Here is a 144,179-nt window from a genome sequence, read left to right on the forward strand (position 1 = left end):
CAAAGCTTGGGAAAAGGACCCAGAGGCTGCTTAATATTTCTGTTTTTTCATGAAGTGCTTCTTTATCAACTTTGAAGTCTATGTATAAATACAACAACATATTCAACCTTTAATCTGTCAATAAACAACAAATAAAGAGAAAATAAAATAGGCAGAATTCCCTATCAACCTTGATTTAATCTATATAACTCTTGGTTGGATAGGATAACTGGACTCTTTTCTTGGATAAGTTTCCCACCATACAGGTACATTTCATTTTGAAATATCTAGGACCTACAGAATATACTATGTCTTAAGAAGTTTTTTTGCTATAATTCTAGACCTATAAGACTATTTGACTTATTGCTTCAGTTTAGTTCTCTTAAGTATCTACTATAGATTGACATCAACCTTCAGAGTAGTGCCAGCTTTCACAGCATTTTGTGTATGCTTCCAAAATAGAGACTATAAAGTGGCAGCTCAGATTAATCCAATGGCAGACTTCACGCCCATGTCAAAACTGAACTTTCTAGATCCTTTACGGTAGAAGACATAATTTTGTTTGTTCTAACTTCTTTAATTTAAATAACTTTAGTTAAGGCAGACCATTCATTAGATTCCCACGACTCCTTACTGTCTTATAACAGTTTTGCTTCACCCATTTACATTAGCTATATTGAACCCCTGCAAGCAATGGAGTTTCAGCCCCAGAAGAGTCTAAGCACCTTATTTTCAATGAGAAAACTAATGTTCACAGAGATTAAATAACTTGGCCAAGGTGACCCCGCTAGTTAGTGGCACTGAGCCAGAGTCAAAATCCAAGTATACTGGCTCTTTGTATAAGACACTGTATTCATTTCACTACTTTTTCTCTTCCTTTTTATCAGGACCTAATATTTATCTGAAATAAGCCTCTGTGATTTTTTGTTTGTTTGTTTTTAGGTTTTAAAAACTGCATCGTGGCACTTACAATTTTTAGTCGTATCTCAAGTTTCAAAATGTCATTAACAGATTACGCACATTACTTACTACATGCTGTTTTGGTGTTTGCACTACTCCCCCTCCTTTCCACTGCCTTTTAGCTGTTCAGAGAGCTAGTAAAGGGAAAAGGGAGTTATAAAGTTACAAAAGAGAAAAGAATGAAGGGTTTAGAGAGTTGAACAGGCAAGGGGGAGTGGGGAGTTATCAGAAGGTGTAACTGTAGAGGAAGGACAAGGAAGAAGGAAAAAGTGAAACAATGCTTCCTGAAGACCTGACATAGGAAGAGTTGAGAAATAAAGACAGCTAGGTCATCAATCATTGTTCCTTTAGCAGATGTGCTGATTCTAGCAGATTTTTCCTTAGGCTCCTGTAGCCAGCACCAAACAAAGTTGTGAAGTATGCAAAGCTCCTCTTGGAATTCTTTGTCCTTTCTTGCATTCCGCTCTATTAAAAAATGTAGTGCTTTTTCTTCTTTCTCTGGTCCATCTCAGGCTGAAAACCAGCTCTCCTTTCACACCTTAGTTTTAAGACTTATTCTCTCCTGAACTGTTGACATTTGAAGTCCGACCTTTTAATTGTTGAATATAAGAACCTTTCTAAAAGGAATCATTTGAACATCGGTGAGCAGAGATGAAATTACTAGAAGATGAAGGAATCCTGCCTTTATGTAAGGTGCACTTTACTCATATCAAGCCTAGTTTGCAGTTCCCAGCATACCCTTTTCCCTATCCAAAGCCCGATGTTAAATTTTTAATGGACAAGAAGGGTGTAGAGTCTGAGAAAGCAATGGCAATCACCAAGCAAACAGTACATTTTTATAAAGTTAACTAAGGGAAGCATCAATGAAGACACACATTGCAAACAAGTCAATGTAAACCCTGGCTTATATTCAATTACCTGCACAATTCAAGGGAAAGTAACATTTCTCATCAATTATCTACATAGTTATTCAGGAGAGAAAACAGATATCCAGCAGTAGACCTTAACCAATTTAATATTTATAAACAATATCTTATTTCTCTTCATAATTGAAAGTAGAAGTATAAGTAAACAAAGCAGAATTTCCATCTATTAGTAAACTGAAGTCACTAGAAAGTTGATTGCTATTGCTATAATCAAGATCATAAAGGTCAGGGAAAAATAAAAACTTACCCAAACCTTCTAGATTCTGGAGCTAGACTGCTTGATTTCAAATTTGGGTTCTGCCACTTGCCTCAATTCCTCATCTACAGAATGGGAATAATAATAACATCTACCTTACAGAGTTTGTTATGAGTGAGGATCAAGGTAATACTTCAAAGTGTTTCGAACCTGGTCTGGCACTTTGTAAGCGCTTGTTAAATAAAATACTGTGACTGTTATTTCTTTTTTTTTTTTTTCTTTTTTTAGAAGGAAAAAATCAGAATCATTGGACAGGTTTATTGAAGCTGAGTTTTCCCACAATCCAAATGGCTTCTGGTACAGGCTGTGTGACATCTCTCCGACCATGAGGCACCACCTCCAAACCAGGACAGATCAATTTCTATTCATTCTGGAATATAACTCAGCATTAAGCTGCTGCCACACGTGGACTCCGGTTGGATACAGATCAAGCTCTCTGGAACGTCTGTTTGCACACTTGGCCTTCATAGAACATTTCCAGGTGGAGTTGGTCCCCTTCAATCCAATGGCTCCAGCCTCTGTTCTTCTTTTCCCCCTTCTGCACACAGGTAAGTCGCTCATTGTCCCAGGTGACCAAGCTCTTGCATTTCCTGTTATCCAGGCCTTTATTGTCCTCATCAAATTCTTCTCCAACTTTAAATGTCACAAGGTAGTTCCTGAAGCTGCTGGTCGTGTGGATGGTAAAAGAATCACTTTCTGTGGCTTCAGCAGCCTGGCTATCTTACGTGTGGCAAAGTCAGTATCTATCAAGCAGTCCTAGGATAAGCGGTTGCTGGTGATGACTTGCCAACTCCGTGACACAGAAGTGGCATCTCTGGGATTGTCCTGGCCTTTCATTCCTGCCGGTTACCTCACTGTCAGGAGCTGGCAGCTGGGTTTCCAGCCTCATCGTCCACATTCAAGGTGGGAAAGAAGTAGTAGAGCACCACCCACCACTATCCTTTCATCCGATCACTGTTTACCTGTGACTGTTATTTCTTTCTTGACTCTGAAGGCCACTAGTTAGGTCTACAAAATGACTTCATAAATCTGACATATAATTCAAATTGACGTTGAATTTACACATCTGTAACCAGTTAACTCATTGCCTTGAACATGGTGCACATGCAGAAAAGGTCATTTCATTTTGGTGCATGGATACAGACGTCAATATATCGAAAATGCACCTTCTTTGAAGGGAAACTGGACAGCAGAGTGCGTGAAGCATCATTTCTCCATTATGTTATGTTTATAAACTGAGGGAGAGTATGTTTGCCTTCAAAGTCTGTAACTTCTTTCCAACAGCTTTACTGAGATATAATTTACATGGTATTATAAGTAGTCCTGTCAACAGTGAACAACATGAGCGTTTACTGACTGGCTACTATCCACCAGGTAACAAACACACACTGTTCTGCTTAACCTTGACAAAAATTCTTTAACGTGGGTATTATCATGCCCAATTTAAGGACTAAACTGTAAGTTAAATTCCTTGCAGCTAGAGGCTGAGGTGAGGTTTGAGCTCATGTTCATATGACTCCACTATTCTTCCCGTATCATGCTGCCTCTCTCTGGAAAATTCCTGAGTTCTCTTTCAGAGGTTGGGTGGCAAAGGAGGGAAATGTAACCCTTTGATGTTACACAGAAACTAATTTTTAACTTGTCAGCAGTGAAACAGCGTAAGAAATAGCACTGACTGAAGCTGTTTTCCGTCTTTCAAATCAAGGATTGTATGAAAATACAAAACAGTATTGATACTGTGTCAAAGAAAAGCAGCAAGCGTAATGCTGATACAAACTGTCATGTCCATATACGCTACCTCAACTTGGAAGGGTTCAGCACGTCTTCCTAGCATATTACCCCCACTTGCTGCATTCCCACCCAATGAGCTGGGGTAGAGGCTGAAAATGAATACACAAGAGAGGCCACGCTGGAATCCTTATCCATCTTCTAGACTTTTCACGACACATGTTATCTTACAGTCAACTCTCTGCGCGTCTTCGTGCTTGGAGTCACCCGGGCAGTCCTGTCACAACTCACTTAGGAAACACACGCGCAGGGGGTTCTCACACGTCAGGCAGCGTCGTGCGGGCCTCCAGGTGCACCAGCTTGTTTCTGTTTTCGGTGTGCACCTGGCGCAGCGCAGTCCAGGTCTGAGCCCAGGCCTTCCGAGGGCAGGCGATCAGCGCAGCGCAGCGGACAGGCAGCTGGCGGGCAAACCCGCCTCGCCGCACCGCGCGCCCTCGGCGTCCGACTCCTGAGAGGCTCGCGTGTCCCACCTGTGACGAAGCCGGCTCCAGGCAGGAGCGGGCAGCGCCGACCCGCTCCCAGGGGCACACGCCGCGGCAGGGGCGGCGGCCGAGGCGCTCCTCACCGCGTGTGGGAGCAGGCCCCTCCCGCCCTCTCCTCCCGGCAGCAGCCCGCGTCCCTCGACACCTGTCCGACACCCTGCTCGCCGAGGAACGGCGGCGCGGCCCCGGCAGCGCGGCTCCGCGGGCGCGCCCGGGAGGCGGCCCCGAGAGCCCGCAGAGCCGCTCCGCGCGCAGGGGCCGCCGCCCGCCGCCGTCGGGCCGCTCTCCCGCCCAGCAGGCGCGACGCCGCCCGGAAAGAGCCGAGCGCGGGCCGGCGCGAACTCCGGCCCCGGGGAGCCGTCCCCACGCCCCGCCGCCCGCAGCGCGAGGGAAGGCGCCCGCCGGGCTCCCCAGGCGTCTGTGGGGAGGGGAGGGGGCGGCGCACGTCGAGGCCGGACGGGGCGGCGGCCCCGCGCAGGCAGGGGGGCACCGAGGCGCCGCACTCGAGCGCCGAGGCCGGGCGGTGCCGCGCCGGGGGAGGCCGAGGCGGGCTGCCGGACGGGCGGGGGCCGACGGGCGGCGGCAGACCGCGGCGGCGCCCCCACCCCCTCCGCCCGCGGCCAGCGTGTGTCCGCAGGCGCCCCGCCCCCCCTTACGTCTCCTTTGGTTGCGACCTGCCGACTGGGCGGGGCCGCGGGACGCCGTTCCCACAATGCTCTGGGCGTGCCGCCGCCGCCGCCGCCGCCGCCGCCGCTAGGGGAAGAAGATGGCGGAAGGCGGAGCGGCGGATCTGGACGCCCAGCGGTCTGACATCGCGACGCTGCTCAAGACCTCGCTCCGGAAAGGGGACACCTGGTGAGGGAGAGCGGCTGAGGTGGCTGCGGCCGCCCGAGCGCGCTGGAGGGCTGGGCGGGAGCCGCAGGGCTGGTGTCTCGCCGGTGACAGGTGCGGGCAGGTCCGGCGGCGGGCGCCGCGGGCGGCGGGGTGCTGGCCGCTCCCGGAAGGCCGGGGCGCAGACGGGCGCCGCGGCGAGGGCCGGGCTGAGGGGCGCCCGGGCGGCGGCGGCGGCTCGTGCGGCGCGCTCCGTGCCTCCGCCTCCTGGCGGCGCCGCTGCCAGCCCAGGCCTTCGCGAGCCGCCGGTCGCAGGCGCCGGGCGGGAGCCGCTCGCCGGGTGACAGGTCCCGGCCGCGCGGCCGGCCGCGGCCTCGCCTCCTCGCGCCTGCAGTCGTTTCCTCTGCCGGCGGCGGCGGCGGCGGCCGGGCTCCCTGTGCTCTTCCGGGAGGCCGGCCGCGGGGTGGCCGCCGCTGGCGCCGCCGGGGAGGACGGCGGCGGGGCTCCCGTCCCGCGTCGGAGGGCGGGCGGGCGGGCGGGGGCCGCGGGCGCCGGGGGGCCGGGGTCGCCGGCCGCGCTCCTCGCGGAAGGCGGCGCCTCGCTGCTGCTGGGAGGCTGCCGCGGGCCTGCGCGGGGGAGCTGGGTCCGCTCGAGGCCGCAGTCGCTCGCTGCGTTCAGACGCGCGCGGTATCGCGGGCTGTGCTGCGGCGGCTGGAGGACGTGTCTGGAGACCCTCCCGTGCGGGGGCCGTGTCGAGCGGTGCCCAGGGCAACGTCAGGGTGGGAGCGTGTGCGCAGGGGCTCTGTTCCGTGCGGGAGGATGCTGTGCTGCTCTGCTGTAATCCACGTTGTCTCCACTTGTCGCCCGCGGGACAGCGGTGTGCCGTTCCCAGAGGGATGTTCATTCGCTCCATGTGGCTTAGTGGAAGGAGTGGAAGACTTAGACCTGAATTGGGGTGCCTTTCCACCACGGAGCGTGCCGCATGACTTCGAGCAAAGTGAATTTACCCCGTCGCACCTCCGTGTCTTCATCTGTGACATGGGCAGAAGAATGTCATTATGGGGGCTTATCCTGAGTCAGTGAGATAGTCTAAAAGAGTTTCTGTGTGTGAGATTACATTAGTTTGGCTACCTTTTTGTCACTGTCATTTCTGATAAAATGCTGTGGTGTTGGAATCGTTGTCAAGGAAGCTGGGAGATGGCAGACTTGGGACTTGAATTTAAATACTTTGGACTAAGTCTTAGTACTTTTTTCCTACTTTCTTAGGCCGCATACTGTGCTCATATGATAAAAGAAAAAATCCCTGAAAGTGGAAGCATATACTTGTTGCATTACAGCAAAAAAAATGATTTAATAATTATTGTTCATATGGGAGTGTTCCTGAGATGTTTATTACTGTGAGGAAATTGGACATTTCCTGGGACATTTGTGTTTACCTTGGCCTGTGGATTGTTAAAAGAGATCAGTCCTTCTGTTTGTTAAAGAACACTTTAAAATTCTTAATTTCCCTTGCCTATTACCACCTCCTAAAAAGATAAGTGTGGATTGCCACAAAATAGAAATATACAATTTAATATATAGATATTATTTATGTGGCTGTTACTTTTCTTTAATGTTCTGGTTTTGAGTAATAATTATTCAGTAATAATTGGTGCGGACACTACAGGATGATCAGAGCAGTGTGGGTATTGTGAGCATTAAGTTCTAAAGTTTAGCATTTTTATTTTTTGACAGTTACTGTCAATCATTTTAAAGATCTATTTAAAAGAGTAAATACAGGAAGTCCATAAATTTGAGTCATTTCAGTGCTTTCATTTTAAATAAAAAGAAACTGAGGCCCAGATATCTAGGTAACAGCAGAATGTGCAGATTTTTGTTCTCACAATTGATTTCCCCTCTTCTTTAAAGAAAAAAATGCAGGAAAAAGATGGTACTGGGATGCTACAGAAACTATATAGTTTGGTTTATATGTTAGCCAGTTTACTTGGAATTAGCAGGTGAAACCTGTCAAAAAAGGAATTAACAACAGTTTGTTCCAGAGTTTCAAGGAGAATAATCTGATAATCAGGAGAACCAGTAAAGACATTTAATCATTTAGTTGTAACTTGGGTCTGTGCTTTTGGAACTCATTAGAACTTGTTAAAAAGTTATTTCTCTTTTTAACATCTTAAAAAATTGTTGGGTTAGTCATTTATGGGCATTTGGGCAAATCCAGTGTGTTATTTTATTGCTGAAATGAGCCATATGCAAATAGATCATTGTCTTGATATGTGTATATAACCATCTTGGAAAGACTGGACTGTCAAGAAAAATTGGTAGGTTTACCGTGAGTTTATTCTTGAAATTTTAATACTCATGTCTGATGGTATAGTCATGATGTTATAAAACAGTTTTATGTTATATGCATTCAAATGAATACAGTTCATTATTAATTAGGTTGTGAGCACTTTCCAGGTAAGGACTGCCTCTTAGTACCCTGGTAATTAATGCTAACACCTGGGCAAGGATAAAGATGTGCTTCTATGTGAATACTAGAATTTCTGTTTATTTGTAAATAGTGAATGATTTTTATCTGGAAGCTAACTTTCTAGAGGTGGAAATAAGTTACACATGTCTGAGATGAGGAGGAACAAACCTCATGTTTGTCTAATAAAGCCTAGTACAGACTTTATTTATAGTGACAAAAAAGTCAGAATTGATGCAAGAGAGTTATACCTCTTAAAAAGGTTGGGTGTAAAAGTAACATCCATCTGCATTAGAAGGAGTGAAGCAGTGGTCTTGTATGCTGTTTCTTGATCAGTGTTTAGCTCCAAGGAGAGAGTCAGAAAACCATGAACAAGACTGTTAGAATTTAGAAACGATAGAAAAAGAATAAAGGAACTAGAACTATTTAGCTTAGGATAAATGAAAGATAACTTAATTTTCAGATACATGGTAGTTTCTCCTGATAAAAGAGAAATTTGTGTAAAGTACATTGCATGTAAGTGTATTAGGGATGGAGGAACCTATTGAAGGGGATGATAGTTAAATGAATTAACATAACAAAAACACGTTGTGGGTTGTGGAACACTCTCTTTGGAGATTTCTTTTTAAATAGATTTATTATGAGTAAATAAATGGATGTCTACAAATCACCAAAATCACTGCTTTATTTGCGCGTTGTATTAAATGTTATTCATTTACCAGTCATTTTCACTAATTTCTGTGTTCCACTATGTTCACAGCTAACTTTACAAATTAAATTTTGTATGTTATTTTTGTATAAACCCTAATAAAATAACTCTAGTAGGTTTAAGTTAACTTTGGAGAGTAACTTTAATTTGCACTTTAATTTGCACTTAGAGTCATTTAAAATATGTATGATGTTTTTGTCTCAGTAAACTGCCAAGGAATCAGATCAATCAGGTTTTTAGATAGGAGAGACATTAATTTCAATTTTTGAGCTTTCCTTCCATTCCTACTCTTTTACTTAGAAGTGTTTGAGGCTTTATTTTATATGGTACTTTATGTTTTTGCAACTTTGATTCACACTAACAGAAAATAATTTTAAATCAGAAAATCAGTTAATAATGTAAATGGATAATATTAATCAATATGAACTCCAAATTGTTACATTACTGTTAGTGTTAACTTCAGTTGTACCAGTGTTTACCACTATAATAGAGTATATATTACATCATTTGCAGGAAATGAAACCAGAAAGCAAAACTGTCCTTTAGTGTTGGTAAAGTGATGAAAATAAGGACAGAAATAGGGACATTAAAGTGTATTTTTCACATTTTAGTTGCTTAAAATCAAGAAAAGAAGTTTTTCCTAATTTAATCCTTTTCATGAGTTTTAAAATCACTTGTAAGTTGTTAGTGAAGCTAAGATTAATGTACCCTATTTGGCCAAGAAGATCCAGAACTTTAGTCAGTGATCTCATTTATCCATAGAAACAGCCCAGCCCAGAAAATGCAGTTGCAGAAGTTTGGTATTTTATGTTCCATGTTTACCAACTTTTTGTGAATTTTCAAAGTCAAAGCACGTTTGAATTAAGACAGTGGATGGTAGGTAACCATGTTGATATCTCTTTAACACCTTCCTGAAAACTGACAGTCCATGTAGCATTACTGCTAATAAAATCAATATTGCCATGTTAGTCATTAGATATATTCGTTTTATTACATGAGTTTAGAGTGATTTTTCTTTTCCTCACTTTGAGAATCGCTTTACCAAAAAACCATGATTATTGATAAAAGTGAATTGAAACAATCAGATATATTGGCAGGGAGGTAAAGGGGAGGGTGAGAACTACTGGTGAAGGTGTTTACATGCATTATCTGGTTGGATTCTCAAATAAGGATCGAAGTATGTATTTATAGTCCTTTCTCGTAGATGAGAAATCTGAGCTCAGAGAAATCAGTTGGTTTGCTTGTGGTTTCACAGGTGATAATACCACTGCTAGTGAACTTTATTGAACGCTTACTCTGTTGCAGCCACTATTCTAAATGCTTTGTCTCAATGATTGTGCAGCCATTAAATCAAGTGCTCCTGTTTATCTCAGTTTACAGATGTCTGATGGTTTCAGAGCTGGTTTTTAGCATATTATTTAAATACCTGGTTTATAATGATTCAAGATACTAAATCCTACCAGTATCTCCTTAGTATTAAAATTGTTTTATGCTGTCACTACTCAAATGTAATTCAAACAGTATTTCATAAGGCATTAAACTATTTCTTAGTCTCCATATAGAATTTTTCAGTGATTACTAGTTTTTTTTCTTCCCTGAGTAATGTCAGTTTGGTTTGTGCCTCTTGTTTTCATTTCCTTAGTTACCACTGTAATTCACACTCTGTATCTTATATTTATTCCTTTGAGGTCGTTTTTCCAGATTCTTTCTGCATCTATTCTTTAAACAAGGGAATGTTCCTTTCAACTTTATCATCCAGTTTACGTGGAAGCCACTACTAAAGAAACCTAAAATAAGATTGATTGGTAGTAAGTGACCTCAGTTTGGGATACAGATTAAAATGATGTATCTGAGAGAACAATCAAGAACAGCTCAAAAAGAGGAAGCTCGGATTCTAATATAAGGCAGAAAACCTCTGTAGGATTAACCTATATTTGGTTGTGCCTAGAATACTGCTTCCGTCAGTAAGATTCTGCGTGGTTCCCTTATAGCTCTCCAAAAAGAAAAGGAGGATAAAGACTGCTTTTTCTTCTTCGTGAGGAGGAGAACTGAGAATACTGTCCCTTTCACTCTACTTTTAGCTTTGAGAAGACCCAGATATTAGTGTGATAATTGCTCATGGTTCAGGAAAATCGTGGTTCAGGAAAATGGTTTAGCAGAAGTAGCCATTGAAAAGACTTCTTTTGTGAAAGAAGTTAAAGGCTCTCACAAGCAAGTCCAAAGTGGCTCTGAGACCAGGCTATTCTGAGTTTTAGAGAACCAGTTTTGGGGTTTTTTTTTTTTTAATTGAAACATAGTTGATTTACAAAGTTGTCTTAGTTTCAGGTGTACAGCAAAGTGATTCAGTTATACATACATATATATATATGTTGTTTTTTAGACTCTTTTCCATTATAGATTATTACAAGATATTCAGTGTGGTTCCTTGTGCTACAGTAGGTCCTTGTTGGCTATCTGTTTTATATTAGTAGTGTATATATTTTAATTCCCCCCCCCCACCCCAGCCGCTTTGGTAACCATAAGTTTGTTTTCTATGTCTGTGATTCTGTTTCTGTTTTGTAAATAAGTTCATTTGTATCATGTTTTTTAGATTCCACATATAAGTGATATCAAATGACATTTGTCTTTGTGACTTACTTAGTATAGAGAGGCAGTTATAGCAAAACCTGGGAGCATTAGAGGCAAAATTCATTTCTTGAGTGAAAAGAGCATCAAGTTCCTGTAGTAAAAAACAAAAAGATTAAGAATGGTAAGGGTGATAGTTATATTTATAATGTTGTGCATTACATCCCTAGTACTTATTTTATCTTCTAACTGTAAGTTTGTACCTTTTGACTGCATTCATCCAATTCCTTCTCCCCCCACCCCTACCCCTACCTCTGGTAACCAAAGCTCTCTCTGATCTCTTTTTGTATGAGTTTGTTTGGTTGGTTTTCTTTGAAGTATAATTGTCCTACAAGACTATGTTACTTCCTGTTACAGAACATAGTGATTAGATATTTCTATACATTTCAAAATGATCACCAGGATGAGTCTAGTTACAATCTGTCACCATACGAAGATATTACAGATATTACGTAATTATTAACTATATTTCCTGCACTGTACATTTCATACCCATGCCTCATTTATTTTGCAACTGGAAATTTGTACCTCTTAATCTCACTGAGCTACTTCTCTCCTCCCCCCAGCTTCCTTTCCTCTAGCAACCACCTGTTTGTTCTCCGTATCTATGACACTGTTTCTGTTTTGTTTGTTCATTTTTTTAGGTTCCCCGTATATGTGAAATCATGTGTATCTGTCTTTCTGTCTGACTTATTTTTCTTAGCATAATACCCTCTACGTCCATTCACGTTGTTGCAAATGGCAAACTTTCATTCTTTTTTTTTATGGCTGAGTAATATTCCATTGTAATGTAATTAACAGTGCTATATGCTGTATATGGAAGTTGTTAGAGTAAATCCTGAGAGTTCTCATCATAAGGAAAATAACCTTTTTTCTATTTAATTTTGAATTTATACGAGATAATGGATGTTCACTAAACTTACTGTGCTAATCATTTCATGGTGTATGTAAGTGAAATCATTATACTCTACACCTTAAACTTATATAGTGCTGTGTGTCAGTTGTTATCTCAGTAAAACTGGAAGAAAGAAAAAAACGATAAGTGTTAAATGATTGGGTTAAAGAGACCTGATAATTTGGGTTGCTTTATATTATTTAGCAATATGTGGTAACAGCTTGACAAAGTTTAACAGCTTAATCAAGAGATTTATCTTTGATATAGATGGAAAATATATTCTCATAAATTTCAATGGATTTCAAGCAGAAGAAACTTTTGATTCTCAGGAGAGGTGTACCTAAGTATTTATATGTACCGTGTAGTTGTGGCTATGATTGCAAATATTACCACTTACTTATAAGGTTAAGAGCTCTTTGCATGTATGAAATAAGTGATAGTGGTCTCATTTTAGAGATTCAGAAACTGATATACAGAGTTAAGTGCACATGCTGATACACTCAGTCAGTGGTAGAGCAGAGATTCTGACCTAGACAGTCAACTCTAGAGGCTGCATTTTAAACTGCAGTGCCTGCCTGTGAGGAATAAGCCGTACCCATTTTATGGAAGCAGTTTTTTGCGGGAAGAATACTTGCAAGTATTAGAATCAAGAAATGACAGTTCTGTCATATTAGTAAAAGACCATGTTCATCTATTATCCATATGAGGGCGCTGTAGAATTTTCTAGGTCTTTCTGGTTTAGCATTCTAGTCTTATTTTTAACTTAAGTTTCATTTCTAACTAATATAGCTCTTTGATACATATAGTGGTTCCCATTTCCTGCAAATTCTTTACTTGTTCCTACCTTATAGGACTTTACACATCATTCATATTATTTCCATTTTACTAAGTCCTGACTTTCACTTACTTCAAAACCAATCTCTGTAAAATCATCCCTAATAATTCCATCCAGATCTATGACCCTTTCACTTTTTTTTTAATACATCATCTTTATTGTGATATAATTCACATATACAATTTGCCCACTTGTGTACAATTCACTGAATTTAGGTGTATTCACAGAGTTGTGCAACCATCACCACAGTCAATTTTGGAATATTTTTGTCATCCCTAAAAGAAACCTCATACCTATCAGCAGTTTCCCCCGCCCCCTTTCGACCCACATCTCCCTATTCTTGGCAGCTACTAATCTAGTTTCTTGTTCTATAAAGTTGCTTTCTGGATATTTCATGTAAATAGAGTCATATAATATGTGTGGTTTTTGTGTCTGGCTTCATTCACTTTAACATAATGTTTTTTAGGTTCATGAGTTTTTTAGTGTGTATCAGTACTTTGTTTCTTTTTAATTGCAAAGAAGTTGCATTGTATAGATATACCAGCTTGAATTTATTCCTTCATTGGTTGGTGGACATTTGGGTTGTTCACACATTTCATTTGTTATGAATAATCCTGCTGTGGACACTTGTGTGCAGGTTTTTGTCTGGACATAGTTTTCATTTCTCTTGGGTGTATACCTAGGAATGGAATTGCTGAGTCTCTGTTTTTTGAGGAACTGATAGACTCTTTTCCAAAGCGGTTGTACGATTTCCCATTGCCACCAGCGGTGTGTGAGGGTTCTAGTTTCTCCACATCCTCATAGTACTTGTTGTTGTCTGTCTGTTTTATTATAGCCATTTGGTGGGTGTGGGGTAGTATCTCGTCGGGGTTTTGATTTGCAGTTTTCATAGTGGCTGATGATGCTGCGCATCTTCTCATATGTGCTTATTGGCGCTTTGTGTATCTTTGGCAAAATGTGTGTCTAGATCCTTCTGCCCATTTTCTAATTGGTTGTCTCTTTATTATTGAGTTTTAAGTGTTCTTTATATATTCTAGATACAAATTTCTTATCAGATAGATGATTTGCAAATTTTTCTCTCATTCTGTGGGTTTTCTTTTCACTTTCACAATCTTACTTGGCCTCCTTCCTGAGTTCTTTGTCTCTTAGTTTAGATGTAAAAAGAGGTCATAAAAATTAATCCTTGCCAACTGATGAATTTAATGTGCAGGGCAGAAAATAGGTTGGAAACGCTTCAGGTCTAAAAAATAAGATATAAAGGAATGATTAACCAAGCCATTGGTTTATTTGAAAGACCTTCATAGCTTTTTTTGGTTACATTTTACAGAAGAGTTGTAGTTTATGGTATTTAAAAAAGAAATTTAGTGAAATATCTAGTTTATAGTGGTTTTAAATACTAGATACTATTAATATCTGTTTTAATATTAAAAATGGTTTATGCTCTTGCAACTCAAATGTAATTTCAACAGTTTTATTAAATGAGAGGATTAGTCATAGAGTGAATTAATGTCCAGAATTGTTTATGCTGTTAATTCTATGCACAGTAGTTATACAGGTTCTCAGATGGTGTGCTACATTGGATTAGGCTGAAACTTTTATGTATCTTCTTAGTTGTAAAAGAGGGACTATCTTATGCCTACTTTGCAGAGAAAAGGTAGGATTTTTTGAAAAAATAAACGTCATATTTACGTCAGTATTAGGCAGTTAAAAGGGAACTGCTTATCTGAAACTTGTCAGCATAAACATATAATAATCAAAAACAAAAACACACAATTATGCATTCACTAGCTCTGTGGTTTTCTAAATCCAGCTTTTGGGATTTCCCCATTTCCCTGTACTTTTAAATGTCTTTGTATTTAGGACTATTTCTGAATCATTTATTGGTCCCCTTTATATCTTTCTTAAATTTGCTTCTAGTGTGTATAAAAACACTAAACAACTTTTGAGACTCTCTTATCTTTCCCTACTACCACTCCCCCCATCCCGCACCTCCCTCCCCCCAAACAACCAAACAACCAAAAAACCTGCAACCTGGCCTTTTTAGTTCTTACAGAAGCTTTTCTGCATTCAAGGGCTGTCTTAAAACTGACTCAGATTTATTTTGGGTCCTAAAATTGACCCTGCTTCTCTGGAGCCACTGAAAATTTTTCTGTCCAGACCACAGTGCAGATTGCCTTTACTGATCCCATTAGAATATTTAGCACCATACACTTTAGACCTTTTTGAAGTTCTCATAACTTTATGTAAGTTTGTGATTTATTAAACATTTCATGCATATTTGAACCTCCCAACAATCCTGTGAGATACTCCCCGTGGTCTTCATGAAATATAAATAAAATCATATTTCTTCTCTTCTAAAAATCTGTCAATGGCTTTCATTGCATTTAGAATAAAATCTTTGATTACCTTAAAGGTGCTGTGTAGCCCGGCCCCAGCCTACCTTATCTAGCATCTCTCCTCCCTTTGTCATAAACTCCAACTGCACTTAGTCAGTTCCTCCAACATACCTAACTCCCGAAATTGTTCTGGCCCTAGTATGTGCTGTTCCTTCAGTCTTGATAGCTTTTTATCTTATTCTTCATGAAATAACTCTTGTTCATATGCAAAAATATTATTTTTTCAAAAAGGCTTTCCTTTATTGTAAATAGGGCCCCCTTTATACACTTTCATAGCTCCCTGTACTGCAGTATTTTACTATGTGTCTTAATTATTGTTTTTTGTTTTTTGTTTTTTTGGCACACGGGCTTAGTTGCTCCGTGACATGTGGGATCTTCCTGGAGCAGGGATTGAACCTGTGTCCCCTGCATTGGCAGGCGGATTCTTAACCACTGCACCACCTAGGAAGCCCGTGTCTTAATTATTTATTGTCTCTTTCCTCCACCAGACTCTGAGTTCCATGAACATGGGGCTCTTGGCTATTTTGGTAGCACTTATGCACAGGGAATAGCATATACATAGTAGACCTCCAATAAATACTTTTTGAATGAATGTCTTTCCATTTCTAAGATGAACAATCTAAAGGTTTAGCATTGAGTAACTTCTCTAAGGCCTTGCAGCAAGTGATGTCAGAAAGAGAACTTTGGTCTAGTACTCCTTCTCACAGTAAATTTAGAATTCATGTCTAGTCAAGTCTCATTTCAGGGGGAAGGCAAATTTATAAGCAAAAATAATCATGAAAAGAAACTGCTGTTGGGTGTGGAAAAAAAAATTCATCCACAATTTAGTACTCACCACACCTCTAGAAAACCTCTTAAAAGAAAGATAGTGCTTATTTTTTCCTGTAGTCTTAATTGATGTGAAAACATGACTCTCCTGAAGGCATAGGGTGAACACTTAGGTTTTTTCTGCTAAGTTTCTCATAGGCAAAGATCTAACATTTACCAAAAGGTGCCCCCGCTTTGAAAATACTTATTTTCTTCATGAGTAAAATAGATAAAAATCGCTAAAATATGCCTTTAAAAGAAGTAAATTTCAATTTTTATTTATAGCTTGGTAATACCATTATGATATCTTTCTGCACCTTCACTTTATAAAGAAAATCCTTACTATTTCATAAAGAGGGGATTATGTTGTATGATTTTACTAACCATCTGTTATATCTTTAGGTCTCTGTCAAGTAAATGGGATTTTAAAGTAAAGTTTAATATAATAAAAAGAGCACTGAACTTTGGAGTCTGAAAACTAGAGGGCATCCTGAAAACAGGTCCTGCGTACTCACTTAATGTTGTATGACTTTGGTAAGGCACCTGGCTTCTCTGAGTTTTGGTTTCCCCATCAGCTAAATAAAAAAAGAGGGAAAAAAAGTTACTCTAATGTTAAGCTAATTAATGTGAAAACACTTTATATAAAAAGCTTTAGATAAATATAAAGCATTTCTACTGTGTTATGTGATTCTAAATAATTTTAACAGGAGTGATGTGATCATATTTGTGTTTTTAAAATGTATGGCAGCAGACTGGAGGATGAATTGGAAGCGAGCAAATTTAAAGCAGAGTTACAAGCTGGGCAGCTGTTACCGTACCGTGTGCCACTTTAAAAAGATGGGGAAGGGGAGGTACAGAACTAAGGTACTTTTCTGAGAATGAAGAGGTGAGGACAGGCTTGGTTACTGGATGCGAAGGAGTGGGGGAGGAATATAAGGTAATCTGGTTTCTGGCTTGGGAAACTAAATTGCTGGTGACATTTACTAAAGGGATGTTAGAGAAAGGAGTACATATGAGGGTGTGAAGACAATTGACAACTCTAAGTTGAAATGTCTGTGAAAAATACAAGTTGACATGGGCGGGTAGGAATTGGAAATACCATTCAAGAACTTGAGGACTGGCCTTGGGATGCAGATTTTGGAGTTATTGATATAAGTTACAGTATCACTGGGTATTAACAGTGAGAAAAGAAGAAATTTGAGAGCAGCCCTGTGGAATACTCATGTTTAAGCAGAGGAAGAGAATGTCATTAAATAAAAAATATATATATTCCTCTCATCCAGAAAAGTAAAATCACAGAAATTATTTTAAAAATCATTGATATGGTAATAAAACTATGGATCCTTCACATTTGTTAGGGTGGCCATTAGTGACTTTTCGCACACCTTTTTTAGGGTCCTTTGGGGTAGAAGGATCTGTTTTGCTAGGTTGAAGAATAAGTGAGGATTGAGGAAGGAGAAGCTTGGCTGCAAGGACAAGTCAGAAAAATGAGAGTAGATGGAGGAAACGAATATGTGAGTTGTGAGGTAATATGGGGGCAAAGGGGAGGAGAGTTGGCCCTTCTCATGTGCTAAGTTAAAAAAAAAAAAAGATATAGGGAGAAACAAGGGGGTAGGGGCTGTTAATGAGGTAAGTCTCCAAGGAGGCAGAAGGAAATTAGATCCAAAGAATAGGAACAAAAATTATTAGCCTTGGATTTAAGGAGAGTTCTATCCTCCACTGATACTTAAGGGAATCGGGTATGATAAAGGTGTGGAGCAAGAGAGACAGTTGGGGCTTACTTCCTTGAAAAGTAAGCAGCAAGGCTGTCTGTTTAAATTAATGGGCTAGAAATTTAATGAGATTGGCAGTAATTGGAAATAATTATTGGAAATAGAGAAGGCTAAACTGGAGACATGCTGGAGGATTGTGGGTCATCTTTAAAGGACTTGAGATGCTGATTGAAGACTGTAGATCTTTCATCTCCATGAAATTTTCTTTAGTAGTTTTTGAACTCAGATAATAATATGATAAAAATATTTTCATATTGATGTAGTAGTGTTTGAGAATCATGGGTAGTGACCAAGTGTGAGGCATTGTCATAAAATCTCTTGTAATCCACTGAAAAAGAGGGGAATGATAGTGATTAAGCCACAGCCAGAGGCTTCAGTCAGAAGTAAAATGATCTTGAACATATTTTGGTACATTTACTTCATAGCTTTTTGTATGGGAACACAGATGGCTCAGTATTATTCAGAAATATTTCACCTTTAGTTTCATCTATAAGGTATAGTCTCCTTTGTGTAAGAAACTTAAATTAGTTTATCGTAAAGCAATTAATAACGACTCTGTACTTTGGACTATCTGGATGTTTGCACAGTAGCATTTATTTATTTATTTAAAGTATCGTTGATGTACAATGTTGTATTAGTTTCTGGTATACAACGAAGTGATTCAGTTACATATTTTTTTTGCTTTTTTTAAAATACATCTTCATTGAAGTATAATTGCTTTACAATGCTGCGTTAGTTTCTGCTGTACAACAAAGTGAATCAGCTGTATTTATACATGTATCCCCATATCCCCTCCCTCTTGAGCCTCCCTGCCATCCTCCCCATCCCACCCCTCTAGGGCATCACAAAGCACCTAGCTGATCTCCCTGTGCTATGCAGCAGCTTCTCACTAGCCATCTGTTTTACATTTGATAGTGTATATATATGTCAATGCTACTTTCTCACTACATCCCAACCTCGCCTCCCCCCCCCCACACACACACTGTGTCCTCAAGTCCATTCTCTACGTCTGCATCTTTGTTCCTGCCCTGTCACTAGGTTCATCAGTACCATTTTTCTAGATTCCATATATATGCGTTAGCATACAGTATTTATTTTTCTCTTTCTGACTTATTTCACTCTATGTGACAGATTCTGGGTCCATCCACCTCACTACAGATAACTCAATTTCATTCCTTTCCGTGGCTGAGTAATATTCCATTTGCACATTAGCATTTAGTTGACTTTTAGATGGTTGCAACTGTATAGTTTAATATTTGGTACTAAAGCTTGATCAGCTCAAAATCAGTATTTATGTCAGTTTTAGGATTTTTTGATTGATTGTTTTGTTTATATTATCTTCCCAAATATCAAGGGTAATAATCTGTACTTTCTGTACTTTGTGATTTTCTTTTCCTATGAGATGTCAACCAATCATTTTTACTTTTCTGGCTTACTTACTGGTTGCTCTGGTTACCGAAAGGAAATGATTTCTTGAAAATGAATACATTACTATATATCAACTTGGAAACAAATAAATCATGTTTTTCTAAAGAAAATTCTTCAAAGCTTATGTAAATTTTTTGTTAAAATCTAATGCAAATTCATCTGTTGGATTTGGAAGAGATAAAAGGTAAATATGAGGTAATAGAACATTATGAATTTCTTTCAAAAATAGTAATAAAATTAAAGCTATGCATTTTATATGTTTTGCTGTACATATTTTTTATCCTGTTATTATGCTTGAAACTAAATTTGCTGATTCTGTCAGCTTTGTTGACTACAGCATTATTCATAGCTGTACATTTGACTTTCATTTTGTGCATGTATGTGAAGATATGTATAAACTATTATTCTATATTAAATAGAAAGCATATTAGTCATATTAAATATAATATTTCAGAAAACAGGATGCAAAGAAAAATATAAGGAAATATAACAAAACAGTATACACCTCTCTTAGTTTAAAAAAAAAATAAAACGTAGATACAGTTGAATATCCCTGTACGTTTCCCTAATTCTAACCCCTTCCCTCCCTTGCCAGAGGGAGTCACCATCCAGAAATTGATTTTTATTATTCTCTTTACTTATATTTTTAATGTATATGTGGATCTATGAATAATATTCTTTGTGGCGTGTTTAAAATTTTTCTATAGCTGTACTGTGCTATCTTAATATATTTGTATTATTACATGTATCTGTTTGCAGCTTGTGTTTTTTTTAAATTCAACATTGCAGTTTTGAGATTTATTCATGTTAATACGTGTATTTTTCATTTCAGTTTTTGTGTAGTATTTCTTGGTAGGAATAATGGATATGAGGGTTTTTTTTTCCAATTTTCCATTTGCAAATTATGCTGCATTATATATTCTTCAGTTGTATTCTTGTAAATATGGGCAAGAGTTTCTGTAGGGTAAAACTTAGCAATGGCAATACCTGATTCCGTGGTATGCACATCTTCAGCCTTATTACTGCCAAATTTTTCTCCAAAATGAAGATTCTAGTTTACACCCCAATTAGCAGTTTATGAGTTGCAGTTACTACACATCTTCTCCACACTTAATATTATTAACACATGTGCATGTGCTTGTGTGTTCCCCAACTTCATGAGAATGATGTGGTATGTTGTTAATTTGTATTTTTCACATTGCTAATGAGATTGAACATCTCATATGTAGAGGCCATTGTGATGTTCTGTTCTGTGAATTGCTCTTTTTTTTCTTTTTTCTTTCTTTTTTTAAATTAGTTTAAAGGAGTTTTTCATGTATGTAATCCTTCATTGATTATTGGTAGTATAAGTATCTTTCCCAGTGTATATTGTTCTTTATTTGGTGCTTTTGTTGAACAGAAGCTTTTCATTTTAACCTCACTATTTTATCAACCTTTACTTTTAAGGTTTTTTGCTTTTTCTCTTAACTCTTCCTACATTCTAAAGTAACAAAGATTTTCTCCTGTATTTTTTTAAAATTACATTTTCATTTTCATATTTATGTTTTTAATCCAACTACAATTTATTTTTGTACAGTTTTCTGCTGTAACACAGCATGTGTTCCCAAAAATCACTGTGCTATATGCAAAATCATGCAATAAAAACCACAGGGCATATGGGAAAAATAGGGTTGGGACATAGCACTTTAAAAAATTTTGTCAGTGACCCATTTTTTTAGAAAAAAGATACGTAATATAATAAAAATTGTGTGGTTTTACACATATTAAGTGGTTAAGAAATATATTAATACTGCAATAAATATGGCATTTTTATTTTGAAAAAGATGAGGTTTGAAGTGGGATCAGAAGGGTAGGTAGATGTTTAAAGTGTATGTTTTGTGCATACCTGTGCAGCTCAGTGTAGCTGGGTAATTTTCTACATTTGTCTAGTGTTTGTTTCAGAGTTAGGACTAGGGTGAGACACGCAAGGCACCTAGGGTGTAAAGTGTAAGGAAGCACTCCCCATTAGGGTCCCTAGTCCTCGCACTACTTATGGGTGAAGTACTGCTTTAAGCATACGTTAAATTTGTGTTACTGTTCCCTTATATATCAGTCATGTTTAACATATTCAGGTTTTTGTAAGAAGGTTTTTTGAATAGGACTGAGTACATATGTGAAGTGTAGAACTCTTAATTTAATTTTCTCCCGTATATATAGCCAGATCTTTCTACACTGGTTCATAATGATGCTTTTTAGCATATAACATAGTTCCACATATATTTGAGCCTGGTTCTTGTTTCTTTGTGCTACTTTCATTGGTCTTTTTGCTTCTCCCTATGCTAATAACACATTTTCTTAATCACAGGTCTGGCAATAACTTTGTAAAACCTTAGGCAAGTTAGTTTCTGTGTGCCTATGAAATTATAATAGTGCCTACCTCATTGGGTAGTTAAAGGCGTAAATGAGGCAATGCATTAAAGTACTTAGACTTATGTGCCTGGTCCAAGAGTAAAGCTCAAGTGTTCGTTATTTTGTTATTATTAAACATAATTCCTGTAATTTAATAGTCTTGAGATCTAGTAGACTGAGATTGCCATCTTGTTTTTCTGTTTCCAAACTAAGAGGAAATGGGGAGAAGCTAATGGAAGGATTCCCTGAGAAAGTGACATTTAAACTATCTGAAAGATGATAGGAGTTAACTAGGTGTTAAGAGCAACAGAATATTTGAGGCAGAAGGAGCCATGAGGCAGAAAATAGTATGTCCAGGAACTAGATCTCAGCACAAAGAAAAATGGTACCAGTTAAGACTAGAGAGGTAGGTAGGAGCAGATCAAATCATACAAGACCTATTAGGTAATGTTAAGAATTTTAGACTTCATCTTAAAATCAGTTATAACTATTTGTAACAATTTATATTTCAAGAATAAAAGCCATGAAATATCAATCTTTACAAATAGTTATAACTATTCAAAAAAGAAACTCAGAAGCTTAAGTTGGGCACATCTGGACCCTAATAGCATATCAAGGATGAAGAGTGCTATTGAGAATATGTAATAAATTCAAGTCCTTGTTCACTTATTTGTAATCTTGATTTTGTTCTAGGCTTTTATGAGTTAAGATTGGGGAGTCTTGTGTTTTGGACAGATCCATAATAGATTAGGATTAGAGTTTTTACAGTACAGCAAATCCATGTGAATGTCTTGAAATAAATTTTTTTTCATTTATTTGTCCACTTCATCTAATTTCAAGGGTACATCTAAGAAAACTACACATTATCTCAGTAATAGATGCTCCTGTTTTCTATACTTTCCTCATGTTTCGTTACCGATGGTCATTTTCAGTTGAAGGTAGTGTTGGAAACAGCTGAATTCTCATCAGCTGGGTGAGTTTCCTCTCATGATGGTTTCATTATACAGAAAGGAGTCACTTCAGGATCTAGGAAAGGGAGTTAGACTAGAAGTGCTGTGGCAGCAGATGAGTGCACCCCCGTGTTAAATACTGTGGGAGCGTAAAACCTCATCTTTTAGAAATATCTTTTAAGAAATATAAATAGAATTTTGATAGCATTCTACAAATAGTTTTTAATGTAAGTTTTATAAATGACATTTTAAGTTATAATGTCATTGTTAATCTATAAGTTCAATGCAACGCAATTCCAATCAAAATCTTAATAGGGTTCTTTGTGGAACTTAATTAACTGATTCTAAAATTTGTATAGAATAGCAAATGACCAAAGATAGTTGAGACAATTTGCAACAAGAAGAAACTGGCGGAACGGGCCCTAAATACTATCAATATAAAAGTAATTAGGACACAGTTAAATATCAAAATTTACAATTTGGGGGCTTTCTGTTGCATAACCCTGATAGTGGATTTGGAATACTCATGTGTGGATAATTCTTCCTTACCCATTTTTAGGGAGTTAAACTTCAGATGAATGTTTTTTAAGAATTGGGGGGTTTTGTCAGGTTGGTGCGTTTGCTTGGGTATTTTCAGACATGACTATAGCATTTCATCCTTGTGGTGCTGTATATATAGTGCTGTAAGCACAGAGACATTAGGATGACGTTCTCCTGAAAACTCGGTTACAGGTGTGGGCTTTCAGCGTTGTGTTAATCTTTGCTTTTGCTTTTGTTTGTGGTTGAACCTGGTTAAGTGTGGGGAAAATGTTTCTGGAAAAGAATTTAAAATAATTATGAACCAGTGGCAAAGTATGGTAGGTGTAATATAAACAAATTTGTAAAATTTTTTAGATTTATAATTTTTTATGCTTTCTTTGCTAGAGAACCATTATTTTATTTTTTCTGTCACTGGTTATCTGATGAGAAGCTAGGTATTTGAAAAGTAAGATGAATATAGTTTCAGTAATGCTTATAGTGCTTGGTATCACACTTTTGAAATCAATTAAAAACCAGTCCTGCTTGCCCCAGCAGATTTTACTCATGTATGAGAAACAGTTGGAGATAGTATTGTTGTTATTAACTTTTGTTGGTAAAGAAGCTAATTATTTTTAAACTTTCTGTAAAGCTTTGGTTATAATAACTAAAATCAGTCTTGCAAACCTTTAATAATTGCTTTCCTTACCCCCTAAAAGATACAGTAAAATATATAAAATTAACATACTGTAAGTTTTTTGCAAAAGAACCATTTTTCATATTTATATTTTACTGTTGCATTTAAAATTTTATTTTTATTGATTCCTATAATTACCATTTGAATTTTTGTTCCCTTAGCAAATATTTTGTTGCTTTTTTTTTTTTTTTTAACGCTGTTAAGGTTTTTTTTTTTTAATGTGTGTGTCGGTAGTTGTCCTTAGTAGATATTTTATAGAACAATAGAAATAATACTTTACACAAGTGAAATATTTTTCTTCTACTGTGAGATTGCAGTTATTCTCAGTAATCCTTTGAAGTAGACGTGCTTTGATGTAAAATGAAATATGAAAGATAGATAGCTTTTGTGCTTTTCCTGTAGTTCCTGGTATTTTCCTTTACCGATTTCTCTTCTTTTTTAGGTACCTAGTTGATAGTCGCTGGTTCAAACAGTGGAAAAAATATGTTGGCTTTGACAGTTGGGACAAATACCAGATGGGAGATCAAAATGTATATCCTGGACCCATTGATAACTCTGGGCTTCTTAAAGGTATTATTTCCTTCTTTCAGTCAGGTTGTAAATGTGTACATTTCACTTTTATAGTCAGTATATGTAATATGGAAAATGTTGATATAAATAAATTGTTAGTTAGAAATTTCTTTGTATAGTCACCCCTGGGTGTCCATGTGGGGGTTGGTTCCAGGAACCCTCTCAGATACCAAAATGTATGGATGCTCAAACCCTTTCTATAAAATGGCATAATATTTGCATATAATCTGTATATATCCTCCCATATACTTTAAATCATTTGTAGGCTACTTATAATACCTAGTAAACTATAAATGCTATGCACATAGTTGCTGGTACATGGCAAATTCGAGTTTCACTTTTTGGAACTTTATGAAAATTTCTTTTTTCCCTCAAATATTTTCTATCCAGAGTTGGTTGAAATGCAGATATGGGACCCGTGGATACACAGCAGGTTAGATTTGACCTAGTAAATTCAGAGTATTCTGGCATAGTTAGTTATTATTCTGTATCATGACAAAGTCTGCTTGTCATTTATGAGGTAATAAGGATTTTTGATCATTTAAACTAGAATGTAAGTTAGAAAGCACTGTCTTATTTGGGGGAAATGCTGTATCGTGTATTATTTTGCTAATGGGACACGTGACTTTTTTAAGTTGGGGAGCAGTGGTATATGTTTACATTCTTGGATTTTTGCATCAATCTTCTGCAACCTTTATTACTTGCTAGCCCTTTTAAAACTCTGATAACATTTAAAGAGAATAAAACATAAGTACCAGAACTTCCATTTCTGGCCAAAGTGGAGTAACAGGGACTAGACTTACCCTTCCACTTGAATGAACTAAAACCCTGACAAAACATATGAAACAGTGTTTCTCAAAACATTGAACATCAGGCAACAAAGAACAGTGATCCTTGAGAGGTATGAAACAAATGAGGTGAGCCCTATGATTTTCTCAGCTCAATTGCACTGAGAGAGTTTCCAAGACAGGGCACAGAAGGGGAAACCCATGCAAAGCCTGGCAGCCTCCCTTAGTTGAGGAAAGAGTTTGGAGTCCAGGGAGACCAAGGCAGCCAGAGTTTTCAGGGCAGAGTATCAGAGAGGAATGAGTAGCACATAAGGAGAGAGAGACCTGGAGATCTGTAGAAGCTCTATTCTAAGTCTTCAGCTGAGTTGACCAGTGCATGTTGATGAGTTGGACCATCCAAAAGAATTAGAAGGCACAATCATTTAGGTTCATTTGCCAGATGCGCAGTAAGCCAAATGCTGAGATGCCAAGGTTTGCAGCAGAAAAAGGGTTTATTCATGAGGCAGACAAGTGAGGGGTCAGGAGAACAAATCTCATATCCGCCTCGCTGATGGCGAGGGGCTCAGAGTAGTTGTGGGAATAAAGAAGCAGGGTGGTCTGAGGTGTGGGGAGTGTGGGGAAAGGTAATTGGTGATAAGAAAAAGGTGAGGTAATAGTCGTTCTCTGCAGGTGCAGCTAAGCTGTTGGGTTGGCCACAAGGTCTGTTTGTTTGTTTTCCGTAAGATGGCTCTAGTAGCACTTAGTTTCTTCAGCTTCATTCAAAGCAGTTTTGTTAGATCATCTGTGACAGCTATCATGTCAGTGTGCATTTAAAGAAAAAGACATCAAAATTGCTGAATTTTTGTGTAGCCATGTTAATATAGAAGATGGAAGGGAAAAAAAGCAACATTTTCGGCATATTATGTTTTGTTACTTCAAGAAAGGTAAAAATGCAACCGAAATGCAAAAAAAGATTTGTGCAATGTATGGAGGAGGTGCTGTGACTGATCGAACGTGTCAGAAGTGGTTTGTGAAGTTTTGTGCTGGAGATTTCTCACTGGATGATGCTCATAGTTGAGTAGACCAGTTGAAGTTGATAGTGATCAAACTGAGACGTTCATGGAGAACAATTAACGTTATGCCACGTGGGAGATAGCCGACATACTCAAAATATCCAAATCAAGGGCTGAAAATCATTTGCACCAGCTTGGTTATGTTAATCGTTTTGATGTTTGGGTTCCACATGAGCGAAAAAAACCTTGATGGTATTTCCATATGTGATTCTCTACTTAAATGTAATGAAAATGTTCCGTTTTTAAAGCAAATTGTGATGGGCGATGAAAAGTGGATACTGTACAATAATGTGGAATGGAAGAGATCATGGGGCAAGTGAAATGAACCACCACCAACCACACGAAAGGCCGATCTTCATCCAAAGACGGTGATGTTGTGTACATGCTATTATGAGCTCCTTCCGGAAAACCAAATGATTAATTCCAACAAGTACAGCTCCCAGGTAGACCAACTGAAAGCAGCACTCGACAAAAAGCATCCAGAATTAGTCAACAGAAAACACATAATCTTCCATTGGGATCATATAAGACTGCGTGTTGTTTTGATGACCAGGCAAAACCTGTTACAGCTTGGTTGGGAAATTCTGATTCATCTGCCGTATTCACCAGACATTGCACCTTCGGATTTGCATTTATTTAGGTTCATACAAAATTCTCTTAATGGAAAAAATTTCAATTCCATGCAAGACTGTAAAAGGCACCAGGACCAGTTCTTTGCTCAAAAAGATAAAAAGTTTTCGAAGATGGAATTATGAAGTTGCCTGAAAAATGTCAGAGGGTAGTGGAACAAAAGGGTGAATATGTTGTTCAATAAAGTTCTTGGTGAAAATGAAAAATGTGTCTTTTATTTTTACTTAGAAACCAAAGGTACTTTTTGGCCAACGCAATACTTGCTTCTCCGTGGGACACATGTTCAGAAAATGGAGGCATTTTTTAGCAGGTTTTGAGGGTGGAGTTTTTGGCTCTCCAATGTCAAAAGGTCACCAAGCAGACACTCACACAAGCCCAGTTGAATAGTCGATGGTCTTAACCAGTCTTAGCTCCACCTAGAGCTGAACACAGCTGATTCCAAGTTCCTGAAAAACAACTCAGGCAAATATCTTATTGTTTAGGCTATGCGAAGCTTGGAGGACGTGCAAGCCCTTGTAAAAACAAAGTGAGCTTGATCAGTGAAGGCAGGTTACAGTTCACTATTTATTAAGCAAATTATAGTGTAATGGATCTAACTGATGAGTACCCTCAGTTACACTTATAAAGAACCAAGAATAATGTGTTCACATTAGCCAGAGTGGAAAACCTTATAAATCACAGGATAGACTGCAGAGAATGGGTTTGCCTCTAGAGAAGGGCAAAATTAATCCTCTTGTCCTTCTAAGTTGAAAGTATCAAACTATTTACAAGTAACTTAACTGCATCTCAGAACAGAACACAAAATTTTGTAGGAATACAGAAATATCCAGCACACAACAAGGTAAAATTTGTAATATCTTGGATCCAACCAAATATTACCTGGAATGCAAAGAAGCAAATTATATGATGCATACTAAGGAGAAACAGCAGCGTTTAAAGAAATTTTTTTTAAGTGGAAAAGTGCAAAGAGCAAATGAAGCAAGTAGAAAACAAATAGCAAGATGGTAGATATAAACCCATTTCTGTGAACGGTTGTATTTAATGTAAATATCCCAGTTTGAGGTAGACTATAAGGTTGGATTAAAAAAAAGAGAGACCCAACCGTATACTATCTACTAGAAAGCCAGCTTGAATATAAAGATACAAATTGATTAAGAGATTGGAAAATAAGAACCGCCTCCAGTGACCCTCACTCTTATGTAATCGTCTCCTCTTTGAGTATGAGTGGAACCTGAGCATAGGAATCATTCCTGTGATTATTTATGTTATTTGACGAAAGGGAGATTACCCCAGTGAGTTTTATCTAATCATACATGCCCTTTAAAAGCAGAGTTTTCTCTGGGTGGTAACTGTAGAAGTCAGGATTCAAAGCATGAGAAGGACTCATTGCTGATTTGAAAATGGAGGGGACCACATGAGAAGGAAGACAGGCATCCTCTAGGAGCAGAGAGAGTCATTGGGCCCACAGCCAGCAAGGGAACAGGAACCTCATGCCTGTAACCATGAGAAACTGAATTCTACCAACAATCTGAATGGGCTTGAAAGTAGATTCTTCCTCAGAGCCTTCAGATAGGAGACCAGCCTGTCTGACATCTTTATTTGTTCCTTATAAGACCCTAAGTAGAGAACCCAGTTGAGCCCATCTAACTTCTGACCCACAGAACTGTGAGATAATAAATGGGTGTTGTTTTAAAATACTGTGGTTATTTGTTATGTAGCAATAGAAAATATACACATACTAACACTAATCAGAAGAAAGCTGGAATAGCCATATTGATATCAGACTTTAAGTTTTGGAACAGAGAACATTACCAGGGATAAAAAGTTCATTTCATAACCATAAATGGGCCAGGACAGTTTAAGAAAACATAATAAATAATCCGAAGTGTATACCCACCTAATGGCATAACTTGACAACATGTGAAGCAAAAACTGATAGAACTACAAGGATAAATAGAAAAATATCCACAATTATATAATGGATATTTCAATTTTCTTCTCTCCACAAATGATAGAAAACATGCAGACAGAAGAGTAGTAACAAAATAAATCAACCTACCTGTCCTAATTGAATTTATAGAATATCCCCCACTGAACAACAGCAGAATGAAAATTCTTTTCAGTTGTGCAGGGGAAGCATGTAGATAGACTGTATTCTGGGCCGTAAAACCTGCCCCAATAAAGTTAGAATTTAAATCATACAAAATATGTTTTCTTACTACAGTGGAATAAATAAGTTAATAACAGATAGATGGAACACCTTCAAGTGTTTGGAAACCAACTTACGTGTTCATAACCCATGGGTCTAAAAGAACGGGAAATTAGCAAGTATTTTTAGCTAAACAAAAGTGAAAACAAAAAAATGTATCAGAATTTGTGGAAGGCAGCTAAATAGTATGTGGAGGGTAATTTATAGCCCTTAACATCTGTGAAGAAAGGAAAGGTCTCAAATCTTTGACTGTGGTTTCTGACTCAAGAAACTAAAAGTAAGAACAAATTAAACTCAAATCAAGCAGAAGAAAGGAAATACTAATAAGTTCAGAGCAGAAATTAAAGAGAAAACAGAAAAATAGAGAAAAATCAATGAAACCAAAAACTGGTTCTTTGTGAAGAAAATAAAATTTATAAATACCTAGATTGATCACAAGAAAAAGGGAAAATATACAACTACCATCAGGAACAAGAGAGGTAACGTCAATACAGAAATCTACAAATAGCGAAAGGACAATAAAGGAATGTTGTAAACTTTATGCCATTAAATTCAGCAAATTAGATGAAAAAGACAAATTCCTTGAAAGATGAAAACTACCAGAGCTCATCCCAAAAGAATGTGGATTCTCTGAATAGCTCTATATCAATAAAATAAATTTAATTTGTAGTGTAAAACTTTCCCCAAAGAAAACATGAGACCCAGATGGTGCCACTGGTGAATTCTACGAGGTATTTAAGGGAGAAACAATGCCAGTTCAACAAAGGCTCTTTTAGAAAATTGAGGGAGAATGCTTCCCAGTTTATGCTGTGAAATCATCATTACCTTGATATCAAAATCTGACAGACATTCCAAGGGAAAAAAGTTCTAGACCAGTATCCCTCATGAACATAGATGTGTCTGTTATTAACAAAATTTTAGTAAATCACATCCAATAAATGGGATATATATGAAAATAAACATTAAGTATAAATACAGAAATAAATATTACAAAGCTAATATATAACAGGAGAGTAAAATACAAGGAAACTTCTTCAACTTCATAATGGGCACCCATGAAAAAGCTGCAGATGACATACTCAACAGTGAAAGACTGAGTGTTCTATCTCAAAAACGAGGAAAGAGCAAGGATGTCTACTCTCAGCTCTTCAAGCCAAGATTGTACTGGAGGTTCCAGGCAGTGTAATAAGGCAAGAAGAGATAAGAGGCATACAGATTGTATAGGAAGAAGTAATAAAGCTTCCTTTATTCACATACACCTATGTCTATACAGAAAATTTGATGGAATCTTCAAAAAGAAAACTTCTAGAACTAATAAATGAGATTAGCCTATAAGATACGAGGTCATTATTCAAAAACCAGTTGTATCATACAGAGTGAAGTAAGTCAGAAAGAGAAAGACAAATATTGTATGCTAATTCACATATACGGAATCTAAAAATGGTACTGATGAACTCAGTGACAAGAACAAGGAGGCAGATACAGAGAATGGACTGGAGAACTCGAAGTATGGGAGGGGGTAGGGGGCGAAGGGGAAACTGAGATGAAGCGAGAGAGTAGCACAGACATACATATACTACCAACTGTAAAAGAGATAGCCAGTGGGAAGTAGTTGTATAACAAAGAGAGTCCAACTCGAGGATGGAAGATGCCTTAGAGGACTGGGGCGGGGAGGGTGGGGGGGACTCGAGGCGGGGGGAGTCAAGGAAGGGAGGGAATACGGGGATATGTGTATAAAAACAGATGATTGAACTTGGTGTACCCCCCAAAAAATAATAAATAAAAAATAAATAAATAAATAAATTTAAAAAACCAGTTGTATTTTTCACAGTAAAAATAAACTAACATAAATTGAAATTTTAAAAATACATTTTATAATGGCACCAGAAATATAAAACACAGACAAATCTGATAATATGTGCAAGACATGTAAGCTAAAAACTACAAGACATTGCTGAGATAAATTAAAACCTAGAGAGAGAGACATTATGTTAGTGGATCAGAAAACTCAATATTGTTAAATTCCCCTCCTCAATCTAGAGATTCAGCACAATTCCAAATCACATTCCTAGTAGGCTTTTTTCCTATCTCATTTAAAAATGAGGTAGAATTTACATACCATAAAATTCATCCTTTTAAATTCTACGATTCACCTTTTTTTGGTATATTCACAAAGTTTTACAACCATCACCACTTTTTTTTTTTTTAATTTTATTTATCTGTTTATTTACTGGCTGCATTGGGTCTTCGTTGCTGCACATGGGCTTTCTCTAGTTGTGGCAAGCGGGGGCTACTCTTCGTTGTGGTGAGCAGACTTCTCATTGTGGTGGCTTCTCTTGTTGCAGAGCACAGGCTCTAGGCGCGCAGGCTTCAGTAGTTGTGGCACACGCTCTCTAGAGTGTAGCCTCAGTAGTTGTGGTGCCCAGGCTTAGTTGCTCCGAGGTGTGTGGAATCCTCCTGGCCCAGGGCTTGAACCCATGTCTCCTGCACTGGCAGGCATTGCTCCGCCAGGGAAGTCCCATCACCACATTTTAATTCCAGAAAATTTTCATCACCCCGAAAAAAACTTCGTATCCGTAGCGGTCATTCTCCATCTCCCCTCAAGACCCCAGCCCTAGACAATCATTAATATACTTTGTCTCTGTGGATTTGCCTTTTACGGACATTTTATCTAAATAGAATCATACAATATATGGCCTTAATGTTTGACTTCTTTCACTTGGCACAAAATTTTCAAGTGTCATTCATGTAACATGAGTCATTACTCCATTTTTTTTTTTATGGATGAGTAATTTTCCATTTTATGGAGATATACCACATTTAATTTATCCATTCATCAATTGATGGACATGTGGGTTGTTTTCACTTTCTGGCTGTTATGGATAATGTTGCTCTGAACATTCATGTACAGATTTTTGTTTGGATGTATGTTTTCATTGCTCATGGATCTATACCTAGACATGGAATTACTAGGTCATATAGTAACTTTATGGTTGACTATTTGAGGAATTGCTGGACTTTTCCAAAGTAGTTGCACCACTTTACATTCACACCAGCAACAAGTGGAGTACCAGTTTCTTCACATCTTGCCAGCTCTTGTTATTGTCTGTTCATTTATTATAGCCATCCTAATGGGTATGAAATGGTACCTATTGTTATTTTGATTTATATTTCCCTAGTGATTAATGATGTTAAGTATCTTATCTGTGCTGCTTATATCTTTTTTTTGGAAAAATGTCTGTTCACATCCTGTGCCCATTTTTCAATTGAGTTATTTTTCTATTTATTATGTTTTAAGAGTTGTTTGTGTATTATTCTGGATACTAGCCCCTTATCAGGCATATGATGTCTGAAAATTGTCTCCCCTTCTGTGGACTGTCTTTTACTTTCTTGATGGTACCTCTAAAGCACAAATTAATTTTGATGAAGTCCAATTTACTTTTTCCCTTTGGTTGCATGTAATTTTGGTGTCAGAAAGCATCACCTAATCCAAGATCAGAAAAGACCTATGTTTTCTTCTAAAAGTTTTATAATTGTGGCTGTTACATTTATGTCTCTGATCAGTTCTAGGTTGTATATGGTGTGAGGTAAGAATCACTTGAACAGATCAGAGAATCCAGAAGTAGATCCACACATATATGACTAGTTGGTTTTACACAAAGATATAAGAGGAATTCCATGGATAAAAGATAGTCTTTTAAATAAATGCTGCTTGAACATTAAGTATCTGTTTGCTAGAAACATGAACTTTGATCTATACCTGACACCGTATACAAAATTAACTCAAAACAGACCATAGACCTAAATGTAAAAACCAAAACTATAAAGCTTATAGAAAAAAAAATAGAAAAATTTTGTGACAGTTGTGTTAGGCAAAGATTACTTAAGTATGAATAAAAAAAGCACAATTGTTAAAAGAAAAAATTGATGACTTGTATTTCAGCATTAACAAAAGCTTCTTCAAATGACACTGTTAAGAGAATGAAAAGATAAACCACAACGTGGGAGAAAATATTTGCAAGTCACCTAACTGGTAAAATATTTATCAGCAGAACAAAGAATTCCATAAAGCTCAGTGGAAAAGATAGACAAAAGGTTTGAACAGATGCCTCTCTAAAAAGATAGTGTTTTCAAAAAGCACATGTAAATATACTCAGCATCATTAGTCATTAGAAAAATGAAGATTAAAACCACAATGAGATCCCACTATACATATGTTAAAATGACTAAAATTAAAATTTAGAAGATGAACCCATACCAAACATTGACAAGGATGTGGAGCAAGTAGAACTTTCATACACTGTTTTTGGGAATGAAATAGTCTTGCAGTTTCTTAAAAAGCTAAACATACATTTACCATAGGAATCAACCATTCCACTCTTAGGTATTTACCCAAGAGAAATGAGACCATCCGTATGAAAGCTTGTACACGAGTGTTCATATCACTATATTTGTAGTAGAGAAAATTGGAAACAATCCAAAAAGCCCATCAGCAGATGAATGGATAAACAAATTATGAAACATCCGTATAATGAAATCCTACTCAGCAATTAAAAGGAATGAACTATTAACACATAAAAACATGGATGGATTTCAGGATAATGATAAAGCATAAATGAAGCCAAACAAAGCAGTACATATTATTTTTATATAATATTCTAGAAAATGCAAAGTAGTCTACAGTTGCAAAATACAGATAAGTGGTTTTCAGGGGACAGGACAGTGGACCTGGATGGACAGGAAGAAGAGATTACAGAAAAGGGCTACAGGGAGACCTTGGGTTAGGAGGGATGCTGATAGATGTGTTCATCATTTTGGTAGTGATGGTGTTTTCACACTTGTATTTGATGTCAAAACATCAGGTTGTACACTTTAAATCTGCAACAGTTTATTATCAATTGTATATTAACAAACAGAAGTAACAAAAATTTGGGGATCTGTGTTTAAGGGTGTTCTCCCCCCTTAGAAATGATTCAAAAATTGATCATTTTATTTTATCCACTAGCTATAAATTACTATTTGGATTCTGTTGCATAATAAAATCATTTATTCAGACTCTTGAATTATTGTGGAGAATAGCAGAGGTCTTAATTTTTAAACTTTTATTTCTTTTCCTAAATTTACTTTGAAGTAGTCTGTTACAGTGGAAAGAAAATGGATATTAGTGTAAACAGATACATTTTTGAGTCCAGTCTCTACACCTTTCTGTATGTAAACTTGGGCAAGTTAATCAATACCTGAATCTATTTATTAAATAAAATGGAGCTATCTACTTCATAATATTGTTTTGAAAATCAACTGAGGTAAAAGGGTTTTCCATCATAATACCTTTCATAGTACCTGCAATTTTCTGGATGAATGATTTGGGGCAAGTTACTTGATTTTCTTGAATGTATTTTTTAATCTAAGATAGATATCTATCTTATAGGATTGTTTTGAGAATAGACTGAGATAACATGATCATCTGCTGTGATGTGACTCATAGTACATGATGCATGTAGGGTTTTAGAGTTTCACTTTCAGAGGGCTCTGGAACTTGTTCCAAATTGTCAGTTTTCATCAAGAATTTTAAAGTTACAACTCAGTTTTTTAAAAACCAAGCTTAAAAATTATATTTACTTTGCATCTGCTATTGTAGTTCATATAAAATTCAGAGTTTTCCCATTCCTCTTCTATATTAACATAGTTTTCTCAGAGTTTAGTATGATTCTGTGACCATAGATTGATCCTACATAGAGAAAATAACTTTCTCTTAATCTCTTCAGCATTTTTCTCACCTCTTGATTTATATTGTTATATTTAATTAAAAATAGTACATTCTCATTATTGAAATGCTGCCAGGAAAAATTTTGCTTCCCATGTTTGTTAATTTAGGGCTAACTTAGAATGGAAAAATCTTCTTTGTGTTTTTCAGTTACTTACAAATATTCAGTAAACTATTTCTTTTTCTGTTTCTACACTTTGGAAATTCAAGTAAAGGACCAGATAATAATCAGTGAGTCTCAGATTAGGACTGTGATCTAGGTATAGCTCAAGGTATTGCTTCTAGATCTCTGGCCTACTCTGTACTACATTTCTAGTTCAACTGGAATTTTGAAAATGGATCATAGAATTAGAACCATATCTGAACAGCTACTTCTATGTTAAATCTGTGAAAGAATCTAGATCGTGGGCCCTCTGGAGTAATGAGATGCCCTTTTGTGATTTCCAAGATGGTTCCCAGCCCAGTTGCTTTGGGATCATTGTAAAGAGTTATTGATTTGCTTCTGAATTTTCTTCATCGGTTAATGCTAGAATGATCACTATTAGCATGTGAGGGATCTCCGATGCTCAAAATATGTGTGAAACATTCTTCATTCATTCAGATGCTTTGGCTAGCAGTTACACTTCAGTATTTTTTTAAAAGCCCAATAAAAGAAAAGTAATTTTTTTAAGCACTGTTGGTTGACTAATGGTACACATTGCAACTTTGTAAAGCAACAATTTATTTTGGAATATGTAGACTTATATGTTAATCTCTTCAGAGCTTTCTTCAAAACTCATTATTTAAATACCTGAATTAGTCTTCATGAGTTTAAGTAATTTGTAATGTGTACAACCAGAGTATTTAGAGATATGTACTATGGTTTGTTTTTTTTTTATGTATTGAGTTTATTTTTCCTTTTGTAGATGGTGATGCCCAGTCACTTAAGGAGCATCTTATTGATGAATTGGATTACATACTGTTGCCAACTGAGGGCTGGAATAAACTCGTCAGCTGGTACACGTTGATGGAAGGTCAGGAACCAATAGCACGAAAGGTACATATTAAGAATAACTGAATAGAAATATTTTTCTTAAACAATTCACGTTTTGTAGTTAATTTCAGTGACTTATGAAGCCTCTTCAATTATTTTGAAGAAAAGACCATCAAAATGTTACTGCCCACTAACACATGTGGAGGGTTTACTATATGCTAGCCACTGTTATAAGCACATCATGTATGTTATTAACTAATTTAATCCTCCTAAAAAACTCTTTAAGGTAGTATTTTTATCCCCATTTTATAGGTAAGGAAATGAGGGCAGAGGTAGAGAGGTTCAGGGTCTTTTAGAAAGCCACATGAGTTTACATACTTAAGTAGCCTGACTCTTGTTTTCTTAACCAACATGCTGCACTACTTTTTTGATTTAAAAAAAAAAAAATTTTAATAACGAAGAAACTAAAAGTAGAAGAAATATTTTACAACATAGAATTTTCTTAAAACTTGAAAATACATTTTTCTTATCCCTATTTTAAGTTTTACAATTACAATCTAGAAACATTAAAAAAGACCCACTTTATTATTTGAAACTAAAAAGTCATATATGAAAGTGTGGGTATTGCCATAGTAAAATAATACCAAGTGCTGAAAGTAGACCTGTTAGCCTTACACAAGTATTTGGTAGTGTATTTGGTTGGACCAGAATTATTTATCTGATTTTATTTCCATATAAAAACAATTGAAAAACCAATTACAAGGGTATAAACCTCTAGTGGACCAAACCATATTTGGATTTATTTGGAACTGGTGCTGCAAAGTTGACATATTAACAATTCATGTTTGTATATCAGCAGTTTAGATACAGAATTGAATTTTGTTTTCCGAATAGAATGTGAATGTGCCTCTGATGTATGTGGTTTAGTTTTGTTCCTTAATTTCACTCAGTCTTTCCTTGTAGCCATTTCAAACTTAAGATTCATCTCTTCTAGGAATGCTAGCCATATAAAATGGCCTATCATTTTTATCTGTGGTTGCTGGAGAATTGAGTGTTTTGACCATTTGGAGGATAAATGGTTTAGCTGTAAAGCTGTCTAGAAGAAGACCTTCATTCCTGGGATAAAGGAAAATCTAGAATATGTCTGGAATATCTTCAAATGTTAAACTGTATTAATTCAGCCTTAATGATATGTTTTCTTCTTAATAAATGTAGCATACCATATAGTATAGTAAACAGATCAACTGACAACTCCATTGGCATTTCTTCTTGAAAGAGGCTTTATTGGCATTTCTTGAAATCTGTGTCTGATAAGCAAATTAAATTCAAGAAGCTAAAGAATGTTGAAGAATTCATACAGGGAGAAAAAAAAAGTTTAAGAAGTCTGTTAGGAGGCTATATGTTTATTTTTAATAATGTAGTTGGAATTTACTCAGCTTGTAAAATAATTTTCAAACTTTGATGTGTATAAAATTACCTAGAGTACTTATTAAAATGTGTCTTCCTTTAAAATTGAATCAGTAAGTCTGGGAATTTTCATTTTTGCTATGCTTCTGATGCCAGTGAACTCACTTAAATAACAGTCTCTGATGCCAGTGGAACTTACTTAAAAGAATACACTGGTCTCTTTGAATTTTACTAATCTCTGATTGCATTAAGGAATCTGGAATTGGTAATGCTCCTGCTGTCATGTAGAAACAAAGTTAACCATCTTCCTGGGCCTCAAATCATCACTAAAATGTCAGGCATTCATTTTAAAACAAAAACAAAACAGGCAAATGAGGAGGAAGTACAGTGGAACCAAAATCCAAGAGAAACAATAGATAATAGAAACAGACCCATGAGGAATCCAGATAATGGAATTATCAGACAGAAACCTTAAAACACTGTACTTGTTATGTTCAAGAAAATAAAAGATACTTGAAGAACCAAATGTAAATCTAAAATTGAACAATAATGTGAAAATACTAAGACTTAAGGACTTACTATTTGGATGAAATACTAGACTAAAAAGAAAGAATGTGTAAACTCAGTGATAACATCAGTAGAAAATATATAGACTAAAGCTCAAGACATTGAGAATGGAAAATAAAGAAAAAAGCAGAGGGACACATGGAACACAGTGAATAAGTGTAACATACATTTAAGTGGACTCCTCAAAGGAAAGGAAAGACAGAAAGGGGTAGAAGTAATATTGGAAGTAATAGCTGAGATTTTCCAAAAATGATGAAAGAAATGCTATGAATCCCAAGCTGAAAAAATACAAACAAAACCACACACAGTAAAACTGTTGCGAGACAAAGATATTCCTGATAGTAACCAGGAAAATATATATATTACCTTCAAGGTAAGGGTGAGACAAAGAAATGATTTCTCAAGAGAAATGAAAGCCAGAAAAATAATGGCATATCTTCAGCATGCTGAAAGAAAATAATTTCTAAACTTGAATCCTATGACCAAGGAAAGGATCCTTTAGAATAATGCTGACAAAAGCTGTTTTCAGATGAACAAATTGATAGTCTTTGTTACCGGCAGACTTGAACTAAGAAAATACAAAACCATCTTCAGAATGAAAAATTACTCCGTATAGAAGCTTGGAGACACAGAAAAAAATGTTGACTGACAAAAGCAAATACTGTGAATAAATGTTAAGGCAGGCTGTTTAAAATAGTAATAATTTCTTATGAGGGAGAAAATATGTATAAAATTAAAGTACATAGCAATGTTAACATATAAATTAAGATAGTCGCCCCCAAGACAACGCACATTATTTTTGCCTCCTCATGTTCACAGCCTGGGATTGTCCCCACCCGCATGGTACCAGCGTCTTGGTATTGTACTGGTCTTTGTGGCCACTGGCATATAGCAGATGTCATTGTACAGTATATCACTCTCAAGATTAGATTTTAGGTCAAAGGTATAAACTTACAGTTATAAAGTTAATAAGTCATTGCAATGTATTGTATAGCATGGTGACTGTAGTTAAAAATATTATATTGCATATTTGGAAATTACTAAGAGTTCTAGGAGATTTTAAAAGTTCTCATCACAAGAAGAAAAGTGTAACTATGTCGGGTGATGGATGTCAACTAGACTTGCTGTGGTGATCATTTCACCATATATTACAAATATTGAATAGTTGTGTTGTACACCTGAAACGAATATCCTGTTATATGTCAATTGTACCTCATTTAAAAAGAAAAGGTTAGAGTATAACAGACACCTTGGCTTACATCTTGGAAGCACACGCCCTCATGCTCTCTCTCATTCCTCAGTCTGGGAAATCCAACTGCACACTCAGGCAGCCTGTGGAGGGGCTCACATATTAAGGAACTGAGATCTCTGGCCAATAGAGAGGAATGGAGCCCTGCTAACAGCGGTGAGAGTGAGCTTGGAAGCGAATCCTCCAGTCTCATTTGAGCTTCCAGATAATTGAAGTCCCAGCCCGCAGCTTGACAACAACCTCGTGAGAGATCCCAAGCCAGAACAGCCCAGCTAAGCTGCTCCAGATTCTTGACCCTCAGAAACTATGTGAGATAATGTTTGCTTTGTTAAGCTGATAAACTTGGGGTAATGTCTTATGCAGTAGTAGGTAGCTAAGACTGATTTTGGTACCTGGAAGTTGTATGCTACCGTAACAAAAACTTGAGATGTGGTGGCGGCTTTGGAACTGGGCAGTGGGTAAAAGCTGTAAGAATTTTAAGAATATTAAAGAAAGCCTAAAGTGCCTTGAATAAATTGGTAGTAGAATTTTAGACTTTGAGGAGCCTGCCAGTGAGATCTTAAGGGAAAGTGAGTAAAATCTTATTGGAACCCAGTGGCTTTTGTTGTAAGGCGGCAAAAAGTTTAACAACGTGTCAACTGCAGTAAACTGAAAGGTAAAAAATATATTTAATAAACTGAACAGTCTGCCAAAATGTTGAAAGTACTGCTGGGTTTCTTCTTGTGCTGCTTCTGGTCAGATGTGAGAAGAGAGAGAAGCTAAAGAAAGGACTGTTCAATAAAAAGGAGCCAAAACTTGCTAGTTTTGAAAATTAGCCGCTCCAGATGACAAACAGTGCTAAGACTAAGAAATGTTTCTGAGCAAAGATCAAACTCAAGGCACTCTCAGTAAAGCATGGTCTAAAGTTGAAGCCAGGGTTGTGACTGTAAAGTTTCTCTGTTAAGGCCTCAGAAAAGTGGAAGATGGTTTCTGACAATACTCTTCAGAGAAAAAAAAGGTCCTTTAAAGAATTTCAGGGTGTATTTTATACCTCCTTTCAATATGTGGCTTCTAGGAACAGTGGGGCTTCTAAGAAGCTTTAGGGCAGTGTCCCTGTGCCTTCTCAGTATAAACCCAAGATAGAAAGGACTTACCTAGAGGACATTTGTGGTTGTGACTTTTGCCTACTGAGTTGCTTTCTGGGTTGAGATCCACTGGAGACCAACAGTGTTTTCAAGAACCACTCTCATCTTGGACTGCAGAGACAGTATAAAATTAAAGAGGCCTTTGACCTCCCAGACTTCTACAAGCAGGAATCAGACTGAGAATTCACTCAACTGCAAACGTGCTAACTTTCAAGAAAAAAGGATGACTCAGAAAACAGAACCAAGTGTTATGAAGAGTCATTTTCAGGTCAGGGCAAAAAGTGAGCCCTACTCAAGGAACTTTCAGTATTTGCCCAAGTGGATTTCAAAAATTCATGGTCTAATAACTTCTTTGTACCCCTTCATTTCCCCCACTTTAAATATTCTCTTTGGCGCGCCCCACCATTTTATTTTGGGTGTAAGTAGGACAGAGAATTTATGTTTTAGTTCATAGGCCTAGACATCAAGAGGAACTATACTCAAGATGCTTAAGGAACTATACCCAAGGATCCTCATCTGTACCTTAATCAGATATAGATGACAAGTTTCTGAACTTTGAGTTGATACTATAATGGGATGAGACTGGTGGGGGCCTTTGCAGTGGGGGACTGTATTTTGCATATTGGTGGGAGAGATTGTGACTTAATTGGGTACCAGAGGGTGGACTGTGGTACACAGCCTCAAAGATGCTCCCAAGTTATCACCACCTCCTGTTATTCACACTCTTACGTAATCTACATCATACCAGAGTTGGTCTGTGTGACCAGTAAAATACGGCAGAAGTGATAGTATGTCATTTCTGAGATTAGTTTATGAAAGGTACTAGTACTTCTAACTTGGGAGTGCTCTGTGCTCTCTCTTGGATCAGTCACTCTGAGTGAAGCCATATGCCATGCAGGCAGCCTATGGAAAGACTCACAGGAGGAGGAACTGAAGTCTCTGGGAATGGCTGGAGAGGAACAGAGGCTTGTCAACAACACATGAATGAGCTTGGAAGCAGATTTGAACAGTGTGATTAACCACCATGACCTAATTGACATGCATTGCACTTAGTCAATGCAGAATACAAGATTTTTTTAAGTGGAACTTTTACCAAAGTTAACCACATGCTGGGCCATCAAGCAAATTCCAGTGTATTTCTAATGATAGAAATTACTGCGTGTTTTCTGTCCTCGGGGGAATTTAGAAGCCGGTAACAAGAAGATAACTAGGTGATCTCTCAGCTACCTAGAGATGAAACAATATACTTCTCACTAATCCTTAGGTCAAAGAAAATATAAAAGGTAAAATTAGGCGTATCTTGAACTGAATGATAACGATACAGCATAAAAGAATGACTAAAGTCATTCTTAGAAGGAGCTTTATAGCTTAAATGTAAATACTGGAAAAGAAGAAAGACTGTTGTCTCAAGAAGTGAAGAAACGGATATTAAGCCTAACCAAGAAATCATCATGTGAAGTAGACTTTAAAAATAAAATAGAAAAAATTTTGCCTTAAGTGAACAAAGTTGACTCATGGTAAAGAACATTGAAATTAGACCAGTAAAATAAAGATGAGCCCTGACAAGACTGATTAAAAACAAAAGGAAAATAGGCACAAATCACTTATATTAGGAATGAAAAGGGGGACATCAGAGCAGAGTCTAAAGACTTTTTAAAAGATTAATTTTGAACAGTTTAATGTCGTTTGAAAATTTAGGTAAAATGGACAAATTGCTAGAAAAATACAGCAGTGTTGAAATAATAAGACAGAAAATTTCAGTTGCCCTATCTGAATAAAGAAATTAAATCATTAAATAAAAATCTTTTCACAAAGAAAACTGTAGCTCCAGAACATACCACCAGTAAATATTCTAACAAATATTTAAGAACACAATTTTAGCAAGCCAAACCCAGCAGTGTGCAAAAAAGGAATTAAAAAATGGCCAGGCTGGATGTTTTCAGATGCAATTTTGATTTTACTTTGAATATCACTTATTATAATCTTCGTATTTGCTGAATAAAGTAGAAAAACCATTTCAGTAGGTGCAGCAAAGGCATTTGATAAAACTCACTATCTATGTGAGATTTAAAAAACCACTAGAAATAGAAATCTACTGCAGGGTAGGTTACATTACTGGTAAGATATTCAGAGCTCTCCCTCTCAGATCAGGGACAAGACAAGGGCTTAGCCAGTGTGCTGATGCAAGGAAAAGACCTAAAAGAATAAGTTTTGAAAACGAAGAAAGGAAATTGTAATGTTTTAGAAGACATGATTATATATGTTGAAAATTCCAAAAATTATACTAATAAACCATTAAAATTAATAAGTTTCACAAGGTGGATGGATGTAAGGTAAATATAGACAAATCAATTATATATCAGCAACAAATAAAGTTGAATTTTAAAATAATGTTTACAACAGATCAAAGGACTTAGAAATAAACCTTACAAAAACTACTTTTCTGCAATGAAAATTATAAAACATTACTGAGCAAAATTAAGACCTAATGAGTTAATGGTCAGGGGGTCACCAAACTTTTTCTGTAAAAGGCCAAAGAGTAAATATTTTCAGCTTTGTGGGCCAAAATGTTCACTGTGGAAACAACTTACTTCTGCTGTTTTGGGTGCAAAAAACAGCTGTAGGTGACACGTACGTGAATGGGAATCACTGTGTTTCAGTGAAGTGTTATTTACAGAAATGGGTGCTGAGTCAGATGCAGCCTGTGGAGCGTAGCTGGCCTGCCCTGACCTAGGGGCTCGTTACGTACTGTCCGCCAGCGTCATCAAAAGAGGGGCGACTGGATGTTATGTGCATCTTAGAGTATGTCTCAGTCTGTATACTAGTCCTAAAAATTGCAAGAGTAAAAAGATGGATGGTGAACTTTTCGGTTAAAAGACGCTTGAGACTTATCAGTCATTTGCAGTGTATGGGCTTTATTTGGATCTGTATTAAAAATGATTTTAATTTTAATTAATTTAACATGAATGGATATTTGGTATTAAGGGATTAGCTTTAGTATTTTAGGAGTGATAATGTTGTTATGGTTATGTTTGAGGCCTTGTTTTTAAGGAAATATATCCTGAAATATTTGTATAGACTATCACAAGTAAGATTTGTTATATGTTAACACCTGTGATTTTATACCTGTGTTATACTTCTCTGCTAGTCTGTCTGTCTTTGCTACTAGGTATTCTCACCCTGATTCCAGGGACTGGCTCTAATTCACCTGTGTATTTCTAGCACTAAGCACAGATGCTCAGTAAGTGCTGCCAAAGTGAGTGTGGCTAACTCCTCAGAAATAGAAGGTGTTTCCATTAGGCCCAGTGTTATCAAATTGTTTTAAAGCACCAGATTTCTCTAAAAATTACTTTGTGTTTCCAAGAGGGGAGAAGTAGGCACTTGGAATGAAGTAAAGTTTCTGTGCAACTTTCATATGCTGATGTAAAGAATGGACTACGTTAGGTTATTTCATGGTATATTTCATGGCTTTAGTCAAAATGCTCTCTAATATTCACAGCAAAATGAACTAATGGAAATTATTTTCAATTCAACATAAACTTGTATTTCCCTAACTAACTTAGTAAAGAAACTTGACCTTGGTTGTGACCATGAATTAATAGAATCCAAGCACAGATTCCATCTTGTGCTTGCTCCTTATTCATGACACAGAACAATATTATAATTCACTTAGGAAAAGAAACACTTCAGCCATTGCCTCTAATTCTGAAACATAACTTACTTCTGAATATTCAACTTCCTGTCTTATTTCAAATGTATATTTTAGTGGTTATAATAACTAGGTAAATATAACTTTGTAGCCTATATTTTTTATAACCCTCTTTCTTCCTGTTAGTCTTAATAGTGATCATTTTACATGATTATTTTCAGCACAAACATTTTTAATGAAGGTAGGATACTTTATGTAAACAAATATAAAGGATATGCTGTATGAACAAATAATGCACATAGTATGATGCTAACATAAATATGCTAATTATTTTTCTTTGCTGTGATGCTGTTGTATTCAAGCTTAATCATTCATATAGTACAGTTCTTTCAAATAAAAATTGTTGGAGGACAAACTTGTATTTTCCTTAAAATACACTGCTTTTGAAAACAGTGAAATATCTTATAAATATAGTAGTAGTATTCTGAGTAGTGATAAGGAGGGTTTTAGCAACGTAAGATATTGTTGGAGAAAAGAAAAAAGAATAATGAGAAAAATTGTGAATCCCAGTAAAGAGTGGTTTTTGAAATAATCTTGATTTTTTTAAAAAAATTTTATTTTATTGGAGTAAAGTTGATTTTCAATGTTGTGTTATTGTATAGTAAAATGATTCAGTTATACATATATGAATATTCATTCTTTTTTAGATTCTTTTCTCACATAGGTTATCACAGAATATTGAGTAGAGTTCCCTGTGCTATACAATAGGTCCCTGTTGGTTATCTATCTTACATATAGTGGTGAAACAGTGAGTTGTTGTTTTATTTTCATTGCTTTTTTTTTTGCTGCATTGGTTCTTCGTTGCTACATGCGGGCTTTCTCTAGTTGTGGCAAGTGGGGGCTACTCTTTGTTGTGGTGCAGGGGCTTCTCATTGTGGTAGCTTCTCTTGTTGCAGAGCAGAGGCTCTAGGCAAGCATGCTTCAGTGGTTGCAGCACTCGGGCTTCAGTAGTTGCAGCACTCAGGACCCAGAGCGCACGGGCTTCGGTAGTTGTGGTGCATGGGCTCAATAGTTGTGGTGTGCAGGCTCTAGGGTGCACGGGCTTCAGTAGTTGCAGCATGTGGACTCAGTAGTTGTGGCTCCCAGGCTCTGGAGTGCAGGCTCAGTAATTGTGGCACACAGGCTTAGTTGCTTCGCAGCATGTGGGATCTTCCTGGACCAGGGATCACACCTGTGTCCCCTGCATTAGCAGGTGGATTCTTAACCACTGTACCGCCAAGGAAGTCCCTGTTTTCATTCTTGACAGTGAGTTTCTGACAGTTAAATCGCCAGATTCTTTCCAGGAAAGTATCTATTTAATATTATGAAAATTAATTCTCATTTCTTAAAAAAACTGTGCTTGCTTAGAAAATATATACCTCAATATAAATCATAATGAGGGATTTTCTTATTTTTTTTATTTTATCCTCTTTCTTTATCCTGTTACCTGCTGTATTGTTAGTCATGCCTCACCCCCACCCCTCCCATTCCCCCATAAAATGAGACCTGTAGGTACCTCAGTTCTGATAACCTACCAATGGTTAGTAACTAACCTGATATAAAATTATTTTAGTATTCTTACTCAGTTGAGTCCCAGAGCAGAAGTTTCTGATTGATAAGAATATTTGATTCCTAGCTTTATAGCTCCAAGTAATCTTATAAAATGAGGTAATATCCTTTACTTCATTCTTAACTTGAAATAAGCATAAAGCAAAATCCTTCAAATAAAATGTAAAACAAATTTAATGAGTTCAGGGTTAGACAGTTGCATACTAGTTTGTAAAATGGGTTAAGTTAATTAACGGGAAGTGCATGCTGTTGCTTGTTTCAGAAATGTGAATGTAGCAAGTATAATTGGGAGAATATATGTGAAAGAGTATCATAAAAATTAGCATCAGATTGGATATTTTAAGTACTAGACAAACTACATTTGAACTTTTTGAGCGAAAACAATTTCCCTGCAAGTGAAAGACAGATGTGAGTCCCTTACTGACTTGATGGTAAGCGCACGAGTACAGCCGTCATTGGGAGCCTCCCTTTGGCCATATTTGTCTACTGTATCACATGTCAGGCCAATTACTATTTTCAGAAACAGTGTTCATGACTGAAATCCTACAGTTAACCTTTAGAAGATCAAAAGGAAATATACTTATTTAAAAGGTGACCCTAATATATACGTATTTTCTCTTTTTCTGCTTTATTGCTTGTATGTTTAGCAGCTTTTTTTTTTTTTTCATTTGTTGCGTAGAATTACTGAGTGTGCGTTTAAAGGTCAAACAAAGTCATCTTAGGATGGAAAACTAACATATTAATTACAGGGCATAGCTGAATATTTTGGCAACAGTAATTTGTAATTATTGTTTTAAAAGATTTCTTTTAAGGTACAGTGTTATAGTTGTTGCTGACTGAAATTGTATAAGACATAATTTTTAAAGGTTTTCTCCTGGAGATCAAATACTAAAGCCTAAAAGTATGTCTGTATCTTTAATCAGAGCTGTATTTACACTTTGCATGTATTTTCTCATCGTAAGTATTAAATGTATTCATTATTTATAGTACACCAAAGTATTTTCATAGAGTAGCAGAATTTCTAAACTGTCTGCTGATGTTTATATCATGATTGTTCATATTCTGTTAAATAGTAAAATTTCCAAAAATGTTCCTGTCTTTTTCAGCTATCCAGTATCTTTTATCTTATATTGATGGGTTTTAATAGTTACTGTTTTTTCACTGGAGACCTGTAGTTTTTCTCTAAAGCCTCTTTTGAGAAGTATATTGTTACTGAAAACAGTGAAATATATCAAGCTATAGGTGACACCAATTTGTTTTGTTTTTTAGGTGGTTGAACAGGGTATGTTTGTAAAGCACTGCAAAGTAGAAGTATATCTCACAGAATTGAAGCTCTGTGAAAATGGAAACATGAACAATGTTGTAACTCGAAGATTTAGCAAAGCTGACACAATAGGTAATGCAAGATTCTGTTTCTTTGTTAAACCATTGCTTTTAGAAATTTATTTAAAATTCTATTTATTATGTGCTACTAAGATAACCATTTTAAGAGTTTATCCTTAGACATTACAGATTACCAAGCTTCATGTAATATGTCTTAGCTTAGAGTTGAATTATTTATCGTTTCTAGGTCTACTTTACATTATTAGATGAGTTTAATATTTGTGCCATTTTGCTTTTTTTTTTAATTTTTTTTAATTTTTGGGGGGTACACCAAGTTCAATCATCTGTTTTTATACACATATCCCCGTATTCCCTCCCTCCCTTGACTCCCCACCCCTTGATTTTTTAAAAAAATCAAATAATTATTGTTTTAATTTAGCATTTGAAAATATAGATCATGTTTGTAACATGAATATAAAGTAGCACTTTAAATAAAAATTTCCTTAGGTAATACTTTGTCAGGTAATGTAATATATATACCAATAATAATAATTTACGCTTCTTAGCGTGGAAAATGACTGTTTATTTTCCTTTGCCTCTCTGCTTATTCTTTGCATTCTGAGTGCAGTTAAGTAGCTACCTACAGCAGTGCGCTTAGCATTATTATGACTCATCGGTTTTTGGGTTTTTTTTTATAATGAGTAGGTTACAGAATTATAGTATCGAATATAAGTGTGCCAGACTTCTTCTATATATTTATATATCTACATATCTTTATATATTTACATATCTACACATATAAGTGTATATTAAAATACATGTAAATTTTAAAAGTTCTGTTTAAAAGCTACATGTTAATTTAAGATCAAGAGCATATTGAATAAACAAAACGAAACTCATAGATTCAGAGAACAGATTGGTGGCTGCCAGATGGGAGCGGTTTGGGAGTTGGGTAAAATGGGTGAAGGGGATTAAGAGGTATAAAATTCCAGCTATAAAATAAGTAGTCATGAGGATGTAATGTACAGCATGGTGACTATGGTCAATAATATTGAATTGCAAATTTGAAAGTGGCTAAGAAAGTAAATCTTAAAAGTTCTCATCACAAGGAAAAAGAATTTTTTCTAACTTTGTATGGTGACAGATGGTCACTTATTGAGGTGATCATTTAGTGCTGTATACAAATGTGGAACCATTATGCCATACACCTAGAATTAATATAATGTTGTCTGTCAATTATACTTCAATTTAAGAAAAGAATATATTGAATAAAATCTTTTTTAAATAAATGGTTATGCATTTAATAACAAAATTGCAGTACTTTTTGATAAGACACAACTCAGCAATTATAAAAGGTAGTTATTTATTTTCAAATAAAAGTTTTGGAACAGTAGATTAATGGTAATAACATTGATGTCGTTGGAAAAGGTAAATGGAGACTGGAGAAGGATATAACACTTAATGTAGAACTCAGCAAGAAAGAGAGATTAGCAAATTTATGAATTATAGCACCATATAGCTTTCCTAGTTGGAACCAGTCATTAAGTACACTTTATTAAAAGTAAATAAAAGTATTTCTGAATTTCATAAGTATATTTGATTTTCACCACTTAGCCATTTCACTGCAGGAAAATAGTTTTAATCCATAATTTTCATTAAATAGTACCATTCTTCAGTACCTAATGCTTGGTTACTCCTAATGTTTTTCCCAAATATTATGTATAAGTTTTTTATTTTCCTTCTCTTTATTTAGCTAGAACATTTGTAAGTTGAGATGTAATTTCAGTAAACTCATATGGTCATCTAAGATGAATGCTTAAAATGTTAGGAACTCCAAATAAATGTCATTTTATTATATTATTATGGATAAAGTACTTAACATTTGCACTTCTAGATTTTTGGAACATACTCAGGAAAGCTTTAAAACATTTCTACATCCTAAAAACTGAAAATTTTAAATATATAACATTACATTAATCATGATATTAAAATCTGCACAGTGAGAATCTGTGTCTATCCAACAAAGATGATCTATTAAAAATAATTCAGAGACTAATCTCTGAAATGTTATTTAGCCAATTGGAATATAAATAAAAAGCTACCTCTAAAATGCTTGATGTAGATAATGTTTTCTAGTCATTTTAAAGTTTGGTATTTTCTTTGTTTCCTACTTCATTTCCATAGGAAAATGACATATAAATTATATGAGACAATAAGAAATCTTATTTTAGAACAAGTTCACTGCAAAATATTTTAAAACTCATTATATGACGATCTAAGATTTAATTTCTGAACTCAAACCAAGCATTTTGGAGTTTTCACATTAAGTACTAGGTAAGAATTATCAAGGAGATAATTTGTAAAGAATCTCTGCTTCAGAAAGTTTCTGATTTACATAGGTTTTAATTAGCATAGTTTAAATTTACGTAGTATTTTAAAATGCTACATATACATTGGCTATATGCTTTAAAATTGTGTGTGCATAACTTTCTCACATAGCTGACATTGCTTATTGTATTAGAACAATTTTTTTCAAACTGTGTTGTCAGTACTTTCATGGTCATTAAACAGTTTGGGGGGTAAACAGAATGTAATGGAAAATATCAGAATAGAAAATATCAACATATATATGTATACTGGGTCACAATTCCTCACTGTAGGTCCTAATTTTAAAAGTTTGAAAACCTATACTGGAGCAAGTTTGCTTTCTAAGCAAAAAATTTTGCAAAAATTAAAGTTAATCATCAGGAATTTTAGAAACTTCATGGTTACAGTTATAGTGGTTAGCAGTTATTGAATACTTACTGTGTTTTAGGTACTTTACAAGAAATTTCTTATTTAAACCTCGACATTACTGTACTCTTATCTTAAAGGTGATGACGCCTTAGAAAGGTTAAGTAATCTATATAGGTTTACCCTGGTACCAAGTAATAAAGCCTGTATTTTAACTCTATACCAGAATGTCACTGCTTAATTTGCTGCCTTACACAATCTGTGCAAGTGTTAATTGGGTTGATTTTGTTATTCTGTAGGAGGTGAATTTCAAAACAATGAAAAATTTGATAAGAAAGGACATACAAGATGTATATTTTTCCCTCTATTTTTTCAGTCTTGATTTAAAAGGATCAAAATAGCAATGTACGTGAAATATAGTATACAAATTCTATAAACAGAATTAAGAAATAATAAGCACCTGTTTTGTTTTCTTTTACCAAGTTAATAAAATGTTCCATTTTCAGCTAGTAATGCCTACATTGATTTATTATAAAAATGATAGTAGCCATAGGTAGGATGTAAATAATTTACCATGGCCACAGCCAAAATACTTTGCCTTTTAATATGTTTTCTCCTTAAATTGATATATATGGGTATTGAACATGTTTCAATAAGAAGGGTAAAATTTGTTTTTATTTTTTCTTTAAGAATACCACTGAGAAATAATTTTTATTATAAAATTTGAAAAATGCTGTATGTTTATAAAATTTATTAATAGAATTACTTAGCTTATAAATGTTCCTACTAGACTTGTTTGTCACAATAATTTTATTTGTTCTGTGTTAATTTTTTTTACCTCTTTATGCTTTTCATTAAGTGCCTAATAGTTGTATTAATGTATAGAAAAATATGCACATGCTCTCAGTACCTTGACATTCTCAATTCCAGTGATCTTGATCTGCACCCAGCCTCAACACCCGTTCCCATAGATACACCCTAGGCTGTCATTGTCTACAACTGCATTTGCCAAATCTCAATTTAAGCAAACCACCTTCTGGCGACCACTTCCTCTGCTCCTGTTCTCTCTCGAACCCGCTACATCACACCTACCACTCCCTTGGTTCTGCTTCTTTGATGGTCTCTAATTACTTCTACATTGATAAATATAGTGGTCGAAGTCTTCCATTTCTTAGCGTGCCAGCAAAAATTAACATACTTAATTCACTTTTTCATGTAGAAATTTTCTCTTCACATGGCTGCCAGGGCACAAGTTCTCACTGGCTGCATCTTCTCAAAGTCCTTTGTAAGATCCCCTTCATATTTCTGACCTCAAAACATCAGTGATATGCTTAGTCCTTGTTTCTTCTTTCTTTTCCTTGATGATTTCCTCTAGTCCCCTGGCTTTAAATACTTTCTGTATGTTGATATCTTATATCTCCTACCCAGACTCTCCCTTAATTCAAGTTTCAGCCATTCCATATCTTCACATGTGTCTGATGAAAATCTAAAGATGACATGTATGAAACTAAATTCTCCCCCTTCCCCCTAAAACTTACTACTCTGTCATTTTTCCTCATCTGAGTAGTCATCACTTGCATTCTTCTGATTGCTCTGGCCAGAACCCTTGGTATCATTCTGATTTTCTTGTATTTCTTACCCTGCATGTAATCTAACAACATGTTTTCTAAGCAGTACCTTCAGAATCTTTTCTTAGTCTGACCACTTAACATTGCTTCCACGGTTACCACCTTCTTTTGGGTTTCTGTAGCAGCCTGGTCTCCCACCTTTGACATCCTGCAGTTTGTTCTTCACTAGCAGCAAAAGTGAACATTTAAAATGTCCATTGGATCATGCCACTTCTCTGCTCAAAACTCCTCAGTGACTTCCCTTCTTAATCAGATAAGATAGAATACTTTATAACTTTCACCTAAATTCTGTATGATCCTACATGAGTTCCTTTATGATCTTATTTCCACCTCGCTTGTTCCACTTCAGCCACATTGGTGCACCGTGCTGTTCTAAAATATGCCAAATACATTCCCATCTCAGGGCCTTTGCATTACCCTTTTCAAAACTCAATAAAGACATTTCCATAGTGTTTGCATGTATTATATATATAAATATGTATGTATTAATAGAAAAAAAATGCCTGGGAGAAGAAATACCAAAATGTTAACAGTGGTTATCTCTAGGTGGACATTTGTATTTGTATTTTCTGAATTTTTGTAATGAGCAAGATTTATTTCTTCAATCAGGAAAGAAGTATTCATTTTTATAGAAAGACTAAAATGACCTTCCTTCCTTGGCTTCTTCCTCTTTTCTCCTTCCTCTTTCCTCCTTCCTACGTAATTTTCTGTTTCTTGATCTGTGTGCTGCTTAGACGGCGGGTGTATCGACTTTGGAAATTTATCATTATATACTGATGATTTGTACATGTTTCTATATACATTTGCACTTCAATAAAAAAAAAAACAAAAAGAAGAAATTAATGCTGCCAAAATAGAAAGCAGTACTAACTGTATTTATATTTATTTAATGTAATTTTTTAAATGTACTGGCGTGTTTGCTTTCAGTTTTGAAATACACTATAATATTTACTGTTTATTTAATGCTTTAATCAAACTGTCATTGACTATAAGACTATTAAAGAACATTAGCTGCTAAGTAGAACATAAACAGTGTTATTGGACTAAGTTTAATTATGTAGGACAGGTGTGGGTTTTTATATTTTTTGAGAGAACATGTCTTATTAGATTTAGTATTTTACAAATAATGTTTTGTCCAAAATCAATCAAGTATTCTAAAATTAGAAGTATTTTGTATTTCTTCATCTGTCATAAAATATTTTAAGTGTAATTTTCTTGACTCTAAGTTAGGTAAGTTATTGGCCAGAATTTGATAAATATAGTAGTATTTTCAAATATCTCTTTCTAATGTTTAAGTACTGTAAAGATTCATCTAAATATAGTACCGAAACTTAATTACTCTCAAACATGTAGGTACTCCTATATCTTATTTTACAACAGGTTAAGCTGCTCCAGTTTGAAACAAAAAGAGACATTCCACTTAGATAATTGGTTTAGAAATAAAGAAAATATATGATTTTACCTTGGAAACAAGAAATTCTGACCAATCCAGACTTCTCTTCAAAGAAGGCACTTTTCTTTGTGTCCCTATATTCTGTCTAATTTTAGTTAGCCATTTAAACTGTAAATTGTGTTCAGGTATACAACTTAATATAAATTATTCTTAAAATATTCTTCATCTGTGGCATCTCTGAATCATACTTTAATTTCTCACTCCAACAGATAATCATAAAATATATTGACTTTGTAATGTGTAAAAAGTTAAAGTTCATCCTTTATAACACAAATTATATTTTAGTGTTACCTGACTGAACTCTTACCTTTTGAGGTCTTAATTTCCCAAAGTAATCATCTGTCAGAGTTATAATTACCATTTTGTTCCTAAAAAGTATACCTAGTCTTAAAAACTTTCTTTATTGTTTTTATTTCCTACATATTTATTCACCTATTCTTGCTATTATGTCAGTATTTTAAATTTAAGATTTTTATGCTAGTGAGCACTTAACTCTATGTGGTATAGTTTTAAATATTATATTTACATATCTTTCCTCCTTAAATCTAGATACAATTGAAAAGGAAATAAGAAAAATCTTCAGTATTCCAGATGAAAAGGAGACCAGATTGTGGAACAAATACATGAGTAATACATTTGAACCACTGAATAAACCAGATAGCACCATTCAGGATGCTGGTTTATACCAAGGACAGGTATTGTTTAGTAATACTGTTTATTTTAAACATACTGTACGTGAAGCTTTTGGGAGTCACAAACTTCATGGCTATCCTGACAATCTATAATGGGTTCTGCTGTCTCTGGTTTCCTCTTTCTAACTCTTCTCTATCCCTGTTGGTCACTAATTATAATTTCTGCTTCTCTCCTTGAGCTTGAGAATAACCTACTTTTTAAAAAAAAATCATTTCCCATAGTCACAACTGCAACTTTGCCATTGTAGTGGCAAGAAAGTAGCTGTAAACAATATGTAACAAATAGGTATGGCTATGTTACAACAAATTTTATTTACAAAAGTAGTCAGTGAGCTAAGTGAACTGTAGTTTGCCAACCCCTGCTAAAAGGTATCAACCTCCAATTTGGCCTTTCTTAATGATGTAATCCAAAGAAATGAATGTATTGAGAAATGAAGACTTTTAGACACAATCAGCAAGACCTACTGATTCTACCTTCTAAATATCTCTTTATTAATCTCTGTATTCCATTCCCAGCCCTTATCTTTCAGTAATCTCTTTTAACAAATCTCTCTGCTCCCAGTCTTTTGCATGTCCATTCTCAATCTTCCGTGTTTCTGTCAGCGTACTCTTTTAAAAATGTAAACCTTATTATTCGCTTTCCATAAACCTTTCCTGGCTCCTTAACAATTGTAGAATAAAGTCCAGGAACCTTAACACGACATGCAGGTCATGGTTTATCCTTTTGCCTAGTCTTCAAGCGTCTTCCAGTTATCCTTGCCTTTTGATTTATATTCTAACAGTACCAAACTGAACTACTTATCCCTTCTCCCCAGTCCCTGCATTCATCGAGAAAAAAAAGTCCTTTTAAACATCCATATATTGACATTAAGCATCCCATCCTATCATGTAATCTAACCAGGTCAGATTATTCATCCTTCAAATTCCAACTCAAAATTTGTCTCAACATTTCTTCAGCCTTTCCTGATCTATTTATCTCAATATCTAGTTGAAGGATAGGATTTTTTTTTACTTTGGAGAAGAAATTTGCTTCTTAGCTTCCATAATGATTTACATAGATGTCTTGTATCATTCATTATATACTTTAATTATTATATATATATTAAGTTCCCTAATTAGACCATGAGGTCCGTGTTTTTTGTTTGTTTGTTTTAAGAACTTTTATTGAGATACAGTTAACAGACAATAAACAGCATATATTTAGAGTGTACAATTTGGTATCCCAATCTCCTGATTCATTCCCCCCCAACCCTCCCCATTCTCCCCACTTGGTGTCCATATGTTTGTTCTCTACATCTGTGTCTCTATTTCTGCCTTGCAAGCTGGTTGATTTGTACCATTTTTCTATAGTCCACATATATGTGTTAATATATGATATTTGTTTTTCTGACTCCCTTCACTCTGTATGACAGTCTCTAGGTCCATCCATGTCTCTACAAATGTCCCAGTTTGTCTACTAACTTTGGGTTTTGTTTGCTCTTCTTTCTCTGGTTTCTTTAGGTGTAAGGTTAGATTGTTTATTTGGGATTTTTCTTGCTTCTTGAGGTAGGATTGTATAGCTATAAACTTCCCTCGTAGAACTGCCTTTGCTGCATCCCATAGGTTTTGGATCGTTGTGTTTTCATTGTCATTTGTCTCTAGGTATGTTTTGATTTCCTCTTTGATTTCTTCAGTGATCTCTTGGTTATTTAGTAGCGTATTGTTTAGCCTCCATGTGTTTGTGTTTTTCACAGTTTTTTTCCAGTAATTGATTTCTAATCTCATAGCAGCGTTGTGGTCAGAAAAGATGCTTGATAACGATTTCAATTTTCTTGAATTTACCAAGGCTTGATTTATGACCCAAAATGTGATCTATCCTGGAGAATGTTCCATGTGCACTTGAGAAGAACATGTAATCTGCTGTTTTTGGATGTAATAGATGTCTATACATCCTATAGATGTCTATTAAATCAAGCTGATTGTGTCATTTAAAGCTTGTGTTTCCTTATTAATTTTCTCTGTGGATGATCTGTCTATTGGTGTAAGTGGGGTGTTAAAGTCCCCCACTATTACTGTGTTACTGTTGATTTCCTCTTTCATAGTTTTTAGCATTTGCCTTATGTGTTGAGGTGCTCCTATATTGGGTGCATATATATTTATAATTGTTATCTCCTCTTCTTGGATTGATCCCTTGATCTTTATGTAATGTCCTTTCTGGTCTCTTGTAACATTTTTTTAAAGTCTATTTTATCTGATATGAGTATTGCTACCCCAGCTTTCTTTTGATTTTCATTTGCATGGAATATCTTTTTCCATCCCCTCACTTTCCGTCTGTATGGGTGCCTAGGTCTGAAGTGGGTCTCTTGTAGACAGCATATATATGGGTCTTGTTTTTGTATCCATTCAGCCAGTCTGTGTCTTTTGGTTGGTGCATTTAGTCCATTTACATTCAAGTTAATTATCGATATGTATGTTCCTATTACCATTTTCTTAATTGTTTTGTTTTTGTTTCTGTAGGTCCTTTTCTTCTCTTATGTTTCCCGCTTAGAGAAGTTCCGTTAGCATTAGTTGTAAGGCTGGTTTGGTGGTGCTGAATTCTCTTAGCTGTTGCTTGTCTGTAAAGCTTTTGATTTCTCTGCTAAATCTGAATGAGATCCTTGCTGGGTAGAGCATTCTTGGTCATAGGTTCTTCTCTTTCCTCACTTGAAATACATCATGCCACTCCCTTCTGGCTTGCAGAGTTTCTGCTGAGAAATCAGCTGTTAACCTGATGGGAGTTCTCCTGTATGTTGTCATTTTTCCCTTGTTGCTTTTAATAACACGTCTCTGTCTTTAATTTTTGTCAGTTTGACTATTATATGTCTTGGCATGTTTCTCCATGGGTTTATCCTGCCTGGGACTCTCTGCACTTCCTGGACTTGGGTAGCTATTTCCTTTCCCATGTTAGGGAGGTTTTCAACTATAAGCTCTTCCAATATTTTGTTGGGTCCTTTCTCTCCCTCTTCTCCTTCTGGGACCCCTAGAATGCGAATGTTGGTGTGTTTAACGTTGTCCCAGAGGTCTCTTAGGCTGTCTTCAGTTCTTTTCATTCTTTTTTCTTTATTCTCCGCATCAGTGATTATTGCCATTCTGTCTTCCAGGTCACTTATTTGCCCTTCTGCCTCAGTTAATCTGCTATTGGTTCCTTCTAGTGTATTTTTCATTTCCGTTATTGTGTTGCATATCTCTGTTTGTTTGCTCTTTAATTCTTCTAAGTCTTTGGTAAACTTTTCAATCTTTGCATCCAGTCTTTTTTCAAAGTCCTGGATCATCTTCACCATCATTATTCTGAATTCTTTTTCTGGAAGGATGCCTATCTCCTCTTCATTTAGTTGTTTTTCTGGAATTTTATCTTGTCCCTTCATCTGGAACAAAGTCCTCTGCTTTTTCATTTTCTCTATCTTTCTGTGGCTGTGGTTTTCAGTTCCACAGGACGAAATACTGCTGATACTGCTTGATACTGCTGTCTGCCCTCTTGTGGAGGAAGCTATCTAGGAGGCTCGTGGGTGCTTCCTGATGGGAGGGACTGATGGTGGGTAGGGCTGGGTGGGTGGAGCTCAGTAAGACTTTAATCTGATTTGGTGGGCAGAGCTCAGTGACACTTTAATCTGCTTGTCTGCCAGTGGGTGGGGCTGTGTTCCCACCCTGTTGGTCATATGGCCTGAGGCCACCTAGCCCTGGAGCCCACAGGCTCTTTGGTGGGGCTAATGGCGGACTCTGGGAGGGCTCATGCCAGTGAGCACTTCCCAGAACCCCTGCTGCCAGTGCCCCTGTCTCCTCGGTGAGGCACAGCTGCCCCCCACCTCTGCAGGCAACCCTCCAACACCAGCAGGCAGGTCTGGTTCAGTCTCCTATGGGGTCACTGCTCCTTCCCCCTGGGTCCTGGTGAGCACAGTTTTTCATGTGCCCTCCAAGAGTGGAGTCTCCGTTTCCCCCAGTCCTGTGGAGGTCCTGCAATCAAATCCCACTGGCTTTCAGAGTCTGATTCTCTGGGGATTCCTCCTCCCGTTGCTGGACTCCCAGGTTGGGAAACCTGACGTGGGGCTCAGAACCCTCACTTTAGTGGGTGGACTTCTGCAGTATAACTGTTCTCCAGCGTGTGAGTCACCCACCCAGCGTGGGTGATTTGATTTTAACGCGATTGCACCCCTCCTACCGTCTCATTGGAGCTTCTCCTTTGTCTCTGGATGTGGGGTGTCTTTTTTGGTGAGTTCCAGTGTCTTTCTGTCGATGGTTGTTCAGCAGTTAGTTGTAATTCTGGTGCTCTTGCAAGAGGCAGTGAGTGCATGTCCTCCTACTCTGCCATCTTGATGCTGTCACGAGGTCCTTGTTTTTGGTTAGACTCTCTGTCCGATTTATTTTTATTTTAATACCTAAGACAGGACTTCCTAGGTGGCACAGTGGGTAAGAATCCGCCTGCCAATGCAGGGGACACAGGTTCGATCCCTGCCCCAGGAAGATACCACATGCCACGGAGCAACTAAGCCCGTGCGCCACAACTATTGAGCCCATGTGCCACAACTACTGAAGCCAACATGCCTGAAGCCAACATGCCTAGAGCCCGTGATCTGCAACAAGAAAGGCCACCGCAATGAGAAGCCCGTGCACCACAAGGAAGAGTAGCCCCTGCTTGCCACAACTAGAGGAAGCCTGTGTGCAGTATTGAAGACCCTACACAGCCAATAAAATAAATAAATAAATAAATAAAACCTAGCACAGAGCCTGTTGCTCCAATACATGGAAGTTTTTTGTTTTGTTTAAGGTTGATATGTGATGTAAGTTATTAAAAATTCAGAGGAACTGAAGGAACATTAATTCTTAGCAAATGCCTACTGTGTAACAAGTATTGTACTCAGCTATAAAACAGTGATTTCAGACTTATTTTAGCCATTTTGTTATTAAGTGAAATCTTACAAAATCTAATATGTATTAAAATTACAAGGAGTTACTCAGTTGAAGCTGAGACATTTGGAACTATACTGGTTAGTCAACACTCCCCTCCTTAGCCAGCCAACTTCCTCTTTCTGTCTTCCAATAGACAGACACTTTTCTCTTTGGTTACCATCCGTCCGGCCTTGAGGTAACTCCAGGAGTACAATTTAAAATATATAGGATTATTTCTTTAAATCTTTTCAGTAACTGATTCTGTGTAATGGCTATTATTCTACACATCACATACGTTAGAAAACCAAGGCTTAGAGAATTTAAGTAATTTAATACTCTTGATAAGAATGCATTTACCTGTGTGAAGATGACAGAATAAATTATTTTAGTAAGAAGATTAAATATCTTATTAAATATATTGTTTTTATAAAATATCTTTAGGGACATTTGCTCCTTTGAAGTAGGAATGATTCAAAGAACATGCATTAAATTTTCCAGATTTTGTACCAGTTATTTTCTGACTGATGATAAGTGAACTAAACACTATCTTGGACATAAAAGAAGTTTTTTTCATTTTGTTTTTGTTTTACTGAAATCAGAAGTATCCGCATTAGAAAGTAGAACAAAAGATACATTATTGAAGAGTTTGCCTCCCAAAATGGGTGGTCTTTATCTCTCTCCCTTGTATGTGTGTGTTCAATTTAATTAAATCTTAAAATCTTTTTAAAAAATTGTCATTTTGAGTTAAAGTTTTAACCATAAGCAAAATTTTATTCAGAAAATGATGCATTTGAATAAAGAAGTGAGTTTTAACATTTCTGATGCCATTCAATATTAATATTTGGCTGTAAAGACAAAAGGAATTTAAAGTACAAATACTGCTAGGAATTAAAGGTTAAACTTTACATATTTACTTGATTCTCACTTTAGCTTTAAGACCTTCCTTTAAAAAACAAACCATAAACAATGATATTAAATGCATAACTTTGAAATTTTCTGTAGCTAAAATCTATATATAACTGGTTTAAGTCCTGCTAGAGACAAAGTTTTTTATATATATATATTTTTTCTATGTAGTATAATTTATACATAGATGTCTGTATAGTTACAAGTTGTTGCAAAGGAAAACCTTCAGGAGTTAAAAATTACTCACTAAATTCAATTTTATAAATATGTAAAAATATGTAAATATATGACTATATCAGAATGGTATCAGAAAATTGAGCATAACATTGTGGTAGTTAGGGAGAGCAGTATGATCGGGGGCGGGGATCAGGATGGCAGGTATACAAGTGCACTTATTCTTTATATGTTACATATACTTCATGTGTGGGGTGTTTTGTTTTGTTTTGATTTTGGCCCTGCTGTGCAGCATGCAGGATCTTAATTCCTGGACCAGGCATCAAACCTGTGCCTCCCACTCTGTAGATGCAAAGTCTTAACCACTGGACCACCAGAGAAGTCCCTTGTGTATTCTTTGAATATAGGAAATAATTGTTTTAAAAGGCAGCTTTAGTATTTTAATTAGCATACTCTTTCAACAACGTGATTCCATGACGTTTTATTTATTTATTTATTTTATTGGCTGTGTTGGGTCTTTTTTGCTGTGCATGGGCTTTCTTTCTAGTTGCAGTGAGTGGGGGCTACTCTTTGTTGTGGTGCACAGGCTCCTCATTGCCGTGGCTTCTCTTGTTGCAGAACAGGGCTCTAGGCACGTGGGCTTCAGTAGTTGCAGCACATAGGCTCAGTAGTTGTGGCCCACAGGCTCTAAAGCTCAGGCTCAACAGTTGTGGCACACGGGCTTAGTTGCTCAGCAGCATGTGGGATCTTCCTGGAGCAGGGATCGAACCCGTGTCCCCTGCATTCGCAGGCGGATTCTCAACCACTGTGCCACCTAGGAAGCCCCTCCATGTGTTTTTAAATCAATATTTCATTGTTATATGTGTTCTGAATTGGGTTTACATTTTACATGGTTAAGATCCAAATGCCAGCTTTATAAATTGCCTGAAACATACAGTCCACAGAAGTATATTACTGAGTATATAGAACAGGTTACAAAATTGCAATTTTAAGAAACAAGAGTTAGTGAAACTGAATATGTAGAAGTATATGCAAATTTTTAATGCCTTGAATTTACTTCAAGGCATGTTTTATATTACAGTTTTCCTGTGGAAATTTAGATGTTAACTTGTTGAGATGCTCACCTATTTCTTTAGTTAATTTAAGTATTTTGGTTAGTTTTTCTTCTTTGCACAGACTCACCCCTAGTAAAAACTAGAAGAAAGCCTTCATTTTTAGACTTAAAGATATGAAAAAAGATTCCACGATGCTTTAAAATAAAATACAGCTCACCTTAACCTGTACTTTTCATTTATTAGAGGTGATTTTTGTCTACCCTAACCATGCTGCAGTAGGGAACTTCAGTCTTATTCTCACACATGTGGCTCTTCATTATGTATTAAAAGATTTTATAATTTACACAGTGATAATGTAAATAAAGACAAATTTCAAAGCCCCAAACAAATTAATGTATGATCTGTAATTTGGGATTATCTTTGTCAGTGTTTCTCAGTATTTGCATAATAATAATTGGCTGAGATCATACATCTGTATGTTTAACAACAATTATAGCCATTTATTGAGCATCTGTTTTTTGCATAGTGCTTTTGCAAGTTACAAATAGAAAAAGAATAGAAAATGTACTGCCTGAACTCAAGGAACTTATATTCTGTCTACTTTGTTTAAACTTTTTAATACTTAAAGTCATAGAACCAATGATTTTCCTCATAGTTTATTACCTTCTTTCTTTCTGTCATTGCTGACTTCTTATATTAAAGGTCTCTTTATCTCCCTAGACCAGCTTTGGGATCAAAATGCAAATACCTCTTCACTTTGTCTACTGTGTCCTTTAAGTCATTGCAGAGTTACTTTAGTTTCTTGCATATACAGCTAATCTTCTAAAGCTATTTTAACTTCAGGGTTAGGAAAAACACTCTTTTATTGTGTCTTATTTGCAGGTGTTAGTGATAGAACAGAAAAATGAAGATGGAACATGGCCAAGGGGTCCTTCTACTCCTAAGTAAGTGCTCCCACTTTTTATGGCTTAACACATGATTTTGAAGATTTGATTTCAGATAATAAAATCCAGAGTGATAGAAGAACCTAATTGTATATCGCAAGTATATATAACTTCTTTATATTGTGATATATTCTCAGTATAGAAGTTATCTAAATTTGCACTGTAATATGCTGTAATTTAAAAGCCTTCCAATTCTCATCTCTTTCAGACTAAGGTATAGGATAAATATAAATGTAATGGTGCATTGTCTGATACAATCAAATCACTATTAAACATTTGTTTAATATTTTTCGAGCTTTTTGTGATATTTTCTAAGTGTTAAGAGAATGCTTTTAATCAAAAAGTTAAACTTAAAAAAACAAAAGGCCACCATGACCTGTTCACCCTCCACTTCCCGTCTCAGAATCTAAACGTGGTCACCTTCGAGTAGAGAGTCCCCGCCTGCCCGCCCGCCCACTGCGGGCAGCGCCGCCCGCAGATGACACGCGCTCTCCACTACCCAACCAAAACCACAACGTGAATTTGCAACAGGGGAGGAGAAAAGAACCAAAACTTCAAAGGCCCTGCTTTTTTTCTTAAAGTACTTTAAAAAGGAAAATTTGTTTGTATTTTTTATTTACATTTTATATTTTTGTACATATTGTTAGGGGTCAGCCATTTTTAATGATCTCGGATGACCAAACCAGCCTTCGGAGTGTTCTCTGTCCTACTTCTGACTTTACTTGTGGTGTGACCATGTTCATTATAATCTCAAAGGAGAAAAGAAACCTTGTAAAAAAAAATGAAAACAACAACAGAAAAAACAATCTTATTCCTAGCATTCCAGTAACTTTTTTTGTGTATGTACTTAGCTATACTATAAGTAGTTGGTTTATATGAGATGATTAAGAAGGCCAAAGATAAAAGGTTTCTTTTTTTTTCCTTTTTTTGTCTATGAAGTTGCTGTTTATTTTTTTGGCCTGTTTGATGTATGTGTGAAACAATGTTGTCCAACAATAAACCGGAATTTTATTTTGCTGAGTTGTTCTTAAAAAAAAAAAAAATGAATCTGACGTGAAAGCAACAGATATTTTAAATCTGACTGTGAAAGCAGCAAATATTTTATTTATTTAAATATATGTTTTAGAATATAAAAGCACAAGTAGAGATAGAGGAGTATAAGAATTGCTTTTGATGGTAAATGAGTGATGAAAAAATTAGAAATCTTTTAAACTTTAAATTAAAAACATTTTTTTTTAAATTGTGGTAAGAAAACATAACTTGATTATCTGTCCTCTTAACAACTGTTGTTTTTTTCTAGCTTATCTTGAGATTGTTGAGTTTGTCAAAACACTGTTTCCTAACCCCATCCCGAGAATTTCTGATTCAGTAGATCCATGTAGGGCTCATGAATTTGCATTTCTGGTAAGCTCACAGGTGATTCTAATGCTGTTGATCTAAGTATCACACTTTGAGAAATTCTGTAGATAATGTTTCTTGATATGTATTATGTGAAGCTCCGTAGGCAGCAGCTTCCAGAGTCTTCCCCCGAGACCAGCAGAATATAAATCGTTATGAGGGAACTAAAAGTCAGGAATCTGAATTTTAGGTGCTGCTTATGAACAGGAAATTATAAGAAAACCAATGCAGTAGGCATACGTTCATTAAGAGAAGCATGTTAGTATCTAAGTGTCTGACTTTTCTATATCACTGAAAACAAAGAAATTAATTGTTCTGAAGGTCCTAAAATCATACTAGGCCCATTTTTATCAGAATGGAGACCATATATCCTCATCTGAAGAAATGCTAAATATTAAAAAAAAAGTTAAACGTAAACTATAATTTTGTTTAAAACATGTATTCGTATTTATGAAAATGTATATATTCTAAGACAACCCAAAATCTGTATTAGAAACCTACTTAAAAAATATTCAAAGGTTTTCTATCTGGGTTTTTCTGCTAGATAATTAATTTATAATTTCAGTTTTTCATCTTTATATTCATACTATATTTAAAAAATACTAAAATGCTTAGGTTTTTCAGAACTTGTTTTTCTAATCTAGTTCTTAAGTATCTAATTTCTTCAAACCTCTCAAAAGCACATTTTCTAATGATACCTTAGAAAAGCTTAAACCATCCTAACTTTTTTTTCTATTCTGTTAAATTTGACTATTTTCCAGAGATGTTGGCATTGGGTGGATAGTCTTAATTATTCAGTTGGAGATGTGCAGCTCATTACATCTTGTATCTTTAAAAAATTATTTTAAAGTAGAATAATTGTAGAATCCTGGATGTTCCTAAGGAGAGGAGAAACTTAATCAAAAGATTATTCCTTAGTTGCCAGAAAAGTTGTTTAATGTTAACACCTTATTCCTCAGCTAGAAACAGTACAACTTTATTAATTGACTAAATTGTACTATTAATTTTTTTCTGTATGGTTTCACTTAGGTATAATTATCTCAAAGAATGCCTTTGAGATTACTAGCATTATAGAAATAAAAAGATCCAAATTTTGCCGTTTTCCTGAAATAAGTAAAAATTCTCGTGAGGGTAGCATGAGACATTGGTTCGATTCAGACATTTGCATTAATTGCTTGAAAATATTGACCAGAGAAGTGATTAAGAATCTGGTGGAAAAAAGTAAGCATCATTGATGACTGTGAAGAGGCAGTTTTCATGGGCTATAAAACATTCAGAGAAGAATCCAAAGTCAGCCAGGTAAGGCGTGAGAGGCTAAAAGAAAGTCAAATCGTAAACTAAGTCAGTAGTTCGTAACTCATACGTTGGTCCCTCTGCCATCTGTGTTGTTCTGATTAGCAGAACTCCGGATTGGTGACCGAAGTACTAAGTATAAACTTAATCTAGTGGCATATTAGTATTTTTACAGCACTTTATCCCTGAGTGCTCTGCTTGGAGAGAGGAAGCACTTTATAAATAAAACCATTGCATACTACCTTTTAGTTAGGATAAATAATAAACATCTAAGTGAATATTCTGTTTTTGTTTTTTTTTACACCAGCTGTTTTGATACCGTACTTGTTTAAATACAGGTAGAAAAACTTAGCATATTACTTCTTTAGAATTTTTAAAGGGTTATTAGGCCCAATTTGCATTTATAGTAATTGCAAGGTTAACTGTGTAAATGAATTCAGAAATGGATAGACCTATTAGATTGCAAATTCATACTAGGAAACTCCTGTCAGATAAAGTATTGTTTTCATTTTAACAATAAACTGTACAGAAACTTTTTAAGTATTTATGAGCGTGATAATGTCTGCTTATTTGAAACATTGGTAGATTTGGTTATGACAGTTTTAATTTGGTACTAAAAGAGCAATGGTTATTATAGTTCCCAGAAAATATTCTTAAAGTTTTTGTGAAAGTATTCATATTTGTTACCAGTTTTAACCCTGTTCAAGTACTGGAAGTGGGGATTGAGTGGTTTTGGTTGTAGGGGTTGGGAGGATGGCTCAAGAGCCAGTTCTTCATTTCTTGTCATTCATACATATTCATATGTTTTAAGTTAATAACGTATCTTCAACTTGAAATGCAACCTGTGAGTCATAAATCTAGGGTAACATTCCAAAATCTGCAATTGGTTGTCATTTTTAAAGATATTTTGAGTCTTTGCAAATTTTCTTTCATGCTTCATCTCATTTTTATCTTGTATATGTTAGTCTCATTAAGAAAAAGATATAGAACACAACATTGTAAATCCCATAAAAATTAAAAAAAAAGAAAATGACTTATAACGACTTTTTCTAAGACTCTGAAGTTTGAGGTAATGAAACAGCCAAACAAAACTGCCTAGGATGCAGTTAAATATAGGGAACCAAAGCTAGGAGAGTAATGAGAACTGCAGGCATGGAGTTATGTTCCTAGAAGTGAGAAATATTAGGCATATGTGAATTATGTAATTAAAAATGTAAAGAGCTGTATACTAAACCTTAAGGAGTATCCCTAAGTAATGATATAAACCAAAAAGATAAAATAGAAGGAATAATCCTGAAGATTCAGGAAAACTTGGATCTTGTTTTGTCATAGAAGCCAAAGGAAAAAAGAGCTTCTAGAAAAAAGGGAATGGTAAGTGGTGCTAACTGATGCAGAAACTAGGGGAAGACAGAAAAGATTCAATGTATTTGACAGATGGAGACAGCATGATGAGAATAACAAATAGATAATAGGAAAAGAGGAGATGAATACCTAGTCAGAAAATGGAACACCTGGTATAGGTCACTCATCATGTAATGTACTGAAAGAAGAAAGATAACTAAGGTGTAACTTGGTTGGAAAGGCAGGATTCCTGGAGAGAAAAAGAAATTGTATATAAATCTGTTATTTAAATATATACATCCTTTCCTGAGTATTTGTCACCTAATGATGAAGGCAGCATAATGGCAGAATGAAGTTCTGGTGTACTGCTATTTACCGATAAACTGTTTTTTTCTGGTTATTTTATTTTAGTGGTCCAAACTCCAAGCATTTTTTTGGAATGTGCCTGTACATAAACACATACTTCCCATAACTCTGTTTGGTTCCTCAGTTTAATATTCATTAAAATCTTGAATGTGTATGCAGATTGTCCTTTGAAATGCTGAAAATATGCATCAATTAAATAAATCTTTCCTTCATGTAAACACTGTACTTTCTTTTTGTTGTGGTAAGATAATATATAACCTTTAATGTATAACCTTTGTCTCCAAGTTTTACCAAAAAGAGCATGATCACAATCAAGCTTATTAATTAGTTTTAGATTCACTACTTAGAAGCTATTCCAAATTTAATTGAAGTTAGGGTATTTAGATAGTATATTTCATGCATAGTGAAATATGCATAAATGAATGTAACTTAAGTATTCAGTTCTCATATAGATGTTTGATTCATAGGTACTCACAAATAATTATTAGATATTTTATTTCTTCCTTTCTCCCCTGGTTTGTTCCAAAAAAGGATTTGAGAAATTTACAGTAACACGGTTAACTATATGAATAGATACAAAAGTCAGGACAAGTGGAAAATAAACATAGTCATAGTAAAATGAAACCAGAGAAGTTAGCTGGTAGGGGCAATAAGGGCTTTTGAAGTTTCTAAAATTGATCTGCAAATATATGGGCTTATTTTGAATCCTGATTCAAACTAACCAGTTTTTGAGACAGTTGGGGAAAAAGTGTGAACATGAACTGAGTATTAGATGGGGACAGACAGTAGTATCAAAAAGATTTCTTACCTGCTAGGGATGCATGCTGTAGTGTTTACAGATGAAATTATAAATGTCTGGGATTTACTTTAATATCCAGCAAAAACATGAAGGACTGCCGACAGAGACTGAGGGAATTATAGATAAAAGTGGTAGAATGTCAGTTTTTGAAGCTGAATGGGTACCTGAGGACTTGTGTATATTTGGAAATATCTACAATAAGACAGCAAAAATAAAATGGGTTGTAGTTTTGGTGTTGAGGTTGATAATGGCTGAAGACAAGTAACTAATTTTATGTGTTTTAGGTGGACTGTTTGTTAAATACCGTATAGAGTCAAAATGAGGAACGAAGATTAAGTTCTGAGAAGCACTTTATATATCAATTTCCTTACATTTTCTTTGGTGTTTGACACCTTACCTGACAGAGGGGAGGCGCATAGCAAATGCTTGTTGAAGTGAACTAATCTGTGTCTTACAAGAGTAAAAGTGCTCCGTGTTTCAAGAGATATATATTTCTTTTTCTCTAAGAACTTACCCTAGGATGATTGTTAGAAATGGGGAAAGTTGAAGGTCGGTCTTGTTTTTCTTAATAAGATAGTTTTTGTTTTATAATGTTAAATTTTACAAATTTGGGTTGCTTTATGTCCAGTTTGAAAATAACTATAAAAAGTTTTAAGTAACTATTTTACTATGTCAGCATTCAGACTTAACTTCTCTATATTTTGATTGCTCAGTGTGGTATTAGATTTCCATGTGTGTTGAATATTTAGGTAACTTACCGAGAATAAGCTGTATTTTTCTGTTCAAGCAGGAAGTTCAACTTAGCCTTGAATTGCAGGCTTGTAGTTGAAACATTGGGAATAGGGGAATTAAAATACTGCTTTCAGTTGTCAGGGGTGAAGTTTAATTTTCTCTTCATGAAATCATTTCAGCTAAACTGATGTTTTACCTTTTTCTGTCTTGTTAAGAAACGATGCACTGCCTTACATTACACTTAGCCCAAACTAGCCAAAATTAGTTTAACACTAGATAACTGGTTTAGCATCTAGTTTATGTACAATGCTTTAAGCATTTTTTCACTCATCTCTTTAGAAAGCTACTAGTGCAAAGTTGCTAATAAACAGTGTCATTTCCAAATTATATCAGAGAGAATTAAAGAGTTAAGGTTATAATCCACAGATTGCCTAGTCAACACCCAAATTAACTCCACAGACGTTAGCTAGATTGGGCTATGTGTAATCTAGGTCAGAAGTTGAATCAAAATAGATAATTGATCTAACTATTAATAATGTTTGTAACAGGATTTAAAAAGTGTTATCATACTTTCTATTTAGCTGTGGACCACATCCATCCTGTTCTCTCTGATCTGTGTGCTCTTTAAGGACAATCTCTCCTTCGAGGATGGACGATGCCTTAGAGGAGTGGGACAGGGAGGGTGGGGGGGACTCGAGGGGGGGGGGGGAGTCGAGGGAGGGAGGGAGGGAATGCGGGGATATGTGTATAAAAACAGATGATTGAACTTGGTGTACCCCCCAAAAAATAATAAATAAATAAATAAACTGCCAAAAAAAAAAAAAAACCCACCAATCTCTCCTGTTTCCTAGACCTTGCTTATCTTTCATTACCTCTTCTCTCCTGTAAATGTAAATGCTTAGCATACCACACATATAGCAGACACTCAGTTAACACTAGTTCATGCTTTTGTTTCTTTTCCAGTATCATCTTCCTTGCTAACCTATAGATATAAACAAATCTCTCCCATCTTTAAAAACAAGACCATCAGCTTCCTCTGAACACCATTTAGTTTTTCTTTGATAGCTAACTTCTTTAAAAAGGCACTTCTTACTATTCCTTACCACCTATTCAGAAGTCAACAAAGTCCTTTATGTCACTTTTTTTTACGCCTAGTTTATTTGACCTCTCTTTAATACTTCTTTTTGATAACTGTCTCCTAAAGAACTTCTCTTATTTTGAATCCGTGATACCACAGTTTTTCACAGACTATTTTCTCCTCTCTGACCAACCCTCTGGCTTTCTGGCTCTCCTCCTCTCCAGGGCTGCCTCCTTGTGCACGTTGCATACTGCACGGCTCTTGGGGACATCATTCATGTTGTAATCTCTGTAAAAGTCCTTCCTTGACACTGCGCAGTTTTACCTACCACTGTTTTTGTACTAGTGCAAATGTCCACTCAGTGAAGGAGGTCAGATAATATTTAACTAACATGTTGTTGTTTTTATGAAAATAATTGTGACCTCATGGACAGGTGCCCTGCCAGGATCTTGTAGCCTCCTCAGTGCCCGTGGACTGTACTGTGAGAGCAGCTTCCTAAACCTCCAGGACATGTTGCCCACTCCACTGTCTTAGTCCCAGCCTTTATTGTCCCAACCGTTGTTGTTTTCATAGCCTATTGAATGCTCTCCCAGTCTTCAGTCTTTCTCTTCCTCAAGAGTTACGTTTCTAGAATACAGATCTGATTATGGTGATTCTCTTAAAATCTTTCAACAGGCTGTAGCACAATTGGATAAAATCCAGATTCCTTCAGAGAACATAAAAGGTTCTTTATTATCATACCTACCTTACTAACCTCTGTTCCTATCCCTACATAATTCCTACTTTTTCAGCCAATTTATTAGTAATTCCCAAAACACATCATGGTTTCTGTAGTTCCACACATTTTCACATGCTATTCTTTCCACCTGTACTCTGACTTTCCAGTTTCCACCTACCCCTCCAACTGTGCGCATCGTTTTAACATCACTTCATGTTACTCCCCACAAAATTTGACTTTTTGTTATAATTTTAAAATTTGTTTTAGGACTTACACTGTTTTAATAGTTATTTTGCTTGTATCATTTTTCTCTACTAGATGATGAGCTGTTTGAGATCAGGAACTGTGTCTGTCTTTGTATTTCTAGTACTTAACAAGGGCAAGGCATAATGTAATCTTTTAATAAATGTTTGAGTGTTTTAATGAATTTCATAGAAACTTCTAATATTGTTTTGGGGTAGAGTTGCTAATGAATAGTAAAAAAGGCCACAGATGGGCAGAAAAGGAAAAAAAAGTATATATATATGCCTCTGCCATATATAATATGTAATAAATATAACAAATATAATAAAGTAATAATCTTTATTTTCATAATTTTTACTATAAGTAAAACTCAAGGGAATATTTCAGTTTCTCTCTGTATACCTGAAAAGTTGTAGTGAATCGCATTAAATTGTAGTTAAATGGATCACACTTTGAAAAATTAACCTCCTTAATTTATTATAACTCAATCTCAGTGTTTTTAGATTGTTTTCCTAATTTAGCATTCTTAACACAAAGGCAGAAAATGTCAGAATACTTCTGTATTTCTATTAATAGTTTAAAATTAGTTCCTTAAAATATTAGTATATTAAAATTACCTTTTAAATGTGTTTTCTGCATTGCTTTATTTTAAAACTTGGTTGATTGTATTTTTTGTTTCGAGCTTAGTACAGTTAAATAAAGTCTTGTAAGGGTCTTCCATCCGAAAGGCAGTAAATAGAAGTCCCACTTAATGTAATCTACCTGTATATAACCTGCGTCAACAACAACAAAAAAACCTCCTTTAAAATGAAAAGAGAAAAAACACTTTTACCAAGATTTCATAATATATGAAACTTCAAAAGTTAAATAAAATTTTATATGTAAGAAATTTTTAGCCAGTACTTAATTTAGCGAAATCCAAATTACCTGAAGGCAAATTTTGTGGATTATACTTTCCTGCCCATTGACCATTTTGCTGTTCATTAGCACCTGAGTAGAGGAAGTAAAATAATTTTTAAACAGTAATCACTTTGTGCCTCACTAATTTAGAATTTATGATGACTGAGATAGTGGACTGAAAGTATTAGCTTCTTACAGCCCATGGCCCAGATGTTGCCTAGTAAATTTAAATTGTATACAAAATTACAAGGGAAATTAAGTCTTTCAAAGACTTTTAAGTACTTTAATCATTCCTATATAATGGACTTGTTTACTATAAATCATGCCTTTAAAGCATATTTGTTGATTAAAAGCCATTAGTAATTGAGATTTCTCCAAAAAGATTCTGAATCAGTGAGGTGTGTAATGCATAGTCAGATTCATATCTGTTCAGTTTTTGCAGGGATAACTTTGGCCAAAAATTGCTTCTTGGGGTTATATTTGGAATTCTCTTTGCTGTTTCATCCCTCTTGCCTTATTACACTTTTAAAAATTGGTAAATTCTCTGATATCTGTGTCAGTGTTGTGTATAGTTAGAATGCCATGGTGCCTACTGAGACACAAATTGCATTTCTTCTACATGCTTCCTTTAAAAATTAATATTTTAATTCCATTGACTTAAGGAAAGTATTGATTGTAAAATATTAATAATGGTTACCTGAGCTCAGAAATGGGTGTATTGCATTAGTAGATTGATAAGAATAATATCGAGTTTTATATTTAATTTGATAGATTTCTTTTGAAAATAGTTCCCTTATACACCATTATTTTTTATGTGAACGAATACATTGGAAATTGAAAACCAAAGGATATATGGTGATTTTGTTCATAAATCTCTTTTCCAGCATTCATTTACTACATACATTGTCATCTGTTAGTTCTTTTCTTTATTTCATAATTAATTTCAAGATTCAGCATTTTTTATCTAATTTAACATTTTCATATTTTCAAAGGTCCCCAGGTGCATCCAATTTTTCAACTTTACCAAAGATCTCTCCTTCATCTCTATCAAATAATTATAACAACATCAACAACAGAAAGTAAGCACTGAATCTTAAAAACTCTTTGTTTAATTGATCGCCCTATTGTGGTTGCAAAAAATCTCTTGTATCTAAAATTTAGGATAAAAGTTTTAATGCATTAAAATTGATTTTCTTTTAAATCACTGGTCAGTTCTTCCAGGAGTAACTTCACAAGAAAGCAAGCAGAGGTATAAACTTTTTGATTTAATATATATACTACAATAATTTACTAAAAAAGAAATAAATCACTTTTAGAATTTCATATTCTAAACACTAATTATTGAAATATATATAGAAGTTGTTAGAATTCAAATTTTTAGGAAGAGTATAAATTTCAGATGTCATTTTAGAACTAGACATGTAATCACAGACAATATATAGTATTTTTTAAGTGTGTATCAGTGATTCTCGGCTGGAAGGCATACACAGATTTTTATATTTATTAAAAAGGAAATTACTTTTTCTTTAAAAGTTTGGAGAAACAATTCCGTTGCCCCATTGTGAATAATACTCAGAATCTTGGGATTTATAAAAATTACATGAGTGTGTGTGCTATATTGGTATAAGAAAAAGGATTCAAAGTCACTTGGGATTCACTATAACATCTGACATGGAAGTATTACCTTGAAAATTGGCATGGTTTTATAGAAAAAGAAAACTTTATTTATAATTAGTCCAGTCAGTTATGGGAAGAACTTTAATTCAGAGATTGTTATCATCCTTTTACCTCTTGGATATACACCTCGTAGTTTATGTATTAGGTTTACAGTATTTATGTAGTCGGGTATTTACAATGCTTGTCCAGTTCATAAATGGCATCTGATTATTCCAAAGAGTAAATTCAAAACGTCTGAAACTATTTGTGAAATAATCTTATAAACAGCACCAAAATTCATATGGAGGTGTGGGGCTTGACAAAATGATTGTAATTTTAGCATACATCTGGATTATAAATATGTAAGAATAGCCAAAATAACTTTGGAATGGAAAAACAATGAGAAAGGATTAATCCTACTAAATATCACAACCTGTTTTAAAGATATAAGAATTCAAACAGCATAGTACTAATCTAAGAATATACCTCCAGATCAGTGGAATAGAAAAGACAGCCCAGAAACAGACCTTTATATGTAAAAGAATGTAATGTGAGCAAAAAGTATTCTAGACTAATGGAGAATGGGCAGATTATCTAGGAAATGCTATTGGAAAAATTGGATTGCTATTAAGAATTTCTCTTTAAAACTTTAAAATTTTGTCAGGCATGTAAAAATTAAAAGGCAAATAAATGGAAAAAATTCTTGCTACAAATGTGAATGAAGGGCAAATATTCTTAATATATCAAGCTCATAAAAATCATTGAGAAATTTTTTAAGACAACTAGAAAAGTGGTAAATGATGCAGCTGGGCAATAAAAATAAAAGAATTAAAATAAACATTTTAAATGTTCAAATTCACTACTAACTAGAGATATGTAAATTATAAACATAAACAACTCCATCCACTCCTTCCCCCCTACCCCTGACCCCCACCCCCCGCACCCCTGACCCCCACCCCCCGCCTCAATCTCATTGGGAAAAATTACGTGGTGATATCTGTTCTAAGCATTCTGGTTTGAATGGTTGGAGTATTAGTCCAGCTTTTCTAGAAAAGAATTTGCTGTATGTATCAAGAAGATTTAAAACATCTATTCCTTATTCAATAGCAGCAAGATATGTGCACTGTAGTATAATAGTGAAATATTGAAGACACTGGATATCCAAAATTGCCGTGTAGTATGTTCTCTTCTATTTAAAAATGTCCACAAGCAAAAGAGTGAAAGGAAATATCCTCCTGTAATCTGGTTTGTATTTTACATGGTATCTTTTAATTTAATTCATCAAAAGTAATTTTCTCATATGAGATAATATTATTTGTGTTTCTGCCAATTGCAGATGGCTCCCACATTTACTAGAAAAGAATTTGGTTCTGAGTATAACATGTATTTATGGTTAGTTATTCTTTGGAGAGATTTTGTTTTAAGCATTGTAGACTGTATTGAACAAGACTGTGTTTTGACCAGAGTCGCCATATTAGTGTAAGTGATCTGGTGCTTCTGTTTTTGTTTCCTTGTCATAGTAAAAATATGATAGTACAATCTGATCTCAAAACCTCTGACTGCAGAAAATATTAAGAGAAGAATTGGAGTGTTTTCTTAAGTTTAAAACATGATTAATGATTCTACTCCTATGACTAGGTTATATTTTTAGCTATTTATATTTGTCTGTTTTAGACACTGAAATAGTCCTTTCATATTAGGAAATTTTAATAGCAAATAGCTACTAGTACCACCTTGCTTAAAACTAAAACTTACCTTTCTTAGTAAGGAACAAAATCTTAAACATTTATAAAATGGAGAGTTTTTTTTTTTTAACTTTAAAAACTTGAATTAATGTTATCATATTTAAACAATTACCTCACATCAAATTTATTTCTTGACTTTCTTTTCAACTTGTGGAAATAAGTAGCTGCTTAAGACTTCAAATGGAAATAGCATAGTTTCTTTAATTAAAAGTATGTAAAATAGGTAATGACCTTTTAAGTACATTTATGTACAGTTATGTACAAATAAGTACATTTATGAAACTTCATGTATGTGGAGAGATATTGCAAGTGTAAAGCACATATTAAAATCAGTAGTTGTGACACACAAGTTTATATGGCATTTATTTGCGAATTCAAGACTTAACTGATAAATTATTAAGATACAGAGTTTTCATTTTCAGAAATAAGAATATTTGTTATAAAAGTAATAAAGTATACTGGGAATTATTTCATTTAAGTTTAATAAAACTTAAGTTTTTATGAAAGACTGTTATTATGAAGAATCAGATGCCAGAGTATTGTTTGTTCACCCTGTGTAGTAGTTTTACTTGTTAATCCATACAGTATTAATTCAACTATAATTTAAGTACATTTTTAATATGTACCAAAGTCTTTCTACTCCCCTCACTTTTCTTCTGTCTTGCTACATTTGCTTTGCTATAATACTGCATTTAAAAGATCTCTTTAATGTATTTATTGTCTCAGCTCATGGCATTCCACATCAGGGCACATTCTATTTTTCTGTTAATTCATTTAGTGCTCTTTTATTTGAAATGGAAATGACTCCCTGTAAGAGATTAAGCAATGAAAAAAAAAGGAACTGGATTTTGGAGACTGCCAGAGACTAGCCTTCTGGTTTTTGACAAATTAGTTGCTGAAAGCATCATTTCATTAACTGCAAAGTGAGCGTAATTATAGTTATGAGGATTAAATTATAGATTTATAATGTTAAGTATAAATGGTAATTGCAAAGTCAGTTTTAAATATTTAAAGAAAGACAAATGCTCAATTTACTAAAAAAAGTTACTTTTAATGTGTATTCATTTAAAATGATAGATTTATAATACAGAATTAATCTAGTATAGCATTAAGATTACTGGCAAATTTATTTTTGCAAAGTAGCATAACCTTATGGCACAAGGACTAGCTTACAATCTTTAGAAAAAAAAATAGCAGAAGTAGTTGTGAAAGATATAAAGGCTGTCTTTAGGGCTTAGGTTTCCATGTACTTTGTCAAAGTGTTTAAAGAGCTGTTGGTTTTGGAATTTTCCACGACAGACTTTATTGGATGTAAAGAGCACATAAGATGTAGATTATAAGTGATCAGTGAAGATGGTATTGAAATATTTTTAATTGGTTAGTTTTCATTATTTTCATTGAGCATCTAGACTACCATCTCAGTCTTTGAACAAGGTTTGTACTTATCCGGTCATTTAAACTAAAATGTAGATATCCTTTAAGGATTCAGATCTTAAAAGACAAAACCAAACACTACTTTTGCATATAAGGTTTATGTTCTTTATTCAGTAAATAGGAATCCCTATTCCAATAATCTCCATCCTGTTGCCACAAAGAAGAGTTGAGCTTTCAGCATTCATTTGTGTTATTGGGGTGCCGGGGAGGGGCAGATTTCAGAATATGGAATAAGTATATACATGTGCTTTTAGTGTTTTCACTTGCATGGGTGTCTGTCAGGACGTGTGTGTGTGCGTGAGCATGGCATGCATTTGGGCATACTTTCCTTCTGTACTCTGACCTAAGTTTTATTTTAATTTTATAGCTGATATATGTGGGGTTTTTTTAACATGTTGAAAATGTTGGCTTTGTATTTTTGTAATATATAGCAGACCTTGATTTTAAGCACTTCTTAAAGGAATAAAAGAAAAACGAGATTCAGTTTTTTGTTACATGTCCTCGAAGTTAGATTCGAGAATCCAGTCATTCAGTGCACATATATTGAATTGCTAATAGGTGCCTTGCACTTTATTAGTTACTGGTAATATAAAATAAAATGTGAATTATAAGGCTGGTGATCTGCAGAATCCAAAAGATGCTGGAACCTTTTTTTTTTTTTTTTTTTTTTTTTGTCTGAGAGTTGATCTTTTATTTGTGATGAAGGGGGGATGTTTTCTTAAAATTACAAAAATATTAGTGGGATAGCGTTGTGTATGTAATTTTTGGTTGATATGGTTTTTGTGTGTTTTACCTGATGGTTTGTTGGGTGTGTATGTTTACTAAAGGCTTTGTTAGAACAGGCAGTAAGGTAGTACAGTTCATTTAAACTATTAAAATTATAAAATGAAAGTATAGAAGCTACAATAAAAAGTATTTGAAATTGTAAGTAAAACTGTTTAAACAAAATATGAGGAATAAATTGTAGCCAGTTGAGATCGTCAGAGTTACTGATTTACCATGTTTATTTGTATTCTTTTATTTACATCATTATTTGCTTTTAACAAATAACCTTGATTCTTGTTCAGGTTTGTTCTAATGAATTAAAAAATAATGATTCAAAGTATGCTTTTGAGTTATATCCAAAGCATCCATCATAAATATAAGATAACCTATTAAAAATTAAGGAAGAATCCATCCTTTTCCACAAATATTTTTTTGTTACATGAAAAAGAAGAAGGGATCTAACTTACCGACTTTTCTTAGTTCTTTGTAAAATTACCCTGATTCTCTAAGGTTGAATATTATGTAGTCTTTTTTTTAAGATTAATATTTATTGTACTCATAGTACAAATTATCCTAAGGTTGTATTTATCTGGTTAAATAAACTGAGTTACTCTAACAAACTAGGAGATTCTTTCTATAATAATAATACCTAAAGGTACTTGCTTAGAATCATTTCATTTTTGCATTCCTGATCACTCCAGGTAGTTTTCTGCATTTGAATACTAGATTTTGCTGGTCTAGCATAGAATACTATGAATAGAATCTTCAGTGCATCAGAACAGTGATGTCACAGAGCCCCTGGAAATCTCCTCTCTCACCAGTTACTAAAGCACAACTCTTCCTGTTTCTACTGTTCTCACTCTATTAGAGTAGCAGGATGTAAAAGGGACATAAATGCGATGATTTATTGCTGCGGGTGGTGTTTAAAATCTGACTGTTTTAAATTTGATGGAGCCATGAAGAATGGAGCGAGCTGTGAAGCTGCTCCAGTTAATCAAGGGTGGAAAGATACATTGTGGTCTGTATTGGTTGGTGTGGTATATGATGCCATGATTCTGTGGATTGAATGAGGAGTATATTAGTTAAGGGGGTTATTTTGAATTAGGTTCATGTTAAAAGTACCTGAGTTAAGTGCTTTATAAAAGAATTAATGACTGACCACCTATCTCAGATGGGTTTAAAGTACTCTGTCCATTATAACTATATGATAATTGGCTGCATTATGAAAAACATTTTTTGTTTTCTTCCAGTGTGAAAAACTCAAATTATTGTCTCCCATCATATACTGCTTATAAGAACTATGATTATTCAGAACCTGGAAGAAACAATGAACAGCCAGGCCTCTGTGGCCTAAGTAACTTGGGAAATACATGTTTCATGAACTCAGCTATTCAGGTAGGTCTTTCCAAACAAAGTGAAACTCACGTGTTTTATGGAAATCAGGAATACAAGAGGAATAGAGTTGGGTTTTACATGTCAGAACATGAGTATCATGTGTTTGGAGAGTTTGTGTTTTCATGGAAGATTTAAGCATGCACATTTGATTCATGCATTCTGATGCTGCTTGTAGAATATCTTATCATGATTCTCAGTTAGGTGGCATATGATTGATGATCGCATAGTAGAAGATTAAATATAAGTTCATGCAAAAATATATCAGTAATTTCAAACAGAAAACCTAGGCTCTCTGAGAAGAACAAAAAGCTAGTGAGATCTCTCCTTTACATGAAGTCTCTTGTTCTTTTTTAGACATTGGTGGGAATTTCAGAGAATGATTATTTTATGGTCAGCAGTGTTCTAATTCTAAATAAAATTATTTTTAAATCTTTTTTTAACCTTAATGTGGAATTAAGATTTTTAAAAATAAAATTTATGAACATTTTGTATACATATTTTACAAATCACTTTCCCTTCATACTCTTTCAAATTGGGGACATAAGAGGTCACTGCCCTTTTCTCCCCTTTGTCTCTCCGTAGAGCTTCCCTTTTCTTCCTGCTCTGTCTGTACCCTCTTCCAACTTTACTTGTGAAATATTTATGTCCTTGATTGATTTTGAAGTAACAAGATCTACATATACTTTAATATCACTGTCACTGTGCATAAAATGAGAGCTACTTATTTATTCCCCTTTTATAAATAAAATTCTGTTTCAGAAAGCCCAAAGTAATGGTCTACTATTTTGATATTTGGATTTTAACCTTTTGGTTTTTTGGTTTTGGTTTTGGTTCTTTTGCAATTCTGAATTTTTATTTTTAAATCTGCAGTATTCTGTTCTCTCTTTGTATTTTAACTGAATCTCCTATGCCCAGGGGATACCCTCCAAAGATATAGATTAAATACAGATATGGATTGATAAGGACATGGTTGCAAATCTTTTTGACTATCTGAGAAAAGTATAGGGCTCTTTATCATCCAAAATTCTAAGTAAACCCTTTGTATGTTGTCTTTAATCCATTTGTTTCCTAAATTAACCATTGTCTTTATAGCATTCTTGAAAATTTAGAATTTAACTGTCATAACTCTTGACCAGGAGCTGGCAACTTTTTTAGACATGCACTAGGGTGTATAATTGATTAATTTCTGATATCTTGGTTTAGAGTTGAGCCACCCAGGAAATAGCCTATCTGCTCGAGCAGATACTGTGTAGGTTAATAAACTATTCCTTTAAACCTTTGATGAGTAATGTTGCTTATACTTTAATGTGAATTACTTTATCCAGATTTTTTTTTTCTAGGATCCTAGTGCTAGTTAGACAATTAAATTTTAAGATATTTTATCTTTATTTTCTGGAAGAGGAGAAAGGGAACTCAGCTGAGAAGAGCAAGCCAAAACATATTGTTATCCTGACAGTTATTTAGAAAGCTAAGTAAAGTACGTGGGTGCTGAGCCTGTTTTCAGAGATAGGGTCAGGCCAGATATATTGTAATTTTGTTTGGATATTTGTTGGACTGCCCCACCTAATCACTGAAAAATCATCTTTAGCACCATCTCTGGAAAATGTTTTATATAAATGGTAGTTATATTAGTGTCAGAAAACCCTTTCTTGTATCACCAATTATATTAATTTTTATACAACTGCTTATCCTTGCACTACCAAAGTTACTTTGGTTCTGGAGGCTAAATATCTTGAGGTCTTTTGGGTTTTGTTTTTGTTTTAATATTCTGGTAGGGAAAACCATCTTGTTGCTTTTTCATAAGGATTAAGAATAGGTTTTTCATTAAAAATTTAATAGCATAAGCATAAAAAATTTGAGTATGTTAGAACAAGAGTTAGTGTTCATGCTAATCATTCATGAGAGTCTCTGGCTTACATTTAAACTAAATTCCCTTTAAGGCAATATTACATTCTAGTTTCCTGTGCCTTTGTTATAGTCTATTTAGTGTTGTCTCCATACGATTAACTAACTTTCTCAAAAATGAGTATTAAAATGAAATATTCTAGTCAGCTATGTGGAGCTAGATTGGACATGTGTTGAAATTTCTTGTATATGCTTAAGGTATAAGAAACTACATTTTTAGTTTTTGCTTCTGTTCAAAGCAATTTTATTACAATAAATTGGTATGTCTAATGCTGACCTTCCTTTTTAATATATTTAACGTTTACATGTTTCATTTCAACTGAGATATAGCCATGAGGGTGAGGTTTGTTATGGTGATAGTTTGTAATGTTCTAATAATAATCATAAAGCAAGAAAAATTTTTCATGAAAACTTTAGCAAAGTATTTTAAGCAGTGGATATTATTTTACGTCTGTATCTTGCTTGGAAACTGTACTTTCTCTAAAATAAAACTCTCCAATCAAGTTGGGGAAGAGAAAAAATTAGTTTTAATTTTTGTTGCTTTTGACTTTTAATCCAAATCCAGAATTAGAAAAGCTTGTACTTCAGTTTTATTTTCTTAAAGCATCTATGATTTTCAATTGCTTTAGATGTCAGCTCTCAAGTTGAAAATTCATCATAGGAGGGAATATAAAATGGTGGCAGTAGCCTATGTTATTCTGTTTCATGAACACCATGTAATAAGTTTTTAGGTCCACAGATGAAAAGCGTAAAAGATAGTTAATAGAGTAGATTTTTTTAAATAATTTTTTTAGATACTTTTTCCTCAATTATGCCTTTCTTCAAGTTTTCTTGTAACTTCTGTGAAATTGAAGGTAATTCATGAACTTCGGAAAATATTATAAAATAAAATTTCTACTGATAATTTGAATTTTAATATAAATTCTTTTATTAATTCAGTAATTCTAAAAATGAGTGGGCATTAGTACATTAGGCAGTGTAATTATTGCTGTATCGTTAAAAATATGGGTGTGAAAGCATACCTGTTTTCTCTATGTGAGAATGGGTTATGCTGACCCCGTCAGTAGCTTTGAGATAATGAAATTGATCGCTTATGATTAAAAACTAAGCACCAATCTGAGTGTGATTTAATATTATTATTGTTATTATTCAATTTAATTATATTGATATTTGAGATTTTCTCTGATTTAATGGCATGACTGAGTGTTAAATTTTTCTGATGAGTATAATACTGCCATATAACTTCAATTTATCAAGTTAATATTTACTGCATGGCAAATATGTGAGATACTTTTAGGCATAGATCCTGACTTATGAAGATTATAGCTTTGATATTGTGATTTTCAAACGTTTTAGTTTTTAGCATGAAAATATTTTTTTCTTTATTGATGTGAAAAGTTTAATTGCATCCTCAGTACTTAAACAGATATAGTGAAGTTGCTTTGGTTGGGTGAAGTGCCCAGAGTCCCACCTGCTTCCTTCTATTTAATGGCCTCAGAAGCATTCTCATGGGATCGCAGGACTCTGAGGAACAGTTTAAAAACCATATTCTGGCTAAAGAAAAGAACATGTTAAAAATTAGCAGTATAAGTTAGGAGCACAGACTATGGAGTTAATACTATCTAGATTGAAACCGTCTCTCTTACTGATTATATAAGTTATTTCTACAACTCATTTTTCTTCTAGGGTGAGGAAAATAATAGTAACCATATCTTAGGAGTTTGTGGGGATTGAGTTGATGAATGTAAAAAGCTCCTAGGTTAGTGACTGACACATTGTAAATGAATGGGTATTAGGTTGATGTTATTCTGTCTTTTTTTTAAATTGGAAGAGTTAAGCAGAGTGACTCTGGGAAAATTCTACCATCCGCAGCCCCTGTATTTATTTGTTCTCCTTTCCTACAAGTCTTATCCCACTTTTTCTGGACCTAGTGAATGAAGACAGACTTGAATGCACTTCTGGTTTTCCACTTAGCACTGTTGCGAGAATGCTGAGATGGTGATGTATGTCATCTCTGGTTCTGAGCTTGTTAGTTTAGCTCTGCTAGGCGTACTGATAGGCAAGGACTATAACAACACAGAACTGCTTGTGAGTAACCAATCTGCAAGAAGTTTAAGATTTCTTGAGTTCAGGTTACCTCTGGCCTCAGCCTCCTGAGTAGTTATGGTTATAGGCATATACCACCGTGTCCCAGTGGTACAAATAAGTTAACACAGTCGTTTTCTAGTGCCCTAAATGTATTATTCCATTGAGAGAGTGTCTGGTTTTTAAATTTTGCATTATTGGAGGTAATTTTAATTAGTGTTAGTTGAGTAGATTTCAGGAGCACTCCAACCCTTGTCTTTTTCATTGTCAAGGACTAGGAGGCTCATGATTGGCTTCCTGGAAGAAGCAACTCTTCAGATGGATTTGAAGCAGGAGAGTGATGTGGTCTTTTCCACTGGAAGGCAGCATGGCGTAAGATGGTGGTTTTCAAATTCTTTACTTGGGTTAATAGGGCTCCTATTTTACATAGACTCCAGGAAGTCATTGAAAAAAATGATAGTAATTAAGGATCTGTTCATTGTCCCTGTCATACAATGCAGAGTCAGTTGAGAGTCCAAGCATTTTTAAGGTCAACTTTTTCCTATGATCTGTTGGGTTCATAGGGAAAAAAATCATTCTGTCAATTCAGAAGAATGTAGAAAGTTGAAAGTTTTTTTTCAAAGAATTAGAATGAGTAATACTACGCAGAAATCTTTTAAGAAACTAGATTCTCATTGTAATGTAAAGCAGTGAAAAAGTCATTACTAAAGCTGTTATTTCCATGTTCTAGTACTTCATAGCTTTGAATGTGACTAAGTGTGATGCTTTTCTACACTTTCCTTGAGACTTTCTTTTTGCATTTATTGGAACAACCTCTTGGAAACCCAGTGTAACATGGAGCTTTCTGATTTTATTCAAATTAACCAAACTTGCAGTTGAGTAAATGAACATAGTTTCAGTCACAAAAAGAAACACCTAACCCTGAGACAGAAGAATTTTTAAAAATAGTTCAGGATTTTAAAGAAAATGAGGACTTCTGATAAACTGAGAATGTGGCTGATTAAAAATTCAAATATTATTCCTAGGGCAGGTTTTTATCTCTCCAAGCAATTAAACTCAGTTATTTGAGTTCCTTTCATACTGTGTGCCAACAATTACATGGCAAACTAGCAACAAAAATATGTTTAATTATCTATCAAATGACAGCTCACTCGGGTCTTGTCATTTTGATCAAGGTAAAGAAGTGGAAACAACCTTACTTGGATTAGAACTATGATTCACTTTCTCATCACAGACACCAGTGTTTTTACTTCTCCCTTGTTTGAACTAGGGAAAGGGAGAAGTATCCCTTCCTAAAGAAAGAGGGCTGCGAAAAGAGAACCTGAATGCTCAAGCAGATTATTTGGGAAAAGAGTATACATAGCATAGTTCTGTAAACATTTAGTTTTCATAACTAGGACAGAAACAGTATCTCTGAAAGAAGGCCTTGTACCTCTGTAACTTGGATAATAGTGATTTCTATTCACGAAAATATGCCTTTCTTAACCAACAATCTTACTTGTCTGTTCTTCACATTCTTCCAAATTAATATACAAATTTCTCTAGGATTAATGCTTCTGTTTCTGTTAATATAAACTTTCTAATGTTTTATCAGTCCCTAATTCTACAATAAGAAATGACACGGGTACAGATTACAGGGGAAAGGCTTATTTCAAGAAGTTGTAAATAATTACATCTGATTTTAAAACAGAATTGTTTTACCTTGTACTTACTAGGTAGAATTACTTGCAGTGCTAATAACATTTATAGCAGCAGTTATTGATATAATCAAACTGAAGTTTCTTGTATTGATTTTAATAATTATTCAAAATATTTGTAATTGAAAACATAAGAAATGTCAATCTTTAATTTGCAATGGTAACTACAAATTTGCCCCCTCTGAAAAAACAAAAAAGTGGTTTCAGATTTACTTCTGTTACCTAAAAATCAAAAACAGTACATTCTGATTTCAACATCTTTTCTAAAATGCATTTTCTTCCTTTATTAAAGGTATTGCATATCATTCAACACATTATGATTGAAATATTCTAAAGTACATCAGGCTTATATTCTAAATTTTATAAATCGGTATTATTGAAGAGTATCACTAGAAAATATAAGATATTGGACTGATAGAGCCTTAAAAAAGAAAAAGGCATGCTGAATTTCTCGTAAAGCCTTGCTTGTTGTCTTCTGCCTATTTGTTCTAACATATACATTTAAATTCTGGTCGGTTGAGGCTTATGCTGTATTAATTACTAAGAGGCCCTCATCTATTAGATTTTTTTTCTTCTAATGTCACACTTAAGATCATCTTTCTGTTTTAATCTGTGAGTAAAAATAGTTTGTGGTGATGCATTTTATCAGTGATCAACTTCATTAGTGTTTTCACTTTGCCAATAATGGATGCTTAGTTCAGTGTTTTTTGGTTTTTTTTTAAGTACTGTATATAGGGAAGCAAATTGCTGTTACCAGTCACTTCTTTACAGTAATTTGTAAACTATACTATACTGGGAGAGGGTGAGTGAGTTGGTTGCTGAAAACCATTGCTTAATTAATAATAATATTTAAAATAAAGTACTAATTCTCATAAACTCGTATTAAAATATTAACAGCCCAGTAGTGAACCTGCATCCTCTGATAGTAATAGTACCCTTCTTTGCATAGTAAAGGTTTTTCATATCATTGTCACTTTCTTAATTTCCTCTTCACAGAGACCTCTGGGTTAGAGCATCTAGTATCCTTATTTCACTGATGAGGAAGTTGAGGCAAGGAAAATTTAAGTAACTTGTCATTCACTTAGACAAGTTAATAAATGAGTTAAAACTGGGCTGTTATTCACATATACTGAGATAATGTATCTTTCATAATTATACTAATCAACTTGTAAGAAATGCTTTTAAAATGTTTTTATTGTGGTCACACATACCTGACATAACATGTACCATTTTAACTATTTTAAGTGTACAGTTCAGTGGTATTAAGTATATTCACATCTTTGTGCAACCATTAAAAATGTTTTTATGTTTATACCAAATATATGGCCCCCATAATACAAGATGCTCCCATAAGGGAGTATTACTGTTGTACGATTCAAACAGTTTCCTTGGGAGATTATATACACACTTACTCATTTGGTGGTGTGTTTGAAATAGTTTAAGAACTCCTTCTGGAATTGCTTTCATTCTCTGAATATCACTGGTAGATATTTCTCTTCCTTTGATGACTAAGTTTTCAAACCTAAAGTTATTCAGAGCATTATCTGCAGAATATTATAGGTGATCAAGCTGGATAAGTTTTTTCAAATATACGTGTGAAGTCATCCTTTCATTTATTCAGCAAATAGTCATCAAGGGCCCACCAAGTGCCTTTCACTCTGATAGGCAATAACTATATGATAGTGAACAAAACAGTGCTATTTCCACGGATTGTCGTCTAGCAAGGGAGGGAAACATTAAAGAAACTGTGAATGTGTTAAGCGCCATGAAGAGAAGAAAACATGGGCAGTGCCGTGAGTATAACCAGAGCTGGGAGAGCGCCTCGTTTGTACTGGGTGTCCTGCTCCCCAGAAGTAACGTTTGCGCTGTGACCGAGGCGCAGGCGTTAGGCAGGCAGGGGAGAGCTGAGGTCGGCTGGAGCAGCAGCCTGTGCGGAGCCCTCACGGTGGGCACGTTCGAGGAGCCAAAGGTGACCCACCTGTGAGACAGTATTTAAAGGGGGGGGCGGGTTAAATAAGTTCAAAGAAATAGACGAAGCCAGATCACGTAGCGGGGATTTGGATTTTAATGTATTACAAAGGCTTGGAAGGGTCCATGCTGTCCTCTCACGTGGTTTCTTGCAGCTATCGTCTAGCTGACTGCTCTGCTTACACCCTTAACCCCTGTGGTCGATCCTCAAAAGAGCAGCTGGAGCGATCTTTTTAAACTTAAGGCACTTCTTGTTACTCCTGTCCATATCGCTAAGTGCCTTCTCATGTCACTCAGCAAAAACTAGAGTTCTTGAAAGAGAATATAAGGCCCTGTGTGATCTGGCTTCCGTCTTCTTTTCTCCCACTTTACTCCATGCTCACTCTGCTCCACCCTCACGAGCCCCTTCCCGTATTCCATGAATGTTCCTGCCTCGGGGTCTCTGAACGTATAATTTCCTGTACCTGGAATGTTCTTTCTCCACATATTTATATCCTTGCTCTCTCACTTCCATCAGGTCTCCATTGTCAGTCAGCTCCTTCCCCACCACTCTGTATACAGTGGTAACCGCCCTGCTGCACTCCGCAGCCACCTGGTATGTGCTGCATATATGAGGTTTTGATTGTCTGCCCCCCCCTGCTCCCAGCTCATGCTCCGTGAGCTCAGGGGCTTTGTGTCAGTCGCTGCTCTAGCCCCATCACCCCAAACAGTGTCTGGCATGTATTGCAGGAGGCATTCAAATGAATGCAGAGTGAAGGAAATCACAAGAGTGTGTCTGGTTTCTGGCTTGTACATCATAAAGTGAACATAATGATTAACAGTGGGAGGAGAGACACAGGAGAAGTAGGTTTAGGGTAAGGAGAAGACTGTGAGTTAATTTTAGGCATGTTCAGTTTGTCCTGCTCATAAAGCATCCAGGTGGCTGCATCATAGACAGTTGGGTATTCTAGTATGGAATACAGACCAGAGGCCCAGGCTGGAAATGAAAGTATGGCTGTTTGTAGATGGTATTAAAAATCAGGGGAATGATTGCATCTGTGAAGTGAGGGCATCTGTTTAAAAGAGATCCCAGGACTAAGCTTTACAGTACAACACTTGACTGGAGGAAAGACACTACTATTGCAACAGGAAAAAAAGAACAGGATTATGGATGCAACTAGTTTCCAGTTTTGTGATGACTTCTATTATCCTAAAAGTACAAGACCAGATCATAAGCTAAGAACGGAAGAATAAGATTGCTCAGCAGTGTTGAGATCTCGTTTGAGATTGGAGACCATCAATTTAGAATGGTATAAAATTATTCACTTGAGATTTTCTCTAACAATGTTTAGCTACATGGTGCATAAAATGGATGACTGGGGTTATATAGTAAAATGATCGGGTTCCTCTGGGATTGTAGAGAGAAAAGGGAAAAGGAATTAAGAGCAGCTAGACTAGTTTTCTTGTTTGGGGGGCTAATTTAATCAGCTAATCCAGTAAACATCCATTGAGACCTACTCCATGCCAGGCATTGTTCTAGGCTTCGGTGGTGCAGAGCGGAAAAAGACAGTGCCTGTCCTCCAGGGTTTTGTGCTGTAGTGAATGAGATAGACGTGTAAGTAAATGAGATGTGCTGTGGGATGTGACAGAAGGCATGACCAGCCCGGTGTTTCAGAAGCAAAGAAAAGAGAGCCACTGGGAAATGTGAGGCTTCACCAACGGGCTGATACTTGAGTTGGGTCTTGATTTCATTTGACTGAGTACATTATTCATTATGACTTACGTTCAGTTCATCTGGTCATGGAAATAGCAGTGAGTTACCAGAGGCGCAGCTATAACGTTATAGCTCGTGCTTGTTGCCACACGTCAGAAGTCTCATTTTACCGTTGTCCATACACTCAGCAAACACACACTGACACCTCCTGGCTGCTAGATAGCAATGGTTTTTTGTACATCTGCCAACTCTGAAAAGAAAAGTACCTAAAATACTTGAGCAGTGACAACATCGGTGAAACATATAGTCTCCTAAAGTAATTACATCAAAGATGATATTTATTTGAATTTGAAGGGTTTACTGGAAAGTCACTTCTTGCTTTATAATCAAGTCCCACATATGATTAAAAATCTGTCAGGACTTCCTAGGTGGCACAGTGGTTAAGAATCTGCCTGCCAGTGCAGGGGACACGGGTTCAATCCCTTCCCCGGGAACATCCCACATGCCGCAGAGCAGCTAAGCCCGTGCGCCACAACTGTTGAGCCTGCGCTTAGAGCCCGTGGGCCACAAGTATTGAGCCCATGTGCTGCAACTACTGAAGCCCACGCACCTAGAGCCCGTACTCTGCAACAAGAGAAGCCACCACAATGAAGAGTAGCCCCTGCTTGCCACAACTAGAGAAAGCCCGTGTGCAGCAGTGAAGACCCAACACAGCCAATAAAAAAATAAAAAATAATAATAAAAATGTAAATAAATTTTTATTTTAAAAAAATCTGTCTTCATTTAGAGAGACTTTGCTTTGAATATAAACTGAATTATTGACGGACCCACACCAGTATACATGCGCACATATTTATTATGCATATATGAATGAATACATATATTTTTAAATAGACTTGGTATGTAATTGAGGTATTTTGTGTAATTCTTCAGTAGTTGCCCAGGGCTTTTCTAAGCATTATGTACCTTGCCCAAGAGAAAGCTTTTGGTAACTGTTTTTAAAAGAAATTAAAAACAAGCTTTTGACTAAAATGTTACTAACTGTTCATAAGGAAATTCTTAATAGTAAGATATACTTCATGATTCCTCTTACATTCATTGAATACCCTACCAAAAGTATCTATATCTATATAGTTATGCCACCATCTTCCTGAGACCTCTTTTACCTTCCCTGAGACTTGTTCCATTAATCATCTCTTCTCTCTTCTATATCTTTAACCTCACCTCTTCACTGTCTTCCTTTCACCATGTATACATGGTTAAGTCTTTTTTTTAAATGGGGTGGGAGGGAGATGGAATGAGGAGGACCCTTGACCTTGAAAAGGATGGTCTGTGCTTCCTCCCTACTTTCTCATGTCCTATTCAGTAGTCCTCATGTCTGCAGCATAGCACAGTAGTTTTAAAAGCTTAGATTTTTCAACTTGACCGCTTGGATTCAAATCCTAGTTCTGTTACTTAGAAGTTGTGTGGCCTTGGATAAGGAACTTTTTAGTTTATCTGTTAAATGAAGATAAAATGCTTAAGAAGTGCTTGGCACATAACCAGCAGTGTGTAGGTATCAACTTCTGTTATGTCATCACTGTGACCATCATACCACCCCACAGAAGTTGGTTTTTCAGCATCGTTCCTGACTCTCTGTTTCCTAGGATCTTTGTAGCCCCGTTACCTTTGAGAAGGTGACATCACTTATAACTGACAAATCCCAAATCTATCTCCACCATAATTCTCCCTCCTGAGTTTCCCTCCAAAATATAACTATTAGATGGACACTCTTGCCTAAATAATATTAGAGATAACTCAAACTCAGCATGTCTGTGACTAAACGTGTTCCTAAAAGGCTGATGCTTTTATTTGTTGTACTCCCTAATGGGTGCAGCCGTTGACCCACGTCAAAACCTGAGACTTACCACAAGTTCTGTTCATTCTGCTACCTCTTAAATATCACTCGTATGTGTCTTTTCCTCTCCTGTCAGTACAGTATTTTAACACTTGAGCATCTTTTAAGTGAACAGTTGAAAAATATATCTAACTCATCTCTTTGTTCCATCCTTTATCCTCTCCTGACCCATTTAGTACACTGCTTCCAGAGTCAGTTTTTAAATGCAAATGCCTCCTTGCTTAAAACTCATTTCCTATCACTTAAAGGATACAATCCAAACTGGACCCTGCCTAGTTCTTTAACCAAAAGTAAAGGAGCTTGGAATTCATTGTTTCAAATCTCTTGATGCATAACATCTCTTCCCAGTTGCCTTTCACACATACACCTACGTGCACGTGCACAGACACACACACACACACACACACACACACACACACACACACACACACACACACACACACACACACACACACACCCCACCCTTGTGCTCTGTCGCTTCTGGACAAATACCTGCTGCACAGTGAGAATCATGAAACTGGAGACTGGCTTTGGTTTCCTTTTATATCCGCAGTGTTTGGTATAGTGCCAGACGCCAGTAAGTGCATTAGAACAGCGTTTCTCACAGTGTTTGGATGAGACGGTGCTGGTCAACAGTAAAATAACTATAGAAATTAAGCGAAAGCGATCCGGAACTTTTATAGCAGTTAGGGTGATTTCATATCTGTTAAATCTAATAATTTTAAAATGGGGCTTTGTTTTCCGTATGTTCTTATTTCATTTTTCTAGTCGTTCATTTTTATTCTGTAAAAAACTTTATAAAAGTATCAGTCTGTGAGAGTTTGAAATTTTAAAAAGATGTTAGTCCTTCCGCACAGTTGGTTTGAGAAACGCTCCATTAGGAAGATTTAACTGAAATATTTACTATTTGACCTGTACCAGATTAATGTTTCCAGAGCTGTCTAAACGTCAAAGAGCACAGCAGTTTCTAAAAGAGTCGTAGCACGTGACACACACATTCACGTCTTGCAGAGACCTTCCGGTTTACTTCTATCCAGTGAATGTGTTCTGCCCATGCGGCCAGTCTGCCAGCACGTGAGTTGAGCTGCCATGTTAGTCACAGCTTGGCAGAACATACCCCTGCTACTTACAGATTTTCTTGAATGATTTCACAGTGAAAGATATAAAAACATCATTTTAGAACATTGTTTCTATATTTCTAGTCTCTTAAAATAATAATCTTCTGTTCTTAATATTTGTTGAGGGATTAATCAGATAAATTTAAAGTTCTCTTTTATTATGAAAATAGAAACGTTCATAGTTCATTCTTATCACATAGTCCTTAAATTTCTGTCTCAACTCAGCTTAAATATTAATATTGTCAGTTATGGGCCTAGTGTAATGAAATGATACAAAGAAGTATATAACTTGGTGATTCTCTTAAAGAATGTAGTTAAGTCAGTTAAACTTTTTTTAAAAAATTCTGCTATCCTTTTCCTTATGCCTTAGCAGGAGAACTAAAAGATGAACAAATCACACAATTCTTAATACTCATTTATTCAAAAATGTTTCTTTACTATTATGTGCAAGGGACTGAACAAAATTATAAAAAAACTGGTTTTTTCTTAAAACTTTTGACTATCTTGCTTGCTTAAAATATTGGCATTCATTTGATTGTGAGCCCGTTTTGAATTATTAATAGAGTAGGAGATAAGCTACTAACCATTAAAATTGAATTAATAAGCTTTAGTTCTTTAAAACAAATATAACTTACACTAATATTTATTAATGTTATTAGAAGCACTTAGCTTTAGCATGCTTACCATAAACTGAATATCTAAACATAAAATCACTCAATAAACAGCCTGTTTACTAAAAAAAAAAAAAAATTAGTTGCTGTTACAGTCTAGTAATTTCAAAACATCATACAACTACCTGAAGCTTATAGCATCGTTGTTGATGTAATCTTTATCCCAGAAGCTTTCAGATTTATCTCTATTGCAAGTGGATCTTCTATCCAGTTTCTGATTTTAGCTTTTCATAAAAAAATCACTGATCTTTGTATAATCATGCTTTTTTAAGCATGACGTACCTAGTTAGTTGTAGGACTTACTCACTGCAAGTAACAGGGTAGTCATTTTGACACAGTTCTCCTTCCTCAATCCTGTAGATGAGGGGTTAAAAGGCATTGACATTTCTTTGCTAGCCAAAAGGTTTCCCATTAGTTCTCATACTGCCCAAGCTTTCGTAATTCTTAATTAAATTCAAGTAGTGTGTGAAGAAGAGATTCTATGAAATTTGAAGGAAAAGGTGATAGCAGGGACTTTAAATGAAGTTTAATCTTACTCATGTCCTAAGCATAGTGACAAGATTAATGATAAACGTGAAAATGTTAGAACGTCTTTGTGCAATTCAAAAATACTGCCTTTAGAACTACTTTATGCATAATTCCAGTATTTTAAGTGAAGTGTATGCCAGTTCTCTATTCACTAACCAGGTGGGAGAGGGAAAAAAAGTACTTAAAGTTTTTTAAAACTAAATGAGTAAAAAGAAAGTTATATCCACTTATATTTTACTTACACAAATTTGTTCTTTAAAGAATGTTTGAAGGGGGAATGGAAATGTATCGCAAAATAGAGCTATAGTTGTATTTGTTTTCCCAAAATATACGGAGAAACTTTAGGATTGAGCTCTCAAATATAAAGATTTGCCTTTCCTAGGGAGAAAAATAACAATAAGACATGAAGTGTCTTAAAAATATCTCATTTTTCAAATATCCATGGTGAAGGGGCAGGCTTATATTTGTAGTTCTTCATTGTGAAAGTCTACATCATAGTTTTCTGTCTTATCCACTACAGTATTACAGAATTAGAGCCAGTATCCCAGTTCTAATAGAATGCTTTGGCGTTATACAGTACTTTTTTAGAATGTTTATGCTGTTGTCATGATGAATTGAAAAATAACATGACAAATTTGAAAATTCTTTATCTAATCTTAAAATCCAGAATATTTGGGGGATATTCTAAGATTACTTTAACCTTGGTTACTTTAGGTTTTATTTTTTTAAATCATAAGAAAATAAAATGGTTTCCTCATTTTAGATTGGGTTTTTATTTTTAGTATTGGTCAGTTTGAAAGTGTAGCTACTTTAAGAGTTGTGAGTGGCTGTTACATTTTGATCAGTTACAGAATGAGTTACACAACTCAAAGGCTTTAGGTAATCAAAAATTAAGTTTGTTTTCTTTCCTGTTCTAGTTACCGGTTTACTAAAATAGTGAGCATACATGATCACTTGAAAATTGGGCTTCTGGAGCACCTGAACAGAAAGGGAGTGGTTCATATTCAGCATTACAAAAGACAACTTTCTCTTTTTGAAGGGGATTACTTTGACTATTTTCCAGGTACTGGGGAAATTCCAGATTCATTGCAAGTTATTGGGATGGCTATTAATTATTCATTTCCTAAAATATGTTTATTATAGACTTGAGAGTTGGTTATACAGTAGAACTTTATTTCACTTCGTCAATTTAAAAACACCTATGTAGAAGTTTATAGTGAAATACAAAATTGAGACTCTGACATGAGTCACTTTTTCAGAGAACTCTAGAAACATCAGTCTTACTGATCAGAACAAATTTAATGGAAGAACGTTTTGAAAGTAATGTAAGAGGAATAGGATTTTTGCATGTGTATGTAAAGAAAAGCTATGTACAAAAGCACTGTAGTCTTGCCAAGAAATTTAAATAATGAGAGAGAATCATACTTCACATAATACTCCAATTTTAGGATGTTGGGTTAAGGGCAGGAATTTATAACGAGAGTTTTTCATAGATAATTAATTCTTTATAGAATAGTTGAATGATATATGCATTCTTTTTAAAAATAGTTCTTCATGGTGACAGTAGTTAAAGGTCTAAATACACTGAGCCATGGAGACTGTCCACTGGCCGAGATATTTATTACAAGAATTCTCTTAAGAATTGTTGTGTCTAGTTCTAGGTTGATTTGGGGAAAAGAGTCTTCATGAAAATATATTACCAAATAGTTTTCTTTCACATATCTTTTACTTACATGGATTTATCTTGATAGTTGTTTTTTGGAGTATTCATAATAGTTATTTTTCCTCCATTAGGAAAGCCTCTGTAGGCATTATTTGGACTTTATTTTTGAATTTGTAGAACTTTAAATAGGTTATAGTTATATAACAGTGCAATTCAGATCTTAGTCAAATATTTTCCCACTGTTCTCAGTCTCTCTAAGGACTGCTTTTCTGTGTAATTTTTACTCATTCGTCACACCTTTATTGCAGTATGTGCCAGGCATTGTGCTAGATGCCGGGTTACAAAGGTGAATAAGACATGGACCCTGCTCTTAAGTTAAGGACAATATAAGTGAGTTCACATATAGAGTTAGTCCAGAAGAAGGAATATTAATTCTTCCTTGAGATGTTCAGATGAATTTTAAAGAATAAGTAGGAATTTCTTACGGGGGCAGGAACGTTCTATGGCAGGGAGGAGTACATGCTAAGGCTCAGTCTTAATACGTTAAACTAAGGAATATATCTTAAGACCCCTAATTCAAATTCACATTCAGGAATACTCTTATTTGCAGTTTCCATTTTAAATGCATACGTGAGCACAAGCAGAGAACTGCAAAGCCACTTAGAGGAACAGATACGTTTGCTCACAAAATGATTGGCTTGCATATAATACACCGTTCTCATCGTTCCTCATGGATCAACATCTTTTCATACTAGCTTATATCCTGAACCTTCCAGTTAGCCACCTGTGAAGAGTCTGTATCACAAAGGCTAAATTAATGAACCTTATACTAAATAATGGAATTTTAGTATTTCATATTACCATATACTAAATACGAAACTTTTTAATCCTTAGATCTTCAAATGCTCTTGTCAGTTTTGCCCACTGTTAACTTGCCTACGGATCATAAAAAATATGTAAATAAATATTTAGCCTAGTTAACAAGTGCTTTTGCCTGCTGATTAATGTAGCTTTTTTACGTTTTCTCTTTTGCATCAAGAACTGAACCTACTAATACAGAATCTTTTTCTTCAGTCGATTATTGCTTTATTTTTAACGTGGTATTTGACAGAATTCTACCCAATATCAGGGTAGAATCAGGACCAACTCTAGACAAAATTATAATACAAACAAAATGTGGCTTGAGATATGTGTTTTATGATCAGTCACATTACGTCATATTTGGACTTCATTTTTTTTTTGGTGATGACCTGTAAGAGCTGGTTCTTAAACTATGGAAGTGTTGGCATTTGTCAGTGTCAGGCTGTTGAAATCAAATGAATTAATAGAGGTGGAGCTCAAAATGGCACGTGACTAGTAGAATCTCACAAAACTCAGAAGTAGCCGTAGAGATAAGATACTAATATTGTTTATATAATCCTTTTTGTTTTTATGATACATTCAGATACATTCTCAGGTTTTGTGGGGGGTTTTTAAATTCTCAGTTTTTGCTAAGGAAAACCATGTATGCTAAGTATGAGGTGTTTTTGTTTTGTTTTGTTTTGTTTTTTGTAGTTCAGGAATCATTGAGAGTAAGAGATACATTCACGTAGGCACAACATGTGTTTTACGCTTGCTGGTCCGTATTGTGTTACTGGAGTAAAGTATCTTATGAGTTAAAAAGGACATTCCGTGTGTCTACATATGTAGGACTTCTAATATATATGTGTATATATATGCCTTAAGGAAGGAATTGTTTTGGAACAGTCCCAATCGGATGGGAAAGTGACGTTTTTTATAATAGGAGAATCTTTGAGAGAAATGCTTCAGAACTCTGGTTATAGTTGTTGTTATTGAAGTAATGAAAATTATCTTTCTTCTTTAAAACACTGTTTAATGGCAGCCAGTCCCAGTATCCAGTTTTCTTGTAATTGTCAAAGATGTTCATGTTGAAAGATTGAATAATGAGTTGCATACATTACAAACCAAGCTGCATCATGACCAAAGTTAAGAAACAGGCTTCTTTCTTCTGCCAGAAAGATGGCATTGAATACTGATGTTACCTGGAGCGTGGGAATATTTTAGTTGTTTGAACTCTATTCCAATTGTGCCTTGAAATTTATACCAAAAGAGAACTTTTGATATTTAACTGGTTTTTATATTCTTTCAAGGATATAGTGACTCCTATAATAACATTATTTGCAAGGTGAGGGAGAAAAGTATGGTATTTTCAAGGTGAGAAAGAAAAGTCTGACATCAGCTTAGTTTTTAAACTGTTGTGATCTATGTGTTAGAGGAATTAAACTGGCTACTGAATGTCTGTATTTGTGTTGTACAGATTTTTAGAAAAATTAAGGTCGTGAGTTCCTTAAAACATTATGTTCAACAAATAAGATGCTTTGGGGGACCGTTTAGGACTTAATAGTTTACACTTAAATATAAAGTTTTATCTCAAAATATATTGGTTACGGTATCTTGACAGGAAATGCAGGCAGTTACTTCTTAAGACTGTTTGTGTTCTGTTGCTTACCTTGTTATCAGTCATTTATAATCACTTTCAAACTGGCATGAGTCACTGTGAAAATAAGCACTGGTTTTTGTGTCATTGACTTTTTAAAAATCCAAGTAGAGACACACTACAAAGCAGATGGTAGATTAAATGAAAATCAAACAAAAGGGGACCAGAAAGGTTTTAACAGGTGTTGTCCATTTTGGATTTAGTATTCAGGTAGAAGTGCTTGAAGAAACTTTTCAAATTACTAATTACAAGCAAAAATATTTTTGCCTCACTTTGTGATATTTCATTCAACAAAATTTGAGTACTCTGTGCCAAACATTGAAAGAAAAGAGTGGGGAAAAAAAAAGAAAAATTGGAGGATAAATACATTAGTCAATATAGGCAGAAACAATGTTATTAAACATACATTTATTGTATACGTGCTGATGCCAAGGGACGCTGTGCTCGTGTGGAGACATGAATATAAAGGATATCATGATTCTTGCTCTCATGGGAGTCTCAGTCCATTTGGCAAGACAGATAACTTAAAAATTAAAGTTACAGTGTATTATAACATAAATGCTGTAATAAATGTAAGCACTAATAAGCAATGAGGAAACATACAGGAGGAAGCACTATAAGGAAACCTGGGAAGGCTTTGCAGACAGGATACCTGAGTGGTTCGGTAGACGTTAGTAAGACAAAGAAGGTATAGTTCACATAGGTAGAGTAATGTGAACTTATAAAGTGAGAGAATGTATGGGGGTCAAGGAACCACAAGTAATCAAATAAGGCCGGGATGGAGAGAGTTTTTTTGGGTTTGGTTTGGTTTGGTTTTTTAAGGTATTGACAAAGGATCAGGCTAAATAGATGGACAAAAGACAGACCCTTCTAAAGATTTGAAATTTTAATCCACAATTGCTATTAAAGGATTTGTAGCAGGGAAGTGACGTAATTAAGTCATAAATGTTAGTAACAGATTTTAGAAGGATCACTCTGGAGGCTATGGAAAGCTACAAATAGGTTTGAATTATAGTTGGGAGCTCTTTGCAAGATAAGGGTAAATATGAATAACTAGCTGAAAACAGAAGTTCAAGGACTATTCGTGTTTGCACACCTTGATTTTTTGAAGTGTGTGGTGTAGCTTTAGGTTGCTTATATAATTGTTACACACAGTAGTAGAATGTTATACTCTTACTCTAACCCTGAGCGGATCAAATACAAGGATTTGAAAACTAGTGGATGATTATTGTAAGTGCTATCTGACCTGCAGTTTGCCTCACTGACTCCTTTTGGTCCTTTTTGTGCTAAATCGGGCAATGCACCGAGTGATGTCGTTTATCCCCTGTGTAGTCGTGGTGTATTCTAGGTTGCCTGGCCCCACCTCCAGTGCTGGGTTTATCATTAAAATGACATATATTACAAAAGGAAAAGAGAAAATGAAACTCAGAAGGCCTGTAAGATTATGGAAGTTTGAGATAGTTTGAGATATAAGAGAAATTAAGAGGAAAGGTAGAGGAAAAAATCCCTTTCCCAATTACCTCCTACACTGTAGCCTGCCTCTTGTTCTCATAAAATTTTTTACTGCTGAAAATGACATGTAAATTACTGTACAGCCTAGATAACCCACCTCAAACATTTTTAAACTGTTGACATTATTTTCATTGCCTAAGAATAATACAATAATAATTTCCATGATATTATAAAGAATTCTCCCTTTTCCCTTGAGGTAGGGGCCGCACTGCCAGTTTGGACAGCATTATTTTTATTAGATAGAAAATTCCAAAATAGATATGTGTACACATAAATTGATTTGTAATTGAAACCACAAAATGTAACCCCGTAATTTATTTTTAAAAATTGAATATGCTCAATTTTGGAGTTTTAGCCGAATAGTGTGACATATGGCCATAGTTTATAGCATCCAAGTTATCAGCATAAACTCAGCAGGCTGAACCTTTCATAGTTACCAAAACTGTTTCACTTAATCCATACAAGTGGTAAGCAAGTTTTGGAAAGCTTTTGTTTCCATTAATGTAAATCTGAACTTTTGTAAAAACAGGTTTCTACTACTTTACATGCAAGCAGCTAGCTTCACTTAAAGCACTTTGTCACTTTACTCCAAGACAGGTATCTTCCTGCAGCCAAAAAAAGTTACCTATATGACCATGTGTCTGTGTCCGTTATTACATATTCTACGTAATGGCTCTAGACATCTAATTGACAAAATAATATTGGGTTCAAAATGAAGTCACATTATATGGTATTATCAGCTTAAAATTATTTCATCCTGAGATAAAATACTGTGGAAAAGCTGTACCTCTGCCGTCTATTTTAAACCCTAAATTATTTAATTAAAAATGAAACAGAGTTGGAGAATTAATTTATTCATAATCTTAATCATGCCATAAAGGAAAATTGGATTGTTGTGTTATTGAAGAAGAGCTGGAAGAAGTAAGAACACAGTTAGCCAGAGTGCACGTAACAAACGTTTGTTTTCTCAGGCTCAGCTGATCTGTACTGTCCTTTCTAAAAATGGTTGACCCAGAAGGAAAGTTTAGAAGGCTGCTCTTTCATGATAAGGAATTGACAATGGAAGCAGTAAATACCTCTTTAAAGTTCATTTCTTGTTTGTGCTCTGTCTCAGTTTTTACCTGCTCAGGCTGATTGTCAGATGCCTGGGGTAATTAGGCAGTCCATAATCTCCACCAGTCACGTAAGAGAAGGAAAGAAGACTCTGAGCTTCTCTCCCAGTTAACCAGTAGTTTGCTGTGGTTAAAATTAATGCAGATTTTACAGCAACAGATGTTAGCATTTTCATTTACTATAAGTAATTGACTTGGAATTTGGGAAATGAATAGTTGAGTACATCATTTGAGTGGTACTTGATCAGTTACTTATTAGTGCAAGAGGCTGTAATCCTCTATATATTATCACTTCGTTTCTCTACGTTGTCACATGTTTAACGTGTGGTTTCTTTTCCTTGAAAACATATTTTATTCTTTGCAGTGTTTGAGCAATACCCCTCCACTTACTGAATATTTCCTGAATGACAAGTATCAAGAGGAACTGAATTTCGACAATCCCTTGGGAATGAGAGGTGAAATAGCTAAATCTTATGCCGAATTGATCAAGCAAATGTGGTCTGGAAAATTTAGCTACGTCACACCAAGAGCCTTTAAGGTTAGTATTGTAAATACGTTTTTAACAAGGCCTATATCACCCCCAAGAGGACAAAGATCTTTGGGAAGGGGGCGAAAAGTCACAGCTGTTACAGTGGTTTGTGGCCCTCCGAAGGGACTCAACAGCGTATATGGTGTTAAATTTTCAGGGTGGGCACAAAATAGATGATTAGTTTAAAATGTCCAGATAGAGTTCTGGGGGTGGGGAAAGAAGTAACGACATGAAGGCCGAGAAACACTGGTGTGGCTCACAATGACTTACAGACAGCAGTGAACGTTTACGGGTTGTTTTCGAATACAGCACATCTCTAAGAAACCGACATAAATATTTTATACAAATGTAAAGACTAAATATGGGCATGTCATTGAACTCTAAGAACTCTATTTTGAGAGTGATTATAGGTTTGAAAAATTATTGAAATGAAACTAGTCTGCAAAGCAAGCACTAAATATTAAATATATTTTCAATGTAATTCTTAAGCTTTTAAGTTTTGCTAATTTGTGAAGTAGATAATTCTTAGAATCAGTAAAATCTCAAGCAATTTAGTTTGTCATTCAAATAAGAATGGAACTGAAATTTAGCTTTATTTAGCTTTATATTGTTGAAGTTTTCCTAATTAATTATATAGCTGAGATTTATGAGAAATTTTAAACATTTGAAGAAAATAAGCAGTTTTCAACCACTGTTTATACTGCTTAAATGATGTTCATATAGGACATCAACTGGGCACATTTTATTATCTATATACTAGGTTTTAAAAAATAAAAAATTTATCAAAAAAACTCCTGCATTTATATTCCTTAACTTACCAAACTTAGGACAAAACTAGTTCAGACAAGTCTTTTCTCAACCCTTACCCATAATTCCAATTAGTTTCATTTTACAAGATGTTCTTTTTTTAAATTATGTTTAAATAGGTCCTTGATATGACTTTTTTTCTTTTGCCTTTCTTTTCAGTCTCATCAAAAAAAATACCTAGCACCGCAAAAACTAGGAAAATTATATATGACTACGAATATTCTTTTAATCTCTATGAGATTTATCCTCTCTTTACACACAGAAACTAAATAAGAGCTTTGTAATTTTTTCAAGTGTAAATATTTCAAGTGAAATGTTATTGAATTTTAAATCTTTAGTGTTTCTCAATCCTTTGTACAAAGCTATACCGTATTTTCTCATTGTTCTCTCCTCAGGTTAACATTTCTATTTTACAGGTTAGTTATCATTAAAATATTTTTAGATATGTAATTATTTACATGTATTTATCCATATGTAATTATCTTATCTGCAAAAGACTACAAAAGTGCCACAAGTTGATTTGAGGGTTACAAATAAATTTTAGGAAGTAGGCGAATTCACACACATGGAATCTGCGAATAATGAAAACTGACCTGTATATTTTTTAAATCAGGCTTGTCCCTCGACCCTGATTTTATAGTTTTACTTTTGTTACAGACACAGGTAGGACGTTTTGCACCTCAGTTCTCTGGATACCAGCAGCAGGACTGTCAGGAGCTATTAGCTTTCCTGTTAGATGGACTACATGAGGATTTGAATAGGATTAGGAAAAAACCATATATACAATTAAAAGATGCTGATGGAAGACCAGATAAGGTAAATTTAACCATATTATTGTCACCATTGTTATAATAATGGGATATCTCTGTGTAATAAGTGTCTGTTTTCCTTATAGGTAGTTGCTGAAGAAGCCTGGGAAAACCATTTAAAAAGAAATGATTCTATCATAGTAGATATATTTCATGGCCTTTTTAAATCAACTTTAGTTTGTCCTGAATGTGCTAAGATTTCAGTAACATTTGATCCTTTTTGTTACTTGACACTTCCATTGCCCATGAAAAAAGAACGGACCTTGGAAGTTTATTTAGTTAGAATGGATCCACTTACCAAACCTATGCAGGTAAGAAATGATTAATTTTTCGTAAAAATAACAAATGCAAAGAAAATAGCGTTGAGTCCTGATGCCTCAAGTACAATTTGATAATAATAAGCTTTTTTGCATAAGAGAATTTTATGTGCTAATTAGTACAACTTTTCGGAATCTTGAAAGGGTGAGGCATGTGTAAAGTACCATTATTTGTCGTGTAAAAACAAAATTTTCAAAGACTTTTTCGTATCAAAGGAAAATGAGAGGTGGTTTGATTTTACAGTATCGGTATGAATGTTAGCTTACAAAGATTAACAACATAGTATTGTTTTCTCAGTTTTCCAACATGACCTTTCTTGAATGTTCAATGTCATTTTTTTCCCTGCTGGCTGTTGGAAGTGAAACTCATGATATGACAATGATATATTTAAGTACCTGTAATTTTTAGGCATATTAAGAACTTGGAAGAGAAGTGGAAATTTAGTTAGGTTGAAAATACTTGCTTCAGTAATGTTCTAATATTTTAAAAGTTTGGGCTATCAAATGCCACTTATTCTGTGCAAGAGCCCTGTGTGAGACCTTGCTATCAATTGTCTGCATGACTCCGTTGCCTAGTGTTATAATTGGATTATTTTACATTTTATGGAGCAAAGCACTATCGTTTCTCCCTTTATTAATCAGTTAATCCTTTTCTGACACTTTACCCACCCTAATAAAAGTACTTCCTTCCTTTTCTAATTCTGTTCCCCTAAGTAGCACTTACCAAATTTTATTGTGACCTTTGATTTACTTTAACTTTGGTCCCCTAGACCATGAACTCTTTGAAGAAAGGGACTTTGTAAATGTTTGTATTCCCAGCTCTCATGACTTAGAAATGTTCAGAAATTGTATTCATTCCGATGTGTGTTGGGCACCTGCTGAGTGTAAGCAAAGTAGACACAGTTCCCGCTTCAGAAGATTGTTTATTAAAGATCTTAGAAAAACAGATGATTGAACTTGGTGTACCCCCCAAAAAATAATAAATAACATTAAAAGTAAAAAAAAAAAAAAGTATAGGGGCGAAAAGTCTGGAAGGAAAGTAACCAAGATTTTAAGAATTATCTCTGAGGGTTGGAAGTAGAAGTAGTTTTGTGTTTTCTTAATCATGATTTGCTCTGTGTTCAAAGTTTTTGTACTTGAATTATTTCTTTAATAAAGTCTAAAGAATAAGAAAAAAAAAGATCTTCGTTTAGGGTTCCACCAGAAATTCAGGTTGTTAGAGCATATTAATTGTCTTAGTCTGCTCGGGGTACCATAACAACACCATAGCAACAACAGAAATTTATTTTCCCACGGTTCTGGAGGCTCTAAGATAAAAGAGCCAGCTTGGGGGTTTCTAGCACAGACTCTTCCTCACTTACAGATGGCCACCTCCTCCTCCAGCTGTGTCCTCACACTGGCAGGGAGAGAGATACTGGGGGCACAAGCTTTCTAGTGTCTCTTCTTATAAGGATGCTAATCCTATCATGAGGGCCCTACCTTCATGACCTCATCTAAATCTCTAAGGCCCCCATCTCCAAATACCATCACACTGGTGCTTAGAGCTTTACAAATGAATTTTTTTAATATAAATTTATTTATTTATTTATTTATTTATTGGCTGCGTCGGGTCAGGTCTTCGTTGCTGTGCACACAGGCTTTCTCTAGTTGTGAGCAGGAGCTACACTTCACTGTGGTGCGCGGGCTTCTCATTGTGGTGGCTTCTCTTGTGGCAGAGCACGGGCTCTAGGCACTCAGGCTTCAGTAGTTGTGGCGCATGGGCTCAGTAGTTGTGGCTCACAGGCTCTAGAGGACAGGCTCAGTAGTTGTGGTGCATGGGCTGTTACTCCACAGCATGTGGGATCTTGCCGGACCAGGGCTCGAACCCATGTCCCCTCCATTGGCAGGCGGATTCTTCACCGCTGCGCCACCAGGGAAGTCCCCACATACGAATTTTGAGAAGACAGAATTCAGTCCATAGCAATGTTCATGAAATCTATATGAAAGGTATGCTTTGAACAAAATTGTCATCTTACCGTTCATTTAGCAGAAGTGTTCAGGTTTACTATCAACAAGCGCACACAATATAAAGTATTCATAAAAATATAGTCCTTTCGTTTCAAACAAAGTCTAGTAGAGACTAGTCATGTACTCAGTTATGCAAATTTTAACCCATTTCTTTTGCTGTTTATGTATTTCCCTCATGAACTTCTTGAACCTGGTGCCCTCATGTCAGCATTTCATCCAGTGGTTCATACAGGAGAGGCACGGTACTTGCCCTTATCCATGAGCAAGGTTAATAAATACCTGCTTTTATTTTTGGCCAATCACATCCTGTACATACTCACTTATTCACTTGTTTATAAGTGTGGTATTTTGAACATTCTTTTCAATGGAGAGAAGGTATAGCAGTGCTAAACTACACCCTTACCTCTCTAGTTTTAACTTTACAAATATATGCCAGTGAGTATAATGGAATAAGAGGGGAGTATAAAAAAGTGAGTAAAAACTTACTGCAACATAAAAATAAATGTACCCTATTCCTCTACACTCTTGTTAAAGATAGTACTTTCCCATGCCAGTAATGTAATATGTATTATATAGAAGCAGATTGAATTCAAGTTACACATTAGTCAGTAAGGTATGTATTGAATGGTCTCCTAAAATTTGGGTTTTAAGTTATTTTTCCAAAAACATAAATTTGTGGAGGTTAAAGCCATGGTCAGCACGGAGGAATTGGGATTTTTTTTTCCTCTTGGAGGCAGTAACAATTCAAATCCAAAGTCATCACCTCGTTAGCACTATGCTTTAGTCAGCTCTAGAGGACAAGGGAGTTAGCTAGGATCGCCCACTTGATGAGTTTTCCCATCACTGAAGTTGATTTAAGTCATGGAAGTCTATTTGTAATTATACTGAACATGTATTATGTACTGGGCTGATATACTGTGCAGGGTGCTGGAGGTACAAAAGTGTTCCTAGTCCTTGTTCTCAAGAAGTTTTTCATACAGTTTGAAAAGTGCCCTGACAGGGTGTTGTAGAGGTATGCAAAAGGAATAACCTACCCGAACTGGCGATGGCCACCTGTGCTGAATCCTGAAGGATGATTAGGTTTTAAGCACATGAAAGTTGGAAATAAATCATAATAGACCAAGAGAGTGGCACGTACAAAGGGCTGAAGGCGAAAGAGAACACGGACCACTTCTGGAAACTACAAGTTGATAATATGGTAAGCAGAAGCTAGATCACAAAGAACCTTGATGCTATCATAGGAAGTTTGGACTTCATCCTAAAGACTAAGGGGGCCGTTAGAAGTTATCAAGTATAAAGAAATTGTGTGGTCAGATTTGTTTCAGAAAGAATACTCTGGCTAGTGCAGAGATTGGATTGGAGAGGCTTAGATCAGATGTACTGAGACCAGGTAAGAGGTTTTTGCATTGAGGAGATGACAAGTGACAAGGGCTTGAATTCTTAAGCGACGTGTCAGGATGGCAGTCAGATAGAAGAACCAGTTGAATATAGGAGCTGAAAATGTATTGAGAGTATTCAAGTTTATTGAATCGGAAAACTGAGGAGAGAGTGGTACAATTTGTTTTAATGGGAGATACAGGAAGAAAGGTTTAAGAAGAAACCTATTTTAGTAATGGATGTGTTGACCTAGCATGACCCAAATCTGTGTTTAGTATTGGACAAGTTGAGATTCATGAGGAAAATATAGGAGAGATGTCAGTAGGCCTTGACTTTATGTATGTAGACTAGAGCAGAGAGGTCTGTGCTTGAGATATAAATTGGGTGGTGAGCTCTGTGAAGATGGTAGTGAATGTCTTAGAAGGATGAGATCACCCAATTGATCATCTAAACCAAAACTGTTTTAAAAATAAAAAGAGCCATATTAATAATTATATCAGGACAGCAGGCTAATCCAGGACTGGCCAAAGCAAACTGGGATATATTGTCACCTACTCTGAAGGAGAGCATATAGAATCAAGAATGCTATGGATAAAACTCTGAAGGACGATACTAGAGGGTTAGTTCCTTCCTCAAAAGAAGGTATGTCCATGGCATTAGAAAAGAATGAGAAATAGTGGTATTGTAGGGAAAGGAACATTTTGAAGGAGGCAGTGGTCGGCAGTAATGCTAAAATAAAGATGTTACAGATTTGGTTAAATGGTAGTATTGACAGCCTTAGTAACAGGTGAAGGCAGTAAGCTAGAAGTGGATTAATAAGTGAATGGGAGATGAGTTATGATAGTGTAGACATTACTTTTAACAATGTTATTTATAAAGCAGAGGAGAGGGCTTCCCTGGTGGCGCAGTGGTTAAGAATCCTCCCGTCAGTGCAGGGGACACGGGTTCGAGCCCTGGTCCAGGAAGATCCCACATGCCATGGAGCAGCTAAGCCCGTGCGCCACAGCTACTGAGCCCACGTGCCACAACTGCTGAAGCCCACGAGCCTGGAGCCCGTGCTCCGCAACAAGAGAAACCACTGCCAAAAGAGCCTGTGCACTGCAATGAAGAGTAGCCCCCGCTCTCCACAACTACAGAAAAGCCCCGCACGCAGCAGTGAAGACCCAATGCAGCCAATAAATAAGAATTATAAAAAAAAAAAAGTTAAAAAAAAATAAAAGAGGAGAAAGGGAGGTGATTAGTGGAGAATTGTTAGAAAGCAATGAGATTGTTTTGTTTTTTGAGACTTGTATATAGTTCAGTGCTTTTATAAGAGTCAGTATAAAATGAAATAAAGGATAATTGCTGGGTTTATGTTCTAGAGGAGGCAGAATAGGGTATATAGATGCCAGGGTTAGCCTTGAATGGGAGGAGGAACACTTGATTCTTTTTCCTTGTGTCAAAAGAAACAGAGAAAAGGACCTTTTGGACTCAGGTTTGTAGGGGGAGCAGTAAGTTGGAGACTGTCCTGCCCGGCAGCCTGTGTTTTCTCAGTGAAATAGGCAGTCTGCTGATAGTGAGGGGAGAAGCGGGGAAATAGGAGGCCTAAGAAATGACAATTCTAAGTAGTTTTTGAGAGAAATAAGAGAATAAGCAAATAAAGGATACACAGAAGAATTTCTGGCTAGTGTTGAAAGATCAGTTGAGATTGGGCACTGTGAGTTTGTAGTACACCGGTCTCTAAAGTTGGGCAGGACTTCCCTGGTGGCGCAGTGGTTAAGAATCCGCCTGCCAATGCAGGGAACTCGGGTTTGATCCCTGAGCCGGGAAGATTCCACATGCCACGGAGCAACTAAGCCCGTGTGCCACAACTACTGAGCCCATGTGCTGCAGCTACTGAAGCCCGAGTGCCTAGAGCCTGTGCTCTGCAACAAGAGAAGCCACCGCAGTGAGAAGCCCATGCACAGCAAAGAGTAGCCCCCGCTTGCCACAACTAGAGAAAGCCTGTATGCAGCAATGAAGACCCAACACAGCCAATAAATAAATAAATAAAAATAAATAATAAATTAAAAAATAAAGTTGGGCAATTTAATCCAGTATATCTAAACAACTCTGAGAAAGTATAGCAAGAATAAAACTGAGACGCAAAGTATTTTTGCATTACGGAAAAACCCAAACGAACTTTTTGGCCAACCCAACAATTAAAGTTTTTGCAGTGGGATGATTGAAGAGGTGAATCATGGGGATGGAAGGGCATGGAGGTAGTAGGGAGCCGATAAACTAGGAGAAAAATGAGAGTTAAAAGCGCTAGATATTTCACTGCAAGCCAAGAATAGGAAGGAATGAGTTTCCAGGAAAAGTAAATAGTGGTTAGGCAGTTAAGAGTTTAAGATATCAGAGGTGGAGCAGGAGATGGCAGGGTCCAAGAAGTGAACTACGGTTGAATGCAAGTGTAGGTCTTTGAATTGAGGAGTCAAGGAACAGTAAGGCTAATAAGGTAAACCATTCATGTGGACTTTGTCACCCAGGATGATGGCAAGATTGGAGACAAGACACGGTGAGCCAAATGCCAAGTGAATGTGAGGAAGCAACCAGAAGGTCAGTCTCATCTCGTGAATAATTTTCCAAAGTAATAAATTTATGATAACTTTTTTTTTCAGTACAAAGTGGTTGTCCCCAAAATTGGAAACATACTTGATCTTTGTACAGCACTGTCTGCTTTGTCAGGAGTACCTGCAGATAAGGTAGGATGTTTCCGGATTTAAAGTATGTAAGTTGGAGTTTAGTTTTTCACTGTCGTAAAACCAGCTTAATAGAAATTTATTTTCTTTGTAGATGATAGTAACTGATATATACAATCACAGATTTCACAGAATATTTGCAATGGATGAAAACCTTAGTAGTATTATGGAACGGGATGATATTTATGTGTAAGTGTGAAACTCATTGTGCAAATATTACTTGAGAAAAAATTAAAAAGAAATATAATAAAGTTTTCAGAATTTATAGTCAGTTTTATCCTTGTAGGTTTGAGATTAACATCAATAGGACGGAAGACACAGAGCATGTGATTATTCCCGTTTGCCTGAGAGAAAAATTTAGACACTCAGGTTACACCCACCATACTGGTTCTTCACTTTTTGGTCAGCCTTTTCTTATGGCCGTACCACGAAACAACACTGAAGATAAACTCTATAATCTTCTGCTTGTGAGAATGTGGTAAGTGGCAAACAATTCTACAATAACAAAATAAAATATTACATTGCTAGTAAAAGTAAACATGAAAGGTACTCTCAGAGTATAATTAGTCGTCTGTATTATCTCAGCTTTGTTTAGACAGGTAGCAATGTAAGAAATCACATTATAGTCTAATCCCGTTTCTTGATCATGTAAAGTACTGATGTAATTTCAAACCCAGGAAGCATAAATTCTTTTAGTTGTTTTACACCAAAAGTTTACAGATGGAAGAAAGTAGGAATTTATCATGTATGCACTCCGAAGTCATAACAAATGTCATATGCTTCATTTCTTTGTACACAAGAACTCATACTGATATGTAGTTTTATTTAAAAGGACAAACTTTATGGTTGATCCTTTTGTAAGGCCTTCTTGTCTTCCTAAAACCACGATTTGAATTGTAATCAAGAATGCCATTTGCTCCCTTTCTTTTATCCCTTATGGAGGCACATGTAGGGCTCTTTTGGCGTACCTGTTTTAACCATTATAGTCCGATAAACCATACATAAAGATCACATTATAAACTGCAAGTGATCTTAGCAATGGTACATGTCGTCTAAATGAAGATCTTTGTAAAAATAATTCTATGTCGAGAAATTATTTGCCACAAACTTTTAACATACATATTGATAAAAGAAAGATGTTAAAACCCTAGAAGTAATAAATTAACTTATTTTTATAAAGACAACCAAACACAGATGATTATGCTACCATATCTTGAGTTTGAATTTATCATTGAATCCACTAATGACCACTGTTAATTGCATTTAAAAGTTTTGTTTTATTGAAAGAATGAAAAATTTAAGTTTTTACCTTTATAGAACTGAACTTGTTTGATTTATGATTTTATTTAAGCCGATATGTCAAAATATCTACTGACACCGAAGAAAATGAAGGATCCCTACACTGCTGTAAGGACCAAAATATTAATGGGAATGGCCCAAATGGCATACATGAAGAAGGCTCACCAAGTAAGACTTCCCTATTAAATTGTAAGAACTTTTCACTTGGGTTGTTGCTGCAGAGAAAAATTAGGAGGATGAGGATTAAGGAGCTAAACAATATCTGCAAGCCTGGGAAAAATAATGTTAGTATTGATAAGTTTTAAAGGTAGCATTGGGTGTATTTAAAGATTTCTGATGTCAAATATTAGGTGAAATGGAAACAGACGAGCCAGATGATGAATCCAGCCAGGATCAAGAACTTCCCTCTGAGAATGAAAACAGTCAGTCTGAAGATTCAGTTGGAGGAGATAATGATTCTGAAAATGGATTATGTACAGAGGAAACTTGCAAAGGTCAACTCACGGGACACAAAAAACGATTGTTTACATTCCAGTTCAACAACTTAGGCAATACTGATATCAACTACATCAAAGATGATACCAGGCATATAAGATTTGATGATAGGCAGCTTAGGCTAGATGGTAAGTATTTGTGGAAAAAGGCTTAAACGCTAAACTTGAGCAAAGAATGTTACTTTTTTTTGGTGAAACCGTGAAATTCAGCACTGTCATGAAAAATAACATTTACTTATCTATCTACATTTTTTAATGAAAAGCCTTCATTTCTAAGTATACTAAAGCACATCAGTGTTTATTAAATGATGGTTGGACTTATGCTTAAGTTTTGTATGTTTTTTTTTTAAATCTCTAAAATACTTTAATGGCTTGGAAACAGCGATTTACCCTGATAAACGAGTGCAGGTAGAAGAGATTTGTTTATTCTGGTATATATTTTAACATTAAAATATATTAGTTTTTAACATTAAGGCATATTAAATCTTAAAGAAAAAAATATGTTTTCCACCTTAGAAAGATCTTTTCTTGCTTTGGATTGGGATCCTGATTTGAAAAAAAGATATTTTGATGAAAATGCTGCTGAGGTAAGTCATCACTCATTCCTTCTTTATCTGTCCCATGCTGATCACACTGTTTTGTTACACTCTTTTGCTTCTACCAGATATGTTTATTTTGCAGTAAAAAATTGGTTATGTACTAAAAGAGGAAGAGCTTGTTGGTTTTGAAGCTGCTTTCTGTTTAAACTTTCTGGTTGTCCATATAGGTGTGTATACAGAAGAAGTATAGTGTATATCTCAGCTGAAATAAGCTTTATGATTTTTTTGAGAATATTTAGGAGTTTTTCATTACTATTCATAGTAATATGGTATCACTAAAATGAGTTTTGTTTCATTTGTTTTCTTAACTCAAGAAATACTTCTCTTTAGGATTTTGAAAAACATGAAAGTGTGGAATACAAACCTCCTAAAAAACCCTTTGTGAAATTAAAAGATTGCATTGAGCTTTTTACAACAAAAGAAAAGCTAGGTGCTGAAGATCCCTGGTAAGAGACAAAATTAAATAATTGTTTCTAATTATTTGTTAAGGATTTATACTGAGGTATGTGCAACATGAAATTGAAAAAGTGATAAATTCCCTTGAAGTATAAGCATTTCTTTATACGCTAATAATCTATTAAGAGGGATGCAAATGTCTTTAAAATTATTACTGTAATGTTAAGTTTTAATCTTGTTGCTATATTTTCCATAGTAGCCATTTTACGGTGAATAATTGATTTTAGTTACGTGTTCCCATGAACTTTTATCTGTGCAGCTATTTCAGGAGAAGCTTTTTTAGGAAAAATCACAATCTGTTTTGTGGTGTTACTAATTCTGTTAGAGTCCAGAAATTTTGAGATTTTTCTAATACCTATATCTCAGTACACTTTTATGATACATCCATAAAAAATAATAGTAGAAGTTCCTGTCAGCCTGGGAAACATAAGGCATTACCTGATATCACCGCTAACATTGTCTCTAACAAGCCTTAAATAGTTCTGTTTATTTTTAGGTATTGTCCGAATTGTAAAGAACATCAGCAGGCCACAAAGAAACTGGATTTATGGTCCCTGCCTCCAGTGCTTGTGGTGCATCTCAAGCGATTTTCTTACAGTCGCTACATGAGAGACAAGTTGGATACTTTAGTTGATTTTCCTATCAAGTAAGTTCTGATTGTGCTTCATAAACATTGGGCACCTCTATCTTTTTTTAGACGTTAGGTAGCATCGCACCCAAATTTTAGGGTTTTTTATTTTTGTTTATTAACTTTTACACATAGTTGACTTTAAATATTATATTGGTTTCAGATGTACAACATGGTGATGTGATATTCTTATACATTACATAGCATACAGAATTATTACAATAGTATTGACTGTGCTGTACATTAAGTCCCTTTGACCTGTAACTGGTGGCTTGTACCTCTTAATCCCCTTCACCTGTTTCTCCCCTGCCTCCACCTTCTTCCCCTCTGGCAACCACCAGTTTGTTCTCCGTGTCTGTGGGTCTGTTTCTGTTTTGTTATATTTGCTCATTTGTTTTGTTTTTTAGATTCCAATCTCAGTTTTTGAGTGTATTTTTGGGTAGTTTTAACAATTTGTATGGCTCAGTAACAATTTTTATTCCTTCTTACGAGATCTTTCAAAGAACAAAGAGAAAATATATTTTTTTAAAGGAATAAAACTCATTCTATGTTACATTATCTTATGAGTTCACTGGCCCTGTTTATAAATCTAAGATACTTCATGGATCTTGTGATTTTGTTTTTCCTATGAACTATTTCATCATTAATCCTCAATTATTCCTAAATGCTTTTTTTAGAAGATTAATGTGAAAACAGAATAATGGAATTGCTTAGAAGGAGGGTGATGCAGTAGTGTAGTAAGTCATCCGTATTGTCATCCTTCAGTTTTCTTATTGCAGTGTCCAGAGTATGACATCCTGTTTGTAAAAATGTATAAAGAAGTCTGGAGAGAGCATCTTGATGTAGCCTTTCTTTTGTTTTTCTTTTAAACGTTCACTAAACATAATTGAGAATTCAGAGGGACGAAAAGGGAATATTGTATCTTCATTCATGGAGTCCAGGAAGGACTTCATCACACACTATTTTGTGACAAGAACAAGCTACTCTTCCTTTTGCAAAAAAAAAAAAAAAAGTTGGCAGTATTCTTTCATGTTGGTGCACCAAATTTGCTTAATACAATTAGTAAGTAAACAAATACTGAAGGCAGGTGTGTAAGCATGCACAGGTGATTAGAAGGAAATAGGTGATGTAATATTGAAAGCATTCTTTGGATTGCTTATGCTAATTGGTGGTTATAAATTTAAAATTGAAAATGTTTTGCAATTATAGAACAAAAAGTGCTAATTTTCTCTTTAACAAAACAATGTTTGCAAGAATACAGCATTTTGAAAATGTGAGTACGAGAAGAAACAGAAGTAATGATAAGAAAGACTCTATTAGAGATGTATTTGAAATTTAGAATCATCATTTTTTTTAATTATGCAAACACAAGAAGAATAACCAGAAATAATGATAAGCTATAAAATGGTTGTATTCCAGTTTCATGCATGAGAGGTTATAGAAACAGTTGGTTGTATTTCAGAGAATGTTGCCCATGTAGGGTACAGAGATCATCAAAACCTGAAAAACACAGAACAGATATTGGGATGATATTTAAATATATAATTATATTTAAATTTTGATAAAATTTCTAAGAAAATTGTTTTTTCACTATCCCTTTATTCTTCCTTAAATAAATCATTTCTTAAAAATGACTTAAAAATATAAAAGAACCCAGATGGTAAATGGTGATGCCTATATTTCCTCATATACCAAGAGAGAAATGTATTAGCATGAAAACATTAATCTGAATAACAACAGTCAGTGGAGAATTTTTAAATTCTCAACCCCTGAGAAAACTTTTGCCAAAATAGTCAGATCTCAAGGGTATTTATATAATTTGTTTTATAAATTTATTTGGCTCTTAGTAATTTCTTTAGTGATATATACAGGTGTATATATAAAAAATGGGAGTATATTTAAATGAGAGTCAGACAACAATGACAAAAGGGAGTAGAATTCATTACATTTAGGGAAAACATAGAACTAACTTGATCTCTTTTTTAAACAGTGATTTGGATATGTCGGAATTCCTAATTAATCCAAATGCAGGTCCTTGCCGCTATAACTTGATTGCTGTTTCCAACCACTATGGAGGGATGGGAGGAGGACACTGTAAGTGGATAGTTTACCTGTTTACTAAAATCATGATGTTTGATAACTCCAGACATTTTTCCTTAAGATATTTATTACTTCTTAAAGGAAAAATGTGAGATGTGTCTTACATATAGTACTCACTCAGTAGATATTGATTAATGAATGAATCAGATTTTAAACCTTTTTTTGTTAACATCGAGAGTAGAGGATTGAGTTAATCATACTCCTTAGTTCAAGGCGTAGGAAATCACTGGTCCTTTCAGGGCTCCTGTCTCTCCCCTTCCCTTTCTAACATGTTTGATGTATGTGCTCTCATAAATAGTGCATCATTTACAGTTTACATGATTGTTACTCTGCTGTGGATCTTACTTTTCTTTCTTGACACCTAAGCTTCTCCATGTTACTTTGTATCAATTTAATTCATTGCTTCTAACCACTCATGACTTATAGCTGCCATATTTTATTTACCTGTTCACTTCATGGTGGACATCCAGATTGCCTTTACCTTTCTACCCCCACAAGAGCAGAAAGCATGATGGTTTATGGTCTCCTACGTGAGAATTTCTTTGCATACCCAGATGTAAGATTGCTGGAAAGTACTGTGAGGTGGCTCTCCAGGATGGTTATACCAGTCTGTGCTCTCCAGTTGATAGCTTTTTCTGTTGAACCAGTGTTGCATTCTGGGATAAATCCTACTCTTTAAGTGTTTTTTTATATACCCAGTTGGATTTGGTTAGCTGATTTAATTAAGGATTGTTAAAATTTAATTCATAAGTCAAATGATATTGTAATTTTATATTGTTCTTACTTTGGAATCAAGATTACAGTCTAGCCTAATGAAACAAGCTGGGATACGTTACTCTTTTTCTGTTTCCTGAGGCAGCTAGTATAATACAGGAATTAACTATGCATGAAAGTGCAGTACAATTCATTTGTAAAACTATCTGGGCTTTACAGCCATAAATTTTTCTGTTTACGTCGTGCTTATTGAAGTATATTGAGTTTTCTTTTTCCAAAATGTGGAAAAAGAAATTTTGGCATTCTCCATTTTTCTAAAAATACATGTTTTCCAATTTATTTGAGAATAGTTGTTTATAATACTCTTGTGCTGTATTTTTGTCCCTTTTTTGTTCTTTTCTGTCTTTTCAAAGAATTAGCTTTCTGTTTGGTTACATTTTTCTTATACATGTATGTATTCTATCTCATTGATGTCTTCTCTTCCCTTTGGTGTGTTTTTCTTCTTGTTACTTTGGGTTTGCTCTTTTGCTCCTTTTTCCAGCTTTTTGTGTTGAATGCTTATTAATTTTTTGTTTTTTCTTTTTTTTCCCCCTCTATTGAAGGCTGTAAACTAAAGCTGTAAATTTCCCTTTAAATATTCCTTTATCACTATTCCATAAATTTTGAAATGTAGTGTTCATTGTCTTTCAATTCTATATGTTTTTAGTTTCCTTTATAATTTTTTGATTATCCCAGGATTATCTCATCATATACTTTTTCAAATGTATGGTTTCTGTAAAACTCTCCTTTTTTTCTTAATTTTATGTCATAGCAATTAGGGCCGTCGTCTGTAGTGTATTAATCCTAGGAGTTTGTTAAGGCTTCCGTGTGGGCTTAATACATGGTCTGTTCCTTAAATGTTTGTGTACCTGACAAGCGTATTATTCCCCATTCCGGCATGGAGTTGGGTGTTTCTATTACAGTCCATCTTACCAGTTGTATTCAGATCATTACTGTCTCTGGCTGTTGTTGTTCATTCTTTTTCTGAGAGGAGTTTGTCAGGACTCCTACTAAAGTGTTGATTTATCTGTTTCTTCTAACAGTTTCATTAGTTGTTTTGCATTATTAGTTGCATTTATGTTTAAAATGGGTAGCTCTTGGGCTTCCTAGGTGGTGTAGTGGTTAAGAACCCGCCTGTCAACGCAGGGGACACGGGTTCGATCCTTGCTCCAGGAAGATCCCACATGCCGCGGAGCAGTGAAGCCCGTGCGCCATAACTATTGAGCCTGCACTTTAGAGCCCGTGAGCCACAGCTATTGAGCCCATGTGCTGCAACTACTGAAGGCCACACGCCTAGAGCCCGTGCTCCGCAACAAGAGAAGCCACAGCAGTGAGGAGCCCACGCACCACAGTGAAGAGTAGCCCCCACTCACCGCAAGAAAGCCCGTGCACAGCAAAAAAAGACGCAACACAGCCAATAAAATAAATAAATAAATGAACTAACAAATAAAATAAATAAAATAAAATGGGTAGCTCTTCTTTCTCTGTTGTTCCTTTTACCAGAATCTGACATTCATTTTTCATTTTGTCTTTTTCTCAGAATTACCAATATTAGTTTAGCTTTCTTTTGAGACCATCATTTAGTTTGCAAATTTTGTGTGCCTTTTTGTTGGATTTGTCTCTTATAAAACTGTATTATTGTTAAATCTTGTCTTTCTATTATCAGACTTACTGGTCTGCAAATGTTTCTTTAAGTGTGTGAGTGTGGTGGTCTTGACTTCAGACAGACAAATTTACAGCCTATAATGGGCTCCACAGTAATTCCTTTTGAGGGGGGGTAGAGCCATTTAGAAGACACAGCCTACAAAGCCACGTTTTTAGAAGCTGTTGACAGCAAGTAATTGTTTTGGTACATTTTGCAACTTTGTTTCCTCAATTATTGGATAGTTTATACAAAGTATGGGACAGGAAAAGTCGGCATTTTTTTTTTTTTTTTTACCTTAGCTATAAAGCAGATCTTTAAAATTTGTGCAGATCAGTTCACTTTTTACCTTTCTCTTGCTCTGTACTTTTGTTAAAGACTGGAAAAGATTCTGGCGTAAAAAAACCAATACAAATCAATGAGATAATATTGTTAAAAAAATATTAGTCATAGAAAATTTAAATTATGGTTGAAAATTCAAACTTTGGAATCAGAAACAGACCTGAGTTTAAATCCCAGCTCTGCTGACAGCTGTACTGTTGGACAAGTTAAACTTCTCTGGATGCCTCACTTGCCCCATCTCTACAATCAGGAGAATAGTAATGATAATAACTTTCTTTATATGATAATACATGTCAAGTACATAGCACTGTGCTTGCTACACCAGAAGCACTACATAACTGTTGGTCACCACTTATTGTCATTAGTATTGTTATTCTGTGAAAAAAAATAATACATCTGTCCTGTTTGTGCCTGGGATGAAAAAAGTCAACGTATCTCAACGTACACGAAAGTATTTTAGGCTTCTAGATTGTAGGAAATTACTCTAAAAACCTTTACTCATTGGAATCGGTTAAATAAATGATAGGCCTTATATAGATAATTATCATGTAATTTTCATAGGTTTTCCTTATATAGATGATTTTAACGTTTTGAGGGTTCCCTCTCAGGAGACCACAGAACTGATTATATTTTTTTATTAGATACTGCTTTTGCAAAAAATAAAGATGATGGAAAATGGTACTACTTTGATGACAGTAGTGTCTCAACTGCATCTGAAGACCAGATTGTGGTAAGTGTGACTTTTATTCCTGAAAATCAAGGAGTCCACTGTTTTAAAAGGAGCCCATGGGACACTGTAGTCTATATTCTAGCAATTCTAATAGCTGAGAGACTTACTGTGATTTAAAGAAACATAAAATTGTCCCCTAAGTGGAAATCTGTCTTCTGAATTTACCCACAAGCAGAAGCATAAGTTTAAACATAAAATTTTTCTGCTTTTCAACATGAAAAGTGGAATTTTCTAATAAAAATATTAAATTTTCCCCTGAAAATTTAGTCTCAAGACATTATAGACGTTGACTACTTAAAGTCAGAATGCTAAAATAGAAAAAATAAAAATAAAAAACCTTTAAGGGCCTTACCATTCCTCAGATTTTTAAAGTAAAGTCTTATCCTTTATGACAATTACATATTCAAACTCAACATGATATACTTAGATAAAACAAATTACAGATTTTTAGAAAATTAACCCTATTATGTATTTGTTACTTTGATGTTTTCTGAATAGTAGAGAAGTTAGGGAGTTACATCTACTCACGCTTGTATCAGTTTATCAGCCACAGCTGGAGCCAAAATACGGCATTTGTTTTGTTTCCCATCAGAGCACATTTTTATTATCAGATATTGCTTGATGAACAGATGGCTGGTATGTTCTAAAAAAACTAAGGCTGGCTTAATTACTTATTATTCTATAAGTTTTGCCTTTCTTTAAATTTTACTTGTTGATGACAGTATTACAAAGAATAGGAAATAACAGTATTTGCTCACGTGGTGATATTTCCTGAACAGAGGTTTTCTGTTGATGTTGGGGGACACTGACTGCTTTACTTTATTTCCTGATTTAAATTGTATGTTCCTTGAGGGCAGAGACTAGTTTCTTTACTTTTTTAGTTTATAATGCTTTAAAAATCTTCAACTGAAATTGTTCAATTTAATAAACAACTTCTGAGCCCAATTACTGGCATAGTTTTAATCAGTCATTGGGTGAACAGATAAGAAATTATTTTGAATTGTTTCTCTGTAGATGTTTCATATGTATGTATGTATATATATATATAAATTAGGTACCATTGCTTATCTCCCTATAGCGGTAACAAAGAACAGAAAGACTTGAACTCTTAATATTTTTTAAAATGTGTATATGCCTGTTAACTACAATTTCAGTTTATATTTGACTTCTAATTTCATATCATATCCCTCACTTTTCAGTTCTGTTCTCCTCAATCTCCCAACCAAAACATCCCGAAGTTGCCTACATTTTCCTTCAAAGTCTATCTGACAACATGCCCTAATCTTGCTTTCAAATAAATATCTTGTTTATATACAGTATGTGAATTTGATGTTACCTTACATTTTAACAGTGATGATTCTTCATTTAGTCAACAAGTATTTGAGTACCTCTGTATGTAGCACCCTGTTGTAAACAAGGTTAAAAGATGGCTGTCTGTGATTTCAAGAGGCTTACACTATAAAGGTGACAGACAAGTGAATTGACAATTATATATAATTACTATTAAATATCTTGGCTATATAGATTGGAGGCAGCTGTCTCAACTGATTTGGGGTTTAAGGAGGCAGGATCAGTGCAGGGAAATTTGCATAGAGAAAGTAGTGTTTGACCTAAGTCTTCAAAGAAAAAGAGTGGTAAATTAGATAAAAGAAGCAAAGGTATTCTAAGCAAAAAAAAAAAAAACAGTATGTACATCACTAATTATTAGAGAAATGCAAATCAAAACTACAATGAGGTATCACCTCACACTGGTCAGAATGGCCATCATCACAAAATCTAGAAACAGTAAATGTTGGAGAGGGTGTGGAGAAAAGGGAACTCTCCTGCACTGTTGGTGGGATTGTAAGCTGGTACAGCCCCTATGGAAGATAGTTTGGACGTTCCTTACAAAACTAAAAATAGAACCACCATAGGATCCAGTAATCCCACTCCTGGGCAATATACCCAGAGAAAACCATCATCCAAAAAGAAACATGTACCACAGTGTTCACTGCAGCACTGTTTACAATAGCCAGGACATGGAGGCAACCGAAATGCCCATCAACAGATGAATGGATACAGAAGATGTGGTACATGTATACAATGAAATATTACTCAGCCACAAAAAGGAATGAAATTGGGTCATTTGTAGAGATGTAGATCAACCTAGAGTCTGTCATACAGAGTGAATTAGGTCAGAAAGAGAAAAACAAATATTGTATATTAACACATACATGCGAAATATAGAAAAAAGGTACAAATCAGCCGGCTTGCAAGACAGAAATAGAGACACCACAGATGTAGAGAACAAACATATGGACACCAAGTAGGGAAAGCGGGGAGGGTTGGGGGGAATGAATTGGGAGATTGGGATACCAAATTGTACACTCTAAATATATGCTGTTTATTGTCTGTTAACTATCACAATAAAAGTTCTTAAAAATTAAAAATAAAAGAACAGTATGTAGAAAAGCAAGGAGGCATGACAGAATATAGCATTTAGGGGAACAGCAAACAATTTGCGATTACTGAAAAGAAAGAAGTTAGGGATATGGAACAGAATTAGGCTGGCGCTAAACTTAGCACTCAGATCAAGAAAGATGACGTTGTTTGTTGTTTAGACCGTTCCTTAAAGTCTGTAAGAAGTATTGGATGGTTATTAAGTAATAGAAGAACATTATTAAATTTTGCATCTTAACATGTCTTAAGAACACTTTAGGAGACAGATTGGAAGGCACTGACTGAAAAAGCAGAAAGGCCATTATTCAGTCCCAGAGGAAAGGAGGCTGCCATGGGAGTTAAGGAACAAGAGCTTCTAAATTTAAAGTAGTGGTAGTAAGTGTATAGACAAGGGGAGAATGGATTTGATTTCTGAGCTACTTAATGGATAGAAATAATAGAGCTTGATTAAGATCATAAATGAATAAAGATCTAGAGGGGAGAAGTGCATGAAGATGAAGATGACTCTTACTTTGACATTCACTATGGTAGGAAACAGGAAGAAAATTTGCTGTGAAGTTTGAGATCCATGTGTAATAGCCATGTGAAAATTTCCATTAGGTAGTGGGACTAATAGGATTAGAGTTCAGGAGTGAGAACTGGCTTAAGTTATAAATTGGAATTGTCTGTCTTAGGTAGCAGTTAAAACCATAGGTTTGAATGAGTCACCTATGAGAAGATACAGATTGAGAAAGAGCAGTGGGCTGAGGACAGAACAGGATTTTTTTTAAAGGTCAGGATTTAATGAGCACACAGAAAAGTGGAGGAAACTGTAGAGATGGAAGAGCTAAGGAAAAGTGGTATAACAGAAACCAAAAAGGCTTTAACGCAGGAAAAAGGAATAGTAAAGCATTCAATGCTACAGAAAGAATGACTAAAAGAAGGCATCTATTTAATTTGTTTATAGGAGGTTTTTGAGCCTAGTGAAAGCCATTGCATTAGAATGGTTGCAGCATTCACATGGAATTGGGGAGTGTGCCTGAGAGCGAATGATGAGAATTAGATTTTCCGTCTCCAGCCTCGCTCTGAGGAAGAGGGGGAGGTATGTGGCAGCCAGAAGAAGAGGAAGAAGGGAGAGGGATTTATGATGGGAAAAAACTTAAGTGCTTTTTATGCCAAAAAGTCCAGTAGATAAGGACTCATTAAAGATGCACAGTGATGATTGATGGAGCAATATCCTTAAGATGGTAAGAAGAGAATCTAGCACAGATAGAGGATGAAGCTGTTACTATTAGAAGGAGGCTTAATTTTCCTTAGAGACAGGAGGGAAGAAGGCATAGAGTACTATTTCATTTTAGAGTAACTAGGTTAATCTGTGATATAGTTACATGTATGTATCTATCCCGCTAACTTAGAATAAAAATGTTCAATCCAGTGACCATTGGAAGTCATCTTATTTTAGTAGTTTTGGTAACCTCAGTTTGACCGTGTGTGGTTTTCTTGATGTACGCCCTGTCACCAGCATGGGTTACCAGCTGAAAATTCATGCTGTGTTTTAATGTGACCTTTGAGAATCATAACCATGTTAATAACCTTCTTTGTTTGCTCTAACAGTCGAAAGCAGCATATGTGCTCTTCTACCAGAGACAAGACACTTTCAGTGGAACTGGCTTTTTTCCTCTTGACCGAGAAACTAAAGGTGCTTCAGCCGCCACAGGCATCCCGTTAGAGAGTGATGAAGATAGCAATGACAATGACAATGACATAGAGAATGAAAACTGTATGCACACTAACTAACGCAAGTCCTAGAAGCCATAGGAGAGAGACTTTCCTGCTGGTGGTGTCCGCTGAAATAATGTAGTCACCCACCACATTAAACAGAAGTCTGAGATGGGAGTTTCAGATACCTGAATGTCAATCCTCTATCAGATTTTAACTTGTGCAGTACTTGAAGTGAAACACAATGAAAACTTTAACAGAAATTGTCTCTTAATACATTTACAGTCTTGTATTTACAAGCTAAATATATATAGGAAATCACAAATAAACCCCTTTTAAGTTTGCTGCTGTTTTGATGAATTATGTTTTCTTTAATTTTTCGGATGTGAGTTAATTGATGACAAATGTTAAATTTGTGGATGTTGGTCATTTATTTTGCTCAAATAATACTGCAAGAAAACTATGGCTGAACTTAGTTTTGGATAATCTAGTTCATGTGCGTCAGGCTGCCACGTAACCTACTGTGATATTTAGCTGCGGTATCAGTGTGGCATAAATACTGCAGTAGTATTCTTGGAAAACCAAATTCTCAGATCTTTACCTGGTAATCAGTGTGGGCCTGTTATAAAACCAAATCATGATACAAGAAACAATCTTGAAAAAGTTATTTCCTTTTGTAGTATCATAAAAAATCCAGACTATTATGTTCATCTTACTACTACTGTGGAAACAGGTTCTAGGTTTCTCACTTCATCGAAAATCCCTTTTCAGTTAAATGTAAGTATTTTTTACTGCTGTTGGGATCTATTCCTTAGATATTCAAATTCTTTTTGACTTACTTTAAAATGCATATCTTTAATCTGGTGTTGGTCCAAAATTAAAATTTTGGCTGTCTGTTTTTCTCTACCCCATTTTTTGGTAATTTGGCAACTTTTAGCTCTCCCAAGTATTGTAATATAAGGACAAACTTAATAGTATTCTGTATCCATAGTAATAATTACATCAAACTTAGATGAGAATTTTTTTTCATATACTGACCTTTAAATCACTAATGGATAATTGGCTTTAAAGGTAGGTCTGTTAACTTTCTTTGTGTGTTCCTGATGGAATTCACCATAGCCTTACAGCTTTTCTCAGAAGGTAACTTGTTGCAAGAGAATTGGCATTTGCATGTTCCAGAGTCAGAACCTGTACAGTATATAAAGCATACAAACCTTGACTTTTATTTTAGTTCACCACATTCAGAGATCCAGGATGCCAAAAATATGTGTGAACATTTGAAACATTTTTCATTTGCTGCTTTTTCCCTTTGATCTAGTGGAAAGAATGTATTGTCAACTGGCGTACGATACTGCCTTTAATAGAAGAGAAACGTTGGGGCACATTCACGTACCGACTACCTGAGAAACTGCTTTGTGTCCCACTGTTATTAAAGCAAAAAGTATAATGTTCTTCACTTGAACTAATCAAATACAATAGATTATACATTGTGTATTGTAAATAAAAGTTCACTCTGTGAGTGCACATTTTGGTAAATTATTTATTTATGTTAGCATTTAAAAGTGAAAGAGAAATGCATTTGACCAGGATAAATGAGGTATGTTGATCACGGCTTTGCTTTATACCTTGATATTAAAGCTGGTTTTTCATCCTGGTATTTTTAAAGCTGCTTTGGGTTTTTTCATTTCTTTTCTTCTTTTTTTCTTTTTCTTTTTCTTTTTTTTTTTTAAATGTAAACTAACCTCCTGCATGACAGAGGTTAAAATTTTGTCTGCACTTGAGTTCATTTGAGTTTACGTTTGAAATGTGCATGTTTATTTATACAGATTTCAATAAAGCTATTCAAGGCCTTATTTAGTCTTTTATTTCTTACTTTGAATCTTTTAATAAAAATCCCCTATTTTATGGTTGATGACCATAGAGTTTTTATACCGTTAGAAAGGAAAGCATGTCATAGCAAAGTAAATCCTACTGTTAAGGACATGTTTTAAAGTCTGCTTTTTCAGTTTAAATATTTATTCATTGAGCAGATGTTTGCTTGCATACCTGCTAACCTAGAGTCTTGAGATTTGGCAGTAAACAAATACTCCTGCACTCACAGAGCTCGCAGCCTTTCTGCTACCCACCGACTGGTAAACTTTATTTCCATTTTTCTGGGATTTGAAGAAAAGACAGAATTTTTTCTAGCTCTAGATTGTAGTCTCTACCCTAACTGTCCATAGAGACCATTCCTTTTTAACACCTATGATTAACTTCTGTTCCCACTAGAAGAAAAGAAAAAGATGTTAATAATACCATGGAATTTGTCAAACTCAAATGGCCTTTTCAGCTGCTAAAAATAAACTATAAAAATGGTGCAAAGGCTAATCCAAGCTCTAATTAAAAGTAGATATTTATAGGTAGTACAGGGAGTAGGACTATATCCAGTCTAGAATTCTGCTTCTGGCTTTGCTATTTGGTAATCACGTGACTTTGAATTTAATCTCTCCTGGTCTATTTCTTCACCTGTAAAATAATGATAATCATAATAACAGCATCTATTGAGCACTTATCATGGACCAGGTACTATATTAAAGTGTTACATGTATTATCTCATATAATTCCACAATAGCTGTGAGGTAGGGACATTCATCATCCCCATTTCTTGTGTGGAGAAACCAAGGTACAAAACCGTTAAGTAATATTCCGAAGTTCATCCAGTTGCTATGTGGTGGATATTATGTGGTGGCCAATATTCTATCCTCAGATATAGGTACTACCTCTCACTAGCTGTAGTGTCTGACTCACAGGATCGTTTGGAGCTCAAACAAGATATTTTACGGGAAGGTGCTTTGTAAGCTATGTGGTATATTCAGTCTAAATAGAAGGTCATCTTGAAGTCTAATAACTTTGCTCCCAAAAGTGTCTTCAGGTGAATACTTGAGTATTGAATAAGAAAAGTCCTAGCTGGAACATTGACTAACCATTCCCTCTTAAAATTAGCTTCATTCAACTTATACATTTATTACAATTTTAATTAAATTTTAAATATAATGTGGCATTTTTTTTTTCCTTGTTCATCTAACACAAGTGTACCCTTCTTTACATTTCCCCAAATGTAACCCAGATTTCAGGACTTTTTTCTTCACCTATCATTTAGTTTTAATTAATCTCTATGAAAAAAGCTGCAGCCTAATGCTTTAAATATCTTGCTTTCTCTTAATAATCTGTGTTCTTTCAGTAGTCCTATATTTGTCCTTGTTTTTCTGGCAACTAGATATAAAGTCACACAAAACATTGATTGGGCATGAAGAAAATTAAGTGCCAAAGCCACTGATACAGTATAAGGACAGTGCTTTTCCATCAGGTAATTTCACTGAGGTGAGGACATCTTACGAGAAATATGCCAGGAGACTATAAGATAAAATGAGTAGAGTCTCCTTCAGCGGCTTATTGGGGGGGGGGGGGGGGACACGCCAGTAGGAACCTTCCCCCCCAGAGAAGAAGGTGCTGCCTCTGACACCATTGCTGGTGCATGGTGGTAATAAAAAGTAAGCCAATTTTTAGTCTGTTTTATTACCTTTAAGCACTTTACAGACAGTGCATTTCACTGCTGCCTGCTTCCCGCCTTCCCTGCTTGTAGGTATGCTTCCCGTCTTTGCTTGTGCAGTGTAGAGGAGCACAGCCTCTCCAGTTGAGTTTTTAAGGTAGAAATGTGGAGAATTCTTGTATACTAGGGGAAGGAACCAGAAGTCGTTAAAATCTCAGAGGAGTGTGAAGGAAAGAAACATAAATTTTACTTCTGAAGCCAAAGAATAGTGGAAATCTTTGTTCATATTTTTTACTCTACAGGAAAATAATTTTTTTATTTTTATTTGAAACAGCTTCTCTTGAAAAGATGTTGGTAACTCACAAGTACTTTTTTTTTTAACTGTCAGAGGATAGAGAAAGGGAGGAGAGTGTATTTATATTCTTGATGATATATATATTAAGTTGCAGAGCTATATACTTTATTGTTTCATTATCAGATGTTTTAAATGAAATATATATATAATTTTAAGCATTATTCTAGGTTGGAGGCATTTCATTTCTATATATGATTTTATGTGTGTAATTCATATTTACTGTATATAAAGCAGAAGAATTTCAAACGAGCACAGATAACACTTTCATTTAAAACTGGATTAAGTATATTCAGATTTTTGTCAGCTACATAGAATAGGTTTTAAATATCAGAATTGGGAAGATAAAATGTACATGGTAAAAATTCAAATATTGATCAAGCCTTATTTGCACTAATGATTGGGGTAAATAATTTTTAAATGGATCATGTAAAACAGTTCAAAAATTATTTTTGGCAAGTATATGCATTGGGAGACATGCTCGCCCTGCATCATCCCATGGTCTATTTATAACCAGCTCTACCTTTGCAAGCCTGGAAATTGCCAGGATAATGAAGGGAACAGACTCTGTGTTATTAAGAAAATCCAGAAAGTGGATAAAACATTTAAGGAAAATCAGGAGTTGACATAATATTGTGGACCGGAATCTCAAATCACAGAAAGGAAAATCAGTAAAATGGGTTTTGATGTCATTTTTTTTCCCTAGAAATGCCTATTAAATATGATTATACAAAGCAGCTAAACATACAGCTATCTCTTTGAAAATTGTTCTTTTAAATGTAAATGCTGTAAAAATAAGACTGCACATTTTCAGTATGCACAAATATTTTAGATGTTTACATTGTTTCGGTGATTAACTGTTCTGCTGTAGAATATCGTGGTTGAAGTGGGTGCTCGTTTCACTCAGAGTTTTCCCTCACGATCTTGTAGCGTGTTCTATATAGTTTGATGAAACAAAAAATAGTTTCATTTGCTGTGACCTTCAAGTCCATTGCTAGCTGGAGTTAAATCTACATACATAAAAGTAAAACAATAAATATTAAAGCATCCCAACAGTCTTTTCCCATAATGTGTATTCTTACATTTTTCTCAGTAATGACAGATTCTTTACATTTCCCAAACCGTTTTAAACGTTAAATATCACCTTGCTTTTTAATTCTTAGTTAAAATCTTTGGGGATTCTTAAACTCTGTAACATCTGAAACAGAAGTTTCTCATTAAAACTTAACTTTGTTTTTGTTTTAAACTTGATGAAGGAATATTGTAAGTTAACAAGCATTGTAACTCCTCATTCCTCCTCTGTTCATTGATGGTTAGGTGTGCTAGGTTTTGAATAGTTTAGACTCATGTATTAAAGTGTTCTGCTTAGTCTGGCCTTACACGTGTGCCTTCACTCTTTCACGTGGCCTGCTTCCTCCTGACCTTGAGTCCTCCTTGTAAGTAGTGAAAGTATTTCATTTTCTCTGTGCTGAGAACAATCTTTTCATCACATGAAGTGGGCAATTTTAAAATTCTCTTTCGTTCATCAGAATTAATCACATCACGACCTTTTAAGTCATTTCCCAAAGAAATTCAAGACGTCCATATCATTGATCATCCCTTGAGCTCCCGAATTCCTGTAGTGAATTATCAGTGTCCTGAAAACTGCTTAAGACAAAGCAGCCTACAAGGATATATGAGACTATTTTAAAACTGCCCTCACTTAAGAAAACCAAACAATACATTGTAAATTTGGAGAAATTATTGATAGTATGTTTTTTAAATCTGAGAAGGAATTCCAGTAGGACCCAAATGTTGAGTGCCTTTAGTAAGATAAAACTCCTTGGTTTATAAAACAATTACATTCAGTTTTGTGCCATGTATCTGTTGCGTGTGTGGAGGTAACACTGCAATTTCCAGCAGCAAACAGCAGTCATCGTGAATCCCTGGGGACGGTGCTTGTTGGGAGGCAGTGAGGCAGGGTAGGAGACATTCTGTATTTAGAACTGTTTCACCACAGCTAGCTCTTAAGTCATTAGCTTCTGAATTTTCATTTTGTCAACCATAAAATGATAGCAGTTTCTTATGAGGATTAATGAGTTAATGGATATAGAGGTATAAACTTAGCAGTTTTGCAAAATAAGGCAGTATTTCTTATTACGGACAACTAGGGCGCTCTACGATTGCTCATGAAAGACTTCTTCAATGGAAGGCTCAAATTCAGCTTTTGAAGTTATTGGTAAAGTCTAAACATTTTAGCAAAAGAGTAACCAGTAGGATGGGTCAAATTAATATTTGTTTTTCCATTTTTTTTTAAGATGTCCTCCCAGCTCCTCTAAAAGACGTGGAGCAGAAGCCTTAATGTGATGGTAAGCTTGAAAATTAAAATTTCCTCATGGATACTAGAATCCAGTTACATATTAACAGATATGTTTTTAAAAGCTATTCAATGAGCATAACGAAACATGTTACACTTAAAACCTTTTTCTTTGCCTTCAGCATAGATTATGTTGTCTTTTTTCTCCCAATTTTATTAATCAGTATCTAAAATCATTTGAGTAAAGTAAAATAATCCAAACTCCAGATGTTATGATTTTTATTTTGGGGATATATTTAGTAGAAGTCAGATTCTATTCCTCTCTTCAGCTTGAAGTCCTTCTCCAAACCCTCCATGAATGTGAGAGAGTGTTCGGAGCACAGGCTCAGGAGTTTAATCGCCTGAGTTCTGGGCCTGCCAGCGCCCTGCAAGTCTGTCACCTCCCCGACTCTCCATTTACAAACTAGAGCAGCTCCAGAATTTTCATCTAGGAGGGCTTTGGGTGAACAGTCTGATTAAAAGGAAGGGTGAGACTCTTAAAACTGCGTGTTTGCTTAGCAAGCATGTGCTTTTCCTTGGAACATACAGTTTATTTGTGGTAGAGGGCTGTTAATAGTTACTTGTGAGGAAACCAAACTCCCCATCTACCTGAGCCATGCACTTCTGGTACTGAGTATTACCTACCTGTTAGAACAATTGTGAGGTATCAATTGTGTCTTAATCATCATGAAGAATGCAGCAGGTATTATTACCAACAAACAAGTACACCCAAGTGTGGGAATGATTGTTCTTTCTTTACAAATGAGATTAATTATCACTATTCAATATCATTCACACTCAGGTTCCAATAAGCTTTCTTCAGCCAGAGAACAGAGAGTAGGGTAACAATTATTCCACCCAGATTGCCTGTTCCTCTGGTGCTTAAGGGAAAAGATTGAGAACTAGCCCTTATCCAACTCCTCACCTTCCCTAAAACATATGCAATTTGACAGTCAGGGCTTTCCCACATACTATTCTGTTCAATGGTCTGCCTCATCTCCTACCTGGCAAACTCCTACACACATTCTTCAGGACCAGTCCCAGCACGCACTGGCTTGCTCTTCCTGACACATCAGTTGTCAGGGCTAGGCATCTCTCTCCATCCCCCGTTAGACTGAATTAATCTGATGGAAGAGTCTTGTTCACAGATGCTAAGATGGCGTTGGGTATAGTATGTGTTCCTAGATGTGATAATTACTAAATGAAGGATTTGCCTCAATATCTGAAGCATCATTGTATTACTGTGATTTGGTTTTATCCCTGATGTGTTACTGAGTATGTATTTTAAAAGCTTTCAAAGTAAATTTGCCTTATGAATGTGCATTTAAAATAGATATGCTTAAGATACAGCAGCATTCTAAATTCAATGTTATTTAAAGTAATAAATGCACTATTATTTATGAAGTTCAGAATATTCAAAATTAAATGTAAAGAATAGCAAAATGTCATTTCTATTTTCTAAAGACATTTTTTTTTTGCAAAGAAATCTATCTGCCAACCCAGTTTTTATCTGGTTTCCATGGCAGAGTAACCATTCTGTGACTAGGCTAATAGCCTCCTTATCTAATATCACATATATACAACATTCTGAAGTCTGCTTTCCCTTAATATTGTCCATTTTTCTTGAGTTCAGGGTTTTCCAGGAGAATTAACAACTATCAAAATGTAAGATATAGATCCTTTTTCACTATGCATTAACCAACAATGTAGTCACCAAGCTTGTCTTCCTGCATCCTCTGAGAAGGTTCTCAGAGTTACTAAATACTAATGAGAGTTTATCTACTAATTGCTTCCAAGTAATCTGTAAAGTGATACCATGTTTAAGCAAACACTGCCTTGAGACCCCATCTGCATGAGAGCCCACAATTTTGTATAATATTAATAAGTCTGGATGAGTTGTTACTGGCGTCTCAAAATAGAAGTCCGTAAATCACCCTCAAACACACTGAAATAGTAAAAATACTATATACTACTTGGTTGGACTATGCAAAGATAGGTGTACAAATTAATAATTTGGGAAGTGAAACAGTCCATAGTTTTCAGACTTGAATTCCCATTTTAAAAAGACCTCACTTTTTTTTTTAAGCTCTTTATTGGAATATAATTGCTTTACACTCTTGTACCAGCTTTTGAGGTACACCAAAGTGAATCAGCTGTACTTATACATATATCCCCATATCCCCTTCCTCCCGTGACTCCCTCCCACCCTCCCTGTCCTGGCCCTCTAAGGCATCACCCATCATCGAGTTGATATCCCTTTGTTATACAGCAACTTCCCACTAGCTCTCTGTTTTACATTTGGTAGTGTATATATGTCTATGCTACTCTCTCACTTCGTCCCAGCTTCTTCGCCCCCCCAACCTCGTGTCCTCCAGTCCATTCTCTGCATCTGCATCCTTATTCTTGCCCTGTCACTGGGCCTATCAGTACCATTTTTTAGATTCCATATACATGAGTTAGCATACGGTATTTGTTTTTCTCTTTCTGGCTTACTTCACTCTGTATGACAGACTCTAGGTCTATCCACCTCATTACATATAGCTCCATTTCATTCCTTTTTCTGGCTGAGTAATATTCCATTTTATATATGTGCCACATCTTCTTTATCCACTCATCTGTTGATGGGCATTTAGGTTGCTTCCCTGTCCTGGCTATTGTAAATAGTGCTGCAGTGAACATTATGGTACATGTTTTAAAGAAGACCTCACTTTTGAGACAAAAAAGAGCTTTGTTGATGGCAAAGGGTAAGACTCAGTTTCCCAACAGGGTAAATTAATTTTGAAAACGAAAGGAGCCAAATGTTAAGAAAAGAGAAAATAGTCAAGTTTGATTGAAAAGGAGAGATTTTCTGTGTGTTTTTTTTTTCCTTTGTGGGTCGTTTAAGCTATAAAGAAAATATTTTCATGGACAGATCCCTCAAAATTCCCTTTAAACAACTAGGTAGACTTGGAACATCCTGGATCTTCCCACTTTCTTAAGGTACATGAAAGATGAACTATATAATGATACCAATTGTAATTGTGTAAAAATAAAATAGCCTAACCAGAATTATTTGTACATAATCCACTAACAAGATTTTTAAGCCCTCAATGATTAGACCCAGAAGGAAATTAAATTGCTTAACTTGTTCAAAATCTGCTTTTTGAAACACATGGCAAATATATATATGTAATTGATATATAGTCTAGAAATTAGTAATATAGGAATATTTGTATAATTTTAAATGTGTGAGGCTCACAGTGAGTGGTGCTAAGACCAGGTGTTTTCTTTGGCTCTAGTGAAATTGGTGTAACTCTGGAAAACACTTTCATACTACAGTTATTAGCAAATACAGAATTTAGCTTCAGAGTTCAGTGAGTCCTAACAGCCCTTTTTACCCTCAAAGTGAGACAGGGCAGAGAGAAGACAGCTTCTTGTCTTAGATGCTAGCTTTATCTCCCTCTCGTCGCTGGACCCAAGTACTCTTTCCAGATTCTGAGACGCTTCTATTCACTTCAGTTTTTATGCCTATTTGTTTCTGCCCTTAAGTTAGCTGGTGTTTCTGTGAACTTGAACGTTCACGTAGTCAGCCTTCTGTTACTGCTGTCTGTTTCCACAGCTGCATTGGATTTCCAAGGGCGTGGCTCATCTGCTCAGACCACGATGTTTGCTCATAGTCTGCAGTTTTGGTTTGGTTTTTCAAAATGTAATGTTGGGATTTACTCTGAAAATCAAGGTTACTGTTCTATCTTTCCTATCTTTGCCCAGGGCTTATTTTCTTGGACTCTGTAAAGCTGCCCATAGGAAACCCATAGGAAAACTATAATAGACTACACTCCCTGTAACTAGACTGCTAACCTCAAGCATCAGGGATATTATTCTGTAGTAAATATTTTGTGGATATATTTCCACAACTGTCACATTGTTGTTGTTGTTTTCTTCATATAATTTCAAATACAGAAAAACCAGGTTCTTGGGGGGAAAAGGTCAGGATCAAAATAATTCAATGAAAATTAGTATATCATTAAAAAAACAGGAAATATATTCCAAGGATATTCATAAAAATGTTCATTTCAGTTGGTGATGAGGCATTGACATTGTTATATTGCCTCCATATGTTATAAAATAGAAAATAACATGTATCATTCACAATTACTAGAACTATAAAGAAACAGGAAGTATAAACCCATGCTAAATGGAAACAGATCCAAAGAGAACCCAAATGTTAGAATTGGTAAACAAGGACTTTAAAATAACTATAAGAAATACATTAAAGAATCCACAGGTAAAGATAGAATGAGTAAGAAATAGGGAATTTCAGGAAATATATATGAAAACTATAAGAAATAACCAAATGTAAATATTAAAACTAAAGAATATAATAACTGAAATAAAAAATGTATTAATTGGAGGGGATTAAAGCAGAACACAACTTAAAAATAAGTCCAGAAATTATCCAAAATAAGGCATAGAGATTTTTTTTCTTAATTAACAGGGACACAAAGACCTGTGAGAGAGAACCAAACAGGAGAATGGAGTAGAAAAAAATAATTGAAAACAGATGGCTGAAGTTTCCCCAAATTTAACCAAAAATATCAACTTAAGCCAGTATACCCCAAGCAGGATTAAAAAGAAAACCGCGTCCATACCTTTAATAATCAAATTAATAAAAATCCAAGATAAAAATTAATCCTCAAAAGCAGCCACAGAGGGTAAGAATTCACATTACTAGCAAAGAATGTGACGGCTGACGTTTCCATTAGAAACAGCAAAGGCCAGGAGACGATGGAATGGCTTCTTTGAGGTTCTAAAGGGCAGGCTGTCAGATTTAGGACTGGTGCGCAAGAAACTATTTTTCAAAACTGAAGGCAAATTAAACATTTTCAGATTCAGAGTTATTTGTCAGTAACCCATGCTACAGAAATGTTGAGGGAAATGCTCCGAGAACTTCCAGATGGAAATTCAGATCTACAGGACGGAATAAAAGCTCTGGAAATGGTGAGTAGAGTATGTGGATACATAGAAAACTTTTTCTTTCTTAGAAAAAAATCAAATGGTTGTTCAGAACAAAATGAATGAAAATTTACTGCGGGATTTGTAACGTGAATAAAATATATGACATCAGACAAAGGAGAAGGGTGTATGTGAAATTATACTGTTAAAGTTCTTATATGTGAATTAGTATAATATGAATGCAGAAGATCATGATATATTAAGAATGTATACTATAGGGACTTCCCTGGCGGTCCAGTGGCTAAGACTTCGCCTTTCAATGCAGAGGTTGTGGGTTTGATCCCTGATCAGGGAGCTAAGATCTCACATGCCTCGTGGCCAAAAAAACACCAAAACATAAAACAGAAGCAATTTTGTAACAAATTCAATAAAGACTTTAAAAATGGTCCACCTCAGAAAAAAAAAAATCTTAAAAAAAAATGTATAAACCCTAGAGCAATCACAAAAAAATAAGAAAGAGACATAACTAAAAGCCAATAAAAGAGAAATGTAATTATAAATAATTCTAATGTCACCCCTTCCCACGCATACAAAAAAAGATAGGAAAGGAGGGAAAAGGAACAAAGAAAGAACAAATGGTAAACAAAGGAAGATGGTAGATTTAACTCCAGCCATATTAATAGTTAAGTTCAATGTAATGGGCTAAACTCTGAATAAGGCAGGAGAAAGAAAGATCCAACCATATGCTTTTTCCAAGAGACACACTTTAAATATAAAGATCATACAAGTTATAAGTGAAAAGACGGAAAATGATACACCTGGCATAGGAAATGTAGTGCAGCTATTTTCATATAAGGTGACTGACACTTACAGAATGCTGCACACAGCAAATGCGCGTGGAATAGTCTCTAAGACAAAATGCTGGCCCAGAATTGTTTCATTACATTGCAAAGGGTTGATGTCATATGGAACATGCTCTCACACCACCAAATAATTAAATTAGAAATACAGTCAGCCTCCTCTGTATCCACAGGTTCCACATTGGTGTATTCAGCCAAACTAGGATCAAAATATTTGAAAAAAAAAAAAATTCCAGAAAGTTCCAAAAAGCACAACTTGAATTTGCTGAATGCCAGCAAGTATTTACATAGTATTTACATTAGATTAGGTATTATAAGTAATCTAGAGATGATTAAAGTATACGGGAGGATGTGTAAAGGCTATATATGCAGATACTCCACCATTGTACATAAGGGACTTGAGCATCCATGGATTTTGGTATCTCCGGGGGTTCCTGAAACAAATCCCCAGCAGATACCAACTGTAAATAACAAGGCATCTAGAAATTAAACATGGGTCAAAGAAGAAAAGTACATGAAAATTTGTGGGGTGAAGGTAAAACATCTTATAAAAATTATGTTTACACTGTGCTGTAGTCTAGTTAAAGTGTGATATTTAGTATTATGTCTAAAAAGCAACGTATATACCTTAATTTAAAAATACTTATATTGCTAAAAAATGCTAACCATCATCTCAGCCTTCAGCAAGTCCTAATCTTTTTGCAATAGTAACATCAGAGATCACTGATCACAGATCACCATAACAAATTAATAGAGAAAAGTTTGAAAGATTGTGAGAATTACCAAAATGTGACACAGACATGAAGTGAGCAAATGCTGTTGGAAAAATGGTACCAATAAACTTGCTCAATGAAGGTTATCACAAACCTTCAATTTGTGGGGAAAAAAAAGAAAAAAAGAAAAAATATCTGCAAAGTGCAATAAAATGTGGTACATCCATAGTAAATTAGCAAGACTGATTACATTAGTTTGCTAGGACTTCACCACAGAGTAAGTGGCTTAAACAGCAGAAGTGCGTTTTCTTATGATTCTGGAGGCTGGACGTACAACATGAAGGTGTTGGCATGGTTGCTTTCTTCTGAGGCCTCTCTCCTTGGCTTGCAGACGGCCCCTTTCTCGCCATCCTGCAGTGTCCTCCTGGTGTCTCTCTGTGAGTTCTAATCTTATAAGGACACTAATCATAACTGGATTAGGGCCCTCTCTAATGGTCTCATTTTAACTTAATTACCTCTTCAAAAGCACTTTCTTCAAGTACAGTCAATTTTGAGGTACTGGGGGGTAAGCCTTCAATGTGGGGGAAACACAGTTCAGCCCATAACACTGATAGAATAAATTATCAATATCAGGAATGAAAGCAAGGACATCACTGTAGATTTTACAAAGATTAAAAGGATAATAAAAGATTATGAACAACTGACAATTCAGTAACTTAAATGGACAATTTCCTTAAAGAACACAAAAAATACGCTTATCACAATTGACACAGGAGAAACAGAAACTTTGAAAAGCTCTCCATCTTCAATGCATTGAATTTGTATCTAAAAACCTTCCCAGAGAGATAAAAGGGAGATTTTGTTTCCATCAGAACACTAACGTCTACTACAGCTTATCTCTTTTTGAATTACAACTAAAATCTCCAGAATATTCATGAGCAGCTACCTGAGCATTCTGAGAAGCAAACAAAAATTGTGGAATGAAGTCAGAAGTTGGAAAAGCAATTTATAAAGGAGTAAATTTTCTGAGTTTCTTGTTTTACAGCTGTGCCCCCAAGGGCAGGCTCAGTTGTGGAAATGTGTGATCATGTAGATGGCTAACCTCTGACAGAACCTTGTTTTCCTGTCCAAAGGAACCACAAAAAGGGAAAGCTGCGGGTCAGCAAGTGTAACAAGAATTCTGGGTTTGCAGAAAGGGATTACCTAAGTTGATGTAACAGGCTCTCCCCGGGTTGTGCATGAACAGGACAAATCTAAAACATCATAACGCGTTAACGTTTCAGCCATTGCTCAAGTTTCATACTAACTCCTGAAAAATACACGTGCAGGACGGGCCCAAAACAGTATGGCTAATGTTCTGTGACCTGAACTAAGATTTAAACCATGGCCCAAATCTCAGACTAATCCTGAGTGGCGGTTGTGTGGCAAGACAGAACTTTTGGTCTGAGTCTAAACTGAGTCGACTGACTAGCTAAAAAAATAAAAATAAAAATTAGCATCCTCCACAAGATTATAAGAGAACCACAGTCTACACAGTATTGCAGTCACAATTTCCAAGATGTAATCCAAAGTTACTTGGCATTTAAAGAATGAGGAAAGTGTGACCAATTAGCACAGGCAAAAACAACCAACAGCTTTCAAGACATACAGCTGTGGTGATCAGGGCTGTGGTACTGGCAGAGGAATAAACACAGATAATGGAACAGAAGAGAGAGCTCCAAAGGAGCATCACACAAGTATGGCCAACGGATATTTGACAGAGTTGCAAAGGCATTTTGATGGAGAGAAGACACTCTTCAACAGTGGTGTGGAGTAATTGAATATCCATAAGCAAAAGAATAAGCCTAGACCTAAAACTCACACCTTATACAAAAATTAACTCAAAGTGAATCATAGATTTAAATGCAAAGCATAAAACTATAAAACTAAAAGAAGATAACATAGGAGAATAAAGCATGGTGACAATTCCCAATGCTGATAAAGATACAGAAAAACAATCTTGTACATTGCTGGTGGGAATATAAAATAGTACAGCCACTGTGGTAAATAATTTTGTATTTTCTTTAAAGACATTTATCATACAACCCAGCAATCACTGTTGATGTTTATTCTATAGAAATGAAAACATGTCTTCATTAAAACCTGACTCAGTCATTAAAACATGATCGCTCATAGGTCTATTTGTAATACCTCAAAGTTGAAACAACCAAAATGTCTCTCAATAGGTGAATAATCAAACTGATATATGCAGACTATGGAATTCTATTCAGCAATAAAAAGGAAAAAACTATTTTTTCTATAACAGCTTCATTGAATCTCAAGGACATTGTACTGAGTTTAAAAAAAAAATCCAATTGAAAAAAATCATACTGTATAATTCCATTTATATATAATTCTCAAAATGACAAAGTTATAGAAATGGAAAGCTTAGTGGTTTCCAGAGGTTAGGGACGGTGAAGGCAGGGGACATAATTATAAAACAGTAGCACAAGAGAGGTTTTTGTGGTGATGGAATAGTTTGGTATCTTGACTTCAGTGGTCATTACACAAATCTACACGTGACTACATGATACAGAACTATATATACACACCATACCAATGTCATTTCCTGTTTTTGATATTGTACTATAATTGTGTAAGATGTAACTGTTGAAGTAAACAGGATGAAAGATACAGTGTCCTTCTGCATTACCTTTGCAACTTTTTATTCTATAATTATTTCAAAATAAAACGTTCTCAAAAATTAAAGATATAATCACAACATGGGCTCAATGAACCTGAAAAGTGATAGAGAGAAGTTATAGAATCTGAAGGACAGAGGCAGGGAAAGAGTTTTAAAAGAAAGAAGAAAGAGCAGAGCATCAGGGGTCTATGGAACAATATTTTAAAAATCTAACATACTTGCCACTGGTGTTCCAGAAAGAGAGGATAAAGAGATTGGGGTCAAAAAACTATTTGAAGAAATAATGCCCCAAACATCCCAAATTTAATGAGACATAAATTTATAGATGCAAAAGCTTGATGAATCCCAAATAAGATAAAATAATATTTAGACACATTATAATGAAACTACTGAAGATGGTTTTGTTTAAAAATTTTTTTTAAATCTTAATAGAACTAGAGAAAAATGAAACATTACATATGGGGAAACAATGATTGAGATGCTCTTGGATTTCTCATCAGAACCTGTGAAATCCAAAGATAGTGGAAGAACATCTTTAAAGTGCTAAAAGAAAGGAATGTTCAACACAGGATTCTATATCCAGTAAACATATCCATCAGAATAAATATATTCTGAGATGAAAGAAAATTATGAGAATTCATCATCAGATTGATTCGAGAGGAATACTTAAAGGAAATGATTCAGGCTAAAGAGGAATACCACAGAGAAACTTAGAAGTTGACAAATGAAGGAAAAGCAACATAAATGGTAGGGACCTGAGTAAATATAACAATCTACTTCTCTCCTATTAAGTTCTTTAAAATATGCCTGACTGATGAAAGCAAAAAATGATTGGGATGTAGTCAATGGGGCTCTCTAACTCTGACACATCTTGCTGAGTGTGTAAAGATTGCAAGACCCTGACAATTCTCTCTTTCATCCAGGTCATTTCTCAGGATTGTTATGCATCTGGAATTTATGAAAGGTGAGGTAATATCTTCCACCACATAAAAAGCTGGTCTGCTTAATGGTTGCCATAAAAGTGGTAGACCCCTTAAAGCTCCTTTCCTGTGGCCCCCAAATCCACTAATTGTGCCGGCTTCATCAGGCCTTCTGCATTGCCTGGTGGGTCTCGTGGCTCAGATAATCAGCATAAAAATACTCTTGCCTCTGCTGTTGCCGTAAGTATTAGGAGTTTCAGAGTCCAGTGTACATGTCTACTGTACATATTCTACTGTACCTTACCTAGGATTCTAGTGTGTTCAGTGTCCATGAAATGGTAACATGCTAACTTAATAGCTTGAAAGTCAATTAAGATAAATCCCCTCTCAAAATTATAACACTGCCTGGTAGGAATATCAATATGTATATATGTAATACATATGACAACTGTAACATAAAGAGGGGAAGGTAAAGCAGGGTATATGGTTGTAAGGCTTCTACATTTCACATGAAGTGGTAAAATATTAACCAGGATATAATGGGAAAGGTTGGATATGTATAATTTAACCTAAAGAGAAACCACTAAAACAAAAAAGAATATGAAAAAATAGTACTAGACATAGTTTAGCAAGATTGCAAAATTCAAGGTCAGTATAAAATATCAGTTGTATTTCTTTATATAAGCAATGAAAATTGGAAATCATTTTTAAAAGTACCATTTGTAAAAGTATCAAGTATAAATTCAAGTATAAATTTCAGAAAAATGTGCCAAATCCATGTGGTGAAAACTATAAAACACTGATGATCCGGGACCCAATTAAATAAAAGAATATATCATATTTATGGATATGTTAATATTGTTAAGCTGTCAATTTTATCCTAAGATATCTATAGAATCTACACAATCTCAATCAAAATCCCAGCTAAACTTTTTATAGAAATTGACATAATCATTATAAAATTTATATAGAAAATCAAAAGAAATAGCCTAAGAAATTTTGAATAAGAACAAAGTTGGAGGACTTCCTAGGTGGTGCAGTGGTTAAGAATCCGCCTGCCAATGCAGGGGACACGGGTTTGAGCCCTGCCCTGGGAAGATCCCACATGCCATGGAACAACTAAGCCCATGCGCCACAACTATTGAGCCTGTGCTCTAGAGCCTGTGAGCCACAACTACTGAGTCCATGTGCAGCAACTATTGAAGCCCACGCTCCTAGGGCCCATGCTCCACAACAAGAGAAGCCACTACAATGAGGAGCTCGCACACCACAATGAAGAGTAGTCCCTGCTCACAGCAACTAGAGAAAGCCCGTGTGCAGCAATGAAGACCCAATGCAGCCAGTAAATAAATAAAATAAATAAATTTATATAAAAAAAGAACAAAGTTGGAGGACTCACACAACATAATTGTAAAACTTACTATAAAACTACAATAATCAGACAGTGCAGTATTGGTGAAAGATGGATGCAAAGATCAATGGAACAGAAGAGAGTCCAGAAACAGACCCACAAGTATATGATCAATTGATTTTTTAGATAAGTTTAACAGCAATTCAGTGGAGAACAGATAGTCATTTTAACAAACAGTGCTGGAACAAGGGAACATTCCTATGCAAAACAGCAAACCCCAACCCATAACTTACACATTATGCAAAAATTAACTCAAAATGTATCATAGATCATACGGTAAAAATCTAAAAGTATAAACTTTGGGCAAAAAACAAGAGAAAATCTTTTTGACTATGGGTCAGGCAAAGATATAGTTATGACACAATGCATAATACAAAATGAAAATAATTGATAAATTAGACTTTTCAGAAATTGCAAAACTTCTGTTCTGCAGAAGACACTGTTAAACAATGAAAAGGCAATCCACAAACTGGGAGGAAAATCTTTGCAACTGATACATCCGGTAAAAAGTTGTACCCAAAATGTAAAAAAGAACTCTCAAAACTCAACAGTAAGGAAACAACCAAGTCAATTTTTTTAAAAGGGCAAGAGATTTGAATAGGTATTTCCCTAAAAAAGATGGCATATAAACAGATGAGAAGATGCTCAACATAAATCATTAGAGAAGTGCAAATTAAAACATAATGTGATACCACTATACACCTATTAGAATGGCTAAAATAAATACCAAGTTTTAGTGAGGATGTGGAGCAGCTGGAACACTCCACTACTAGTGGGAATGCAAAATGGTATAGCCACTTTATACAGTAATTAAAAGTGTCATGTTGGCACAAAAACAGACATATGGATCAACAGAACAAAATAAAGAGCCCAGAAAAACCCCACACACCCACGGTCAATTAATCTTCAACAGAAGAAGCAAGAATATAAATTGGGAAAAAGTCTCTTCAGCAAGTGGTGCTGGGAAAGTTGGACAGCTGCATGTCAATCAATGAAGTTAGAACATACTCTTACACCGTGCACAAAAATAAACTCAAAATGGCTTAAAGACTTAAACACAAGATATGACACCATAAGACTCCTAGAAGAGATCATAGGCAAAACATTTTCTGACATAAATCATACCAATGTTTTCTTAGGTCAGTCTCCCAAGGCAATAGAAATAAAACCAAAAATCAGCAAATGGAACCTAATCAAACTTAAAAGTTTTGCACAGGGAAGGAAACCATAAACAGAATGAAAAGACAGTCTACAGAATGGGAGAAAATATTGGCAAATGATGTGACTGACAAGGGCTTAATTTCCAAAATATACTAATAGCTCATACAACTCAACAACAAAAAAACAACCCAACTGAAAAATGGTCAGAAGACCTAAACAGACATTTCTCCAAAGAAGATATACAGATGGCCAATAGGCACATGAAAAGATGCTCAACATTGCTAATTAGAGAAATGCAAATCAAAACTATAATGAGGTATCACCTCACACCAGTCAGAATGGCCATCATTAAAAACTCTACAAATAACAAATGCTGGAGAGGGTGTGGAGAAAAGAAATTTGTGCAGCCACTATGGAAAACAGCACAGAGGCTCCTCAAAAAACTAAAAATAGAACTACAATATGACTCAGCAACCCCACTTGTGGGCATATACCCAGACAAAACTATAATTTGAAAAGATCCATGCACCCCTATATTCATAGCAGCACTATTTACCATGGTCAAGACATGGAAGCAACCTAAATGTTTATTGACAGATAAATGGATAAAGAAGATGTGGTACATATATACAATGGAATATTACTCAGTCATCAAAAAGAATGAAATAATGCCATTTGCAGCAACATGGATGGACCTAAAGATTATCATGCTAAGCAAAGTAAGTCAGACAGAGGAAGACAAATACCATATGATATCACTTATATGTGGAATCTAAAATATGACATGAACATATCTACAAAACAGAAAGACTCACAGACATAGAGAACAGACTTTTGGTTGCCAAGGGGGAGGGGAGGTTGGGGAGGGAAGGACTGGGAGTTTGGGATTAATAGAGGCAAACTATTACATATAGGATGGACAAACAGCAAGGTCCTACTGTAGAGCACAGGGAATTTATATTCAATAGCCTGTGACAAACCATAATGGAAAAGAATATGAAAATGAATATATGTGTGTATAACTGAGTTACTCTGCAGTACAGAAGAAACTAACACAACATTGTAAATCAACTATAGTTCAATAAAATAAAAAAAAAAAGAATAGCAGAACAGAGAGGGAAAACAGTCTGACAATTTCTTATAAAGTTAACCATACAACCCAGCAGTCCCACTTCTAAGTATTTCCTGAAAGAAATGAAAACTAATTTAAGTAATAGGTTCATAGAATTCATAGTTCTGTACACACACACAAAAAGTTATTTTTACTGTATATAAATTACACCTATTAAAAAAGCCCAAAACTCTGACCAAAAAAAAAAAAAAAAAAAAAGGCTTTAAATTTTGCTGTTGAATTCTATCTCTCACACACTTAAGGAAGAAATAACACTAATCTTGCACAAACTCTTCCAGAAAATAAAAGGAACACCATTTCATTTTATGAGGCCACTTGATACTAAAATCTGTCAAACCCAATAAATATAGATGCAGAAATACACACACACAGAGTTAGCATAGGACTCCAGCAATTTACAAAAATAATTATACATCATAGCCAAGTGGGATTTATCCCAGAAATGCAAGGTTAGTTAAAAAATCAGTGCATATGGAATTTCAGTTGTGCACAATAAAAATTTCCTAGAGATCTGTTACAGAACAATATGCTTCACACATCGTGATGGTCTCTGATTAGGTATGTAAATATTTAAAATTGTTATCACTTCTTGCTGTATTAAACCTTTATTAATGCATAATGTCCTTCCTTAAACAATTTGGAGGTTCCTTAAAAAACTACAAATAGAACTACCATATGATCTAGTAATCCCACTCCTGGGCATATACCCAAAGAAAACCATAATCCCAAAAGAAACATGTACCATAATGTTTATTGCAGCACTATTTACAATAGCCAGGATATGGAAGCAACCTAAATGCCCATCAACAAGTGAATGGATAAAGAAGATGTGGCATATATATATATAATGGAATATTACTCAGCTATAAAAAGGGATGAGATGGAGCTATATGTCATGAGGTGGATAGACCTAGAGTCTGTCATACAGAGTGAAGTAAGTCAGAAAGAGAAAGACAAATATTGTATGCTAACTCACATATACGGAATCTAAAAATGGTACTGATGAACTCAGTGACAAGACAAGAACAAGGACACAGATGCAGAGAATGGACTGGAGAACTCGAGGTTTGGGGGGGGTGGGGGGTGAAGGGGAAGCTGAGACAAAGCGAGAGAGTAGCACAGACATATATATACTACCAACTGTAAAAGAGATAGCCAGTGGGAAGTTGCTGTATAACAAAGGGAGTTCAACTCGAGGATGGAAGATGCCTTAGAGGACTGGGACAGAGAGGGTGGGGGGGACTCGAGGGAGGGTGTGGGGGAAGTTGAAGGAGGGAGGGAATATGGGAATATGTGTATAAAAACAGATGATTGAACTTGGTGTACCCCCCAAAAAATAATAAATTAAAAAAAATGCATAATGTCCTTCCTTGTCTCTTGTAGCCCTTTTTTGATTGAAGTCCATTTTGTCTGGTATTAGTATAATAGGAGTGGTTCTTTTGTTTACTATTTGCCTGGACTATATTTTTCCTTCCTTTCATTTTCAACCTGTTTGTGTCTTTGGATCTCAAGCTGAGTCTCTTGCAGATAGCATATAGTTGGATCAGGTGTATTTATCCTTCCTGCCAATCTCTTTTGATTGGAGAGTAATCCATTTACATTTAAAATTATTACTGATAAGGAAGGACGTACCTCTGTCATTGTGTTATATACTAATTCCTTACTATGAATCAGTCTGTTCAGATTGTTTCTTCATGATTCAAGCTTGGTAGGATGTATGTGTCTAGGGATTTATCCATTTCTTCAAGGTTTTCAATTTGTTGGCATATAATCAGTAGTTTCTTATGATCTTTAATGTTTCTGTGGTATCACTTGTAAGGTCTCTTTCATTTCTGATTTATTTATTTCAGTACTCTCTCTTTTCTTCTTGGTGAATCTAGTTAAAGTTTGTCAGTTTTGTTTATCTTTTCAAAGAAACAGCTCTTAGTTTCACTGATCTTTTCTACTGTCTTTTTATTCTCTGTTTCATTTATTTCCATTCTGATCCTTATTTCCTTCCTTCTAACTTTGGGCTTAATTTGTTCTTTTTTTAGTTCCTTGAGATATACAGTTAGGTTGTTTGAGATCTTTCATTTTTCTTAATGAAGGCATTTACCACTATAAACTTCCCTCTTAGAACTGCTTTTGCTACATTCTGTAAGTTTTAGTATGTTGTTTCCATTTTCATTTGTCTCAAGATATTTTTTGGTTTCCCCTCTGATTTCTCCTTTGACTCATCGGTTTCAGGAGCTTGTTGTTTAATATGCACATATTTGTGATTTTTCCAGTTTTCCACTTACAATTAATTTCTAGTTTCATACCATTTTGATCAAAAAACATACTTGACATGATTTCAGTCTTCTTAAACTTATTAAGACTTGTTTTGTGGTCTAACATATGATCTATCCTGAAGAATGTTCCACATGCACTTGTGAAGAATATTCTGCTGCTGGTGAATGGAATGTTCTATAAATGTGTTAGGTCCATCTGACCTAAAGTGTAGTTTAAGTCCAACATTTCCTTATTGATTTTCTGTCTGGATAAATTATCTATTGTTGAAAGTTGAAAGACAATGAATTTTTAGGCTATGATAAAACACTAATAAGAAATTTCTCCCCTGAGACTGTTTCAGGTCCTTTAAACCACTCTATTCCACCTCTGCTGTTAGTTCTCCTTTAGTGATCAAGTGTAAGAAGCACTGGATTGATGAAGTTGGTTCTTGCTATAGGCATGTCATATCTGATAAAATTATGCTCCAGCAGGCAGATGACTTGCATGGAAAGATTGGTACAGTACTCCCAAAGATATTTTTTTCCTCTGTGTCTGCTCTGCCCTCTTCTTCACATCATTTGGGGAGGCACCTTGCTGCTGGTTAAATGTGTGAACTGTGGAGTCAAATTTCCTGGGTTGCATTCCCAGCCCCACCACTTAGTAGCCTCAGGAAATTTAACTTAAGCTCTTCCTGCCTGAGTCTTCCCATCTATAAAATGGATATAATAGTGTTTATTTTATAGCATTATTATAAGGACAATATAAGAATAATTGTAAAAGGCTTAGGTCAATGCCTATGTGTGCCAACTTAAGCAGGTTCCTATTTCCTATGTCTGCAGCATACTGTGATATTAGTATTTCTGATATAAATTTGTCTCTCAAATAGAGGTGGGAGGAGTCCTTGAAAGAATAGGTCTTGTCTCTCTTCCTCCTCTCTCTCAATCCCGATGCAACTTTTTCTCTGGCTCCCTCTCATTCTCTCAGCAAATATCTACTGAGCATCTTCTATGTACCAGGCACCATTTTGGGCTAATGCTTATATTTTGAGTCAGAAAAGCAATTTCCCTCTCTTTTTACAATATAGTGAAACAAATCAGTACTTGAGCAGGCAGTGCAATGAGGTGGAAAGAGGGAGAGGAAGGCAGAAATGCAAGGTATTCTGTGTCTGTCCATTCTGTCTTTGTGTTTCTCTCTGTTTCTGTCCCTCTCTTCCTCTCTTTCTCTATTTCTGTGTGTATGTCTCTTGAAGGAAATTATGAGATTTCCCAAAGTACAGGAAGAACTTATTGTATGAGTACAGTTAACCTGGGATAGTCTGGTTGTAGCCAATTCTAGCCATCAGGGGGCAGGTGTGTCCAACTGTATAAATCAGCACAGTTATTCAGACCTCTCTAAGACCTACATTAAAAAGTGCTTTTCTAAAAAATATTTTTATTGGAGTATAGTTGATTTACAATGTTGTGTTAATTTCACATGTACAGCAAAGTGAATCGGTTCTACATATACATATATCCACTCTTTTTTTAAAATTTATTTATTTATTTACTTTTGGCTGTGTGGGGTCTTTGTTGCTGCACACGGGCTTTCTCTAGTTGCAGGCAGCAGGGGTTACTCTTTCACTGCAGTGTGCGGGCTTCTGTGTGGTGGCTTCTCTTCTTGCGGAGCATGGGTTCTAGGCACATGGGCTTCAGTAGTTGTGGCACGTGGGCTCAGTAATTGTGGCTCACAGGCTTAGTTGCTCTGCGGCATGTGGGATCTTCCCCAATGTGTCCCCTGCATTGGCAGGCAGATTCTTAAACACTGCGCCACCAGGGAAGTCCCTCCACTCTTTTTTAGATTCTATTCCCATATAGGTCATTACAGAGTATTGAGTAGAGTTCCCTGTGATATACAGTAGGTCCTTGTTGATGATCTATTTTATATATAGTAATGTGTATATGTCAATCCCAATCTCCCAATTTATCCCTCCCCCTCTTGCCCCCGGTAACCATAAGTTTGTTTTTTAATAAAAGTGCTTTTAGTGATTTTAATTTGTTCTATATAATCGTTTCAATTTTTAAGCTGTGTAATTATTGCATAGCAAAAATAACTATTGGTATTGTCATGTTAAAACAACCCCAAATTGGAATAAGTTTCTACTGCTCATGAATGTTGATTTTGTTTTCACACAAGGATTTAGCCTCTCCTTAGAACTCCAAATAACAAAATTTTCTACCTTTTTATATTCAGCAGATAATTTCAACTGGAGACAGGGATGGATGGAAAAACTTATACTCTCAAGACATCAAGCCTCACCAGCAATATTGGGCATCTCATTTAAGTTCCCTGAATTTTTACTTAAGAAGTTTGCAAAACCAGGGTGAAGGCTATATTGGACTGCCCAGGGAACCACACACTTCAGGGACTGTGGACATTAGGCAGACATGTCCAGTTAACATTGAAGGGCTAAGCCGAGGGTTAAGGGTATGACCTTGCTCTCTGATCTCTTGGCTTTCTGCACTCACAGCTGTCACAAACAGGGGCCTTCCCAAAAGTCAGACCCACCTCACCTGTGTTAAAAAGTTGGGGTTCTTGAATGTTTCCAAGGGGCTTACCTTTTATCCCTTTGTTTGATAGTTGTTTTCCAGAAGATACATTTTGAGTTTTTATTCAGCATAGAAATAATCATCTAGCACTCAAGGTGCTTTCTATAGTCTTTATTGGTGCTTTCTAAACATTCCTTAAAACAAACAGATTTGGTACAAAGAATACTCTTCAATTTCCTTGTTTTTGTTATATAGTTTCTTCTTAATTCTGTGTATTTTATTTTTATTTTTTTATTTCTTTTATTTTTATTTTTTCC

General features: G+C 35.5%; 1 protein-coding gene across 12 annotated transcripts; it reads left to right on the top strand.

The window, feature by feature from the left end:
* Positions 1-5,018: 5,018 nt before the first annotated feature.
* On the top strand, positions 5,019-120,912 carry USP15 (ubiquitin specific peptidase 15). 12 transcript variants are annotated; one of them, XM_057704100.1, is made up of 22 exons: positions 5,021-5,246; positions 24,147-24,274; positions 35,623-35,753; positions 46,564-46,690; positions 52,981-53,126; positions 61,043-61,104; positions 70,965-71,051; positions 76,823-76,967; positions 97,678-97,851; positions 99,307-99,465; positions 99,545-99,769; positions 105,799-105,882; positions 105,974-106,068; positions 106,166-106,357; positions 107,231-107,346; positions 107,529-107,801; positions 108,189-108,259; positions 108,602-108,717; positions 109,224-109,373; positions 111,346-111,449; positions 114,834-114,922; positions 118,955-120,906. In XM_057704100.1, the coding sequence occupies exons 1-22, from the start codon at positions 5,158-5,160 to the stop codon at positions 119,135-119,137; spliced, it is 2,946 nt and encodes a 981-aa protein (XP_057560083.1). In that variant the 5' UTR covers positions 5,021-5,157; the 3' UTR covers positions 119,138-120,906. The 12 variants fall into 12 exon arrangements, 11 of the variants coding, with proteins under 11 accessions (XP_057560091.1, XP_057560086.1, XP_057560083.1 ...); XM_057704103.1 differs by lacking the exons at positions 114,834-114,922; positions 118,955-120,906 and adding an exon at positions 113,319-114,822 and having other exon boundaries at positions 5,020-5,246; XM_057704102.1 differs by lacking the exon at positions 70,965-71,051 and having other exon boundaries at positions 118,955-120,912.
* Positions 120,913-144,179: the final 23,267 nt, after the last annotated feature.

The sequence above is a fragment of the Hippopotamus amphibius genome, chromosome 12 (assembly GCF_030028045.1).
Source record: "Hippopotamus amphibius kiboko isolate mHipAmp2 chromosome 12, mHipAmp2.hap2, whole genome shotgun sequence".
NCBI lineage: Eukaryota > Metazoa > Chordata > Mammalia > Artiodactyla > Hippopotamidae > Hippopotamus > Hippopotamus amphibius.

What these genes read in the sequence shown, in the direction of transcription:
- USP15 (XM_057704100.1), top strand. Translation starts at nt 5,158, where the DNA reads ATGGCGGAAGGCGGAGCGGCGGATCTGGACGCCCAGCGGTCTGACATC. An exon ending in AGGAACCAATAGCACGAAAG is followed by an intron (nt 35,754 to 46,563) that starts GTACATATTAAG and finishes TTTGTTTTTTAG; the next exon opens with GTGGTTGAACAGGGTATGTT. An exon ending in TAGGCAGCTTAGGCTAGATG is followed by an intron (nt 107,802 to 108,188) that starts GTAAGTATTTGT and finishes TTTCCACCTTAG; the next exon opens with AAAGATCTTTTCTTGCTTTG.